The 121,896-nt window shown below is 43.6% G+C and overlaps 9 protein-coding genes and 2 long non-coding RNA genes across 23 annotated transcripts; 7 read left to right on the top strand and 4 right to left on the bottom strand.

Moving 5' to 3' along the window:
• Positions 1–252: 252 nt before the first annotated feature.
• SKB1 (SHK1 binding protein 1) lies at positions 253–14,154 on the top strand. The gene is made up of 23 exons (XM_008798701.5): positions 253–716; positions 2,296–2,413; positions 4,822–4,931; positions 6,220–6,309; positions 6,423–6,497; positions 7,131–7,222; positions 7,404–7,479; positions 7,580–7,666; positions 7,894–7,981; positions 8,183–8,277; positions 8,365–8,400; positions 8,557–8,625; positions 9,041–9,109; positions 9,291–9,344; positions 11,801–11,875; positions 12,255–12,347; positions 12,433–12,536; positions 12,642–12,690; positions 12,772–12,858; positions 13,042–13,147; positions 13,508–13,595; positions 13,676–13,769; positions 13,901–14,154. The coding sequence occupies exons 1-23, from the start codon at positions 582–584 to the stop codon at positions 13,982–13,984; spliced, it is 1,974 nt and encodes a 657-aa protein (XP_008796923.3). The 5' UTR covers positions 253–581; the 3' UTR covers positions 13,985–14,154.
• A 672-nt stretch (positions 14,155–14,826) lies between these two features.
• Positions 14,827–19,758, bottom strand: NIAP (Major facilitator superfamily protein). Of its 3 annotated transcripts, none has more exons than XM_017844066.5 (6): positions 19,483–19,758; positions 18,107–18,375; positions 17,264–17,501; positions 16,152–16,683; positions 15,837–16,039; positions 14,827–15,132 (listed from the first exon to the last, which is right to left on the bottom strand). In XM_017844066.5, the coding sequence occupies exons 1-6, from the start codon at positions 19,483–19,485 to the stop codon at positions 14,911–14,913; spliced, it is 1,467 nt and encodes a 488-aa protein (XP_017699555.4). In that variant the 5' UTR covers positions 19,486–19,758; the 3' UTR covers positions 14,827–14,910. The 3 variants fall into 3 exon arrangements, with proteins under 3 accessions (XP_017699555.4, XP_088564368.2, XP_088564367.2); XM_088708242.2 differs by having other exon boundaries at positions 18,103–18,375; positions 19,483–19,755; XM_088708241.2 differs by having other exon boundaries at positions 15,837–16,015; positions 19,483–19,755.
• A 548-nt stretch (positions 19,759–20,306) lies between these two features.
• LOC148700320 (uncharacterized) lies at positions 20,307–23,621 on the top strand. Of its 4 annotated transcripts, none has more exons than XR_016398054.1 (5): positions 20,312–20,631; positions 21,842–21,896; positions 22,009–22,161; positions 22,671–22,802; positions 23,284–23,621. It is a non-coding gene; the product is annotated as an uncharacterized LOC148700320 (long non-coding RNA). The 4 variants fall into 4 exon arrangements; XR_016398053.1 differs by lacking the exon at positions 23,284–23,621 and adding an exon at positions 22,886–22,994; XR_015971853.2 differs by lacking the exon at positions 23,284–23,621 and having other exon boundaries at positions 20,307–20,631; positions 22,671–22,994.
• Positions 23,622–25,001: 1,380 nt separating this feature from the next.
• Positions 25,002–32,460, top strand: LOC103712260 (myb-like HTH transcriptional regulator family protein; the record flags this gene model as incomplete). The annotated part of the gene is made up of 10 exons (XM_039117585.3): positions 25,002–25,184; positions 27,963–28,014; positions 28,154–28,186; positions 28,324–28,883; positions 29,284–29,491; positions 29,570–29,646; positions 29,743–29,782; positions 30,578–30,650; positions 30,770–30,839; positions 31,802–32,460. Coding segments are annotated over 10 exons (1,596 nt in total), but the record flags the coding sequence as incomplete, so codon positions are not given.
• Positions 32,461–32,749: 289 nt separating this feature from the next.
• LOC103712230 (vacuolar cation/proton exchanger 3-like) lies at positions 32,750–47,945 on the bottom strand. 3 transcript variants are annotated; one of them, XM_017844064.5, is made up of 12 exons: positions 47,394–47,945; positions 46,151–46,411; positions 45,953–46,020; positions 45,797–45,825; positions 40,679–40,875; positions 40,390–40,599; positions 39,392–39,526; positions 38,812–38,928; positions 38,688–38,741; positions 38,323–38,439; positions 34,271–34,367; positions 32,750–33,032 (listed from the first exon to the last, which is right to left on the bottom strand). In XM_017844064.5, the coding sequence occupies exons 2-12, from the start codon at positions 46,409–46,411 to the stop codon at positions 33,010–33,012; spliced, it is 1,308 nt and encodes a 435-aa protein (XP_017699553.3). In that variant the 5' UTR covers positions 47,394–47,945; the 3' UTR covers positions 32,750–33,009. The 3 variants fall into 3 exon arrangements, with proteins under 3 accessions (XP_017699553.3, XP_088564372.2, XP_089782729.1); XM_088708246.2 differs by lacking the exon at positions 32,750–33,032 and having other exon boundaries at positions 34,223–34,367; positions 47,394–47,817; XM_089926603.1 differs by lacking the exons at positions 32,750–33,032; positions 47,394–47,945 and having other exon boundaries at positions 34,223–34,367; positions 46,151–46,555.
• A 5,361-nt stretch (positions 47,946–53,306) lies between these two features.
• LOC103712229 (uncharacterized) lies at positions 53,307–59,434 on the top strand. Of its 3 annotated transcripts, none has more exons than XM_008798699.6 (3): positions 53,307–53,613; positions 55,709–57,565; positions 58,918–59,434. In XM_008798699.6, exons 2-3 carry the CDS (start codon positions 55,759–55,761, stop codon positions 59,205–59,207), a joined length of 2,097 nt encoding a protein of 698 aa, XP_008796921.4. In that variant the 5' UTR covers positions 53,307–53,613; positions 55,709–55,758; the 3' UTR covers positions 59,208–59,434. The 3 variants fall into 3 exon arrangements, with proteins under 3 accessions (XP_008796921.4, XP_038973514.3, XP_088564919.2); XM_039117586.3 differs by lacking the exon at positions 53,307–53,613 and adding an exon at positions 53,633–55,448; XM_088708793.2 differs by lacking the exon at positions 53,307–53,613 and adding an exon at positions 55,438–55,559.
• A 4,790-nt stretch (positions 59,435–64,224) lies between these two features.
• On the top strand, positions 64,225–76,942 carry LOC103712228 (uncharacterized). Its single transcript, XM_008798698.6, has 12 exons — positions 64,225–64,649; positions 65,746–65,804; positions 65,890–65,998; positions 67,062–67,151; positions 67,993–68,106; positions 69,671–69,844; positions 71,220–71,704; positions 72,523–72,622; positions 72,768–72,827; positions 75,454–75,546; positions 75,669–75,788; positions 76,517–76,942. The coding sequence occupies exons 2-12, from the start codon at positions 65,797–65,799 to the stop codon at positions 76,829–76,831; spliced, it is 1,668 nt and encodes a 555-aa protein (XP_008796920.5). The 5' UTR covers positions 64,225–64,649; positions 65,746–65,796; the 3' UTR covers positions 76,832–76,942.
• A 310-nt stretch (positions 76,943–77,252) lies between these two features.
• Positions 77,253–77,844, bottom strand: LOC148700319 (uncharacterized). The gene is made up of 3 exons (XR_015972103.1): positions 77,709–77,844; positions 77,501–77,578; positions 77,253–77,389 (listed from the first exon to the last, which is right to left on the bottom strand). It is a non-coding gene; the product is annotated as an uncharacterized LOC148700319 (long non-coding RNA).
• A 76-nt stretch (positions 77,845–77,920) lies between these two features.
• On the bottom strand, positions 77,921–79,174 carry LOC103712227 (uncharacterized). Its single transcript, XM_008798697.6, has 4 exons — positions 78,820–79,174; positions 78,580–78,712; positions 78,373–78,417; positions 77,921–78,219 (listed from the first exon to the last, which is right to left on the bottom strand). Exons 1-4 carry the CDS (start codon positions 79,172–79,174, stop codon positions 78,162–78,164), a joined length of 591 nt encoding a protein of 196 aa, XP_008796919.4. The 3' UTR covers positions 77,921–78,161.
• Positions 79,175–79,297: 123 nt separating this feature from the next.
• LOC103712226 (Zinc finger C-x8-C-x5-C-x3-H type family protein) lies at positions 79,298–89,684 on the top strand. Of its 4 annotated transcripts, none has more exons than XR_016398157.1 (11): positions 79,298–79,854; positions 82,283–82,490; positions 82,684–82,781; positions 82,941–83,036; positions 83,283–83,376; positions 83,771–83,988; positions 84,171–84,277; positions 85,750–85,957; positions 87,149–87,212; positions 87,756–88,941; positions 89,058–89,684. XR_016398157.1 is itself a non-coding variant. In XM_008798694.6 (10 exons), the coding sequence occupies exons 1-10, from the start codon at positions 79,811–79,813 to the stop codon at positions 87,789–87,791; spliced, it is 1,173 nt and encodes a 390-aa protein (XP_008796916.2). In that variant the 5' UTR covers positions 79,298–79,810; the 3' UTR covers positions 87,792–89,684. The 4 variants fall into 4 exon arrangements, 2 of the variants coding, with proteins under 2 accessions (XP_008796916.2, XP_088564918.2); XR_016398156.1 differs by lacking the exon at positions 79,298–79,854 and adding an exon at positions 80,505–80,688; XM_008798694.6 differs by having other exon boundaries at positions 87,756–89,684.
• A 6,108-nt stretch (positions 89,685–95,792) lies between these two features.
• Positions 95,793–98,537, top strand: LOC103712225 (pollen-specific leucine-rich repeat extensin-like protein 3). The gene has a single exon (XM_008798693.6). The coding sequence runs from the start codon at positions 96,078–96,080 to the stop codon at positions 98,334–98,336; it is 2,259 nt and encodes a 752-aa protein (XP_008796915.3). The 5' UTR covers positions 95,793–96,077; the 3' UTR covers positions 98,337–98,537.
• The last annotated feature ends 23,359 nt before the right edge of the window (positions 98,538–121,896 follow it).

The following is a 121,896-nucleotide window of genomic DNA, read 5'->3' as shown; positions in this document are numbered from 1 at the left end:
TAATTTTTCTGTTCATGAATATTTTCAAAATAATACGATTAATATCCACATGTGCTTTTTTTTTTTTCTGTTTTACATCTATTTACAATGCAGTTGGTCTCAATCTTTTTGAAAAATCTATCCACCTCTTATCCGTAATTCCCAGCAAGTTTTTTTTTTTTTTTAAATTATTTATTAATATAATTTATATATTTATTTTATTTTCAATTTGTTAATTTTCTAATTTATTCTGTTAAGCAGTCCGTTGCTAGTGTTATTTAATGTGAGACAGAGGAAAAACCCTACGCAAACCCTCCCCTCCTCTCTCGAGTCGCCTTCTTCATTCTCGCCGCTTTCCACTCGATCCCGACTCCGTACCAGAGACAGAGGGTTTCGCGTCCTTCTACTACCTCCAAGAACTCGTCTCTCTCTCTCTCTCTCTTTCTCTCTCTCTCTCTATCTTCAAGAACCCCTGAAACGCTTCCAAGAATAAAGTAGTTGCTTGATTGGAGGGGGAAAAAAAAAATCCCTCTTTTATATATACATATCCAAGGCATCTTTTTGCTGGCCAAGAACGTCTAATCTCTTTTGCTTCTCTAACAATGCCGCTCGGGCAGAGGGTGGGAGACAAAAGCGACTCGCGGTATTGCGGAGTGGAGACAGAATTCGATTATGACATGCCTCAGGTCTTGACCTTCAATCTTTCAGGTGGCTTCGATTTCGTCATGGCTCCTCTGGTTCGTAGTATCTATCCAGCTCTTCTCTTAATTTAACAAGATTTTCTTGCCTCTCTTAATTTCCCATAGTCTGAAGTTTCTTCGATTCGCTTTGGTTGTTCGTCAAGTTCGGTTCCATTTTTTGCCGTTGTAGAATATCAGCACTTCGAAGCTATAATAAATAATAAGAATTGAAAAATATAAAAGAACATGTTATGCTTGGAGAAAGTTGGAAAAAATTACATAGCAAACAGGGTGCATGTTTTAGCATATATTCTGCTTTATCTGGACACAATGTCTTATGATGCTGGGTGGAAATCCTTTCAGTCGAGTCGAATGGTAGGGAATCGCAATAAAGCACGTAGTAAGAAGGTCTTAGAGAAGTTAGAGAATGGTCTAGTTAGTTTGTCAGTTCCAGATTCGCTGAAAGATTTTATGTTCACGGTTTTGCGATAGAATAGATAGTTATGTTGGGATGTAATGACTAGCTGTGTAATACCATGACTACTGGATATAGTTACAATAATGATAAATCAAAAATAATGCTAGCCAACACCATGTCCAGGTTGTGTATGCACCGGACATAATCCAACTGGTTTTGATTGAAAGCTGATGAAATTGGTCCCATGTCATTTGAAATCGAAAGAGGCACGTATAGTCATCTTGGCCTATGTCATTATTTCAGATTACCAAAAAATGAAGAAATTTTAGATAAAAGTACCATATACTGTTTTATCATATGCTCATAACGCCTGCATAGTATACATTTGCCTGTGAATCTGATGTATACTTAATGCATGAGCCACTTAATGTGGCAAAACCCACATAATTGAGATTCACAATTAATTCAGAAAAGGAACTTTTCTAATATCTGTAAGTTGGGTGGATATCAGGAGATTGTATTGTATGGAAACTAACAAAATATTGGTGTGCCTTTTAAAAAATGTTTAGCTTTTCCGGAAAGATATACATTTCTTTCAATCAGCTGTCATTAAAGTGGGAAAGAACTTAAATGTCAGTGGAATCCACAATTATTAAAAGGTCAATGTAAGCTGATCTCTGACAATATAGAGCATGTCATTAGGCAGTCACATGATGTGACTAGTGCTGCAGGAATCCAAATATTGGTTGTGATGTTTTCATCTCATATCTCTCTAAGTTTCATGGTGGCCAATTAGCCAATCACATATGGCCAATTTGGCTATCGTATGTGGAATGGTCGGTAGCCACCAATAATACTGCTGTTTCAGTATTTTAGGAAGCCATAATTTTTTTTCCTGTCAGGTACTTCAAGTCATTTTCGTTGAAAGATCAGAAAAATACTTCATGATCCTTTTCCAACATGTGAAGATCTAGGATTGCTCATATAGATGGTTTTCTTTTCTAATTTAAAAACTTGCAAAAAATGCCATAGTTTTCACCTTCCAAAAAGTGCCTCGTGAAACCTTAAAAATGCAAAGGAGTGTGGCTAGTGGTTGAATGGTGTTTGGCATGTGGGCTTCAAGAGTTGGCCTTGTACACAGTAGAGACAAGTAGATATTGATCTTTATTGTATTTGATGTGCCCTTCTTTATGTCTATTCTTTTGCAACCTAATGCAGATTGATCCTAGTTATAGACCTAGTTCAGTGAAAAAGGAAGCCGATGGAAGTTCAGTTCTTCCAGCTGCAGCATCAGACTTAATTCTTAGCCCCTCACAGTGGAGTAGTCATGTTGTTGGTATGTATCACTGTATATAATTGTGGTTATTGAAAAAATTAACTCCATTAAATTCATACCTAGATTCTAATATAAATGTATGCACATCATTCATATCATCTTGAATGTGATATATTGATGTTTATATGCTCTAGATTCTTTGCAAAGTTCACTTAAAATGAATTCTTTCAATAACCATTATAACATCGTCATTCATATGGATTGGCTTCAATTTTGGAACTATTGATGCCAGTCCGTGCTTGGTTGAAGAAAGTGGAGGTTGTCAGACTGTCATAAGAGCATCTCAAACGAAGAAATGGGTCCACATTCAGTATTCCTGGAAGCTATGGCACCTCTTGTTTAGAGTGCTAGGCAAATGAGGATTCTAAAGCTGACCCTAAATAGTTGGGACAGCCTTGATGATTATTGATGGTTATGGGTAAGTTGCCTTGTTGGAGAAATGGTAACCTTCTCATTTTTTTTGAGAATAATAACCTTCCCACTTAATGGCCATATTTTTGACAAGTCATAGCTTGTAAATTGTGTATAGTACGAGTTCATAAGGTTTGACCATTATGATCGAATTATGGCAGTAGTATGTTATCATTATACAGTCACAATTGTAATGTCCTTGCTAGTAGTGAGACATTCGATTGGGCATTTTTTCGTCCTAAGAATTTCCAAAAGGTTGAATGTATTATATAGTATGTATGCTATCATTATACAGTCACAATTATAGTGTCCTTGCTAGTCTATATCACAGTGCCCTACTAATTTTCATTTGTTGTGTGAATCTTAACCTGTATCAAGCATTAATTACTTTGGGAGTGTTTTAATTGTTACTCTAGTAATATATACATAAAATATAAAATAGTTAATTGTACTAATGCTAAGGGACTTTTAATTGCTGTGCTACTGCTATGATATTTATTTAATGAATATGTAACTCAACTATTTGCATCAAAGAATCACTCTTTTCTTTCTGTTCCTGACTGCGTCTTAGATCCATTTTGACATCATTCGGGAGGGTTCTGCTGTTTATTATGATCATCTACTTCAAGTCAAATAGGTCCTTTTTTTTGTTTCACTCATCTTTTTTTTTAATCATGTCCTCCCAATATATCCCTTTTTCTTATATTTTACTACAATAAACCTGGTCACTTGTAGACCACTTTTGACTTTCTTCTATTTTCAGCTAATCTCCTCGGAGAATAGCGAAAAGGGTGGATCTGAATATTAACCTACTATCACATTATCAGGCCACCAAACAACTTCATAAAAACAAATATGATCTTTTGTATGCTTCAGTAGCTGGAATATCCATTTTCTGCTCCAGAATCTTGCTGCCACTCTTGGAATCTTCTGACTATTTTCAATCTACAATCTACAATGTTTGCAACTATATTAAGGCCAATTTTTATGTTCTTTACCATAAAAATATTCATTGTTCTGTCACTGTACATGGTTGTTAAATTCTTATGCAATATATGACACCAAGTTCATTTTGTGAAGAAAAATCTCAATCACTAAGTACTTCTTTGTTAATCAAATCTTAATTGAAGGATTTAGGAGGGGAAGAGCTATTGGCAACATGGTGGGAATTTTAAAAAGGATATTATTAAACTTGTTATACCATCTAAGGTAGCCTTTAACAGGAAAGTTGTGGAGGATGCGTAAAGTTACTCCATATTACTGATTGTGGTTATGGTCATGTTTCCCATTATGTGCTTATGTGCTGCTCTTTTGTTTTCTTTGTTTTTTTTCAAAATGACCATATTTCTGCACTCCTGAAGTCCAGCTCAACTGTCTTAACCCTCCCCCACCCTGCACCCACAGAGATATCTTCAAACCTGTGCTTTAGATATGAACTTTGCAGCGATACTAGACTATGAGCTAAGAGAACAAGTGCATTATGCTATGAGGAGTATATGTGATGACTGCAAAGAATTTAATGAACATCCAATATCTACTGAGAACATCATTGTTGAATATTTTTTTCTTGTTAAGACTGTTGTGGCTGGATGGAACTTTATGTGCTGCTCTTTTTTTTTTTGGTTTTGTGAACTGCTTATCTTTTCATTGCAGTCGCAAATTTGTCATCAACACCAGAACATCTTGTTTATTTTTAGTTCATGTATGGTAAACATTAGCTCCATCTTCTCAAACTTTTCTGCAAAAAAATTTAATCTGTCTTCTTCCTGCAATCATTAATGTTGTATTGGTACTTGAACTCTTCTTTTTTCTATGAAGTTGTCATGCACTCCACCTAGAAAGGTGAGGGGGTTCAGTATTTTAAGGGTCGAGCTTCCTGAGTTATTAAGTATTACTTGTCCTTTTCTAGCTTTATGAATCATTTTAACCTGTGCTGCAACCTAGCCCATCATGGTTCTTTTTGTAAGTTTGACCAAAGTGTTCCTTGTTTTGCCCAGGAAAGATTAGCTCATGGATTGACTTAGATTCAGAAGATGAAGAACTTCGGTTGGATTCTGAAATTACTTTGAAGCAAGAGATTGCATGGGCGTCACATCTCTCCTTGCAGGTTTATCAACTGATTTCACATATTTTATATCTTATCATAGTTTCCATTTTGCATTTGACGTTAAAATACTAACACTATACAAAAGCAGCTATATTTCCCAACTTTTCAATTCCCATAATAGCCCTAATTAGATTTCTTCCTTTTTAAACCATGCTAAACCTTGATAAAAGGGATCCAGACATTGATGTACTCTTAGGAGTTGTCCATGGGGAAGGCTCTCCTTGAGCTGGGATTTCCATGTTTCTGTGCATAATAAGAGTCCTAGATCGCACAAAATCTAAACCATAGTGATTTATTGGTCATTGCAAAACTTAAGCTTATCTAGATGAATAACATAATATACTAAAGTGAATCTTAAACAATTCTGTGAGGAAGGCATATTAGCACCTAATCCATGCTAAAGTCAATTTGTCTTATATCTAAAATCTTTAGTATTAGCCACATGCATTTGCTCATACATTTTAACTAGCCTGTTAAAGTAGTGCCTAATTTCTTTCTTCCATCTATCTATTTCTGTCACTTCCTGTATGTTCATGTATGCGGGCACCACGGATGCCTATTCTATGTAATTTACCTTTACACCTGTATAAGTGTAGGTTTTCTGCCTTCTTGCTCTGAACTTTGAAATATTCATTTATCCTATCTTTGTCATATAAGAATCAAAGAAAAATAAAGTCATTGCATTTGATTCCTAGAGCTCCTAGATAGTGGTGCACTCAAATTATCCGATAGAGAAAATGCATTTGCTTGGTATGTCAATTTCTTTATCAATTTTAGGCTTCTTACCTGAGTCTTATACGTGCACAATATTGAAATGGAATGCTTTAATTTATTACCAAATAGGTTGCTAATTTGTACGCCATACTTAAAAATGAAATTGAAAGGGATTTACTGGTAACACCTAATTTATCTACAAATACTATATTGTTCATCTCTATTATCTTTATAAAATTGTCATGGGGGACTTATAGGTTATAAAACTGTGATATGGACTCTGTAAAATGATTCCTTATATCAGATCAAGGGCTATGTGGGTTATATGGGTTATATGTTCTTTCAATTAGTGTTTCGCTCAAACTGAAACGTGGATTGTTACTAAATTCTCATATCAGTGGACTGAATTAAGATGCAACACATTGGTTTGGTCTGTTCAAACCAAGCCCCCACCCCTCCACCTCTTGTTTGCCACTGCAGGTGGGAGCTGGGGTAATAATTTTTCACTCAGCCTACCTGTGGACTATATCTCAAATAATCTGATTAATCTTGTATCATCAAATGTATATTGCAGGCCTGTCTTCTTCCTCCACCTAGGACTGCTTCTTGTGGTAATTATGCAAGATGTGTGAATCAGATCTTGCAAGGTGTAAACAATATGCAGGTATCCTCCTGCAGCCCAATCTCATATTTGCGTAATGAGGATACTATTCTGATATTTAACCATATCCCATTTTTTATGATATATCATTTCTTATGATCTTTTTGCTTTTAAAGTTGTGGCTTAGGGTACCATTGGAGAAGTCTGAACTCATGGATGATGATTCTGTGAATGCTAAAAATGATCTTCAAGTAAGTGTAGTATCAGTCAACTTGTGGCTATGTGACAGTTTGATCATCTGTTCTTTATATGCTGTTATGCAAATTTTAGTTTTAGCTATTTGCTAGTGGCTGTTAAAGGGCTGTTTGGATGCCGGAAGATCTTATCAGTCTGATAAGATATTCCAGCGGGAGGCTTATGCTTTGGGGAAGTCCCTGAATTGTGTAAGCCCAAAAATATCAGTTAGTAGGTTCCTCTCAAAAGGTGGTTTATATTGTCCCTGTTCCCCAAAATATTGGTTACTAGGTTCCTTTCCCCAAAATTTTGGTTACTAGGTTCCTCTCAAAAGGTGATTCATATTGTCTCTGTTCATATAACTTAAAATTCTTATCTTGTCAAAACTCTCCCTCCTCATTGCATTTCTCCTACTCAAACTCTCAAATCTTTAGCCACCTCTGGTTTATACCATGGACAAGCTCTCGGAGAATCCAAGAGTGGTCTAAGTGGATATTTTCTTCAGAAGAATTCTATTAGCTTGTCAGCCTTATTGTGACTGATATGTGGTACTAACATATCATTTAAGCATTGTAATGAGGTGAAGTTGACCTCTACAAATATATTGACAAGTAAATCAAATATACATCATTATTTGCTGCTTCCTGCAGAGTGGAAGAATGTTTGATGCATGGGAATTGTGGAATTCATTTCGGTTGCTATGTGAGCATCACACTCAGCTGTGCGCAGCTGTTGACATTTTGTAAGTGAGAAGTGCCACTATGTATTCTATTCACTTTTATTAGCTTTTTCTCCTTTTCCTCCATGCAAGTTCCCTAGTGTCAGGTAAAGGTTACAGTGCTGAAAGTTGAACCCTAAGTTTCAATGTTTCAATTGCTTCAAAAAACAAAAAATATTTCAATGTTTCAAAATTTGCTCATCAGGAGTACACTGCCTTCTGTTAACTCTCTTGCACGTTGGTTCGGGGAGCCAGTTAGAGCAGCCATCGTTCATACCAATGTAAATATTTTTCAAAATTTGGACATATAAATTTAGAATTTTTTTGTCTAGTTCTGTTAAGGTTTTAAAGTTCTGATAAATGATGTTTTTGATTTAATAGTCCTTCTTAACAAATGCAAAAGGATACCCTTGTCTATCTAAGCGACATCAGAAATTGATTATGGGGTTTTTTAATCATTCTGTTCAGGTAATTTTCTTATATTGCTATTCTCTGTTTTTTTTTTTAATGTGTTTTGCTGCATTTGTGACCTGTACTAATTTGTTCATCAATTAAGTTTTCTTAGATGCAATAATTTTTGAGTAGTTTTTGTTTTAGCTTTTTTATATCTGAAAGCTGATGTTGTCCACTCCATCCATTGTATGTATTTGTCCATACTCCCTCTAATCATGTTACTATGCTTTTGCATGTTTCAGATAGTAATTTCTGGGAGCTTAGTTCACAATGTATCTCAGGAAGGTTATGAGGATTTGTCTTCTAATAGTAATGATAATCATATTGAAGGTAAGGTATACAGGTTTTGCGTTCTAGCCAATTGGAATATTACAAATGACCTATGCTTTGTGTTGCTTGGAGTTGTTAATTGTTTTGCTTCTCACACATGTTGTTTTTTTTTTTGTGTGTTGTCGACTGTCATTCCTGACTGTTTTCATACATTCTTAACTATATAGAGTTTCTTAAGGCTTGTATATTTATGTGGTTTAGACATGCCTGGCCAGCATCTGTTGAGGCCTTACCTGGATTATGTTGCATACTTATACCAAAGGATGGATCCACTACCTGAGCAAGAACGTTTTGAGGTAGCTTTCCTTTTAGAGTTATGGTGATTTAGTCTTATTTCTTCTACTCGCATTTCTTTTGACTTGTAAATACTATTATTATTGCAGCTGGGTTACAGGGATTTCTTGCAGTCGCCTTTACAAGTAACTTGATTGTGCTGTATCTTTTCAGTCTCAAGCTATTAGCTAAAAGCTTTGCTTTGTGTCTGGACCTTGTTAATGCTTCTCTTTCCTTTTGCTACAACAAAATCTTTTACTAAAAGTGTAACCTTGTTGTTGACATGTCTATTCTTGGAACAGCCTCTTATGGATAATCTGGAGGCCCAAACTTACGAGACATTTGAGAAAGACACAGTTAAATATAACCAGGTCTGTTTCGTCATTTGGTAGTTATTTTCTGAAAGTTTGTATCAGGCTCCTGAATCGCATGGCATAAGGTTTGTCAGCTATGGCTTTAGATATTGTCAGGTGTTCCTTGTTAATTAATTGCGTAACAAGTATTTCAAAATTTCTTGTTGCTTATGTTCATCAACAAGTATCTTATTTTGGAAAGTGCTCTTCAATATACCATGCTAATAGTAACCCAGGATATATGATTTTTGAAGCGAGATTTATAATGTATAAGCTTATAACTAAACATTTAGTTGAGCTACTATATCTGGAAATTTAATGAACTAAGCAAATGACCCAGCCCATATTGAGTGTCTACTTCTCCTCACTTTATAAACTTGCTTACCTAATGTGAAACTTTCCAGAGCTTACATTGGTTGTTTTACTTGGACAGTACCAAAGAGCAATTTGTAAAGCTTTGCTTGACCGAGTCCCAGATGAGGAAGCTTTAACAACAAGGACGGTGAGTTAGGCATTTCAGTCTCTTCACTTTTTCTAATGTCAATGAGTGCGGGATGTGTAATTCAAAAAATTATTACCGCAATAGTATAATGATCAGCATGGATGCAGTAAGCGATTCTAGCTCTATTTGAACACTCCTTTTATTCCTTAAAAGTGACATGTTCTCATCTTTCTGCAAAAAGGTACTAATGGTGGTAGGAGCAGGACGAGGACCATTAGTGAGAGCATCTTTGCAGGTTTGTTCTGTTGTCTTTTGTAGTGATGATATTTGATGAAGGTTTAGACTTTAGAACCTGAAGAAAGAGTTGGAATAGGACCATTTGGAAAACTTCAGATACTACTCTCTCGCAGCCTGTTAATTGTTATGTGCATACCATGGTTACACAAAAGTTCTGGCATGATACCAGCACCAGTACAGGTGCCCGGTTGCTGAAATAGCTTTACTGGTATGTATCAACCGTAATGGTCTGTATTGGTATGTACTGATGTGTACTGGCATTATCGTACTGAACATAGCGGTCAGCACCGATGGTTTTTCCATTTTTTGAAAGTTGTTAGTCTCGGTATGTACCATCGTACCGATAGTGTGCCGTTCTAAAACTGTATGGGGTTCTGTACTGATATTTAAACCTTGGTGGATACTAACAAAAGTCAACAAACTTTGACTTGTCTGTGTAGTTGATTGTGCAGGTTGGATAGTGCTAGTAGCTCAATTATGTACTGTATAACTGGCAGATCTTATTAAAGAGAAGAGTTTGCAAAAGATGAGAGAAAACCATAAATACGAAGCCTTCAGAATTCCTAACTCTTGACTGTTTGGGATCATTTTAATGAATCCTTCCTCCTAATCACTCTTATAAGAGCCCTTCAAGGGTCATATTATTCTCAATAAGTTCTCCATTACCTTATTTTCAGATTGTTCAACTCCTATTCCTCCTTAATGTACTTGTTTCTTGTATAAGTAAAAGACTCCATGCCTTCTAGCACTATTATACCTAATCCAAGATAGGAGCAAGCTTCAATGTGAAAACCTCTTTTATCCACAAAAATAATAAAAATGGCATCCCAATGTTTGAGGCTTCTGCCACTATGTGATATACGAAGGGTCATATATATGCAGCCTTACCCCGACACATGGAGACGCTATTTCTGTGTTTTAACTGTGACACTAGGTCACAAGGGACCAATCTTGCCATTGTGCTAAGGCCCGCCTTCCCGTTTAGCCACAAAATAGCAATGTTTACATCCTAGTACACTTTGAATGGTGTATGAAACAATTTGTGAAGTGTTGGTAGATTTTTATAAGTATTCTGCTTTCTTTGAGATTTTCATCCATAGATCTGGAGAACACCAAAATAATGGTCCCAAATCACATTATTAAAACTGGAGGTTCCTATATTTCCAGAAGAGCAGCACTTGGTCAACCTTGAGCATTCTTAGTGTGAGAGGTTTTCAATTGTCAGCCCGATTTATTATGAAGAACAAACAAGTGAAAGAAATCGAATCACTTGTATGTGTTCATCTCTATTGAAATTAAAGTGTCATGCCTTTTGCAACTTCAAAAAAAGACACTAAGCCCGTAATGCATTAGATTGCTCTTTCTATTTCTAATATCCAAAATCGTTCCATGCTGCTTACTCCAAGAGCTTACCATCCTAGCAGGCAGTGCTCAATATCATTCAAGACAAACAAAGGCTAAAAATTTGATCGAACTCTGTATCATCTGTGTCACAATGAATAGAACTTTGAGTTCTCAACACACTGTCATTTCAAGGACATAAGAAAACCTGTTCTTTGGCTAACCTTAGTAATGGAGCCTTTCTGCCTGCAAGAGGAAGTGGGCCACCAGGAATGGAGCCTTCTCGATCTATGCATTATTGCATAGACGTATTAAAACTAGGAACCATTGTTGTGCGCTAACAGGTTAAGGTTCAGAGGAGAAAACACTTAGTTGCAACATGATTTGCATAAATCAATCCTCTCCACTATGTAGGATATAGACATCATATATGATCTCTAACACAATAAATTATTTTACTCTGTTCTAGAAGGATTCCTTGAAACTGACAGTGCACATGGTTTCGCACTTCGCCAAGACTGAATTGCTTTTGGTGTCCACCTTACAAATGTGCAGGTGAAGAGCCTTTTGAAAGCACCTCATCTACACAAAAATTGTACAAAAAGAAAGTTGTTAGCATTTTTTCTAATTAAGTGATATTTATTGGAGAACTTCATTGGTCATGTCAGTGCCAAAGATTTTCTGTTCTTTTCTGCAGAACAATTAAACATTACCATGAAAAGTCCATCTGTGACATAGCATGTATTGATGGAGGGGTCCCTAATGTTAATTTTGTTTGAGTTTCCGTAGTCCCCAGTCTATCTCTTGAAAAAAAAGGAAAAAACCTTCAGTGGATGTTCCAAAACTTATCTAAACATGCCTTTTATTGTTATTTTCCTAATTCATGAGAATTGGTGCATCTGCATTTTATACATGCATGCGTGTGCTGGTAGTACACACAGAACTTTACCATACTCATGCATCATTGATTGCCTGACAGATTAAATTAGTTAGTATAATCATATTGTTACTATTATTATAACATGTGCTGTTGAACTAAATCTCAATATGGAGTTAACATACTGGCCAATTTCTGAGCGTCATCTTATGCCTCCTAACTTGGAGGATATGCAGGCAGCTGAAGAAACAGGTCGCAAATTGAAAGTTTACGCTGTGGAGAAGAATCCAAATGCTGTGGTGACACTGCATGTGAGTTGTTGGATCTTATTCTGAGTCACTAATTAATAAATTTAAGAATGAGACTGTGGCATGGGGAAGTGCACAGATACAAGGATGTCTCGAAATTCCTTTGTATTTAACATTTGTACAAGTTATGATCTTAATTCCTTGCATTCAATAAAATTGCCCTAACCTTCACAATAATATCTGCTTATGCATGCATTCAATAGGAGTCTTTAAACCATTTACAATATTGAGAAATTCAAATTTAGCAATCAATAGGAAACATCACAGGTGATCAATAGTTGGAAGTTGGTAGGTTTTTCTTCCTTTTGATAGCAGTTTTGCTGTCATGTAGTCTCATTGGTAAAGTTTATATATATAACTATTGATTGGTTTCTTTGGACAGAGCCTGATTAAACTGGAAGGGTGGGAAGCCATAGTCTCCATAGTTTCAAGTGACATGCGTTGCTGGGATGCCCCTGAGAGAGCGGATATCGTGGTATATGAGCTAGCTGACTAGTATTCTACCCAGATATTTCATTATTCATTTGTAAGTATTGATATGGTTTGTCTTGTTTAATTAGGTGAGTGAGTTGCTGGGTTCCTTTGGTGACAATGAACTTTCTCCCGAGTGTCTTGATGGAGCACAAAGATTTTTAAAACCTGATGGCATTTCTATTCCATCATCGTATGCCCTCTTTTTACAATACAAGCACCTTATTCTAGCTTCGGTTGCCTTTGCAAAACATTTTGCTCATGAAACTGGTTAATAATCTATGGATTGTCTGGCCAGATATACAAGTTTTATTGAGCCAGTAACAGCAGCAAAGTTGTACAATGATGTATGCCATCTATAAGCTCAAAATCACCCTTTCTACGTGAATTAGTAAGCCGCTGAGTTGGTATGAGCTTTTCTGTTGCAGGTTAAATCACACAGAGATCTTGCACATTTTGAAACTGCATACGTGGTCAAATTACACAGAATAGCAAGGCTTGCTCCTTCTCAACCTGTGAGGAGTTAGAATTTTGATTCTTTTGCCTTCTCAGATATGCATAATGATTATGTTTCAGATTCATGTTGATGTTATGATGCTGATCTGATTAAATTTAATCATTCAACTGTTCCTGCTTGCTTAGTTTCGATCTTTTCTTCCTTCGGCTTTAACGTATTTAAATTGTTTGTACTTTCTCAGTTATTCTCATTTAAACATCCGGAATATTCCGCAAAGAAGAGCAACCAGAGGTACAAAAAGCTGCATTTTGAGATACCCTTGGATACAGGATCAGCTATGGTGCATGGTATGCAACCCAAATTTTCCATTTTCTCTTTTCTAGCATGGTGCACCTACTCCCTTCCCCCAAACCCTGTCTTTCTCCTCAAACAGTAGCCATTTGGTATTGGATGCCATTTCAAACTCTGAAATAAGCTCTATATATAGAAACTCTCATCAACGTGTGGAGATCAAGCAGAACTTTGGGAAGACGCTTAACTTTTGCCTTGCAGATATACATGATCATGCGTCGTGCTAATGTGTTATGCTTTTGCACTCAGGCATTTGAACCAGTATATATATATATATATATATATATATATATATATATATATATATCATCCAAGCTCTGCTTTCATTCATCTTATGTCCATGGTTCTCTTACCAGGGTTTGCTGGTTATTTTGATGCTACCTTATATAGAGATGTTCATCTTGGTATTGAACCGTCTATGGCTACACCAAATATGTTTAGCTGGTACTGCTCGGATCTCATCAGCTCCTTCAGGTTATGATAACAACACTACCTTCAGTGATGGTTCCCTTCCTGTTGATCAGGTTTCCAATCTTTTTCCCACTACGGACGCCTCTGTATGTGCCTAGGGGATCTCCTATAGAAGTCCACTTTTGGCGGTGCTGTGCTTCTGCAAAGGTTTTTTTTTTAGCTTTTCTAAATGTCTTTGGAGTGCCCTTATCGTTAATACTTTCTTCATGTGGTTCAATATTTAAAAATCATTTTCTGCTTGAGTTCTGATCACCCTTTGTTTCCCTCCTTGCTTGTAGGTCTGGTATGAGTGGTGCGTGACATCACCTTCTCCTTCACCTGTCCACAACAGCAATGGCCGTTCGTATTGGGTAGGACTGTAATTCTGGAATGATGGCACGCTGCTCCTCTTAGGGAACCCATTCCTTAATAGTGAGAAGAGGATCCTGGGGAATGCAGTGTATTTTTTTTTGAAGAGCGCCACCCTTGTATCGTCACTGTATTATCCAGATATGGCCATGGCTAATTTTATTTACAACTAAAATTTGCATCACTTCATTATGTTTGGCATTCGAATCAGCTAAAATATGCATGTTAAAATTGAATATTTTCATGAACTGTGACTGCAATTGAATCATCCGGAAACTACATAGAAATTACAAATTTCATGACTAGGTGAAGAGTCGATCTGGAATTAAAAGGTCATAATGGTTGTCACCTTGTGTTCCGGTGTAATTGCACTGCCCTATCGATGAAACAATTTTATATTTGTTTTATATTGCACGGGTTTCTGGCTTTTGGTTTTAACGAACTTTGCTTGATATGGATGATTCTTCTGGACCTCTAGATTATGGTCTGTTGATTGTTCGACGTCAGGATCAGATCGGATTGGGGTCAGGGAGAAGAAAAAACTTAGCCCCAACCTGAATCTCGAAGCCCGAGTAGGTACCAGGCTTGGGTTTGGAAAGTAGGTCCGAAATCCGGGCCGGGCCAGGCCAAGCCTGAGTCTGATAAATATTAGTTATATCTTGGACTGAGCCTACAACCTGACTTTGGCTGGCTGAAATGTTGAACAGGTCTAACCAAGAGACAAATCCAGCAGCATTTAGGTCAAAGTACTGCCCCACCTCAACGCAATTGAAATGGACGGCTCCCAGGAAGCAGCAGCAAAGAATGGTGCGGCTGGAATTTACCATTCCGCATTTCCCCAAATCACTATCTAGTCTTGGTTCATAAGTGATATTGAAGGCTTATAGGGTAAGTAGGTATCTGAAGAAATTAAACCCATTCCCCTCTCTTTTATTCTAAGCTACCGTACAGAATCAGTTAATTCACGGCCGCTGGTCTCCAAAGGCAAGAAAAAGGTGGCCACCCCTGAGACCAAGATCACGGATTCGAATAAAAGAATCGCTCCAGTCTGATGACAGCCACGAACCAAACCAACAGCCACGAGCGGGCAAATGATCCCACCAATCCTTCCCATCGAACTCGCAATTCCAACACCAGTGACCCGGACCGAGGTAGGGTAAACCTACAAAAAAAACAAACGCAGACACAAGTAGAGCTCAGCCACCAACTCTTAGATATAAAAGAATGTGCAGGGCTGGTTGGATTAACCATAGAATTAGATCAAGACAGATCATTCAACGACGAAACTTTCAGATGGCACAGGAATGTGCATCTCAAAACAGCAATCAGCACAGATGCATTATGTGCACTATCTAATTCTAGCTAGTGGCGGCAGCTGTGGTAGAAAGGGCACATCTCTTTCTCTGAAGCTGGAAGTCATTTGTATTATTGTCCTTCTACCCCCTTTATCCCTCACATGAAATGTCAAAATCACCCTATATCGAAATCATTTCATGAATTTCAAGGAAGATATTCATTATCACTGGCTTTTCGAATTGAGATATGATTTACTGAAATTTGAATGCATCATCACTGGCCCTTGTCCTGATGTCAACTCTCTATGAATTGGTGCCAAATTTTTTTTAAAAAAAAAATGCATATCAGTCAAAAATATTATTGATGCAGGGATGGTAGCTGTCAACTTGGATTTGGTTATGTCTGCAATGTAGTCTTTCATTGAATTCTTCCAGGCTCAGTACCACGTGCTGTTTTTGCGAATTTTACTTCATTGATTTATGCCTAGCATCGTAGCCCCTTCCGCCGAACATCATAAAACAGAATGTCATGATAGCATTTAGAAAAATGTTGCAAATTCTGGATACGGACCTCTGGAGCATATATGTATATAATTGTGAAGCTTCCCATGATACATGCCCGAGCACCAAACAGAAGGGTTGTCGTCAGTGCTTCTTCCTGATGAAATATCAGTGGGAGTAGAAAAATGCAACTTATAGAGAGCAAGCCTGCCATCGAAAGCTTGCGGCCGACCCTGTCCACAATTACAGCTGACAAGAGAAGCCCAGGAACCTCTGATTAAAGGATTAAATTTGAAGTGTTACCCTTCTTGATCGAAATAATATAACATGCATAGTTCAGATGTTATTCGATGGAAAAAGTAAGAATAGGTTATGATAATCCTACCAGCAAAGCTAGTTATAAATACATCTTCATATAGGTTGACATCCTTTGTTTGGATTGAGCGCAACTCCTTTGATGCGCAATCTGTGTGGTCATTGCTGAGTTCGGAGGTTAGCAAAACAATGCCATAGTACGCAAAGGCATTTCCAAAGAAAACCATCCAAATAAGAAGAGTTGATCTGATCAATTTTGGTGATAAAAGCTTATATAATGCACTGATTGCTCCTATATTAGATCCTATATCTTCATCAGTCGCTGTTTCAGACTTCCGACATGTGATTAAAGGTGATTCTTCAGAAGGATAAATATTTTCATCAAGTTCTGTTTTGTGATTAGAAGCAAGCAGGCCAGGAGGGAGGGTTGCCCTATTTATCTCAGCCACACTCTCCAAAACAACCATTGCATCAGCTGTTCTGCCTTTCATGCAAAGATACCTTGGTGACTCAGGCACGAAACCATAAAATAGAAGCAAAAGAAATGACGGTGCGGAGGAGAAAGCTAGTAACCATCTCCAGCCCGATGATGGCATGACAACCTGCAAAATATAAGGCAGAGAATTAAATCCTTGAAAAAGAACATAGCATCGCCCAGCCTCACAACATCTTAATGGGTACGATCATCATTTTAAGCAAGACCTATAAGCACATACTAACAACTTGAATTTTTGAAATGGAGATCTTTTTTCTTTCAACTAAAATACTTGCAGGATCCTTATTCGACCCGAGCGATCCAACTCATACAGATTTCTAGAGGTATCTTATTTCCACATTCTTAAAAAGCAAAGTAAGAAACTACATGCACCCAATGAAATGGACATCAAAAAGAAAATATGTGAAAGTCCAAGAATATTATCCATCATTATAAAGCCAAAAGGCTAATGCTATCATAATCTGATAGATATAATTTTAACATCATTAAACGATCGAAGAAAAGTTCAAGATAGCATGCTGTTTTGATGTCAATTCGTTTACAATGGGCAGTATGCATTCAAGACTTCAAGTCCACATGGGTCTTGTAAAATTGAATTCGAAGTTATCATGAGGGGCGAACTTATAGCTGTCAGTATATATATAGTTCATGAGAAGAAACCAGAGGGACACTAAAAATAGTCATACCCAGGCAAGAGAAGCCTCCAAGATTGTGCCAATAGTCCAGAAGAATGAAAAAACAACCATCCAATAACCTCGATTTGGAGAAGGAACAAACTCCAAAAACCAAGAAGTGAGCACAGGCCCGCCTCCCAATCCGATACCAACAATAAAACGGAGACTAACCAAGCATAGATAATTAGGTGAAAATGCGCTAAGAAAACCAGCACCACTGGTGATTAATGCTGTAAATAGAAACCCCATCCTGAAAAAAAAAAGGAAAAAAGTTTAAACATAAGAGACCTGCAAATGTGAATCCACCTACAAGCAAAAGTGACGAAGAATAAGCTGTAATTTGGCTCAGATTTAGAAGACAAAGAAAATTATGATGATTCGTACATTGTTCTAAGGATGAGGTTTCATTTAGAAAATTATGATGCAGTCAATTACGTATCAGCATCAAAACAGATCCTACTTGAGGGCATGCCATTTTGAAACACCTGATGAACAACCAGCATTATACGAAAAGTCCAAGTTTATAATTTTATTATGAGCATAAACATTGCTGCTCTTTTGCAATTTTTCTAGTTCATTTTTCTCCTTTAACAGTCATATGGTATTATACAACACAATTAAGCAATTTATATGGTAAATTTCATTTAATGAACAAGAATAGTCACAATTTTTGACATGTGCTGTCACACGAGTTTCTCTCCCTCTTTTTTTTTTTCCCCTTGTGGCTGATAGTTAAAAACAAGTACGCATTCTTCCAGACATGAGGCACAACAACTTGCAATAGGGAAAATGACCGAAAAGGCAGAAACAAAAATGTGGCCAGGAACAAACTATGCAAGGAAAAGAAGGACCTGCCTCCTTCCATATTTATCTGAAACTACGCCCCAAGAATATGCTCCTAATAGCATGCCAACAAAGACAGCACTTGTGATCATGCTGTCCTCATAAGAGGAAAGCTTCCACTCCATGCGAACAGAAGGCCCCACAAACGAAAGAAGCATCATTTCCATCGCTTCTGAAACCGAACCCATCCCTGCATAAGCAAGCACGAGGGCTTGGAATTTCCCAAACCTCATTGACAGCAAGGCATCATCCACAGTAAATGTTGCGCTCTCATCCCTCAACTGCAAAAAACCAATTGCACAGAAGCTTCAGTGAAACACTTGCAATGGACAATATATTGATGGCGGGTGTTAATTTGTCTCCGTTTTTGCATGCAAGCATGTGCATGTGCGTGTGTGTGTGTTGCAGCACCAATAACAAAGTACATCAAAATCAAGTTGGCGTCACCATAACCAAAGTTTATTGACCAAGAAAATCTGTTGAGAGCCTCCATGTTTGGAATTAAATCCTTAACAAGTCTACTGTGAGTAGTTTTCTCCAATGTGTGGGGAAGAAAGTTCTACATGCATCCCAAGGAATAAAGTTCAGGATAGGCATATAAGATAAGATCCTGTAATTCTTGATTCATCTTTTCAAGCCAATCAGTTGAGTAGGACTAGAATGAGATTCCTCCATGTTCACCTAAGGATCTTTAGTCTTGGAAATGCAAATTTAACAGTGCTTGGAGCCTTTTTTTTTTATATACATAAATGAAAGAGGCATTTCTAGATTTTGAGGTCAATTATCATGTACCGAGCATAGCATTTTCCCAAGTTTTTATGAGTTCAATAATTTTTCCCCTAATTGGAGCATAATTCATTATTTAATAAATACGTCAGCGATACCGATGCAGCTCCCTTTCTTCAAACATGCCGAGTGGGTTAAGTTGCTCTTTCTTCTATGCTGAAACTTCTGTCCTACTTCAACAGCCACCATAAATTTACGAGAATTAATTTTGCAGAAAGAATCCACTATTATTCCCCTCTTTTCTTTTCCTTTGGAGAGAAGGGTTTCTTTTTTCGTATTTGCAGGAGTGGGGATCGTTTTGGACTTTATGGATGATTATGCGCTTGGTTTCATACAATTTGGTCCGAGCGTGGCAGCTTCAAACCATATTCTTGAAGGAAGGGAACGATTAACCAGAAAAGGAAGGCTCGATTACCTGTTTGTTACCTTATTCGTTTTTCGCTCTTAACTAAACGCCCGAAATCAAAACATGACCCCGCAAGAATTATATATGAGACATAAATCATCGGAACTCACAGAATTGAAGAACAGGCAGAAAGACAGATAGAGAGATGATATAAAAGAAAGAGAGGGATATTGGAGAGAAAGATAGAGAGCCGTACCATCGTAGCCCTTCGTTCGTGGTTCCAAGCGAAGTCGCCTCCTCCTCTCTTGATCGCCTCCTCCTCTCTTGATCGCCTCCTCCTCCTGCTCCCGCTGCTGCTGCAGGAGCGTTTCGTCCTCTCCTGCTGGGCTTGGCTTCTCCGCGAATTCGTACTGGTGCGTTTGCTAAAATTTGGGAGACTGCCGGCGGGAGATGCTTCGCTCGCTCACCCAATTCAACGCTCGAAACAGGGAACAGATAATAATAACAATAATAATAACAACGCGAGTTCGACGCTAGCTGGCGACCCATACCCCATATTTATAAATAATAGGGACATAGATTGGACGAGACCGGCTATTAGGACTCTCGTTGAAATATATATTTTTTTAAAACTAATATCTGTATATATAATACCCGAAAAAGTTATATAAAATATTTTTACATCCTTAATAAAAAAAGAAAGATTTTATCGATCGTATCTAAAACCTTAAAAATATGTCAAAAAAATTATTTTAAATTTCACCCGATAAAAATTAAATTTTTTATATCTGGTATGATTTTTTAAAAAAATAGATTTTTTTTTTTTAGCTAAATGAGTTCTTAATACTAATTATCCAAACATAGACAACTCTTGCACGGGAGGAAGAAATAATATTTTAGTCTGCATGCAAAAAAAAAAAAAAAAAAAAAAAAAAAAAATCATGGCCATTTATTTATCTTTTTAATCTCATTCATCAAATAAATATCTCAATGCATTATTTATTTTTTATTCTGATCTGACCTCCTCGTCGCTTCCGCATGCCTACCTTTTTTTTATTCGATGCTTGCGTGGATCCGATCAGATCTCCCATCCAGTGTTTCGCTCCTCCATTTGTCCACCCGCGCAGGGGCAAAGAACGGGATAGAGAGGTCGCCGGAGAGGTCTCTCGTCGTTTTCTCCCCTTCTCGCTGGTGGAGGTGAGGAGGCGGACATCTTCACCACTATTGTTAATAACCGTCGATGGAAGGGGGCGGAGTGGCCGAGAAGCAGCAGCAGACATCGTACTCGTACTGGGTAAGGCAGACGAGGGAGGACGCCGCGCCGCTTACCGTCCGCCGCAAGCTCTCCGTCGACGACATCTCCAAGCAACCCAAGCCCTCCACCTTGGGCTCCGTCTGGAATCAGGTCAATGCTCCTCTCTCTCTCTCTCTCTTTCTAAAACATAAATCTGCTATATCTTCTCTTTCGTTATGGAGAATACAGAATATTGAGTTGCTCTTCCATCTCTCTCCTCCTCTTCTTCTTCTCTCCGCTCTTCTTCTTCTTCTTCTCTTCTCTCTATCTCATTCTTCTTTTGTTCTGCATCAAGGGAACTTTCACTTTTGTATTTTTTGGTATAGGTTATGCATTTTATCGTTTTCTGTGATTTTTTTAACTCCAATTTGGGCTTTCTTCTTGTTCTTTGAGTTCTATTTTATGAGGAATATTGCTTGCAAGTCATGTAGGTCTAAATTGGGTCAGGTTATGTTTTAAGGCATAAATATGTGTCTAAATTAATCTTGATGGCTTTTTTCTTGGGTTCACAAGATTATGAAGTTTATGATTTAGAGTTGTTGCAGCACCGAGGGTTGGGGATAATGTGAAGTTGGTTTTTTTCAAAAGATAAGAATCTGAACTTCTCCTTCATTGTTATTATTAACCTTTTGCTGGCTATAGCATTAATTTTGGGTAAAAGAATGCCCCTTTTTGCCGGCTATAGCATTAAACTTTTCCTTCATATCTTTATGCAGTAATATTTTAGCTCTTCTCTGCGTACTATCCTTCCTGCGTATCTAAGCATGCAGTTATAACCAATCTTCAGGAATTTTCCTCTTTCCTCTTCTGCAACCTGAAACTTCTTGTATGGGCTTAATTTAGTTGTCCATCCTCCTCTCATTTAACCTGCCTTCTTATAACTATTAGTTGATGACTTTGGACATGTTTGCTTATATTAGACATCCCAACCATTGCACAGGGCTGAAACCCCAGTTATCCCTCTGCCCATTTCTAAGTCGTGACATTCTGCTTGTGGTAGAAGCTTCGTGAATTTCAAATAAAGGTTCAATTCGTAGTTCGAGCTCTTCTTTTATGAACTGTTGTCATATAAATAGCAATCTTGTACATTTATCAGCCAGATTTTGACCAGAATCAATTCTGCCTGTGGTTTGAAATGGAATTCAAATATGATATGAAGATGTAAATAGGGCCTAAATTTAGTTGCTCGAGTTGATTGTGTTTCTCCCAGGTTGAAAATTATAGATTAGGGAGTTAAGTAGGGAATTTTCTTTTTATTTTGCATTGTTTTGTCTTAATTCCATTTATTCTCTTAAACATAGTGCTTTGCATATGTTTGCAGGTTGGAACTTGGGAGGAAAGGAGTCTTAATTCATGGGCAAGCAATACGAATAAAGGTTTGGTACTCCGCACACTCTGCTCAAGAGTTTTTATATCAATTAGCTTTTCTATGATGTTCTAATTCCTTTATATTTCTTGTTTTTGCTGCTTTTTGATCTTGGATTGCAGGAGCTGCTTAGCTCTTTGGGTTCATTGGGGTTTTCCAGTGGTAATGCATACATCGAAGAAGTCTCTGAATGCTGAGGCGACGTGAGTAAATCTTAATGGTTGTTGATTTGCTACACCTTATTGCAAAAGCTGCATTTAGAAGGAAGAAATTTGGTGGGTTTTTCCTTTATCTTTGCCTGGATGTATCACAGAGTAGACTCTTTGCATGGAATTCTTCCTTCAGTCAAACAGAAATATCCTTGTTAGACTAGCAAACAGGCTTATTAGAGTTTTCCAGTGATAAAGCATGCACTGATGAGGGATAGGGCTGATGTGGATTGTAGAAATTGTTTCAGTACCCACAGTTCTGGGCTTCTCCTTCACTCTTTGCTGGGTCTAGGAGAACTTGGAGTGCAGCTTCTTGATTTCATGAGCTTCAATTGCAACTACCAAGGGAGATGCCTGCCTAGCAACTAGCTATATGGGTTTCAAAGCAGGCCCCTCTCCTGAAAATATGCCTAGTTAACATCAGGCTGACAACAAGTGGTATATATGATCCTTCCATAGAGCCTTCTCAAGATTGAGTTTGTCCATGTATACTATGGAAAAGGCCTTAGATTATGATGGTGATTATTTGATTTGTCCTAGTTGCAGTTCTAATTCCTTTCTACTCCTACTTGCAGATTGAGATATAAGGCTTAGTGAAGAAAAGGGTCTCCGACGGAGGATAAAATGCAGATGTGCAAGGATCTGAGGCTGTTTCTGAGGCCCATGGGCGAACGATTGCTAAAATTTGAACAAGAGCTGGAATACAGGTAAAGAGACCGGAGGCCTTTATGCGGTGTCGGTCATTTTCGTGCCATCACTGCTGAGGCTTGTTCTCGTCTTTATGTGCAAGGTATTGTAGACAATTGAGTCTTATCCCGCGCTGTTGGTTTGGTTCTGTAGTCCTCGTCTAAGAAGTGCAAAATTTCAAGCAAGAGACAAAAAAAGGTCATGGATTTTCATTTATGTGTTCCTTGATGTCTGCTCGAAGGATCCTTGTTCATCAATATCTCCTATAGAGGATAATCTGCTGAAAATGAGGATGTTTTTCCACAAAAATCGTTTCGTAGAAAATTCTGCCCGTATTATTCTTAGATCTTTTTATTTAATGGGGGGTTCTTCTAGGTTTTGCTCTCTCAGATGGTGTCCTTTTTTGACATGCTAGTTGTCTGTGCCCCACTTAGTTTGCCGCTCATTTCATCTAAATGATGTTATCTGTGCTACTCCTTGCTCATCGGGACATTTTCTCAGCGCTCGTCGGTACGTTGCAATGCACGAGAGAACATAGGAACTGTGCATATGGCTGTATTGCAGAGGGGGGCATTTGGAAATCTGTGGAATTGCAGTATGCCGGCGCCTGCACCTCCGATCAGTTTGATGTGTGTTAGAAGGAGAAGAGATTGGGGGAGAAAGGAGGGAAGTAATCTTCTTTTCTTATTGCTTGAAGAACAGCTATAGCCCTCTTTTTATAAGAAAAGATGGCTATCGTGTGCAACTCATGTACAACTACGGTATAGATCATCTACAGCTATAACTACAAACAAACGGCTGATTTACCGCTACAGCTAAACTAACAATGTGGATGAGCACATCAATTGCTTTTGGTTGATGCTTTGCGTTATTGCCTTTTGGTCGAAGATGGCGTGTGATATGTGTATCAGGGAGAGGCAATCACAGTCGTCATGATTGTGATGCTTATACGGTAGATGCACTCTTTCTTGGGGTTGTTACTTTCTACGGCGGATGCTCTCTTTCTTTAAGCAACAGCTAAATTAATGCGTGCCTCTGGCATGCATATGGAGCGCTGCGTTGGCGGATACACGGCGACGCTCGGAGTCCAGCGGAAGCTCGAGAGGGTTATGTACGAAAGTCCGAATGGAATCTCGGATTCGGAGCGAGGCACGCTTACGCGGTAAACATTAACCAGGCAAACCATTAATTTATCATTTTTAAATTGGAATCTCCTCCTCGCTCTATCTGGCGGTCGTGTGACGCAGAAAATGGGGTCCATGTCCAAAAGGAGACCTAGGTGCCTTTTCGCCTGCCGAAAAAAGGGCTAATGATTGCAATCGTCGAGGTTGAATCGTCGCCGATTAATCGTAAGGGTGGTTACCAAGTGTAGTTTGTTCTTTTCCTATTAATTTACTGCGAAGGGTATTTTTGGAATTTTAAAAATATCTTGTTTATCTTATGACAATCATGCCTTCATGGATCCTAAACGGCAGGGGTATTTGCAACCAAATCTTAAGTTTTGGTTTTTAATCGAAAAAAATTAGAAATATTAGGATGGAAGCGCAAATGTCAAAAAGCTGAAGGAGATATTTCCTAATTATCCGTAGCAATCCGCCTGCAGGCTGTAATGGTTGAGAGGTCATCTTGAGTATGCGGCTCGAGTGGGCAGTGGGGATGTCCAATTTGTTTTTTTGGATTGGAGGGTTGTCCACTTGTCCGGCCCGGCGGGCATCAAATGAGCCGGGGATGATGTCACCGACCCAGCGCGCATCTGGTGCCGTCTCAAGCAACGAAAGGGCGCGCATGGATAACTTGCTCGAGCTTCCAGCCTGGAAGTCCGGCAAGTGAAATTTGCGCGGTCGAGCAGCATCCAAGTGGGCGATAAAAACTCAGGTGGCGTCCCACCACGCGCCTATTTTTCCACCTCCTCAATCATCGCTGTCCGTCAGGCGGCGGAGGATGACGCCCTCGGTTTATTCTGATAGGTATCATGCGTCCCCCCTTTCTTGCTCGCAGTCTCTTCTTCCGTCTTACTTACTTCTCCTGATACTTTTTGTTTTTTATTTTTCTATCGGACGACGACACGGCGTCGTTGTCGTGGGAGGGAGGACATGCCTTTTTTGCATTCATCTGGAACTGGTGGCATTTTGGGAATTCTGGGTTTTATTCTTTCATCTTTTGGTTTTACAGGTCATCATCATCTAACCTAGAGTGGAACGAAAACAAAAGACTCCTAATTGGAAGATATTAAAACAGGAGAGAAGCGAAGACGAACGGAGGATTCGTGGGAGCTCCAATCATTTCCTTCGGATCGTCGTCGTCATCGACTCCAGCCGCCAGCCTCCCTGGGATTCCGAATCTCTTTGCTTTTCCTGACATTTTGGCTATCCAGGGATCTCCCATCTCCATCTGCAGCTGAGGTGAGTGCTTCCTCTCTCGCTCGCTTGCTTTCTCGCAGCCATGCCCATGCCCATGCCCATACCAGACTAAGCTCTCTCTCTCTCTCTCTCTCTCTCTCACACACACACACGCGCACATTCTGCTGCGCTTTTCCTTTCGGATAGATTTCCTCTCCCCCTTTCTGTGCATGATTGCTAGCTCTGTCTCGAAGCTCGTGACAGGAGGGGAGGCATCTCCACGAGCCCCCTCTGGATTTGTCGTCGCCAAGCCTGGTGGCCTCTTTTGTTCGTCCATCCGAACCACAGATCCCGAGCCATGACCGATATCGATGGCCATTTCGGACCCTGCAAGACGGTACAGTCCGATGTCGATGTCGAGTTAATTAGCCAGCCGAGCTCACCAGTTTCTTCCCAAGATTATTCGCCTACCGATCGAGTTAATGGTAGAAGCCAATCGACTGTGTTCACGGAACATTGCTTAGAATAGGCCTAGAAAAATTTTATTTTAAATTTAAAAAAAAAAACCCGATGATGTCCTTGTTTCAGATCGAAGAGGAGGAGGAGTCTTCTTTAGCTTCTATCGAGGGCCGTTGTAACTGGTAGAGTTCGAGCGATCTGGTTCTTGATGTGTGCGCATTTGGAGAGGTTATGTGACGCGTTGTTGGAGCAGAAACCCATATCTTTGTTCCAGCCTTTTGATCGTGCTGTTCTATATAATATCGGTTAGTTAGTGTGTAGATTTTAATTCACCGTAGAACAACAAAAGCCTTCCCCTTAGAGACCGGAGCATAGTGAATTCGTTTCAAATTGGCATCCCCCACACCATAGAAATCTGGGATGATTCCCTGTAGGTTCATCCTCCTGGCAAGCCGGATAGTAAATTAATGCTTTTGGCTTTTGCGCATCAAGACTATGATAAGCAAAACCTGAAGGGTGAACCGTGTCCGGTGATGAGGAGAGCTCATGATGTGTGCTAAAAAGGTAGTTGATATGGTCCAAACATGTGTTGCCCGTGAGAAGGCCCCCTTTGTTTTGAAGATGAAGAAAACTGCGTCGGGTGGCATTATCACGTAAGTGACTGTCTTGGTTGCTGGTTGCTCTTGTGGCTTGTGCTGCGTCAATAGAGTATGGCCATGGTTTGGTGCAGATGGCCTTTACCCTCATGCTCATGAAAATTCTTCTCAGGCTTCCAACCAAATTACAAGACTAGACTAGTACTTTGGGCAGTATAACTTGGCTCCTAGCTGTGGATATAATGGGATTTATCTCCATTAAATATGCTGGCAGCTTCATGGCGATCAGATGATGCTTTCAAATGATGTGGTATAAGCTTCTTATCTGTAAGAACTTCGCAAAGGGAACGATTATCATGAAAATGAAAAATACAGACTGAAGAATAATATGTTCTTCGGTCCACTTTCATATGTGGGTCCTTCTAGTAACCTGTATCGGAGATAAATTGAACCCTTTGTGGGGTGTCAGTTCTTGGATGATTCTTTGGAATCTTCTAAGAAATGAATTTTGATTATATAGGGAAATATCCCAAAGTCCGTAACACCAGACCCTCAAATAACAATAACCAACTTGATTGCTGAAAAACTTTCAAGAAACATCGAAATATGTATGAGCTTACGAAAGTCAGAATTTAGTTATGCAGCATTGATGACCTTGGCTTAGGGTTCATATGAATTTATGTTTTAATATATTGATAATATTTATAAGTGTACTTCTTTTAACCATTCCAATTTTTGGTGTAGTCAGTGATAAAGTTTTCGCAGATTTCTCTGTAACTTGTCTGATGTCTTCTAATTATTACTAGCTTGAAGCTCACCAACAGTCAATTTAGTCGAATTATCAATATGATTTAAGCATTAATCTACATGCATGATCCCATCTAACTATACGTAGCTGTATCACTGAATCCTTTGGAATTTGGTGAACAGGACAATCCTTAGCAGTGTCTAATGACAAAATTTGTAGCAGTATCTAAGCAATATAACTATTCCAGTATCGGCAATTTTTATGTTTCATATGCTGTACCATATTAGTTACCTTGCAAGGGTTGGCACCAGAACTTAAATGGTTGACTGGTCTCCCCTGATTATCAGGCAAAATAACCATTCCAGTTTCTCCAGCAAGTTTTACCTTTGACACACATTTGTTACATCACAAGGCTTGACACAAAATCATAAATGTTTTACCATGATTATTTTCATATGATGACAAAACAGGGTCCTACTGAGCCCTTTTTGAAGTCAAACACTTTCAAATTCTTGAGAACTGCATGACATCAGCAATAAAACTTTTTTTTTCTGGAATCCAACTAAACTATCAACGGTATAATCTTTCTCTTTTTTAGCATTGGCTATAACTATAGAGAGGTCGAGCAAAGACCACCTCTCTGGGATTCCTTTCCCTTTTTAGGTTAGAGGATTCGGCCTTTTCCTTTTTCACCTTATGAGGTTGCTACGTTCTTAACTAGAGTTACTGTTTTCGGTATTTCCTTTACAGTGTTTGACTGACATCAATATGCAATAAGCCTCTCTGGACCTGGAATGATGTGGAATGCTGGTAGCATGATATTTGATGATTCTGGTACTTAATCTCTAATTTGTTTCTGAATGTACGTCTATTGATAGTTGTCAGTCTTTGAATCATCTGCTAGTGTCTCCAAATTGAAATATTCATCTATAAAATGCTAGGTCAGAGTATCTGATCTCTATGTTAGATATTGTGTAACCCCAGGATTGCCCATTTCAGATATTTGAACACACTTTACAACTTTTTGTGAAAATGCAGATATTTGAAACACCAATTCTTGACATCTTATGGAAGCATGCAGGCTTCTATGGTACAATCTGTTTAAACCCATAATTGTGTACCGTATCTCTCTTATTCTTCAATAATCCCTTTGCACAATTAAATCATCCATTTTATAAAGTTTTTTTTTAGCACTGTAGTGTGGGCTGACAAAGTGGTTTCCCTTGTAGGCTCAATAGAGATTGTATTCTTCAGTCAGTTTAGTAAGTGATTCGTTCATCAAAGAACATGAGTAGCCACAGTATCATCACAGTCAAACAAAGCAATCCTCCTGAAGGAACGAGACATTGCTGTTATGCTTCAGCCTCATCTATTTCTAACTTGTTCAATGTCCAATCAGATTGCCAAGAATTATTGGATGACAAATTATCGTGCGCAAGCCCATCCCCCCATGTTCAAAGAGAATTAATCAATTCATCCTCCCCCGAGAAGGGCCTTCCTTTTTGCCTCAAAAAATTATGTCCAGAATCTGAACCAGGAAGCTCTCTCTCTAATGAGTCTCACACTCAACATTTTGAGCATGCGTTTTCTGGTTCTTCTACATTTTGTGCTAGCCTATATTCGTCGTCTTCAACAAGCTCTGAATCCTATCGGCAGCTCAGTAATTTGCCCTTCCTTCCTCATCCTCAGAAATGCAAGCTGGAAAATTCAGTTGTTCAATCTTTGAATTCTCCTCTGCTTCATGTTGGAGATACAAGTAATGTACATAATGAAGATGAACACTCTGATGACCTGATGAAGGATTTTCTTAATCTGTCCGGAGATGCTTCAGATAGTAGTTTTCATGGAGAGAATTATGACAACAACAGCATAGCACTTGGCGAGCAGATGGAATTACAGATGTTGTCTGAACAACTTGGCATAGCTATCACAGACAATGGGGAAAGCCCGCGGCTGGACGTAAGTATATTTTTTATTTATTTGCTGTTGTTTTCTACTTTTATCATGGAGGTTCTAGAAGAAACATGTTGTATAATTTGAGCCGATTATCTCCTGTAGATAAATGTTCAAGATCTTGGTCTGATACCACAATCAACCTTTCTTTTTTCTTCAATTCGAACTTCACCATTTTCTTGAAAAATTAGTCCTATATTTAGCCAAATATATTCGGACTAGTTCCTCAGCACTTCCTTGAGTCTAAAGTGGATATGCTGGCATCGTCCAATTGTAGTAAAAGTGATATTTCCTTTGACAACCAATGAGTCGCTGAAAATACTTTGAACAAAGTATAGTTATAATTTCATCAAATTTGTTCAGAATATTGTTTTTGCATCTAAAGTGGCTATATTTTTTTATTCAGGATATTTATGAGACACTGGCCCCATCTGTTCCACTTTCCTCTAATTGCAACCAGACTTCTCAACCATTAACACCTCCTGCTAAAGTTCAATTACATTCCAAATCCTCCACATCTACGACTGCAGCTGCAAATAAACCGAGATTAAGATGGACCTTGGATCTCCATGAGCGGTTTGTAGAAGCTGTAAACAAGCTTGATGGGGCCGAAAGTAAGAACATTATTTTAATTTGTAATGTTACGGGATGTAATTCTTACATCACTTAGCTGACATCTCTTTCTCATGCAGAGGCAACTCCAAAGGGTGTTTTAAAGCTTATGAATGTTGAGGGTTTGACCATATATCATGTAAAGAGTCACTTGCAGGTAATACAGCAGATCTCTTATAGGAAGTATTTTCTTTCTTGCAATGTTTACTTGCTGTGATACCTCACCCTTCTATTGTGTGGTCGTAACTTGCAGAAATACCGACTTGCCAAGTATCTCCCAGAGGCGCAAGAAGGTAAATAATGAAAATATTGAAAAGAAATTGCTCCTGAAGCAGCGCTTGCTTGGTATTGGAAAAATGATGTCTCTAACTGAATAAACCAGTATCATAAACTAAAAAACTAATCCAGACTTCGACTGAACTGATTCTAAGTTAAGTTACGTTTCTCTGTGAAATATATTAAAATTTATCAAGGTGATCATCTACAACTTGGCTTGCATATGTGTAGAGAATCAATTTTTGGACTTGGCACTGGTGGGACGGTAGGGTATCCCACTATCTCGAGTATCAGGAAATGGACCTGGACAGGATAGGACATCCACTGTCTTGATCTTGAGTGTTGATAAGTGGGGCGTCCTGTTCATGGAGTAACTGGGATGGCCTCATCTCACGGTATTTAAACCTCATCCACCAGTGTGAAGACAATACTTCCAATTGACTGAGCCAATGCTCCTCCTCTTCCCACTTCTCAATGAAAAAAATGGGATAAATAGAACTTTCAGCATCTGTTGTTAAACAGCAGCGAAGTTAGGAAGTTCATCAATATATATAAGACTGACAGTTTGCAAAGATGAGGCATCTTTCCTAGGGAGCGACTCTTATGAGCCATCAAATAACAAAATCCTTCTGCTCTATCTGCTGAAAATTTTATAAATCAGCTCTTTAGATACATTACACAAGTTGCCAGCTCTATTATCTGGACGTCCATGAATACTGTATCACTGTTATTCATTTATAATATCTAGGTAACAACCCTAATTTGTCACTGACATGCCTATTTCTTATGGTTTTGATTACATGCTTATCAAGACAAAAAAGCTTCCTCTTCTGAAGATAAAAAGGCACCAACAATTAGTCATGAAAGTGATCTAGGCAACAAAAGGTAAAACTTACCCCCCACCCTCCCTCCTGCCTCTCTCTCTCTCTCTCTCTCTCTCTCTCTCTCATATTTGAGATCAAACTTTTGTCCAACAGCTCTTTCGCTAATCTATTCATTTTTAGGAGCACACAAGTGATAGAGGCTCTACGGATGCAAATAGAGGTTCAAAAACAGCTACATGAACAACTTGAGGTGAGCATTAATTATTGTAATTCTGGGTGAGAAAATTGACATTTCTCTGAGAGACTGTTTTTCAAGCTGACACATGTCAGTGATTGTTCAATTCCAAATGATATTATGCAGCTCTTCCAAACTGTTTTCAGAACTTTCACCAGTCCTATTTTCCTTTGGTATCATCCATATAGCATCATGCCAAGAACTTTGCATTTCCAGCCTCCCCTTATGATCAGTTTCGAGAAAGCGTGTGTTACTTGATCATGGTTTTATGTGGGACCTACAGAGCTTCCACAATTGGGCAGCTGTCTCTTGTATGTCAATGCCCATACAACTTTGATTGATCAATCAGGAGTGCTTTAGTCTAAAGTGATGTAAATATGCCCCAACAAAAACACTAGTTCATGAAATCTAGCCCATATTAAAATTTATACAAAAAGTGACAATTTTCTGTTTTCTACTCAACAATGCTTTTAACCTGTCATGCTACCAGAAGTACATCTTCATCAAATTTGCATCAGTTCATTGGAGGAACTTACAGTGAAACAAGTTTCACAAAACAGAATCAAATAAACTTGATGTGTATTCTCGTTTAATGGCCCTCGTTATATTCATCAGAAGATGTGCAATCCTACAGTTTTGCCAATTTATCTACATGCAGACACAACCTTATTTGCTGCTGCTGCATTCTGTAATTTGCATATATTGTTCTGGTCCACCTCACATCTAGCCAAGATTGTTGACTCATTTTCATCCTGGGCAAGTTGAAGAACATTTTAGAAGTCAATGGAAGCTTAAAAATTGGTCAAAACCACTAGCTCAAGTTACAACTGCTGTGACACTTCTAGATAAGAATTCAAATGAAAGGGGAACTGTAATTTCAATCACAAATTGTAGATACAGATGGAATGATATGAATATTGCCTCCTTTTTCTTTTCTTTTTTTTTATTAATTTATTCATCTGAGTGCACTTCTCTAGGTACAAAGGGCACTTCAGTTACGCATAGAGGAACATGCAGGGTATTTGCAAAAGATTCTGGAGGAGCAACAAAAAGCCAGCAATACCTTTGTATTCTCCATGGAAATGCCAGACACGGAAATGCCAGACACAGAAATGCAGCTAGAATCTCCTCATCATTCCTCGCCACATCAAGCTGAATCAAAAGTTGATTCCATCTGTCCACCTAGCTCTTCCAACTCAAAGCATAAAGGCACTGATTCAGATACTGACTCCAAGCCCCTAGAAGATCATAAAAGGGCAAGGCTTGAAGTTGAGTGAGAAATAACTTCCTTAGGTTCATAGCTGGGATTCCATGCCATGACAACTTGCTGCCGCACCACATATGTACCTTGTTTAAGTATTGCAATGCTATTTTTATGCTTATTTCTTTCTACACTTTAAGGGGCCTAGCAGGGTTCTTATTTCTAGTCTATGTTGATAGCTGTCATGTGGAAAGTACAATTCAAAACCTAAGGCCCCTTAAATTGCTAATTATTTTGCATCCATGGAGTTCTGTCCTAGAATAATCTGATGAGTGGGTTTTATGTGGTCATTATCATTGTATCTGTCGATTTTCTTCTCCCGCGAGGTTTGAAGTTTCAAGGAAATATATTCATCATCTTAGCAGGCAGAGTAAATGCGAATTCCTTTCATCATTTCATCCATTTGCATCCTCGTGACATTATCAGTCTTACCATGCCTGCTGATCCTGCATGCACATGCATGCGCACACGCATGCGTTCACACACACACACACACAGAGAGAGAGAGAGAGAGATGCATGCTGGGTATTCCACCTTCAGCAATAAAAACATTATTCTCATGTCTATCAGCATTCTGATAAATGAAATATAAATAGGCTTGTCAACTATTATGATGATAGTAGAAAAAATTGTGAATGAAGGGAAAAGAAAGAATGACAGCAGTTAGAGAATTATCATCTTTTATTATGGTTCAGCATTTTGACATCATCCCAGTTTTCCTCTACAAATTACATAAATGAAGCTCTCTAAATAAATCTTCAGCCCTACCGCAGCAGAAATTTCCCATGAGGCAGAGAACAACGAAACCATAAAATTCTGAGTAACCAATCTGTGCTATGGTATTGCACCAAAGACCAAAAATCATAAGGCAGCTGGACATGGTTGAGCATGAGTTCTGTGACTACAAGTATAAATCCCTAACTCCTAGCCCTGGGGAGATTTATCTTCTGCAAAACCAATTAGTTACTTGGTTATTGGTAGTGCAAATGCACACAAGAAAGAAATACAGATAGCATGCTGACTATTAGTGAATGTTGTATTAATGTTTGAACATGCAACATGAGTTTATGTTCTCAAGACAATACCTAAGGACAGCAGCAAATGTCACATACACCATTAACAAATACATATATTGCAGACATATCAAAAGAGAAACACGTACTAAATTTTCTAATTCGTGCATGACTTCTTGTCATGCACCAAACAGTTCTCGTGAATCTCAGAAATCAAGGCTGTAAAGTTCTCATCAGTTTCTGTGATCACTACAGCTTTTTGCAGATCCAGGTGATGAAAAATAACACATGGATTCTTCTAATTTCAAATTAACAATCAAGAAAATTGCATTGTCTGTACAAAGAAAAAGACTTAGTCATCACAATTTTACAAGCATGTAGGGATACATACAGGCATTCCTGACATGTAACATCAAAATTTATGGCTTTGCTAAATATTCATCTGGAATATTAGACACTGAGATGACGACTGCATTCTAATGTTGCTTGTTTTCATGCACTCAATCTGTATCTGGATCAAGTTTGAGAATTTAGATACTTTCTCTAGAGCATGAGGCCAAGGAAAGATAATATAATTTCTCATCCGTGTAGACTATATTTTGAAAATTCACGTATTATCCCTTATTTTTTGACTATACAGTACCTACCAGCACTACCTACAACAAACTTTTCAAGCGAAGGATGTGAAAATGCACATGTGCAAAAGCACTTGAGCGTCCTCAAACACCACTACATGATCTGATACTCATGCACAAGGTCCAAGAAATGTAAAATCCTGAATTCTAAATAGTATTTTAAAGACAAGCTGTTTATGAGAGCATAAAAGGATTGAGTTGAGAAACATGTCTCTGACATTTAATTCAACTCAAACTTTTGCTACCTTCAGTTCATCTTAAGTCCAAACTTTTGATAGTTGATACTTTGAATGATGATAACATTGCAAGAATTAAGACTGATAACAATCAAAAGCCATGAACTTGTGATCTATAATTGATTCTTGTAAGTTGAAAAGACACAGAAGCAATATTTCTTATTCCTGAAGAAAAATCCTTTTTGCAATTTCCTCGAGGAAAACAAAAGTAATGGTAGCATATAGTCCATCAACATGATATATATCATCAGATGTCAAATTACTCAAATACTTTCAGAAATTGAGGTTATGAGGAACTTACCAACAGAAGCAGGATCGACATGTACATAGAAACTGGCAGCTACTATTAGATAGCAAAGAATAAGCATTAAACCTTTGAAGTAGTTTGAAGATCCATCCTGAAATAAAATTAGAGATGAAAGATAAGCATAAAGAAAAAAAACAGGATCTTCATATGGTTTTTATTGATTTAAAAAAAGTATAGTATAGTCACTAGAGAAGTGTGGTGGGTGTTAGAAAAGAACGAAATTTTTATTAGATATATTAATATGATAAAGAACATGTATAATGGATTGGTCATTGGAATGAGAACTATTGGTGGTAATACTAGTGAGTTTCTAATCATGATAAGTTTCGCATCAAGAATCTGCTCCAAGTTCTTATCTTTTCGCGTTAGTTATAAATAACTTACTAGGCATATTCAGAATTATATTCCTTAGTGCATGCTATGTATGGATGGAATAGTCCTACTGGATGAAACTAAGATTGGAATCAATCATCAGTTGGAATTATAAAAAAGTACCTTAGAATCTAAGAATTTTAGGTTAAGTAGGACGAAAACATAATGCATGGAATGTAGTTTAAGTAAAATTAAAAATAGAAATGAAAGTGGAGCGAAAAATTAAGAATCATGAAATTTCTAGTAGTTATAATTTTTGGTATTTAAGATCGATTATTCATAAAGAATAGAAAGATTGAAGAGAATGTTATCCATAAGATTAAAATATATTGGATAAAATTGAGAAGCACAATTGGGATATTATACGATCGTAGAGTACCTGCTAAGTTATAGGAAAAAATTTATAGAACAAACAGACAACTACTTATGCTTTATGGTACAGAACATAGTATACTATACTGGTCGATACTGGTGCGTATCGAATATAATACTCGAGCCCATGGCCTAGGCTCAACTCATATCAGAGCTTGCTTGTAAGATGGTGCTCTATTCTTATCTGAGATAGAGAACATGGGACGAATCCCTTGCTTCTTCATTCAAAGCCCTCGCCCCACCTTTATCCCCCACCCAAGCTCCCCACGAGCACCCAAGTTCTCTTGCCTCTCACCCCCACGAGCACCCAATCTCCCATCCAACAAGCACTCAAGCTCCACCCCATCACCTCTCTCATTCCCCTTCTCTGCCCAACCGCCTCAGACTCCTACCTCTCTCCTTCCCATTCTCCTCCTCTTCACCCCTCTCTCCCCCTATATCTCTCTCTTCTCCCTTCGTGTGTGAATGTGCGTGTGTTAGGGGTGCTCCCTTCTCCCATCTCTGTGCATGTAATAGCAGACCTCTCTTCCACTCACTCTCTTTCTCACCATCCCCATTAGTATCTCTCTCCCCCACCGTGCCACCTACGATCTCTCGGTATATGAAAGCATGGCAAGGTTAGTAGTCTGATTACTAGAACAGCAATAATTTTTTCTGTTATAATGATTGTTAGTTAGAAATTGGTATTTCAAAATTTTGGAGAATTTTTAAAAATTATTTAAAATATTAGTGCGGCACTATTCAATAAAGCAAGGTTAGTAGTTTGGTTACTAGAAAAGCTGTAATTTCTCCTATTATAATGGTTGTTAGCTAGAAATTCAAATTTCAAAATTTTGGAAAATTTTTAGAAATTATATTAAAATATTAGTGTGGCTTTGATTCGATATAGGTGTGGTTTTTGGATTATTAGGTCCCCAATGATCTTTGTAAAGTGATTAGATTACCTAGTTGTAGGTGCATGCAAGATAAGTAACATTTTACACTTTATAGTGCCTATTTAAAACTATTTGCAAAATAATCCATATCTAATATTGTGCAAATTATTATTACGATTCCAAATTTATGTATATAAAATCTCTGTAATTATATGAAATTGATTATGATTGCATTACCATTAGTTAACTGCATGATTATCACCTATTATGTATAACTTTTATATAATTGGATCAACCATGTGAAGTTATATTTGTTGTATGCTTAGTGTAAAACTCGAAGTGGTATTGTAAAAGAAAAGAATGCTTGGATTTTGTGTATGTATATATATGTATATGCATATCTACATATATATGTGCATACATATATATGTATAATTATGTGTGTGTATCACTTGACTCTCAGCTTGAGTATGATATGGATCCAGACTTGATTACGTGACCTATGCCATAACAGGTAAATATGCCAGCATGACCTAAGCTGTAGGGGTTAAATGCGGCCACTGATTATCGTTCCAAAATTTGATGAGCCCCTGCCATAGGGGTTAAATGTGGCAGTGACCCATGTCACAGGGGATGAACGTAGCCACAGTCATGGCTGTAGAGCTAAAATAAATTAGAAACTTGATATTCGGGATCAAGCATATGAATGTATGTATAGTTGAATAAGAGATAAGAGATTTTACTTTATGATGATAAAATGTATTGCTTCATTATGTGGATATTATTCAAAAGACAAAATATATTATTTCACCATGTGGATACTATTGAAAGTAAATGTTATGAACTTATAAAGACGTATCATGCCTTGTATAATTTCATTGAGCTAAATTATTTAATATGGCTTGATCCAGTTCTACAAAGTGGATTTATTACTTGTTGAGCCGTGAAGCTTGTTAGTTTCACTTTTTTTTCTAGATCCAAGAACAAAAGACAAGACTGGTATCTACTTTGAGGGAGAGCACTTAGAGCAATGCCATCTTTGTAGTTAAAGTAGATTTAGTCTTGGTCAACTTATATGTACTAAAGTGTTGTTTGACAATTATGTATAAATAACTTAAATACTAGAAGTTTTGAGCTGTAAATTTGGAAGAAGGTACCTATTTATAACTTGAGGTAGTGTGTACGAATATATGTGATACTTTCTTTAATAGTTTAGTCATTTTGACAATCATTACTGCCTGTGTATGAATTTTATATTTATATTTTCTAGATTATGTTAAATTCATTAACAGGTGGAAAGCCTTGCATGCTTATAAGGCTAACTTTTGTGATGTATACGACAATTGTCATACCCTCGAACTATGATTTTAGGGTTAGGGGCGTGACATCAAGTGTACCATATAGTAGCGATACCAAATCAGTACACTGTATGGGGGGTATATCGAGTATCTGTATACTAAATCGAGCCTTGTACTGGGCGTACCAATACTGTACCAAGATGTAACCAGTACGAAATCCAATACCAAGATGATGAACCTTGGTACAGAATATTGAACTATTTGAAAACATGTACACGATGAGTATGGCTGAAATGAGAACGTTGAGGTGGATATATTGTAATACAAGAAAAGATAGTATGAAGAATAAAGTCATTCGTAGAAAGGTGGAGGTAGCACCAATCGAGGACATAATGAGAGTATGACTTAGATGATTTAGACATGTACAACATAGGCTGAAGGATGCGCCAGTATGAATGAGTGATATGTAGAAGAAAAGAGAGGTAGAAGAAGTCGACTAAAAATCGTATAGCAGTAAAAGACTTGATATCACTATATCTTTTAAAATGTATGACTCTATATAGAGCAGAATGGAGGAAAGAATTTGTGTAGCCCACCCTATCTAATTTGGGATGTAGGCTTAGTTGAGCTAAGATAAATTTTTATTAGAAGTAAAATTAGGAACAAGCGATTATAGAGCAACTGATAAACCAAATATATTATTACCAATAAGGTTTCAAATATCGATACTAGATCTCCTGCCCTTTGTTTGCATGAATGGTACAATACTAAGTACTGACACACCGTGTACTGGTGTCAGAAATATGCGAGAATGGTATTGGTACCATTCACACCATCCGTTTCGGCAGAATTTGAAACCTTGGTTGCCAACATGTAGTTAATTTCACTATTTATGATCAAATTAGAGGAATAAATGTCAAAATTTATCAAATGATCTTAATCAGGCCATATATTTTGTCGACAAAGAAGAATATAAGGATGAGCGGCAACCCATTTAAGGAAAGAAGCCAGAGATCAATCTACATTTATATTTCTGAACAAAAGAAAAGTCATCATTTCAATTTCCAAGAAATAATTCCCAAATTCTAGAAGAAGATACTGTTATTTTCCTAATTTGCATGAGGTGTACCTGCAACATGAAGGCTACAACTAATACTGTAATAAAGAGGGTTGCTGTCTCAAAGAGTTGAAAATTTAAGTCCATTGGTTGTCCCATAATCCACCCTATTACCACACAGAATGGGATCTGCAAAACAGTATAACAAAAAGAGTTAGATACATAATGCAGATGAGAGAATATCATCGAAGAACATCAACAAAGCTCAAAGCAGAATCTATTTAATTTTGTAGTAACAGTTGTTCCAAGCATACAATTCTATAAAAAGGTGCATTCTTTACATTTAGCTGCATCTTGGTACATTTTTAAACAACTCTTAGATATCAAAATAACTTCCGTGATGACAAAGGCAAAAGAAGATGTAGAGGTACGCTTACCCCAAGCATGGATATTTGTGTAGATGATCCTATTGCAACTCCAAGGGAAATGTCCTACATAAGGAAGTCGAAAAAAATCAGTTTTGGATGACTGGAAAAGAAAATGGAGAGTTAAGAAACTTACAAGTTTATCCTTCATGGCAAATATAATGGCACTTGCATGCTCAGCAGCATTCCCCACAATTGGGAGCAAAATAACACTTATAAAAGGAACAGGAATTCTCCATGCAACTGAAGCTCCCTGTAATTCAAACACAAACTAAATAGATTGTGGATGAAATAGTGGCAGGAAGACATTATATTGGCAAGAAAGAAATAAATAATGAAATAGCAACAGGAGAATTTAAGCAAACTGGTACTCTTGTCAGATATGAAACTAAAATCAATTAATCATGGCTTGTGCATTTAAAACATATTTCTAATCAATAGACATGAAAAAAAAATCCATTTGAATTTGCACATTTATTTTGTTGAACAGTTAAAAAAAAAAAAAAAGAGTGGCATGGAATGTAGTTCATGGATGTTATTCTGAAGATGTCCTCGACTATTATGTAATCCCTAAGTATCTCTATGTAAATGGTTGTTTCATTTAGTTATTAAACAAGAACTATAAAGCTGAATACTTGATATGACAATAAATGACACCAAATACCCAAAAAAAAAGTGAACCAGAAAGGTAACATCATAATTACCAGATATATTACCTGTAAGGCATCAACTAAGTATTCAGAGAGGACTGAAATACAAGCAGTCAAAATTGCAAGCCAGATGAATGCCTCCCATTGAGAAATCTCAGCGACTTCCTCATCAACTAAGCTACCTTCATGCTGGCTTCCTCCCTTACACATTAATTTAAAGAACATCATTTGACAATCTTGAAACCCAAGTATGATAGAACTGCATGAATACAAAAAATTTGGGGTATCTGCATAAGCAAACTTGTGCATCTGCCAACAATTCACTGCTACAATAGAGCATATCACAAATTAGTTTAATTTATCTTTTGTTTAAATTAATTCTCAGTTATATGTTAATCTGCATTCCGAAAAGTTAAGTATTATGGTAAATCAAGCGTGGAACAAGTGTAGGTTTCTGACTACAGAGATGTTAAAAAACACGATGGAACAAGGCTAGCAACAGCATTCTCCATTTTAAGGTTCAAGGAAATAATGAAAGACAAGTCTTTGAATTTAATAATCATCACAGAGAAGTTATTTATGATCATAATCTGCATGATGCACCACTTTTAACCTAAAGGAGAGATAAAAAGGAAAACTATGGACAAGTGTTTTTCCCCTCCTCAATGGCTGTAAATGGATAACAATTTGCTAGTTCTACTATGGACCCAGATGTCAGATTGGTTAACAGGCTGGTACTCTATGTATCATGGCATTCAACCATTATAAAGGAGGTTATCATAGTCCAACTTATCAAGAAACTAGCTAATTCCATAAAGTAAGAAAGCTATTAGGACAAAAAATTAACCAACATTCAAAATCAAGTAGTTTAAGAAAAAGAACCACCAGAACATCAATGAATGACAGCAGTTACAATTTAATGTTCATTTTAGCAGGCCAATCAACATTATAAGGCTATCCACATAAAAGGAATGCTTTATAGTGCACAGCTATATATGAAATGCCATAAGAATGCAGCACATCATTTATACTTAGCTGTTTGCAATAATGTATACAGGACCAACCTCGTGAACTGGATCATGCATATTTTTATTTTTTAACTGGAAAAAGAGATAGGCAGCATAAGCCACGAGCATAATGCAGCTGCTAAATCTTGAAAGGGCTAATTCCGACTTGCCATATTGTACTTCAGTATGGGTATAGTGGAGCACAGCAGGAAACAGTAAGCCCATGACTGCCATTAAAAGCAATCCAGAGTTCACTACAGCAGCCGCCTGTCCATAAAAATAGAAGCACTCACTAAACTTCATGATACAAAGTAACTATATGTCCACTAGATATGAAAGTAAGTACCTTATTAAAAACTTGCTCCTTTTTTATAAAAATAATCCCTCCACTGAAAAATGCACACCCAAGGACCAACAGCATGTTTGACAATATAGATCCCAAAAGTAACTGTTGAACAACACGTATCATTCCACTTTTCAGTGCAAAGATTGATATTATCAATTCCGTTGCATTACCAAATGTAGCATTTAAAAGACCACCCACTGCATGTCAAATTGAAATGATAAAATAATAAGTGAATCATTCAGACATAATGGTAATAATCATGCCAATGCCATATATATAGAAAGCACTTATTAAGAATAAATTCAACAAAAATCAACTATTAACTCAAATATTATTCTTCCTAGATAAGTAAAATAACCGTGATGTGGGGTGAGTAGGATGTGTCAATCTCCAAGATTGGTAGATCGATCACAATCAAACTGGAAGCAGGTGTTGAATGAATTGTTCAATAAATTAGGTTTCTCTGGACAAGTTCAAGTGAATTCATTAAAATTTACAAAAAACAGACGTCATCTTATTTTCTTTTGCAATTATAAGGAAGATCACTGAACTTTTTTTTGAGGAAATAATCAGAACATTTGAAGTGATCAAGTTTGGTCCTGGCATCTCCATCAATACCAGCTAAAAAGATTAACATCCAACAGCTTCACTTGAACTGGGCATTGCCACAGTGGTAAGACCACCTTCATCTAATTCTGGAAGCTCTGAGTTCAACTCTTGAGTAGCGAATCCCAAGCATCCAAATTTGGGTAGCTCCCGGGCAGTTCTCCTCTCAGGAAAAAGGAAAAGGAAAAAAAATGTAAAGTGTTCACCATCCTTCTCTTTCAAGATATACCTGACAACCTTATCATGCATGCAACTTTTGTTGGAGGATGTAGTAAAAGCAGTATTGTGTTCCATGTGTTTCATCATGTTATTTTAAGAGTAAAATCATATATCGAAATTTAATAAATTAGTAAAAAAAAGCTAAATGATAGGAAACTATTAAAAAAAAGAAATTAAAAAGAAATTATATATCCTAATCATAAAGTTAACAGATATCTGATTAATCTTAGGAACTATAACAATTAGACAGGCAGTTCATCCAGCAGGATGACTGTAAAACACAAAAACCGGATAACTCTAGCAATAAAAGCATCAGTCACCAAATTTGGGACAACCGTGTAAGAGGGCATTCACGAATCACAAGAAGCTAATGACGGGGTATCAAATGTAACTTAAGATTCAGTAGAGCAGCAAAACCAGCATGCGGATCCCTACAAGCAAACCATCGAAAGGAACCCATTGAAATTGGTGAGAAAAGTCTAAAAAGAAAGCCGCCTGGTGGGACACAAAGTGTGAAACATGAATCAGTACCACAATCAACAGATGTGAGTTATAGATACCAGGAACTCTGAAATGGTAAAAAAAATTCTTCACCATAATCAAAAATTTAAAAAAAAAAAAGAATCACAAAGCATAGAAGCAAGGTTAAATAGGTTTTCATAGGGCCCTAATAGATGATACTAAGTATTTAATTAATGGACCAATATGCATCTGTAGAACGTACTTTTCATGAAAATAAAGAATGTAAGGAAGGAAGAGTTGAGAGGCCTCCCAAGTCACCAAATCATGATAGATTTGATCACTTGGGCCCTGTTTGGCAAGGCTGCCAGATTTCAGTTTTTCTTTCCAAAAACACAACTCAGGGCAGAACAGGTGTTTGGTAACACAGATTTCATTTTCAGTTTTTTGAAACTGGAAACCATTTTCTAGAAATTGATTAAACCAGAAAATGTGGTTTTGACTTTTTTTGAAAGCTGGCAACTGCCTACCACCACTCCCACTGCTCACCACTGGTCACCACAGCCAAATTGGCCGCCACCTTCACCTGCTACTGGCCATCGCTGCCAGCCATTGACCCCTACCACCGATCGCCGCCTCCCGCTGCTTGTTGCTGGTCATTGCTGATCACCCCCTGCTACTGGCAATCACTGCCACCCACTACCACCACTGGTCACCATCACCACTGTCACTGTATTCGCTGCCAAACAAGTTTCTAAGTTTTTGGTTTTTTAAAAAAGAGGAGCTATTTTCATTTTCCAAAAAAATTAAAAACTGAAAACTGGCAACCATGCCAAATGTTGTGTTAGCAAATGGGTGCTGGTAGGTCATGTGAAGGGATCCTAACTCCTGAAGCAATAGTAGCTCTTATTGCCATGACAAAAGAGGGTAGTTACCGCACTTGTAATGAGAGACCTTCAGGTGAAGAAAACATCGGGTTGTCATGTGTCACTAGTTTTTTTTTGGGTACATCGGCAGCTCACACATAACAAGTGTAGGACTTGCCCAGAAAGTCGGAAAGTAAAATAGACCGCAAGGGAGACAGGACAAAAGCCTGGTCCACCCAGATAAAATCGTCTGAATAATAAGCCGCATAGGAGGCCACTCAATCCGCTGCACTGTTGGCCTCTCTGTAAGCATGAGAGGCCCGATGGGAGATGCATTTGCCTAGCAATTGCATTCCCCTATCAGCACTCCCGATCCATGGATCCCCTCAATCACCATGGCGGAGTCCCTCTTAAGGATAATGCGGTCTGCCCCCAGCACTCGTCTCGCATAGGAACTAGCAGTTAGTAACCATAATAAGAGACTAAGAAGCTCCCAACCTTGCCTGCTCCTTAGTGATGAACCAGCAGTTTCTTAGCCATCTTGGTTAGGGTTTAAAATCCACCATGTCTCAAACTATTACAAACAAACAACTTCCTGGATTCTGGAGATGTTCCAGTGGATTGAACCAACAAAGACATGATAGAAAGTAGAAACATTCTTGGCAGAGATCGTAACCAAAAATCATAGCAGTGACTCAAGGCCTTAGCATCTCTTGGAGAATACAAACTTCAGAAGCAATCACAAAAATAGCTGTGAAAAGAGGGTTCATCATCCAATAGCAGGACTCTAGAGTTTACAGGAAAGCCTGCAAATAACCCATTTCCTTGATACTATAAAACTTGAGGAGCATTTGTTAACAATGATTGTTTGCATTAGGACATCACACTAGGATGATTACATCATCACATGGCTACATGCTTACAAACAATTCATCATGAAAATAATTAATCTGCAGAATGAGTAAAGGATAAATCATGGAAAATGCAATAACCTAGAATATATGAAAAAACAATGGCAGCTACACTATTTAACTCAAAAGCTAGGCAAAAGATAGATCCCTTAACTTTACATTAAAAGAAAATGATTGCCTCGTCCCCAAAGAGAATTGAATAGAAATAAAAGATAATGACAATTGCGTATATCTACTCTTGCCACTCTAGCACTAATATGGGAATTCATCTCTCAGTCGAAGTCACTACAAGGGAGTTGAAATTTCCACCACCTTAAGTGACCTACCTAATTTTGTAAGAAATGGGACAAGTTTTGAAAAATAAATTTCACATTTTCACACTCCTTTCATCATTAGTACATATTGCAACGAATATACACTGCCAATCTCCTCAATTATGCTTGCCTAATTGATACTCACACCATGCAAAAAGAGCTTCATCTGAAACTTTGGCCCAATAGAGACTAGTCCTCTTTTCCTGCTGAATATAAAAAGATGTCCCTCTTTTATCCTCTTTTGAAAATCAGCTTTTATCCTGGTTTTGCACATCTGAGAGAGAGAGTTGTGCTAGAATACTTGAGAGTATTTGGCTTGAACTGCTTCCTAGTGAAAATCTATGAAGGGTCTCTCAAAATAAAAATCAACACTGTTGATCATGATCTACGACAATGTAAAATGCCTAGTAACAAAAAATCATAAGTTTTTGAGATCTTCTATTCATGCATCAAGTGAAAACAAAATCGACAATTTTAACATTGTGATATCATGTTTTAGCTTGATCCATAGCTCTAAAATATCCAAACTAGCTAACAATTAATTTGCATATATGTTTGGAATTGCAACTGAAATAGTTTATGCTATGTTTTTGCTCACTAGCTATATTGCAACCATTCAATTTTTACTGGCAAAAGAGCTCCAAAATAAATACTTTTTAGTTTCTAAGTATTTTACATATTGTAGATCATGATCAGTGATGCTGATTTTCATTTTGAGAGACCCTTCATCGATTTTCAGTAAGATATGTTGTACCGATACCGGTAGGCATACCGGTCGCCTACTGGACCAGTACGGTTCGAACCAGTTTAAACCAGTTTCGAATTGGCCAACGCGCGCGGGTGCGCATCCGTGCGCTACCTCAGGAACCGCGCGCGGGTGCACTGCCCTGAGGGCAGGCACCGGTGCGAAGGTTCGCACCGATACCGGACTTGTACCACTCGGTTCCGGCCCCATTTTCCACGCTTGAACCAGACCAGTGGTCAGGGACCGGATCGGTTTGATATGGGTGAACCGGCCGGTATGGGCCGGTTCAGCATACCTTAATTTTCACTATGTAGTATTTAGAGGCAAATACTCTCAAGAACATTCCAGCCAAACCATAAGTATAGTGAACTTATGTTTGTGCTCCCCAATCTGTTCACCATTGTATTTTGTGACTATCTCCAAAGGAGTATCAAGCACCATCAGCATCTACCAGGCATACATTTCAAAAGATACTTGAAATGAGTTTGCCGAGAGCGCAAGAATTGCCTATGTTTGTATATCATAGCCATAATATCATCTAAAAGAGGGCTTATCCCATAATATGCATACATGTACAATCATTTTTCCTCGATGAATTATTATCCCATAATATGCATATACCTAGGGTTGTTTGTCCTCGATGAAATCTTGGTTTCTCAAGTTTTTCACAAATTTTTTCAAGTTAATTGAACAAAATGGAATGAAAAACTTGCAGCAGCCCAAGAGAGAATAATAGTAGAAATGTGGAGAAGAGATAGATTGCTAACTACAAAAATCCACCATCATGTTACACGGTTATGTGTGTTATAATTAGTCCTGGATATGCTTTATTTCTTAAAAGAATACAAGGATCTTCAATGGTCCTTGATCTACGCCATCACCACAATGGCAGTGTCTGTATATCATGACTCGTAAAATGCTCCATACCTGAGCTTAATATAGAAAACCAAGAAAAAAGAGACCTGGAATTCTAATATTTATGGAAAACAAAAGCTAACCTGTTGGTCCAGTAAAGAATGCTAACTGCCTGCATCATAGGGAAAGAAAAACTATATCAGCTTACGGTCATGATGCATAGATAAAATGAGAATATCTATCAACGAAGGCATGAAATACAATAAATGATTGGAGAAAAAAATGATAAGACTTCTTACTCGGTAGCAAATCCTAAACGTTCTGCTAAAGGAATAATACCCAACATGCTTAGAAAGAAAACCCATGCCTGCATAAGTTTGAAAATAAAATGTCACAGAAACAAGAGCAGTAAACAGGATTTATATTGCATCTAAAATGATTTGCTAATGTTTGTAGATAAAGCAACAATGGGATGGCGTATAGATCAGTAAACTCACATGGTTAGCAGTCAAATAATTGATCAAGATTGCTACAGGCCCACAAGGCATCAATATATTTATCTTGGCTGTAAATAGCACAACCTTTATGCTCCTGAACAGTTGACTCTTCAGATATTTTACAGAAAAATCTTGTTCAGCATCTGAAAGGGTACCATGCTGGCCTCTGTCCAAACCAAGAGACTTCCTAGCAAGCGTGTCAGGGCTAACAAGGCTTTCATCCTCAAACTCATTGTCCGATCTACCATTCACTGAACCCATCTGTTCTAATCAAGACATTGATATGGAACAATAAGTAGCAAATCAAAAAATGGATAAAGAAATTTTGGAACCATTAGAATCACATAATGAAAAAATGCATTCTATTCTTTTCCACAACTAAGATTATGAATTTGACCAATTTACAATTCAAGAAAGATATAACAGTTAAATTTACGTAGTAAGTACTACACAATATATTTGATAGATATTTGAAACAAGCCACCATGCAAGGTGCATTACAAAATAAACATAGGGAAAATTCACTTCAAGATGAGAATGCACTGTGGACATCTGGGTATTTTCACTCATCTTCTCCATCTGTTTAAAGAGGAAAAGAAGTGAGAAAAAAAAACCAATCCAAGTAAGAGCATCCCAACAAGCATAGTTGCAGATACACCAACAATTTGGAGGCCTGAATGTCCTTGGAGGTCATGAAAATGGCATGTTAATAACTGAAAAAAGAGCAGGGTAGAGCTGACTCTGGTTCCACATCAGGGGAGAAGATTCTGTATCATATTTCACAACCGACGCCCCTGATCAGAAAAGACTTGAATGACAGTAATGAATGTGTCAGGACAAGAACGGCATCGGTCAGAAAAGGAGGAGCGAATTGAGAAAAGGTCTGTGGCAGGAAGGCGACGGTATGGCAGGGTAAAACAGGAAGGCAACGAATCTTTAAATTCTATCCGTCCTCTGTTCAAGTCGTAGCACCTGCCTCGACAGTTTGGTCGTGGAACAGTTTTATTTTTTCGTTTCCAAAAGATAAGAGCCGACGACAGAGACAGCGGTTCGTTCTTGTTCGCATTGTCGCCGCACAGCGGAAATCCTTGGGAGATGAGACGAAGAGAGACTGCGCAGCTCCAAGAAGGGGAGATGATACGCATCCATCCAGGAATTATACTATAGAAAGCGGTGGAGAGGAGGGGAGGGAGAGAGAAGGAGAAAGAAAAAGAAAACATGGAATTTCTTGATCGCAGCGTACCTGTGGCGGAGACCCTGAGTTGAGTGAGAGGGAGAGCCGCCGCGACCGCAACCGGAACCGCCTGGGAGAGAGGAAAGAGGCGAGGGGGATATATACAGGGTTCTCGGATATGTGCTCTAGGGTTTAGGCCCCCACGAAGGAGGAGGAGGAGGAGGAGGAGAATTTTGTTGCCGCCGGCATCGCGAGGAACAAAGAAGGGAACAAGTGGGATTCAAGAAAACTTCGGGGAACGTACGGGATCGGTCATCTATCTATCCATCCATCCATCTATCATTTGCGAAGGAGAGAAAAAGATTCAGGGAGGAGAAGGGAGAGATAATGGATGATGATGCCAAGAAAGGGAAATTTCTTGGCAAACGATCCATCACGATGGAGAGAGAGAGAGAGAGAAGCAGCGAGTATCGCTTGTTCAGGAAAGAATAATGAGAATAAATAATGGCGCTAGGCAAAAATAACAACAATAAACGGGGAGAGGGGGGTTAGGAAAGAAAAGGAGAGGGAGCCGAGAGGAGAAGGAATAGAAGCTCCTCGCCACGTTCTCGTTGCGGCCATGGGATGCCAAATAAAAACCGTTAGTCTTGCCCTCTTTCTTTATTCTTCACGTTTTTGCCTCCTCTCCGCTTTGTCTTTCCTTAATGGGCTCCATTATGACTAACCAACGGTCGCTCTCATAACCGCCGGGGTTTTCGTACGTACGAACTACTGGCTCCCACCCATATGCCCCGCCTCTCGTCCGATGCAGATAAATAAATAATTTTAATTTACACACACACATATGTATATATATTTATACGATGCATATGAATAATGGCAACTACTTAGTTAGATTTAAATTAGACATCAAAATTTAAATTCTATTAGTTGCATGCTTTTGTGTGTGTGTATATATATATATTTCGAAATCATTTCAAGCTTTATCAGCACATCCTGATTGATATAGTAGCAGCATTCAATATGCAACTTTAGAAAAATTATCTGCCAAACAATTGACACTGTTTTCAATCTTCTGAGTGTTATTTCTCCTTCACAATGGCATCTTAGTAGATACAAGCATCCACCGTGCGTGCCATAAAAAGGCTTCTTGGCTCCTTTTTCCCAGATCGGAAAGCCGAAGCCTCTAAGATCAGAGAGTGCGGGTGATTTGGTCCTACGACCTTTCCAAGAACAGGTTGATCCAGATGTTCGGGGATCTTTTAAGCCAACGCTAATTCTGACTCGTTATGGCCCTCGGACGCGGTTTGACGCAGGACATAGGAAAGCTTGGCAGGCAAGGCAGGCAAAATTTATTTTCAGAGGTTGAGTGTGCTTTATCTGGGTGTAAGGGTAACATGGGACCATAGCACCCATGATTTTGACTCGAGGGTATCGGAAGAGGGGGGGGGGGGGGGGGGGGGGGGGGGGGCCTCTTAAATGGAGCAATGATGATGCCTCCTAATAGATGAAAGGCTTATCAATCGCTATAAATGCAAAAATATTTTCTGATATTGATTATTGAGGATATGGTGATAGAATTATCTCATCCATCTTTTAATCATCGACTAATGACAGATGGAAAGTATTGTTTGCATCGTATCCTAATGGCCTAAAAAGATATAGTTCCGATGAAAGTCACAGGGATAAGTTGAATGCATTGAAATGGATAACTCAAAATAACTGAATTACCACGTAGCATTTGACAGCCAAGTAGAGTTTAAGGGGATACTGGTCGAGGCAGAATGAACCATCCTTGTAAGTGCACTCTAAAGGTATAGGTCGAGCAATAGTGACTTTTTCTAAATATTAAGTATCAAGCTTAAAGTCCTTGAATATTAGACCTTCAACCTAGCAAAGAAATTATAACATGTTATTGAAACGAAGACCGTTACCGGAACATGGAAAGTGTAAAGCAAGTGGCACTAACTTTTGAATAGACAAGTATTAGCAATAGAAACAGATGATTACATGATCATTAAAACTATATTGAATAAATATTAGAATATAATTTTGAGAAGGGACTCTTGGCCGATCAAACACTTATCAATTTATTTATTTTATTATCTTCGGTTACTTTTTCTTATCTTAGTTTATCTTTAGTCTATAGTTTGCAACTTAGTTCCATACCCATAGATAACCTTTCTCCAAGAAGGCGATGCCTCAACAGTGAAAGTCCTTGAAGTTCTAGATAGAATGACCTACTACCACTTTACCTCTTTACCTTTTTGTGGTTTCTTCTACTAATGGTATGCCTGTGCAACCGTTCGACCTAACCACATGTCGATCAACAAAAATGGAGCCAGCAAGCCTTCTGTCTATATACGCACATATATACAACTTCAAGTAGAATAATGTTTGAAGTCTTTTGAAATAGTCCAACTGATCATAAACCACAACTTAAAGAAATTTTCTTAAATTTGAACATAACTTATGCTAGCAGGCAAATCATTATAACCATCTAGGATACATTAGAGTGAAACTTCCTGAAAAAGATATGAAATAAAAAGGAGCATATAACATGATTAATAGAGGAAAGGATGAAGAAACAAATAAGATATATGGAAAGGATGCTATCAACTTTTGAGTTGTTTCAATGGCACTCTAAGCGCAAACTTCAAAGGAAAAAACTCATAAAAAGTGGTGTAAATAACTTGTAGACCAGCACCTGCATGCAAACAATTTGGTAGCATAGAAGATACTCACGTATTGTTTATATCCTGCAAGGTCTAAATCATACATCTTGCATGACTACCCTGGGAAGCACTCTTCGGTTGAAAAAGAAGACGAGCCTCCAATATATGTTTGAGTAACAATCTAGCTTCCAATTTGAGCACAAACAAAACTTAAAATTATACATTAATTGAAAGAAAGTAAAACTCATGTAACCTTTTTCAATAGCTTGTATGATGGTAACAATAGTAAAAATAAATTTTATACAAACTCTTTACAAGCTTGCTGACAACATTTCTCATTAGATTCAAACTTTATGATGGTGTCTAGCAAAGAAAAGACCAATATATATATATCCATTGAATCCTACAAAGAGAGGCTCATTCAACCAACAAAACCAATAGCTTAGATCAAATTATCAATGGCATGATCATGTGTTGCTATTGTAGCTTCCGTTGCAAGTTGCAAGGCCACTAGCTTGGTCTAATTATCAATATTATGATAGATTGTTGCTATCATGGTCTTTGTTGCTTGGTGCTACAATCAAATGTTAGACTAACCATAAACAATATTATTAATTAAATGGAGGACCATCTAATAAGAATTTTAGGCATACTTTTGTAACACCCACACCCAACCCAGCTAATATAGAACTGGACCTAGTTTAGTGACTAGTCTAGATGTAAGAGATAGAGTAGGGGATAAAAAAGAGAGCCCTATTCAACTTGAAATATGAGACAAACTCTTCATCCATCTCGATTTCCTATGGGAGCTAGAACACCTAGCCTCCATTAGCTATTTAAAGATCTCTATACCTTCGCCTTACCCCCTGATAGGTTTTGCCGATCACCACCACTAAGCCAATGGTGGTTCCTTTCTTCTTCTTTTGTTGAACTCCAACAGTGTTGGCATATGGTGCTCACCGGATATTTTAGTCCCAAGGCCAAGGCAAGTAGAAGAATCTTTCTAAGAATCCTCTTTTTTGGTAGGGCTATATCAATTTTTTTCTTCCCTGGTGAGGCTTTCTATCCTTCTTTCCTTGATTTGCTTTCTCTCCTGCTGATTGGACAGCAAATTTTCGGAGGTCTTCTTCTAATGCTATTGTATGGAGAAACTTTTCCCCGGAGGAACTTTTGGAGAAAAATAGTTGATTCAACCTCAGACCCTTTTGAATGTAGCGGATAACAGCGGAGGTCGAGAATTGATGTGTATTCGATGCTCGCCGAAATCTTAAGTTCTGAGAGAGATTTTTAAAATTATTTAGATTTGTAGTTTAGTTTCACTCATAAGGTAAGTAATATGATCTTTTTTCTAAATTTATCAACAAATTATAAAATTATTATATTAATAAATTTGAATCATATTGTTCATGATGCATGAATTTGATGAACTGTATTTTATTTCTGAATGTGCTCTATTTTAGAATATATGATGATGCATAATTAGAAATATCAAACTCGTTCGATTGATTTCGATGTTGCATGATTTTTTTATATTTTAATTGAACTGAGATAGAAATTGCATGATTGGTTTTAACTTTCAGCCTGGCTATATTAGGGATCCTATCAATGAAGGCTAATATGTTGGCATTTGATTAGACCTAAAGATATATGTCGCAAGAAGATGTGTCATACCGCAAGCAGATACACGACCCTAAAAGATTTTGCTGTAAGATGATGCATGACACACCGCAAGAAGATACGGGATATTATGACCCTGCTACAGGAACAATATAGTCATAGTTCATCGTTGACGAGACGAACTTCATGATTTGAAAAAATTTGGATTTACGAATAAAATATTATTTTGAGAAAGATCGAATTTGGCATGAGTAATATTTTGATAATGCTGCACATTAAGATTTAGTTTTGAATTAATAAATTTCATATACTTATTTTTTATAAATAATTATTTAATTTATTGTCTGATTAATCCGGTTAAAGTGTTTATTACTTGCTGGGTTGTCTAGCTCATTATTCTATATCTTATTATTTTTACATATTCTGAGAATGATGGCATGGAGTTATGATCGGAAAAGTGATTAGAGGCCTAATTTGACATATTTTATTTAGATCAAAATTTGACTAGAGTTTGATTTAAGATATTCTAAATATTGTTGGTTCTGTGAGACATTAAAATTTGACTCTAGTTATTTAAATTGAAGTTTGAACATTGGTTATTTAAATTTATTCCGTTGTTTGTTTATGATATCATGATGAGATGCTTTGCATGCTTGTAGGAAGAATTTTCTATGAGTATGCAGTAGTTATCGCAATCTCTGGCTCACAATCTCTGAACGAGAGAGTGACTTCTATTAGGCGCAAATATCAAAATTAAAAAAAATTATTTTATGAAAATTAAAGAATTTTATTTTTATGTGGACTTTAGGACTAAAATTTTATAAGGACTCCAGTATTTTATTTCTACAGACTTTTATTAGGGTTTTGGGCGTTATGTCCTGCATCAATTTGGTATAAGAGCCGTTTGTCTTGCATCATTAGTAGTACGTAATACCATATGTTTTTGTGTAATTGTGTGTGTGTTATAGATCCAAGCACTCCTATCTATACTCAAGGGATGCTTGCTAAGGGCAAGTTTGAAGGATATGCTTTCACATGGATACACCATGTCGAGCCACTCATTTGCTGGTCGATAGTAGATGACATTCAAACATGAATATCACAAGTTGTTGGCAATCTCGAGTGTTGAACACAAAATTAATAAGTTGCCATATAACATGGTTGATAAGCTTTAACCTAATTTGCATCTCGTTTCGTTTGCGAGTTGTTTAGGTTCAAACCCTGATGGTAGCATCTCTTGATATTTCTTTCGAAAAATTTTGTCGTATACGCTAAATTATTTCTAGATTTGTACTATATCACCCAAAACTAGTCCGCATAAAACTCCAATTAAATGCCAAAAAAAATCCTGAGTGCGGAAAGAGGTACCCGAAACGTCCGGTGACGCAAACCACGAGCGCACACAGTTGCCTCGAGCACTCAGAAATCTAGACACACATGGCTCTGGTCTACCGTGTAGAAGAAATTTTTATTTCCATTTTACGTCTAGCTAGACGCACTTCACGGCGGACTTTAAGATTCACAATATACAGGATAACAAGCTTGATGAGCCTATAGTCCCACACGAATCTCAAAGTCCAACGTGGAAGGCAACTGTGCGGCGTATCTACATGAAACGCAGCAACGAGGGGCGCAGCAGATCTCCAGGAACCCGTGGTCTGATAATCCCGACGGCGCCGGGACCCGTCGACTTACTTCTTTTGCTGTCACTTCAGGGTCTATTTCTCCGCCTTCAGTCTCCGTCCTCTCCAGCCCCTCGCGCCCTCCCTCCACGCTCCCACCGACCTCCTCTCGCACTGGTTTTAGTGGCACAGCGCTGGGGTTTCGCAGCTTGCCCTCTGTTCCTCTCTCTTGCTCTTCCTTCTCCTCTCTCATTCGCCGATCTCCCGGCACGGGCGCGCTCCGGCCTTCTTCTCCCTGCGGAGGAGCACCAGCACGGGGATTAGCATCGTCGTCGGACATCGGCCTCCCAGCAACTGCCGGTCCTTCTCTCCTCGGTGAGCCCGATGCCTTTACTCTCTGATTCGATCCATCTATTTTCTCTTTTCTTCTTCTTCGTCTTCTTCTTTTGTTTCTCCTTCCCCTCTTCTCTTGTCTTCCCTTCTCTTCTCCTCCTCCTCACTCCCCTCCTCCCTTGTTCCTTGTTTCCTTCGCTGCTTCGATTTAGAAAGATGCACATTTTAGTCCTTGCCTTCTTTCCACTCTCCTTCCGGACGTGCTCGCGGCGTGTCGTTAACTAGGACTTGGTTTTTATAAATCAAACAGATGGTTGGCAGATGGTCTTTTAGGATCACCGTCATGGCGATATCAACTGTCAGTTCACGTGCATATTCGCCTTCGGATTCTATCCATCCAGAGGGCCTAGCAGGACTTGTTCCTGTCAGCCATAATAACGGATGGCATGGATATGGGCTCTTTATATTGTTACCATTTAACTTCAATTAAATCACACCTTGGTAGGTCGATATCGTTCGCTACCTGATTCGTGCCTCTGTTTACATCATGCAATCCTGTCATAAAATTTCTGTGCACATTCATGCAGCGATTGATTGACTCTTTCCCGATGCCATTTTTCATGTCTTGTTACGTACCTGGTTGAGCAGCACTATGCAAGCGCATAGCTTCAAAGCTTTCCCTTAGCATCCTGCGTTTTTTCCTTGGAATGTGGATTGATGATGGGATAATATGGTTTCCTGGCGGAATCTTTTCAACTTTATGTGCTAAGTATAATGATAACATCAGAAAGAAAGAATTGAAGAAATCATGGCCGACCATACATTCGTGTGTATTTGTGTGTGCTTTAATCTCTAGATTCATTACATAGATAGAATAGACCATGCACCAGCAGCCTCAAAAGTTGTTAATGTTTCACCTTAAGCTCTTGATTATTCAAAGCCACTAAGTTGCCAAAGTTTTCCTTTTTGGCCAAAACCTTGTTTGTCATGTCATGCTTGCGGCAGAATGGATGTTGTTAATGGCCTTCTTGCTCCTGGCTTCTATTCTCGGTTGGTTATTTACTGTGTTGCTTAAACTATTTCTATTTGCAATCATTTTGTTTTTCTGGCTGTCAATAATGAGGTCCTTCTCATTTAACCTATCACATTTTCTTTGTATTACGTTTTTGGCAATCCACTCCCTTGGATCGCCAAAGGATAGGTAATCATCTCATTTCATACATCATTAGATACCTGCCTATTATTCGAAGAATAATCACATTACATTGTTAAGTAGTTTATTGAGGTGCATAGATATGTCCGGTGTGTGCGAGGCTTGTCCGAATTCCGAAATAATCAGTAACAAAGAAATGAATTGAAGTCTTAGTTTTCAGGGTGTCCTCTTGCTTCTCGATTTGCCTTGGCTAACTGTGTTAGTAATTCTTGATTCTTTTGTTGTTAGCCGGATTGGGCGTTTGCCCAATTCTTTCCTTGAAAAAAGAAATGATTGAAAATCTGCTGATTTTAACTAAATAAGATAAACAGAGAGAGTGACAGGCATCGTGGCTTGTGGTGAAGAGTTGGGGGTCTTCTTCTCTTTATTTTTGAAGCTTTTCTTGGCCCTTGAATTCCCCAGCATCTTCTCTCACGAGTACGTTACACAGGCATAGCTCTGTGACATTGTTGTTTGTTTTTCCCCTTCTTCGTTTCAATTATCATTGGATTTCTTTTATCCATCCATCTATCTAGCTCAAGGGAGGATTGATGGGAGACTTTTTATGAGGGCTTGTGGAATTTCTCCATTCATGAATGAATTCCCACTTCCATCTGACATTGGGTTTTGTTGAGCACCACTCGTTTGTTGCTCTGCTTGAACCCCAAAATCATGGCTCCCTCAGGTATTATTTTGTTGTTGTCTTCTAGCCTCTATCTGCTGTTTTTATGAAAAACCTGATTACAAAAATGAGGAGTTTGTTGTTCCAGGCTTTCTTGGAAGACTGTATAGTAAGGTGACTTTCAGACTGTGACCTGCTTTTTTTCTGAGCTGAAAGCAGTGTCCCTTTTGTTAACTTACTCCTAGTTTAAATTTTATAAGTCAAGATTGGTTGCTACTTATCCAGAATGAAACATCAGCTGGATGTTCCTTCATTTGTTGCAGGTGAAGGTTTACTGTGAACTTTTCTGAGCAGAATCTTCTTTGTTCTGACGATGAGTACGAGTGAAGCAGGAGAAGCAGTCGAGCAACATGGAACAGCTTTGGATGAGGAGAAAAAGAGAGTTAGATGCAAATATTGTGGGAAGGATATCCCTGGTTTTAACCGTCTCAAGCACCATTTGGGTGCTGTGGGGAGTGATGTGACAGCATGCACTGAAGTTCCAGCTGATGTTAAAGCATGCATGAGGGAAGCCCTGCTCGAAAAGAAGAAAGATAGGCTGCTCAAGGAAGTAGGGGAAATATATCATCCAGATCTTCCTTTGAAGAGGAACTTATCTCCTGCTTCTAGTGAAGTGAGACGCTGCCAATGGAGACCAACCCAACCATCTGCTTCAGAGAAGGAAAAAAGTGCTGTGGATGCCTCAGCAGCGGGTTCTTATGCAAGTAGTTATCATCTCAAACCATCCCAGCCAACTTACTTGGAGAAAGGAAAGAAAGTTGCAGAGCCTTCTTCAGCAGATGGTGCAAATGGAGGCATTGCATGCATGATACAAGATAGGCATACAATTGTTAAGGAAGAAGTGAAGGATGAATCAGTATTGTTTGTTGAAAAGTGTATTGGTAGTTTCTTTTATGAGGCCGGTATTGATCTTGCTGGGATTAAGTTACCTTCTTTTCAGAGAATGATTGATGCTGTCCAGGGCTGCGGAACTAGGTTCAAGGTTCCAGCGTATGACGAACTTCAGGGATGGATCCTCCAGCAGAAAGTGAATGAAGTTCTTGTGCATGTGGAAGATGTTAGGCGTTCTTGGGGACGAACTGGGTGTAGCATCTTGCTAGATGGTTGGACTGATCAAAGGGGCAGAAACTTGCTTCGTTTTCTTGTGGATTGCCCCCAGGGAACAATATTTTTAAGATCCGTGGATGCGTCAAATGCTGTTCGAGATGCTGATGCATTTTTTTTGTTGCTTAGTAAAGTAGTTGATGAGGTTGGTGCCCTGAATGTAGTTCAGATTGTTGCTCATGATACATCATACTACATGGAGGCTGTAGGCAAGAAACTAGTAGAAAAGTATCGGTCTATATTCTGGACATTATCTGCGGATCATTGCATAAATATGATTTTGGAGAAAATAGGCATGATGGATCATGTGAAGAAGGTACTTATGGATGCTAAGACCATCACAAGGTTCATTTACAGTCATGCAGTGCCTCTAGAACTGATGAGAAAGCACATTCATGGGAGAGATCTTGTCAAATCATCAGATTTGAAGTCAGTAGCATCCTTTATTACATTGAAAAACATGATGTCTGAGAGAGAAAATTTAGTTAATATGTTTAGTTCGCCGACGTGGTATGCCTCAATTTGGGCTTCTAGAACTACGGGCAGACTAATAGCTGAATTGGTAAAAGATCCCTTGTTTTGGGCTGCTGCCGTTGATATATTAAAAATCACAGATCCTCTACTTTGTGTCTTGCATCAGATCCACCGAAATGATGAAGCTCCAATTGGATTTATATATGATGCCATGGATCGAGCAAAGGAAGCAATAAGAATGAATCTAGGTGGTGATGAAGCAAGATATTTGCCTTTTTGGTATCAAATAGATAGCATATGGGATGGTTATCTTCATAGCCCTGTTCATTCTGCTGCTTACTTTCTAAATCCAAAGCTTTTTTATTCGAGCGATTTCTTTGTGGATGCCGAAGTTACTAATGGACTTCTGCACTGCATTGTCCGTTTAGTGGAGGACCAGCATGACCAAGAGCTGGTAGTTCTGCAGCTTGATGCATATAGAGCAGCTTCCGGTGGATTTGCCGAAGATACCGCAATTGACCAAAGAGTAAAAATTCCACCAGGTCAGGAAATTTTTTTTTATATTATTTAGAGTTATCATTCATCAATCTAAGCATGGAAATGAGATGGCTGTCACAGGAGTTGATCATGACTAGTACACAGCTTCAGCTATCATCATTCTACCTTTTATATCCTTTTACCTAGTATTGCTTTTATGGAAAATTGTGTAATACATTCACCATGAACCAGAGGAAGCTATAGTATTTATTGGAAGAAGTTTTTGAGCAAGGTAGATACTCCCACAGGGTTAATAACAAGGCATTGAGCAATGTGACTAATAATTTTGGCCTTTATACTTAGCGTTGTTTCCCAAGATATGTTTAGCAGCTTTGAGAGAAACTGCTGATCATTCAACAATATCATTAATGGAGAACTGGCATATGGGATGAGGACTAGATAAGATGGATAGGTGAGTGTAATTAATGTGACAGTTAAGTGAGAACTAATTTAACCCATATCAGTGGGATATAGAAGCAAAAATTAGGCGCTTGCTAGCAACCTCAATTTATATTGCCATCAAGAGTTGCAGGACAATTATTAAAAGCGTTGTAGTTAAGGAAATAGTGGATTTCAGAATCACATAACTTGTAGATTCAACTGCATTTGCCTGTGTTCTAATGATGTGACTTCACTCATTTTCTAATTATTTGAAGGTTCATACAAATCTGATCTGATGAATTTATGTACTTATATTCTCCAATGGTCTTGGAATTTCTTTCCACTGGAGCTGAATTGGGTTCTTGCTCCTAGATCTAAAATCCACAAATTAAGAATTTCATCCTTGTAATATTTTTGGAAGTCTATTGTAAAGGAAGCTTGTTCTAATCTTTAGGCTAACTCATGCAGATGCTGACTGCAATTAGTGCATATTCTCCAGTTACCAATTAAGTTGTATCTTCAGGTGTGCTTTACATAAAAAATCCTTGAGACTAACAAATGTGTGAAATTGAAGGTCAATTTTCCAAGAAAGAATCAAAAATGCTTATTACACTTGAATGAATCTTCACAGCTTTTTAGAATTTGTTCTTTCGGTCTTGGCATGTTGCAAGCAATATTTTTCATCTTTCATGTGCTATGTCTTTATCCAACTTCCTTGCAGCATTTGGCCATTCTACCATTTTCTTTTCTTAAAATTTCCTGTTCATATGGTCAATGGCATCATTGCTTCTTTTTGTGTTTTAATCTTCTTTTGAATATGCCCATGCATATTGTCGAGGATAGCGATGCTGCATCACATAGTACATCTCATGCCATATCTTAATCACATCTGCAGCAATGACCTGTATATGAAATTATGGGTTCTTATATTTGTGTGTCGGCGCTCTGAGAATCTCCTGTACCTTTGCGCTTGCAGCTTTGTGGTGGTCTCTGTATGGAGGACAAAGTCCTGAATTACAAAAACTTGCCATTAGAATCCTAAGCCAGACTTGTAGTGGCTCTGCAAAATACAAGCTTCGAAAAGCCTTATCCGAGCAGTTGCATGCAGAGAGAAGGAATTGTATCGAGCAACAGAGGTTCCGTGATTTGGAGTTCGTTCATAATAATCATCATCTATGGCATTCTCCATCCAGCAGGGAGCAATGGAGCTATATTTGCCAAGAGGAGCTTAACCCGTCAGATGAATGGGTAATAGAGGGCAACTAACTCCAAACCTGCATTAACATCTTTATCTTTATCTCCATCTTTTTGCTGTGCCGTATGTTGTTACCCAAGTTTACCTATCTCAGCTTCGGCCTATGCATCCCGCAATCAAAACATTAGATGGGTCGTTCTGTGAAATTGTCGGATATTACCTGTCTGATTCGTCAGGTAATATTTGTATGATCTTGGCTTCGAGGGTGTGGGTGAAAAGAAACAGTCTTCGATGTTTATCTCTGAGGGTTTCAAAATTGTTATGGCTTAAAAGTTTCTTTTTGTTAAGGAGTTTGTCGTTCGGGTCGTTTTACTTGATTTCTGAAAAGGGATAAGATGGCAATATGAGCTAATAACTTAGTAAGAATCTCCTGCACATGCACACTAGAATGAATAATAATGATGGTATCTGTTGCTGGAAATTGGATCCGGAGGTGACCGCGGACCGAGGGAGAGGCGTTCCAGCTGGTGGTGCGGCGGCTGACGGCTGCCTCCGGCGGACCTGCAAGAAGCCTATGGCCGAGGGTTCCGGCGCAGGCCCTCCGATGCTTAAGTCAAAGGGGGGTTTGTAGGTGAGTTTATGGAGCAATAAAGCAGTAATTTTGTAGAGGGAGAGAAGTTGAGAGAGAGAGATCCTCTTGCCTCGCAAGCGTTCCCCCCTCTTTATAGGAGGGGGTGTGGCGGTTATTCATCCTTGATTGCGATTGCGCATATCTCGGATTAAATAGGTTACCTTAGATGGCATAGGCGTTCAAATTAGCTGGCAATCGGTTGAGATGGTAGGAATTCAAATTTTGACAGCTGTGGTGACGGAGACTGCGGGATTTGATCCCGAATATGGAGGATTTGGTGCTTCCTTCTTTATGTGGGCGATCCGCGCTCGGCTTTCTGAGGTCGGCCTTCTGAGCTCGGCCTTCGGAGCTCATGCCTTCTGAGCTCGGTCTTCGGAGCTCGGCCTTCTGAACTCGGCCTTCTGAGGTCAGGCTTGCTGTCGGATTCGGATGCTTTAACCATATGTGTTGGGTGATCCATTTTTTCCTCCAACACTATCCTCCGACTTTCGAGTTCGAGCCGTTTTTGAGCTCGGGCGAAAGAAGTAGCTAATCATTGATCATCCTGTAATATAGCCAAATATCTATGGAGATGTATGTGCCAAGTAGGGTGTACCTCTCGTGCAGTCGGAGCTAACGGCCTTAAGCCGAGCTGTCCAAGCCGAGCTAAGCGACTTTGCTCCGAGGTCGACTTCAGCGGCCTTCTTTGGCTTGTGGTCGACTCAGCAGGGTGCCTCCACTCAGATCGGGGCGTGTTGTCGTAGGAGGCGTCGAATGTTATCGAAGGGCGTCGAAATGGCGTCCCGAGGCATCCCGACCTTGGTTGAGGCTTCGTCGAGTAGTTCCAAGTTCGAGGGAGCCTTAGCTCGCGGTTGACTCAGCGGGTCATCCCGAACTCGGTCAGGGCATCCCGATCTTGGTCGGGGCATCCGAGCTTGGTCGGGACATCCGAACTTGGTCGGGACATCCGAACTTGGTTAGGAAATTATTGGAGATACATACAGGAGACGGACCTCGTCCGTTGGCGATCGTGCGCCCCCACTCGGAGCGGGGCGACTTTGGAGATGGAGATACCCGCAGGCGACGGACCTCGTCCGTTGGCGATCGTGCGCCTCCACTCGGAGCGGAGCAACGTTGGAGATAGAGATATCCGAGGGTCGTCTTTTGCATTCTCCGACCTGAAAATATGTAAAATATTGAAATTATTTAAAGCTAAAGTGGCGTCCCATACCTTTTGGAGACATTTTGATGACTTCCGAGCTTCGAAGTCCCTTAGGACTTGGCTCAGCACCGGCCTTCTGAGCTCGGCCTTCTGAGGGAGGCGTTCTGCGCTCGGGCTTCTGAGCTCGGCCTTCTGGGGGAGGCGTTCTGCACTCGGCCTTCTGAGCTCGGCCGTCTGAGCTCGGCCTTCTGAGCTCGGCTCTCAGTGAAAGCACTAGCTGTTAAGGTCACGGAAAATGAAGGTCGGCCTTGTGTCGTGAGGTACCGTCTGCTCTGGGAGGGTCCGCGTAGGTACCACGCCCTCGCATGGTTTTGTTCCTCCGGTGCGGGATCTAGTCCTGTTACCAAAAGAGCCCTCCTAGCCTGGCGACCGAGCGCCGTCCTGAGGACTTACACCCATGAGGAGGGAGTACATGCTGGTCTCTTACTTGCTACAAGCCTTGATGATCCGAACGAGGGAAGTGGGGACACGTAGCTTTCGTCTTGATTGCGGAAGAAGAGAGAAGAGTTTGAAGGGCAATAGGATTTAATGGGAAGAATTTGTTGGGTTTGCCATAGAGTCTTACAATCCCATTTTAAAACTCCATAACTTTCCTACTCTTTTTCCTCTAGACCTCAGCTTTTATTTCTCTTCCCCTCCAACTTGTTGACGTGAGACTCGGGCTACTACTTCTCACTGGTTCCCTCCACGTCCCACGTCGTTGCAGCGGGAGCTATGCCTGATTCGAGATGGCTCGGGAGAAAGTTTGTTCCTCTGCTTAACGTGAACCCGTGGAGGCTGCACAGTAGGGGCCTCCACTTGTTGCAGGCTTTGGACTACAGTGGTTAGTGCTTGGACTTGTTGCACCAGCGTGTTGAATTACTCAGGCTGGATCTAAGGAACTTGATCCGCCGGAGGCCTTGGTGGCGGGTTCTAGACTGAGTGGCCAGAATTTGGTGCGCGATGCCGAGAGACATTAGAGGCTCCTCTACTCCTCAATCTCATGATCACGGCTCGGGCCCTTCCTCTAATGCCAGCTGTTGCTGGAAATTGGACCCGGGGGTGACCGCGGACCGAGGGGGAGGCGCTCCGGCTGGTTGTGCGACGGCTGATGGCTGTCTCCGACAGACTTGCAAGAAGCCTGTGGTCGGGGGCTCTGGCGCAGGCCCTCCGATGCTTAATAAAGCAGTATTTTTGTAGAGGGAGAGAATTTGAGAGAGAGAGATCCCTTTGCCTCGCCAGAGTTCTCCCCTCTTTATAAGAGGAGGTGTGGTGGTTACTCACCCTTGATTGCGATTGCGCATATCTCGAATTAAATAGGTTACCTTAGATGGCATGGGCGTTTAAATTAGCTGGCAATCGGTTGAGATGGTAGGAATTCAAATTTGGACAGCTGTGGTGACAGAGACTGCGGGATTTGATCCCGAATATGGAGGATTTGGTGCTTTCTTTTTTATGTGGGCGTTCCGCGCTCGGCCTTCTTAGGTCGGCCTTCAGAGCTCGATCTTATGAGCTTGGCCTTCTGAGGTCGGCCTTCTGCGCTCGGCCTTCTGAGGTCGGCCTTCTGGGCTCGGTCTTCTGCACTCAGCCTTCTGAGGTCGGCCTTCTGGGCTCGGCCTTCTGAGCTCATGCCTTCTAAGCTCGGCCTTCTGAGATCAGGCTTGCTGTCGGATTCGTGTGCTTTAATTGTATTTATGGGGTGGTCCGTTTTTCTCCCAATAGTATCTAATAATATTATAGCTGCCGAAATAAAAATACTATTATCATAATTTCAAATACCAACAAATCAGTAATTAAATATTAGTTTAACTATTTTAAATTTATCTTTCGCATTTCATCAAAATGATTGTTGTATTTGTGAATTTTTTATAAAAACACTATCATTATTATCAATATGTCGACCCTTTGGCATTAGACTGGCCTCACCACCTCTTGCCATCTTCCAAAGGCAATGCATGCTTCACAATAGATTGCTATAAGCACAATAAAATATAACTATATATATATATATATATATGTATATATATATATATATATTTAATTTTTAATAAAAAATGATAAATATTATAGGAAGGGCTTGAATCTTCAACCTTGCATTTAAAAGCCACTTGTAGCATCATAGCATGCTATAGAGTCACTTGCCCAGACAGGATGAGAGAGAGTGTAACATGAGGAAATGTGGAAGAGTTACAGATGAGGTGGGAAAATGCAGAGCGTAGAATATCTCATGCGGAGTAAACCGTATGAGTTGACATGATCTTCCACTCTTTCTCTCCCTCTCTTGATGTTTTTTTTTTCTATTTAAATAACGACACATTTAGGATGTGAGAAGTGCTTTTTTTCTTTTAAAAAAAGAAGACTTCCATTTAAGTTGATTTACATGGTTGTTGTGATACGATCTAAGAAGACATCATTTATTATTGCGCTTTTGAGTTGCATGAGAATATGGTTCTTTCTGAAAACACGGCTTCATATCACGACCTATGGTGATCTCAATAGGTTTTCCTGGCGGCTAATGAGGAGCATTTTCTATAGCCCATATCCATTTAGTGAATTGTTCCCTTTCTCGATTCATATAGAGATAATGAGATACAGAATTGTTGAATTTCAATGGATTGTCCTTGGATCGACAGTTAGCATAGTATTTGTGGTTTCAAGAAATTGCAACATGAAATATTTCCCTTCCAAAATCGTCGACCTAATCATTCTCTGTCCTGTTGTCATATACATGTAATATATTCTCCATGTCAAGTATGCGTTCAATAAAATGCATCGGATTCAAATGAGCTTGTCTTGGACATTTTGTTTTGCATGGTCGCTAATATTGTTGCTAGTTGCACAAATCCTCTTGGGATGAACTTTACTAATGCAGCATTAAACACTTTCTTAACCTCCCCGTCTTCCATGTATCGGACTATTTTGAGTAATACAATGCTATGTATGGATTTACAAGGAAATAATCAACATTGCGCGAGAGAGGCGGTCATAAGTCTGACAACTGGTTACTACTGGGCTGCAAAATGGGGGTTTGATCAACATTATGTCATATTTATCATTCTATTTTCTCTCGATAAAGCTTTGCTAGAGAAAGAGGTAAAATAAACAAAGTCATAGTTAACTAGAAGATAACAAAAAAAAAAAAGCGTATCAATAGAGATTTTTGACCATGACCGTGCAAACGTGCAATAGCTCCACACCCTCATCACAAAACCAAAAAAAAAAAAAAAAAAAGAAATGTTGATTTCCGGTTGGGGACCTCCACGGCAAGACAAGAAGCGATAGGAGATGGACATGTACGAGTGGGGGGGGGTGGCTCTACGCCGCTACCTTTTGTTTCTCTGACTCCTTCCAGATTCCGTGTGTTTATTATTTATTAGCTTATCTTGAGTTTTATTTGCTTGTTTACGCGCGTTCGAATGTCGAGGAGGGTTAATTGATTGATTAATTAAGAATTTATTATTCTATTCCTCCCCTCCTCCGCTCATTTGAAATTTTGAAAAGCAGACCAGCTCCTCTCCCCTCCTGCCATCCGCCCCTTCTGGTTCTCCTTCTCCTTCTCCTGCTCTCCCACTGGTCTACACACTCTCTCTTTCTTCTCGGCTCCCCACCTCCCCGGGGCCTCTTCTCCTCGCGTCTCCTCTTCGGTTTTCGGTTTTTACCCCGCCTGATGTGTGAGAGAGATGCATATCGTCTAGATTCCAGGTACGTAAGCTATATCTCTCTGCCTGCCTCTTCTTCTTCTTCTTCTTCGTAGTCGTACTCGTCTTGCTAATCCTGTTATCAGATCTGTCTATCTATCTATCTACCTCCTTCTGAGTCGCAAGATAATCTCGCAACCCAGAGCGATGCTCGTATTGTTGTACGTTTTATCGATATGCTCAAGGGGGCCGGCGCCGAGAGGAGAAAAGAGGGGACGTGGTAGGGCCACCGGTGCTTGGGTCGCGCCCTCGGTCTTGCTCGTCATCATCTTTTTCTTTTTCCCTGTACCTCCGGTGCAGGGATGCCCTTTTTGTATGGAAGAAAAGGGCAAAGCAGCTGCCTTCCCCCAAGATCTCCCAATCCGTCCCCGCTTTCCCTACCTTGGTCGAGTCTGCTTTGCTCTGATTTCTTCCCTGGTTGCTTTGCTTGTGAGTCTTCGCCAGCCGTCTGTGTAGGGAATCCCCCGGCCGCTTCTTTTATCTCTTCTTCTTGACCCTCTTTTTATCTCCCCCAAAGAATTCTTTCATCCCTATTTCATTTCTTCTTCGAATAATTCAATCCTCCAGATATCCCATGGCGGTAAATCCAAAATCCTTTTGCCTTTTTTTTTTTTTAATTTTAATAAATATTTTTTCCCTGGGCTAATACTGTATAACAAACACGGCGGGAGTACCCTGGCTTCTGCTCCCTTTGTTCATCGCTCAGAAGCGCCCCCAGAGGAGGTTTCTTGCAGGTTCAGTCTTTCTCCCTTTTCAAGCTTCCCGGTTACTTCGCCCATGGACCAAATCTTCATACTTGAGCCTGGCACATCTTCTAGTTATCATGATCTTATCTGCAGATTATACCCATCGATGCTCTTAGCTGATCTTCTTTTTGCGACTCGTACCCATCCTATGACCATATCGAGCGTTTGTTCTGTCCAAGAGGTTGCAAGACCAAGGATTGTTTTCTGTCATTCTTGTGCTGAAAAAATTTGGTCGTCTTCCATTCTTCTGGGCCTGAAATATGACTTGCATTCTCGATATTATAGATGGTAGATTATGTGGGGATTGCTTTTTTAATTTATTATTATTATTATTTTTTTTTTTTTGAGATTCAGTGCACAGGCGTTGTTGCTTTGTGACTGAAGAAACGTGCGAGCCACCTGTCCATGTACTTGTAAGTTCTCTGCTGGCCCATGTTTGGATGTCTCTAGTTTGCATCTTATTCTATTTTACTCACATATATCGATGCCTTTATGCAGAAGAGGCTCACTCCCTGGGTATCGCTTGATTTCTAAAAGAATTCATTGTCCAAATATTCAGATGGATTCTGTGAATGAGTCCGAGGATGGTCATCCATCTACATCAGAGGTCAGTTACAAGCTTGCAGATAAGATTTACTTGCCATTGTTCTTGTACAGAACCATTTCATCGATCGATGGTATCAGGTAAAGATGAATGAGGAGGTGCACTGCACAACATAGATAAAGACTGAATTGCTGGAAATTTTCCATCTATTTACCCTATGCTTCCTGAACATGTGGTGCAGCAACCGTGCATCCAGGTGTCCAGAAGAATCTGGCATTGCTAAACATCCAAGTGCAGAAGCAATAATGAACATCTAACTTTGAAAGTCTTATTGCTCATTCCTATCAATGTACATAAATAGCATAGACAGGTAGATGGAACCCCGTTGGGAGATTGAAGGCTTTTGATTCTGTCCATGCAGATTCAATAGTGGAACGCCTAAACTGAAATCCACACAGTTAATCATGTCCTACAACACCTAAATTGTTCGGTCCTAAAAATTCACATGTTTTCGACATTTTCTGCTTGTGCATCAAAGTATGACAAGATGTTTAATTTTATTCGAGTCATAGAATGCTTTGATCCAATTTTATGGTTTAGAAGCATCCAAATCAGTTATGTGTTTTAAGTCTCTAGATGATAAAATAATTTGAAGCACAGCAATCCATTGGCACCATCCATTTGGTGGTGTGCGTATGAGACCTCCATAACATAATTTTTATGATATTTCAATTTTTAAATATTGCAAGTCACCATCAGTGGTGTCTCCTCGATCTTTCAGATGCATTATTGATTTTTCACACGGATAGATTTGAATCTTTAGGTTCTTTTGGTTCAGTTCAACTCTTTCTGTGTGCATTTATTTATTTGTTCAGCAAAGTGCCTTTTGTTTCCCCTACACTTATGACTGACGATTAATTTGGATACTTTATGCCTTTCTTTGTGCAGTTTCTGCATCTGTAGGACTTATGTACGATATGCTTGCATGAAACCTGAATTTTCTATGCATATTAACTGACCTTGTTTCCAAATTCAAAACTTTAGACTCTGGACTGTGTCCATTATTTTCTCTTTTTCTCTTTTTTTTTTGCCATTGTGGTTGTAAGCTTTTCTTCTCTTTTATTAGGAGAGCAATTCTACTGGAGGAGCTGGAGGTCTGAAGTCACGTGATAGAAAATTTTCTAAAGGTTCTTGCAGATTCCAGCTTGAACAAGATGTAAATGCATCTCACTCAACCATTTCTTTATGTTTGCGTAGCCAAAAGATGGTGATGACTGTTGTTTCATTTGCATGACTAAGTGTTATCTCTTGTTGGGAGCTTTCTTTTCTGGGATATTATGTGCTACCTTTGGGAACTTTTACTAATGATAGTCCATTTCTTGTGGTTCTAATGTTGGAGAACTGATTGTTAACTTTTCTAGTGTTCATTTCTCATGTTGTTTTTTTTTTGCCTTTTCCTGTTTTTCTCCATTCACTTGTCTTTTTTGAGGCTTTTACATCGGTTCTGTTCATTGCCTCAATGAATCTTGGTGAGATTTTGTTACTTCTTTTTCTTCTTCTTCTTCAAGAATATTGATTTGGGTCACAATTGGGAATCCGCCCTCGTAGCAGTAGAAGAACCCGACCCCTTTTTGCTGAAATTTTTACCGTATTACAATGAATTCAAATTTTTACTATATCGCACCAAATTTTTACTATATCACACTGAAGTACCTGACCCTTAGCTGAAGTTTTTATATATCACACTGAATTTAAATTCCAGTCTTATTGTTATTTTTTAAGACATATCAAGGGTTATGGATTTCAGGAGTCTAAATTGCAATAACTAATTTAAAAATTTGAATTATATAGTGTTAGAGAGACTTTTTCCTTATTTTCCTTCGGCATGTGATATTGACAGGAATATTTTACTTGAAAACATCAATTCTATTATTTGCTATCTGTTATTTTCTGTAATATCTCCTCTTGTACTATGAAGTATAAACCTTGGATGTTCTAATTATGTAGCTTTTAATTTGTGGCACTAGTAAAACATAATAAATATCATTATATTTCAGGTTCAAAGGCTTCAAAAATTGCTGCTTGAGGAGATGCAATTACATGCTGTCCTTGAAAATGCTGTGGAGCATGCTGCTGTAACTTTATCTGATTTATCATGCCTTCCAAATGATGTATGGTGTTATCTTGTTGTTGTAATGACTGTATATAGATAGTAGAATATGAATTCTAGTTTATGAAATTGCTTTTATGATATTATGCGAAGATAAATATGTGTTTGTGCTTAATTCAGTCATTTTATCTTGGTTTTTTTGGGGACAAATTGCACTGTTTTTCCCCACTTGCATTTTGAAATATGTTTTGGAGATCACTATACATTTAATGTCCCAGGAAAGCCATTTTATAGGATTTATCAATTAATATATCTACCAAAAATTATTTGGAAAACCGATTTGGACAATTAAGGGCTTGTTTGGGTAATCCAGCAAGATTTGGACTGAATTTCTTGTTGGATTTGTGGACTAGGAAGCGTATTTGAGCATGGACCATATCAACCCAACATGAGGCCCTTAGGCTGGGATTTTGGTGGGGCCTTAGAAGATATGGACTAGGTGGGCTAACAGGCCCACTTCTTGCAGGATATTCCTACAGGAATATCCAAACAGGCCCTAAGCAAAGATTGAAGCCCCCAGGAAGGCAACCACTCAATTTAGGCTATCATTTTTTATGAGGGCTTGATTGTTTTTGACTGTTACTTAGTAGTAGTGTGCATTATTAGACATACACGTGTCACCCTGCACTAGATTAAAGATTCTCCTCTAGGTAGGCTTGTGATGCACCTGCGGAACAATCAACTGATCTTCTCTTAACAAGATCTGTTGCTACAATGACTTTCCTTTCTTTTGAAATGCTTTTAAAACTTTTTTGTTATCATCGACTGTTTCCATTTTATTTTTCACCACATTGCCTCTTGTCTTCTTTGTTTCTCTCACTCTATCTCTTCTTTGTCAACCCTTCAGGTTGAGCTGAAACAATTGACTTACCAGGGCCGTGATTGACTGTTTCTGGACAATCTTAGAGTCATCTCAATAGGTTCCATTTATTTTGAGTTACATTTTCGGTTACAGTAATTGCATTAATAGTCAACCTCTCATGTTCCTAAATTTTTCATACAGCCATCTCAACATCATCATTTTCATTATAGTCATCTTTAGCACAAGCAGCTATTTTAATTTTCAATACTTACATCCATTATGAGAAATATGATATGGTTGTAATTTTTAAGTTCCCCCATTTTCATTATGATTACCTTTTGCTTTATTGTTATTTTTAGATGTGTCTTGTATACGCATAGAAGTATACCTATCCTAAGCAAAAAATTCCAAAAGGATATCATAATCCTAACATGCCTACTTTAACAAATCCTTAAATATATGTTAGGCTCTTTGCAAGTTTCAATACGATAGAGACATCTATGAGTACATTGCTTTAGATGGTTAGAGAAGTGGCAAGGGAACTTAAAGTAGCATGTTGTGCTTCAGGGAAAGTTTGAGGTACACAGTTTCCTTTTCCTTGTTAACTTTATACAGAGATTAATTGATTGTCTGCTATGGCAATTTATATGACCAAATCTGATGATGTTCCATTATGATTACTAATTCTGATAAATTCTATAAATGTCAAACTTTTCAGACAATAACTAGGTCATGTTACTTTTTTTTTTTTAACTATATACAGGCTCAGGAACTATTATCCAATATTGCAACATTGGAGACCACTGTTTCAAAACTTGAAGAAGAGATGATCTCTTTGCATTTTCAGCTTATTCAAGAAAGAAATGAGAGAAGACTTGCTGAGTATCGACTGAAACAGTTACCTTCACAGCCACTGCTCATCTGCTCTGCTGAAAATGTAAAAGCACTTGTATGCCATTTAGTTTCCTTTACATCTCTTTGACTTCTGTTGATCTTGACATTTGTAACATATGGAGAATACGCCCCAGATTAAATTGCAATAAGCTAAAAAGCTCTTAATACAAAACCATATCATATACAATTCAATTTACCATCATTACACATTGCTGATTAGACTTTCACTTAAGTTAAAATAGGCCAGTTATGAGACAATCCTAATTAATGAGTCAGTCTTTTGATAAAAGTTCTGATGCATTCCTAGTTTTGCACTTAAGTCAAAAATTGCTGTTGGCTTTTCTGTAATTTCGATAGTGTCCCAATTTGACATCAGAAAAGAGAGAATGCACGATGACCATGTTCAGTGAGATGAATTCCTGATTTGATCCGGTGGTTTGTTGTTCAATCTTGGGATCATAACTTCGACCCATATGCTTTTTTTTCTGGTAGATGGTAATCATAATGCTGTGTTTATTTTGATATTTCTTCTGTTTTTTTAGTTCATAACTTTACGAGCAGCACTGAGAATCACTTTCCTATATAAAGGAAATGCCTGTTTGAGAATATTGTGAAAGAAAACATGGGCTAGTACATTTGGTTCATCTGAAGATATTCTTATGCTGGAGCTAATCATACTATGTCAGATTAAGCTACTGCATAATATATTGGTGTTTTTGGTTTTGCTTTGACCGTTTGCTGTATATAAATTTGTTTGTATGCATTATCAAAATCTTACATGTAAGATGGTGCTGCAATTTCTAGTGTTCCTAAAACAATTAATAGTAGACGTCCTAGCTGTTGCTGGTAGTAGTGAAAAAGGAGACATGAAAAATAAGCAGTTGGCAAATTTTTTCAACTCGGAAGCAGGAAACAATCATAAAGAATATTGAGGAATAATATGAAAATTATATGGAAACCATAGAGAAACTGGCCACCAGTGGCTTAGACGGTTTATTTTGCATTTTTATCAAATTTCGCAAAGATTTCCATATAATTTCTGGGAGTTCCTCTAGGTGCTTCTATTATGCTACCCATTTGGGGAATCTAGACTAAATCAGTTTCTTATTTTGGTAAACCTTTTTCATGAGATCAGTAGTATGGAATTTGAGTTATTAAGTTATTCTCTTGAAAACATACCCCGCTTATACTCTCCTCCATTCTATGGGTTTAGATGATTCTCAATCTGCATGCTATAGGAATGTCATTCTCTGGAACCTCATCTTTAGATATCATAAGCATTCTTTTCTTAATGGTTCCACTATATTGATATTGACAGAAAAATTCATGATTGTAGTCTGCAACTGCAAACTCTGCATGGCATTACAATTATGTCCATGCTTGCAAATTATGACCTATGGTAGTCAATTGTGCATCAGGATGCAATAGAAGACATGCTTATCCAGGAGACGGTCTCTCGAGTAGTTTTTCAGCATGTAGCTGCTGGAAGTTTAAAAAATCAGCTTCCAGTCAAAGGCCTTTGGAACCACCCTAATCAGCTTTCAGAGGAAATAGTCCGTTGTATGAAAAACATTTTTGTTTCTTTAGCAGATTGTTCCATTTTATCCTCCAAATCTTCCTTATTGGAAAATATTTGCTCTGCCTCTCCTGTTGGACATCTTTCAAATTCATCATGGTCAGTATCTGAACCAGCAGCAACTTTGTCATGGGTGGAGAGCCCTCAAGTTGATTTGGAATGTAATAGCGAACTTTTAGCTCCAGGAAGTATGTCTGATCTATACAAAGTTCGTGGAAAATTAAGTTGGGCTGATATTGGAAATTATAGTTTAGCAACTGAAGTTTCATGGATGTCAGTGGATAAAAAGCAACTTGAATATGCTGCTGGGGCACTTCGGAGATTCAGGTAATTTGTTATTTAGCATCTTTCTGTTTAGTCTTACCTTAAGGATTGTGGTTTTGAACTTTCTTTTTGAAGAGGTGCTTCTTCTTCTTCGTCTAAATATTTCAGAACAATTGTAGGCATCATGAATCTAGGCTGGTATATTTACTGTTTGAAAATGATATATGCTGCCTTTCTATTTATAATAAATTTAATTAAGAATATCGTTCCCTTTTTAAAACCTCATGTTTCAAGAACTTTTATTGGCAGTTTGTGAATATTTCACGCATCTATAAGCAAGTTATCTCATGTTTACCCTGCCTTTTTCTTTTGGTTACTCAATTTCCTTTATTATGACCTTTTTCATTTTTTTTCCTTTACTCTCTCACAACCACATATAGTTTTTTGCAAGCCATCTGTTAGTTTGTTTTTATTTTTCCTTGCTGTATTTCCATATAATTTAAACTCAGTTGCAGGATAGCTATTTGTATGATGTCTCATGATCATATAGTTGAATGGTGTCTTGAGAAGGCAGCCTGTTCTGAAATTCCAAATGAACTTCTTAGTATTCTTTTTATGGATCTGAAAATGCATGGTTTTTATAATTTTGGATTCTTTGAATAACTTCAACACTAGTTCTTCTTCCTACACTAAATAGATAACTAATTATATGCAACATGATGTTAGCCATCCATCCTTCCATGTTAAATTAGTGGTTTTTTTATAGAGGAGATGTAGATGAACTTCATCTCATTTGGGGGATGTTTTTGTTTTCCAGCATAAGGATCACTTGATTCCTTGTTGTAATTGATAATTACTAATATCCTTTAAATCGACTACAGATTGTTGATTGAGCAACTGGCAGAAGTAAATCCAATCCATCTTGATGGCAATGAGAAGCTGGCATTTTGGATCAACTTGTACAATGCACTAATCATGCATGTACGTGAGCTTGACTGCATATGATAGCTTCTTTAGTTTATTTACAAGAAAGCAGGTCAAATGCTGAAAATTGAGTAGGACTTAGTTTGGAGATAATAGTAAGTATGAACCGCCATATTTATTATGTTCATCTGGTTTTCCATAGGCTTATCTAGCATATGGAGTTCCAAGGAGTGACATGAAGCTTTTCTCTCTAATGCAAAAGGTTTGTCGCCCAATCTCTCCATTCCCTTCTTGTGAACTTATCATATTTGTTGCTGTTATGAAAACCGAATAGTCTCTGATGAACCCTTGAGCCCTCTTTTGTTGCTTGCTGATGCCTCTTTTTTCCAGAAATGCTGCAACAACTAATGCATGTGATAAGCCATCTATTAGATTTTCGTGTCTTTGTTTCTTATGTTTGTGCAGGTTATCAGCCATATGCTTACTTTTCCATTTCCCTTGGTTTTGTAAAGTCTATTTAGCAATCAGGTGAAAAGGCATGCATGACATTTGCCTGACTTGCAAGCTTCTACATGTATAATAAGCATTTCTGTCTTTATTTATGCTTCGATTCGAGCTTGTTTCAGTAGAGAAGTAGCAGACCATAATATTACCTTTGGTCTTTGATGGTGCCAAAAATGTTGAAGGAGAGGAATATGACATGATTCTTATCATGTTTTTATAAGTGAGGCCTCTCATTACGTAATATAAGCTTCAATACATCATGTTTCATGACTTATATTCATTCCAAGGTTAATATTGGAACAGTGGTTAGGATTACTGACCTTCAGTCTAAACTTTTTTAGTTTCTTATCTGTCAATTCCTCAAACTGGCTATTGGACCTGCCTGGCATCTAATTGTATCCCAACCTTATGAAGGCATTTCTGTAAATATCTACATGTGCTAAATGTACCCACCTGGCTTAGCTCTCTCTCTCTCTCTCTCTCTCTCTCTCTTCTCCCTTTGCGTTTAAGAGAGAAACAAGAGAACTGCAACAACTGGAAGTAGGAATCCATTTCTCATTCTTCCTAAATTTTAAAGGGGCAACCATACATCTTCCTTCCTATGTGCATTGTGCATGCTCAGTTCTAGTTTTCCTAATCCTCAGAGGTAGGTCTATCATGGACAGGCTGGAGACATATATATGCTAAACTGCTAATAGATGAATGGTTGACATATTGTAGATAGTGCTTTATTTTTTCTATTTAACCAGATGAAAGATTTTAGCAGGTAAGCTTGAATTCCCAGCATTTTAGATTTCAGTTGAGAACTGTCAGAGTTATAACTAATAAACCTATACAGATTTCACGAAATAAACTAACAGCTAGGAAATAGATTGTTCTGCCGACCCTCCTCCAGATTCTGGATGCAAGGCATCAGCTTGTATACCCTCACTTTAATCTTTTAATGTAATCTCCAGACTGAACAAACTAATCTGTAAATGAAAGTGCTATCACTTCCATACTGAAAAGAAAGAAAAATCAATTGATTTTGTGTTCATTGGGTGAATTTTATTCTGGTATAGTATTCTTTTTCATGTAAGCTGGCTTCTGCAAAAGGGATTTGTTTAATCGTGCATGCACTCGCATATAAGAATATCATAAGCAAACATATGTTGGAAAGTAACATGTGAATCTTCAAAATAGGCTGGCTTTATGTTCACCTACATTGCCACGTTGACCACCAAGAATGTGCGGCAGTTCCTCTAAGGTGGCGTTTGGTGACCCAAATGGGATCACCAAAGTAATCTTAGATCACTGATGATTCTTATTCTGAGGTAATTTGATCCCTGACGATCTAAGATCACCGCGTTTGGTATGCTATGTTTTGGTGATTAAAGATTTTCAGGTATCCATGAGTAACCTATTTGGTATTCCGTGAGAATCTAAGATCACTGGCCATAAAATATCAAAACTACCCATAATATATTTTATAAAAATATATTTATTAATCTTATCAAATATATTATAATAAAATATTAATATACTTATTAATATATTTCATAAAAATATATTTACTATTCCTATAAATTATTAATCCTATAAAGATATATTAACTATTATTATAGAACAAATATTTTTATTTATACTTATAATATATTATTTTTAATACTAATATTTATTTTGATTAGGAAAATAAGGAAAATAAAAATATTTTAAATAATTTATTATATAGATATAAAGCAGAATAATATATTTCTACTATAACTTAAAATTATCATTGAATGATAATATGATTAATGATATATTATAATATAATATATCATAAATACAATACATATAATATAATATACTATAATATATATAATATTGATATAATATATTAATGATATACCGATATACCAATTTTTTATGGACTAAGGGGTATTTTTGTCCTCAAATTTCAGCCTAAGATTGTTGCCCTAGGGTGATCTTCGATACCCGACCTCAAAGACGGGTATCACATCATTGGGTTAGGTGATGATTTGAGGAGTGAGGGTGATTTGAGATCATTGCCATGTAGGATTACTGTGGTGTAACTAAATGTGGTGATTTCATTACCTCTACCCACATCACCTTTGATGTTGGAATGATCATCCCATACCAAACGCTCCCTTACTGAATGCCTTCACAAAATATCAGCAACTAATACCCTTTCTTGACTGCCTATGTATTCATAAAATATTGTGCGAACAAAGCCTATATCTGTTATAAATCTACTGTTTGATGTTCTACTTTGATAGGTAGAAATGCATGAAGGTCGTTAGTCATTTTATTTAAATATTTAAGACAAAAAAGCTCTCATTTAATAAGTTTGCATTTGTGCACTGTTGAAATGTCTAATATTGATGTCGTATGTTCGATAATAGGCTGCTTACACGGTTGGAGGGCACTCATTCAGTGCTGCTTGCATTGAGTATGTAATTTTAAAGATGAGGCCTCCGATCCACAGGCCACAAACTGTATGGAACTTGTTACTTTATGTGTATTATATTTCTTTTCTTCTGTTGTTATGTGATCTTTATTAGTATTCTTCTCATTCTCTTTCTAATATTTAATAAATAATGTACTTTTGTAATCTCAGGCTTTACTTCTTGCCCTTCGCAAATTGAAGGTATCTGAGGAACAGCGAAAGTTCTCCATTGAGGCATCCGAACCACTTGTTGCATTTGCTCTGAGCTGTGGAACATACTCTTCACCTGCGGTATTAATGTTGCTACTCTACATTACTTTTAAAAAGGAACAAGTTTAACTTGCTTCCGATAGCGAGTTCCTCACAGCTAGAACCAGTCTTTGAATGATGATGGGGAGGTGCACGCCTGTGAAGTTGGCATCTACCATGTATGTGATAGGCAGGGGGTGGTTGCAACATCACAGGCGTGTGGCCACCAATCACCATCTACTGATTAACACAATATTAAGCACTCCTGATAACACTGGTGATCAGTTATTTGGTAGCAGATCAAATTTTATTTAATGGAAGATTTTCATCTTAGAGAACAGTTGATAATCTACTACTGAACTATAGTGGCAGGCAAAGGAACAAATAGTCGGAAACTTTACTGCTGGTTCAAAACAATTTGTATTTTTAGCGGTTTTTGATTTGGTGCAGGGTTGTCAATGTGGTTATTATTAATGTTAATAGAAGTTATTTTCACTGATTGTCAAAAGCCAGACCGCAAAACTGGTAATTCTTCTATGCTCCTAGCATTAATCTAAACAGAAAGACCATACTACCTCCATAATTCAATTTTATTGAGGAAGTAGTTGTAACAGTCAGTAATGAATTCAAGACTTTCAATTTTTCTAAAACATGCTAAAGAGGCTGCTAATGTACTGCTTATGAAGCTCTGTTTTGAGAAAATGGATTCATGCATTCTCAATGATTGTGCATTATGTTACTCTGAAAATGAGAAATACTCGAATCTGCAGGTAAATATTTACAGCCCCAGAAATGTGAGAGAGCAGCTCCAAGAGGCTCAGCGTGACTTCATTCGTGCATCAGTTGCAGTCAGTAACAAAGGGAAGCTTCTGGTTCCTAAGATGCTTCACTGTTTTGCCCGAGGATTCGTTGACGATGCCAACATGGCAGTCTGGATATCTCGTTTCCTTCCTCAGCAACAAGCAGCCTTTGTTGAACAATGTATGTCACAGAGGCGGCAGAGCTTGCTTGGATCCCGAAATTGTGGGATCATCCCCTTTGATTGTCGATTTCGATACCTTTTCCTTCCTGAAAAAATGCCATAATCTTTCCCTTTTCACAGCTTGTTTCTGATGATGAAGCTAGACTCAATTTCAGTTGAATCTTAATCCGGGAATCTGATTAAGGATAACTCTACCCACCGATTCTTGAACATTACTGCTTGAATTTTGAACGCTGATCTGATGCTGATTTCGTTCCCCAAGAGCTACTTACCTTTTCTCTTTGGCTAATGCTTCTGTTGGTCTTCTTCTTGGAGACCTTGCTGCTTGCTCGTAAGGTTGGATTCTCATAGCTCCATAATGCCGATCAATGAAAGGGGATGTTGCCAGTTTAAACATGGAAGTGCAGTGGCCTACAAATGAGAGGAGAATGTTTGTGCGGTTGCGCCACAAGGCAGAGTGTCTCTACAGGGGACTGTATGATATGTTGATGGCATGCATACCTTCGTTTTAGATTGAAAATGATGCATTTTTTAGATGAACTTTAATTCCTATCAGAGGGTTATGCATTTCCAGTCCATGTCAAATTAAAGATTGATTTATCTGTCTTGTCTAGCTGTTTGTAGAATCCGATCAAGTTATCTTCCTCTTGTTTATTTGTAACTGCAAAAAAAAAAAAGAAAGAACTTATCCTTCCATCATGTTCCCAGTTCCTTTCCCTATCGGAAGAAAGTGATTTAATCTTACAAGTTAATTGCGGTGTGGACTGCTCACCATCAAGTGTAAGTTCTCACATCCTGGTGATAGCAAAATTGCTCTAGCATTGTGTAACCTTGATCAGTTACTAGAAATCTTGGGAGGAGCACCGAGAGAAAAAAATGATCAATAATTTCTATATTTCGCTTGTGAAATGGCTGAAGCAGATTTGCACCTGGGTAGTAGAGTCCTGTATTAGTGTTAAAAAAGGATAATGATTGGATACCTGAGGCAATACTTTCTGCAGCATTGTTTTAGTTTTCAACTGTTCTCTATGCATCCGAGAACACTTTCTTGAACGCCAACTAGTTGTTGGAAACCGCGTACTGGATTGCGTGAAGAGCGAAGCCCGAGTTCTGAAAAACGACTAATTCCGGAGGTAGCGAAGCAGAAGGAACACTTGGGGGGGGGGGGGGGGGGGGGGGGGGGGTAACTACCAGCGCTGGTCAATCGTTTGCTGCAATAGCTTTGCAGAATGCGCAAATAAAATATTTATACATTCCGTTGGTTGATGAATGTATTCACAGAGTTGCAAGGTACAAGGAATGTGAAATAGTGCGTCCAATCTATGTCATCCGGTCAATATAGTGAATCATTTGTTTAGTATAGGAAATCACGCTCGCAAACTTGTTATTCCAGTGCGATGCATGAAACAGTTGCAGACTCGACGGATGTCTATTCAGGGTCCATCCTCTCCATCCTTGATTCGGTTGCAGATGTCCGAGCACTCTGCCAAGCTGATGGATGAAAAATGTCGAGTTAATATCACGGGAGGAATGGATACATGCAGAGCGAATTGGGCGGTAAAACCTTATTACTGGTTGATGAAAAAACGGCAACTTAAATATGGAGAGACGCAGAAACTTAAATTTGGGCGGACAAAACCTTACCAATATTGGCGACTGCGGAATCCTTGCTTGAAAACCACAAGAGGCCTGCACATGGAATATCAAGAGCCCATTAGCTAAAATTCGGACCGCAGTAGTGTTCCTGGTGGAATTCTCCAGCGTGAGAATTTGATTGGAGAATTCCATTAACTTTCATTATACATATATATATATATACATGAGATTGATGGAGGAGGACGATAGGTCTACCTCCTGACGTTAAGGGGTCCTTCACCAGGAGAGCCGGCGCCGCCTCGGATGCAGGTGGTGACACACTTGATGGTGCAGGACTCTGCCTTGCTCGACTTGGGCCGCTGGATCCTTGCCTGCTTGCCGTCAGCTCCTGCATGCACATGGTCGTTCGCCATTGAAATTAACATATTATCGTGCGAAGCATGCACGGGCGACGGGAATCGACGAAATCAAGGGCAGAGAGCGGCGAAGTCCCACCCGAAAGCGTCTGGGGCACGTCCAAGAGGGTCTCCGGAGACTGAAGGGCGGGCGATGACAGGATGACCGCCGCCGCAAGCAGAGCCGGTGCGGAGCTGCAGCAGCAGCCCGATCGCCTTCTTTTGCTGCTGCTGTGGATACGGGGGAGGTGGAGCAGCGTGTAGCATGACTGGCTGCTGCTCCAGTTGTTAATGAGGGTATTCCCCGGCAAAAACAAGGACGCCATCTCTGCCGGTGGGTTGGTTTTAGCGTTCTTGATTGCAATTGTCCATCCTTCCCCTCCTCCGCCTCCTCCTCCTCCTTCAATTCCTTTCGGGAGAAAGAAAGCTGAAGCCGCCGTGCGTAATTTATGCATGCACACATGCGTGGCGGTGTCTGTGCCGCCACCAGGGATCCCCGCCTTATCCGTTCGCCGAACTGCCTATTGGACGGTCTGATGAGGCAGCCGTAACCGCGAGCTTCCATGGCGATTGGGAGGAAGGGATGGCCCCTGGTGGGCCCGTAATGCGGATGCAGAGCGAAGGTCATCCGCGTCGATCCCCAATAACGTAACGGGGCCGCCCCTCCTGACCGTTGGATGCGTGGTCCCTTTGCTATCCCATGTACATGACAATATGATTTGTAATGTGGGAAAAGATGGATCGGATCGCACCAGCCGATAGATCAACGGTCTTGAAAGAAGTAGAGCGCGCACCGAAGGCTGTTAGGGCGCCCGCAGCAGCAGCAGCCGAGTCGACGCTGAGACGAGACGTCTCCGCTCGTCCGTGCGGAGTTTGTGCCCCACCGCCTCCTCTCATGATCTTCGTCATCATCACCTCTATTTCCTCCCTTGTCGGTTTAATTCCTCGCTCTCTTTATTTATAATAGAAAAAAAAGAAGAAAAGCCCTAAAAAAGCGTACGACTTCGACTTCGGCATAATACCGTAAGACTGGAGGAAAGGGAGGATTGTGAGCTACAGGAGACGGAGGAGGAGGAGGAGGAGGAGGATTGATGAATCGAAGGAGAGAACCCTGCAGAAATTTTCAGCGCGGCAGGTACTGCTCTCTATCTCTTTCTCTCTCCGCGGCAAACCCTGCTTTAGTTTCGTTATTTTTTTTTTTTTAATCTTCTGAGGCAAACTGAGGCCCAGATTATTGCGGTAGCAACAGATGTGGTGAGGCAACATAACCAAGGATCAACCGGGGAATGTCTATCAACCGCGATAGAATTCTCAGGTCCTTCCTACGACGCTTGTAAATAAACAAGGAATTCAGTCCCCCCTGGCAGGGTAGCCTCTTCTGCTTAGCCCTTCCCAGGAGCCCTACTTTTCTTTTCCATGCTTGTGGGAGAGGAGAAGCGAAAAAGAAATAGAAGAAAACTCTTTGCGATGGTGAACTTGATGTTGCTAAGGATGTTACTTAGTCACTTGGATGTTACAGCCACTTGACGAGGGAGAACCTTTGCACCCTGCTGACTTGTGAGTGATCACAGTGCTGCGTAACGTTACTGCAAGCTGATTAGTTAACCACATAACGTTACTGCGTAAGGTTAGCCAGGTGATGACTAAAGAGCATCAAGTGGAACAGGCTGAGTGGTAAGTCACTCAAGGTACTGGCCGTGTCTTTGGAAAATAGCTGTATAGATGGATTGCGAACATTAGCACACCTTAAAGGCTGATCATGTTCTATGTTGACCGTATGGCTAAGTTATTAACCTGGCCTAGGGGAAAAACTCAAGAGAGCAAGATGCTAGAAATGGAGATAGTATCGAGAGGCTAGCACATGTGATGTGGAGACAAATGGTTCGGAGACTGAAACTGATAGTGGCAACTATCAAGAGAAAATGATCGGAGTGATGTTAACCGAAGATGACAAGTATCGGTGTTGGAGGTAAATAGCTATCTAGCAATTAATAGAATATATATGAATATTAAATTGTAATCCGAAGAAGAGGCCATTTGCCAATGACCAAAAGTTCTTTTTTTACCCTTTCGGTTATTTTTCTTTGCTATTTCTATCCCTTGGCTTTTAATTTTTATCCATAGTAGCATAATATCATAGTTACTGCTCCTTTTTTCAAGAAGGCAACATCTTAGTAGCAAAAGTCTTCGAAGGTCAAGGGAACAGAATCTACTACCAACTATCTTTTTTGGTATGAACACCGGTGGCATGCCTACGCATTTATCCAGCCTAGCTGTCAATTGTTTCTGCGATGAAACAGAACCCATTATACCTACAGCATAATGGTGCAACCTTAACATTGCACCAAGGCTTGCCTTCTAAGTGCACATCTTGATAGGGGGCAAAAGATTACCTTATGATATCTAGAAATAAAAATGCTTATGATATCTACATTGCATTAGATGTAACTTTTGCTTAATTACATTTATTTGACCTCAAAAGGCTATACCTTTGTTTTAGAAATAAAAGACTAGAAATCGTACTAGTCTGAAAAGATTTATAAAACATAAAAGTAGAAAATGTAAAATCAATAAGAATCAATGGAGCATTAAATAATAAGTAGAAGTTAAATATAAAGAATATTTTTTAATTAAAGACTGTACATGTATGTTAATAATAAGTTAAAACTAACATATGAGCTAAATTACGTGCGGATTAGAAAAATGGAGAAGGAAAGAGAGAGAAAAAAGTGCAACCACTGGTATCCAGTCTACCCAAGAATATTACATGAGATTTTCTGCATGATCTCATTCTTTTTTTTTTTCTAAAATAATATTGGAGTCATGGTCATGTGGTGATTGCAAGGATATTATCTTCTTAGTTAATTTATAATTTTGTTTTGTTGGGTTGCACGATCTGCTGGGTTCTCAAATAATGTTTTGAGAGTGGGATTTCTCAGGGAAAATCTGATCATTATGGAGAGTTTCTAATCGGATTTCTTACCATCTGATATTCTGATTTGGTTCACGCATTCAAAATCATTGATTTTTTAAACAATGGTTAGGATTAATCGAACAAAATTGATACATTAGTTACTAAAATAAAACAAAATTCTTATGTTGTATTTTAAAAACTAGCCTGTTGAGTGTCTTAAAGATAAAAACAAAATTGTGTTTTGAGTACATTCCATATTAAATTAGGAGAGAAAATCCAAAGGATGTGATAATTTGTTTCTGAAAAAACAAACCATTGAGAATCTTACTGATAAAAACAAAATTCTGCCATGAGTAGAATCCATATTAAATTAGGAGCCTAGTTTTGTGACTTCAATGACTAAGATTAACTCAAGAAAAATCAAAGGTTGTGATTTCCTCTGAACATAAATTATTGGTACATTTATATGTAGTATAGATATAGGATTTGATGCTTATTGTTAGTATTATTGTAGCATTTACTTTCATGGGAATGTTTTTGCCTACTTCTAACAGAACTTTTGTAAATGATTATCTATTTAAGATGAGATTTGCACCTTTTTGATTCTTTAAACAATTATACATTCATGCTATTCATGTTCTGTATCCAGCTGTCAATATGGGGATCGTTGCAAGTTTCTGCATGTGGTTCCGCAACAATCAAAACCCAGTACTTTTGGATTTGGTGTTCAAAGTGCTTTGCATTTGGGACAAAACACCCAACAACAAAAGCCCAATCCTTTTGGATTTGGGGTATCGAACAACTCACAGTTAAAAGGTGCATCGAATCTTGGTGCCAGAAATCAGAGCTCTTCCAGGGTTAGTAATACCTTATTCGGACAGATCTTTTTTAAATTGTAACAACAGGACACTTTGTGGTACAAGTCATGTTCTGTGTTGTCATTTGACATATGTTTTTGCCTGTTTAATTTAGCTGCAGAGCTCTATCCAGCTCTGTACTGATCTATAGTTTCTCATAAAAAATATCTTTCGTTGTTAATAATTGGATCAGCCATTTGAAAATAAGTGGACACGGTCCTCCTCAATAGCTGCGACAACATCAACTTCCTCTCAACAGAATGATTCCCAGGCTCAAGCAGCTATTCATAAGTGAGTTTCTATGCTTGCATATAGACCTTTTTCTGAAGCGACTCTTTTTTTTTATTTATAACTAAAGCAACTGTTTTTGTCATTATGCTTCGTTGTCTTTAAACCTTTGAGCAGATCACAAAATGGATTACTGATTGAACTTTGTTGTTGATCCTATAGATGTATGGATCCAGAGTCATGCAAACGCCAAATTGTTGAAGATTTTAAGAATGAGGCACCTCTTTGGAAGCTTACCTGTTATGGTCACTGCAAAAAGTAAGCCGGGCATTTTAGATAATCTGTATAATGCTAGTCAATTTTGTTTCATATGCTTAATCTGGGTCAAGATTCGTGTGTGCTATGTATCCTGCTCCTTGAGTTTTTTGTTCAACAATTGAATGCAGGATAATTATGATCAAAGTATAATGTGAGAACCTTATATTTTTGCTGATGGTTTCTTAAGTGGATGCTAATCTTGAATTGTATTGCCCGCCTGAACTATAAATTCACATCTGTTTTCAGTGGTCCTTGTGATATTGTTGGCGATATTAGCTTTGAAGAACTTCGGGCAGCAGCGTACGAGGATGCTAGACGAGGGTTAAATTTACAGTCAATTGTGAGCTCTCTCTCTCTCTCTCTGTGTGTGTGTGTGTGTGTATCTATCTGTCCTATTTGTTTTTCGCTTTTTGTTTAGAGGGGTAATTCAGGTTGACTAGAGCAAGATGGCATTTGACTGACTGCAAATTTAGTTAATTATCAATCATTCTTGACTATTTGTATGGTAGGTATGATCATGGTATGTCATACCGTACCAAACCGGGTGGCATGGAGTATACTGTACCTATACAGGGGGCGTACTGACACTCGGTATGCTGAATTGGCCTTCATATCGGGCGTACTGATATAGGGACAGAGTGGCACCTGTACGGAGCCCGGTATAGAGATGGCATACCTTGGGTACAATTATGCAGCATCATATGCTTAAAGAACTCATTCTTTCCATTGTACAGGTTGAAAGAGAAAGGAGCCTACTCAATTCCAAGTTAATTGAGTTTGATAATTTGCTCCAGAATCCCTATGTATTGCGAAATCCTAGTTCTTTTGGGACAAGCGTGTTTGCAGTAACCAACAGCAATGCATCGTTAATAGGTGCTCAAACGAATGCACCACCTTCATTTTCAAGTTTTAGTCAACTTGGGGTATCAGCTAATCTTGGATCGACCATCAGGCAAGATCTGTTCCCACCTCCCAGAAAACAATTTCCACCTGATGTATATGTAGCTCTCAAATTCTCTGTTTTATACAACCACTAACTTTTGTTCGACATTATTATGTTACCCTGTGTGTGTATCAGTTTTTCTTTGAATTCATGAACTTTCTGTTTTATAAAATTTCATTTTTCAATTTCAGGCCTAGCGTACCAGGAACTCCACCTAGTACTGTTTTTAACGAGCCAAACTCTTTCCAGAGTATTAGCCAAGCTTCCAGTGGATTTGCAATGAAATTTGGGACGTCAGGTGCAGCAGCAATTATAAACGTCTTATATACTACACTTTAAATTTATTGATGATTTAAAGTTGGCACAATCTATTTGGCATGCATGTTATTGTTGTTGTTCTTTTTATTCCTCATAAACATTGCTTTTGGCAGGTCATAAAATGCCATTTTGTCACAATGTTCAGCAAAAAAAGTGTTAATCTAGAATAGTTCTTCTGTTTATTCATCTAGTCAAACTGAAATTCCATTTCTAGTTACCTCCCCTTAACGCTGTATCTGGTTTTGACAATAGTGTATTTGCTTACGAAAATTGTTAGACTAACATGAAAGAAGATGAATAACCTGGAAAAATCAGGATCAATGCCTGTTCGGCGGTTGAAGGGCCTCATGTCTAGGTGATAGGCCCTCCTATAGGTGAAAGTTGTGGGCACTAACCCTAACTTTTATCCTATGTTATCTGTCCACTTTCATGTTTTTTTTCTATGGTCTCTGCAAGTTGACCATGGTCTGGCAGTGAATGAATCCTTAGGAGATGACTATGTGGGATCATGTGGCTGAGTTTCATCTCATATTGCCACACTGTTTATTCTCACAAAGTTCACCAATTATTGGATGATATAAACAGATCCTTACTAGGTTTGGAGATGTGGGTACTGATTTGCACTGTTTCTTTTCATTTTTTTGGCCCTTTTAAGAAGCGTGAACACAATTGAAGCTGACCAAAGGCTCGGGCATGGATGGAAGTTCTTCAACAGAATTTTGCAAGTTTTTGAAATCCTAATACATGTTGAACCACAAAAAGCATCTTCTTGTTTGTCTGTAGTATACACTGAAGCACAAATTCCTGCTTCTTTCATCAATACAACTGTCCAAATTTGTACTAACCTGTGGCTTGTCATTCTACTATGTACTTTCATGCATCGGTGGTTCCATGCCAGGCTGACCATCATGGATATCTCATGATTCCAGTGCCCAAGAAGATGACCACCTTCTGAGTGGGTCTTTATTGTTAAAACTTAAAACCATTGGTTGCATTACTGAATTTGTTGATATGCAGAACACTGGGATACATGCACTCAAAAATTCCTACATTAGCCTAAAGTTGACCCAATAAGTGAAATGACCAAAATCACTTAAACTAACTTATCCTTGTTATATGAATTATTCTATAGGCGGTTTGGTCAATTGAATAATGAGAACTATTGTACTAGAAATCCATTAGGAAAATGACTTGGGAGGCAATATGTAGGATTACTGGGGAAGTGATTCATGATATTACAGAAAGAACATGTGCTACTCTTTTAACTGGGATTCTAGTTGCTATTATTGTTTTAATATTAAATGAAGGCTTTAATCTCATTCTTCCTTTTCTTTTTTCTGGTTTTACTATGCTTACTGCTTTAGCACGCAGATTGTCTTATTCAATATTGTTAAAAGGTTTGGTGCACAGTTTTAGGGTCGATAGGCAATTAATGAAGCTGTATTTTTGCAGGAATTGGTAGCCAGCTGCCAACACAGCCATCTGGAAGTTCATTAGGCCCAAACAGTTCCAACTTCAACAACAGTGTCAGGGCTGCTGGAAATGAACATTTCTCATTCCCTGCAGTCTCGCCACAGTTTAGTAGTACAAATAATGCATCACCAAACTTTCTTGATGGGCCTAAAGTTGCTTCAACTACAGCTCACCTGGCATCTGTTATGTAAGTTAACTAAATGTAAATTGTACTACATATCCTTGTTACAGTACAAAATAAAGAAGAAAATCTATGCTGAGCATATGATGCAGGCTGTTAAACTGTATTACATATACTTGTTACAGTACAAAATAAAGAAGAAAATCTATACTGGGCATATGATGCAAGCTGTCTGGGACGCCCAGACAAGTCAGTGCAAGAGGTAGATTTTACTTTATGTGGGCAAAAGGAAGAGAGTATTTGAGATCTTTCTTTTATCCATTAAACATGGATTCATGAAGGTCAATTACAAGTCATGGAATGTTGTTTGTGAAACTCTACCCATTATACGGAGATCTGGATGACTAAAGGTTCTGTGCGGCAGACAGATATTTCTGAAAATACAAATGGCCCTATAAGAAACACCAGAACCCATTTTTATCCTTGAACAGAAGAAACATACAAAAGGAAATGGTGATTCTACTTCAAATGTTTACATGATGCAGTTATCTAATCCTTATAGACCTTCATAAACCTATGCAATCTTGAAAAAAGAAAAATAGTAATTTCTGAATTTACTGATTTCTAAATAATATTGGTCTGTGACAGTTCTTTGTATGTTATGAAAATATAGAATGAGGGAGTGAGGGGTAGAAGGGAAAGGATATTTAAATGTTTGGAATATAAATACAATAAGTTATCATTTTTTATTTTAGCATAGATATCTGTGCCATATTCTGTCGTAACTAGGAAAGTTATTCTGCTTCATGTGGAGGTTGACATCTAGTTGGAGCCAACTCTGTAACTCTATCCGTTCCTTCTGCAAAAATCTTCATATTGTAGAGAAGTTCTCCACAGCCAATGGTATTTTGAGAAAAAGAGCTTGGTTGCTGCTGTTGTTAACTTTTCAACTTTGAGATGGAACTATTAGCATAGTATACAAATAAATTAATAAATGTAGTGAAACGGAAGAAATTACTCTATAACTTATCATTTTACTTTGATCTGCAAATTTAGGTAGAAACAAAGACATATCTTATGCAGAAACCCTTGCATTACTATGTATTTGTTACTTCTGGATGTCATGTCATCACATGCTTACATAATTGATTTTAATGCTTCAAGTAGTGGACTTGGAAGTTACAACACAGCTACCACTTAGTGCAAATTATAGATGTTGTCCATGTTGTCTGCTGACTAGGCTCTTTTCTTGTACAGGGAAAAGCAGAATGTTAGTCCAGATGACAGCATATGGTTAAAGGAAGAATGGGCAATAGGAGAGGTATGAATTGGTTCCTCTAAGACTTGAAATCAGTATTGCTTTCCTGAAGTATTCTGGGTGTGAACTTTCCCAAGTTATTTAGATTAGTTTTAGCAGCCTTTGCAAGTGAAGCATTAACTGATTTGTCAAATCAGTTAAGCTTGAACATACTCTGTTTCAGCCATGCAGTTGTCAAATTTTTAGTCATTTATTTTAGGATGTGGGAACTCGTTATCTGCTCAGTACCAGTTAAGTTTGGTTACCTTTTCTTTAAAGAAAAGGAATTCTAGAAGATTGTTTTGTTTATGTATTTTCCTTTTCTCTCCTGCGTTCTTTTTCCTCCTCCAGTCCTGTGTTTTCATATTTATAATTTTGCCACTGGTTTTGCGAAACTATTATCAAAATAGAAAAATTTCTCTCTTCAATGATTTCAAAATCCCGAGTTCTCTGGTTTCATCATCAATCAGTTTGTTATCATTTGCAACCTCCTCTTTGGTTTTCATTTTAAATAGTTAACACCATATTCTGAGTTATGTTTTATTCGATGACATTTTTCTTTTTCAGATACCGGTAGAAGCTCCTCCAGAGAGATTCTGTTGAAACTCAGCATTAAATTTGGGAGTATATGGTCGGGTTAACTCCTGTTAGGGTGCTTTATTGTTCCCAATACCTTTTAAGTTAATATTGAGGTTTGCACCCGCGTAACTGCATATAAAATCTCCATTAACACTTATAACTAGATATATGCCCTGTCTATGATGAAGGGTGGGAGGTGGGAGCTCCTCTCTTGATGGATTAGGAGTGCTTTGAGATTGGCTTTCGGGATAAGGCTTGATGGTTGAGGTTATGGTAGAAATTCAGACATCTGTTTCACTTTGTGGAAGGTGTTCTGGCATGCTGCTGCCCTTTGACCTTTACCTGGGCGACCTGGTACTGTAGTGTTGGAACACGCCAAGCAGCCAGGTCCTGACAGCATCCTGATGCATAAGCTACTATTTTTTTTTCTTGTTGCATATGAAAGATCCACATCAAAGACATTCTTGCAGAAGGCAGAGTCTTGTGTACATGCAATAAGAATGCTGGCATCGATCTACCTTAGTTTTGTAGGTCACGGTGCAGGAAAAGGATGTCTATATAGGAGCAGAATTTTATAGACTGGTTTCGGTAGAGCCAGCAGTTATGATGATACGCTTTGGCGTCGGCCGTGGCTGACTGGTTCGAAGCACCTTGTGGGCACCAGCATTCTTGGACCGTAAGTAGTTCCACGAGCCCCCTCATGGTACATTACTGTATGACGGAGAGGCTTGATAAGGGTTTCCTCTTTGTACAAGTGCCTCTTGCCATTCCATGATATCCATTCTGATGTAGAGCCTCTCTTGGATGATCTCTGGCGACCTGATGATCTGCATGCTGCAGCTGAATTCGAAATCTTCATACCAGAATGATTCAGCAGAGATGCCTGCCTTCACTTGTTACGTAGGGCAGACACTGTAAACAGAAAAACTGAAGACTGTGCTACTAGCACAGAGACTGTAACAGCAGACAAAGAAGTAGAACAACAGTGCCTGAAGCCAAACTAAGTAGAGCTGATCATCCATGTTTGAGGAAACCTACTCCAAGCAGATCATCCAGCAGAATGCGGGCAAACTCTGGAGGGAGAGGATTACAAGGAGCAAACACAAAATTCCCCTGAAGTGCCCGCTGTCAGCTAGTCTGTTGCATGATTGCTCTCATTCGAGCCACAACAAAGGTTTGTAACCTTCGTTTCCAGGCCTGAATATGTTCAGGGAAGATCTGCTGCCCTGCAAGGAGGAGGATTATTGATCAAAAAAATGAGAATCACAAAAACCATTTTTTCTTTTTTAGGCAAGTCAGCCGTCTACTCTGCGACTACATCCGTCGTACCAATGACGTCAGTGACCACACTCAGTGTTGGGGACAGGTTGAATGGTGCCATGTACAATGGAAGTCCCAGCAGACAACAGTAGCCGAGTCCCGTGGAAACAAAATTTCCTGACCATGGCTGTAATGTATGGCTGCATTGAACCCCACCCAGGTTGCTGTTAATTCAGTACAGGGGACAAAACAGGAAGTAAGAAGCCTACCAGCAGCATATATCAGAACCGGATGACCCTTGCACAGCCCCATCAAAATTTACCAGCCAAGGCACCGAGGGTTGAAAGGAAGAGTGCTTGTGAAGCACTAACGAGCTGGCCCTGGCGCTTTGAATGGGCGGAGGAAGAGTTAATGATGTTGTTACAAGGCGTAAGCATAATAAGAAATCAGCTGCCTTACCAGGTCCTGTGGAGATGTAAACTGATTTTGTAGAACCCTCGAGCTAACCGGATCGGTCAAGCCATGTGTGCCATCACTGTTTGCTCCCTCTTTTCCACCATGGCATGTGATAAAAGAGGAACTCGATGTTGCTTGAAGCTCGGCAAATCAATGCGAGCTGATTCCAGAATTGGGCAGTAAATGGGCAAGTTACAATCACATGTTTATAATCACAGCATACTGCATTATCAGGCAGCAGGCCCCTCCGGTCTAGATCACTTCTGCATGGAATTTTCTGCCACCAAAAGTATTTCACCCTCATCAGGATTTCCATCTTCCAAATCCATTGAAATACAAAAGTATCATCAGGCTGCATAGGGCATTTTAGCATGAAGTACACATCTCTGATGGTAATAGCAGTCTTAGAATTATACGAACGGAGCTGATCAGGCCAAAGGTCATGTGGTACAGGGAGTTTAGCCATATCGGTCGTCATGTATCGGCACTGAAACAGATAGCTAACCTGTTAAATCCCACTTCTGGTCCATGGTTACGTAACATGAACCTTAACTGGCAAGTCTTATCTACTCAAACTTCCCTAGAACTTGTACCCAAAAAAAAAAAAAAAACTTGCATTGAACGATAGTGAGAGTTGTGACGTAAAGGGAGCGCGGAAATCCCCACGTCGTCAAAAGTTAAAAGCCGGGAAGGGCGTGCAAACAAACTCTCAATATCTTATATTTTATTTAATCCGTACGGCAATTCGCAGATTGCTGCTCTATCGCGTGAAGGGAATCAATGGTCGATTTTTATTATATGATAGTTTAATGCTTGGGTACGAGCTGGTGCTTGCGGGCGACCGCGGGAACAGTGGCAATTATTTAGAGTTTGGGGGTGCGAACCCTGCGCCTATTGCAGTGGGGTAGCTCCGAATGGGAGAGCTGGTTCGTCCCGTCGCAAAACAAAAAAAGTTTGGAAGACGGATCAAGATTTGAAATTGCATGCTGAGATTAGCTGAGGACGGACGGACTTCCAGGTTCAGCTCGAGAGATTGAAGTAGGTAGGTATGGAGCGAAGGCGGAGGTCCAGGTCGGGCTTAGAAATTGCAATCAGAGAAGGGATCCTATCTGTTGCTGGAAATTGGGCCCGGGGGCGGCCGCGAACCGAGGAGGAGGAGCTCCGGCGAACACTGGCGGACAGCGACCCGTCGACGAGCGGCGTCCTCCGGGGGACCTGCAAGAAAGCCGGTGGCTGGGCTTTTCCGGTGCCGGCCCTCCGATGCTTAAGTCAGAGAGGGGCTTAATTTTGGAGAAGGAGAGGGACTGCATTTTCAGTCCGAAAAATCTCCTTGGGAGGAAGAAGCCCCCTTTTTTTAGAGGGAGAAGCTCCCCTTTTATAGGGAGAGTGGCAGGGTTACCTGTGATGTGACTGGGCGAATTAATGGGTTACCGTCACGATTGGACGTGGGCGTGTGAAGTAATGAGTTGCCGTGGATGGCCTGTTCCCATCATGGGAGGAGATGGCGCGTAGCTAGAGCTTGCTTGTGGCGCGCAGTGCAGTACATTCTCGGGAATGGTGAGGCGTTGACAGTCGTAGCAGGGTATGGTTCCTGATTAATATGTCGTGGCGTGGCCGGCAAGTAAAGCATGGTGCGGTGAGGCTGCTGCAGGGGATGGCCGCAGCATATAGACGACGAGGTCGGCCTTCTGAGGTCAGCTCAGCCCTTTGGTCTCGGCCTGCTGTGCTCGGCCTTCTGTGCTCGGCCTGCTGTGCTCGGCAACATGGATGAGCTCGGCAGCCTTCTGAGCTCGGCTTGCATGAGCTCGGCTCGGCCTGCTGTGCTCGGCCTTCTGGCCTTAGCCTTCTGAGCTCGGCAGCCTGGATGAGCTCGACAGCCTTCTGTGCTCGGCGGCCTGGATGAGCTCGGCCTTCTGGGCCTTAGCCTTCTGAGCTCGGCAGCCTGGATGAGCTCGGCAGCCTTCTGTGCTCGGCCTGCTGTGCTCGGCCTTCTAAGCTCAGCAGCCTTCTGTGCTCGGCCTTCTGGCCTTAGCCTTCTGAGCTCGGCAGCCTGGATGAGCTCGGCAGCCTTCTGTGCTCGGCGGCCTGGATGAGCTCGGCCTTCTGGGCCTTAGCCTTCTGAGCTCGGCAGCCTGGATGAGCTCGGCAGCCTTCTGAGCTCGGCCTGCATGATGAGCTCGGCCTGCATGGGGAGCTCAGGCTTGTTGTCAGATTTGGGTGCTTTAATTGTACGTATGGGGTGGTCTATTTTTCCCCCAACACTACCCTCCGACTTCCGAGTTCGAGCTGCTCTTTGGCTCGGACGAAGGAAGTAGTCCAGTCGTTGATCATCCTGTGATATAGCCAAATATATATGGAGATGTGCGTGCCAAGTAGGGTGTACCTCTCATGCAGTTGGAGTCAAGTGCCATGAGCCTTTTTTTATTGTCGGAGTCGAGCGTCTCACGCCGAGGTCGGCAGCTTTGCTCCTCGACTAACTTTTGTGGACGCTCTTTTGTTCGGGGTCCGCTTTCTAGGGACGCCGGCACAATACGAGAAATAGCTGCCATTGGAGATCTGTGTGGGCGTTGCTTTGTTGTTATCCACGAACATTTTGGGGGTGCTTTGTTGTCAATCACGAACATTTTGGGGGGCCGCGAAGGTACTACCCCGTCATCCCGAGGTCGAGGGAGCTCGGGCTCACTGTCGACTCGTCGGGGCATCTCGACCTTAGTCGAGGAGGCGCTACGGGAGGCCGCGAAGGTACTACCCCGTTGTTGGTGTTGAGCGCCACGGAGGGCCGCGAAGGTACTACCCCGTCTTTCCGAAGTGTCGAGGGGTCTGGGCACGCACTGTCGACACTCGGGGCATCTCGACCTTAGTCGAGGAGGCGCTACGGGGGGCCGCGAAGGTACTACCCCGTTGTTGGTGTTGAGCGCCACGGAGGGCCGCGAAGGTACTACCCCGTCTTCCCGAAGTGTCGAGGGGTCTGGGCACGCACTGTCGACACTCGGGGCATCTCGACCTTAGTCGAGGAGGCGCTACGGGGGGCCGCGAAGGTACTACCCCGTTGTTGGTGTTGAGCGCCACGGAGGGCCGCTAAGGTACTACCCCGTCTTTCCGAAGTGTCGAGGGGTCTGGGCACGCACTGTCGACACTCGGGGCATCTCGACCTTAGTCGAGGAGGCGCTATGGGGGGCCGCGAAGGTACTATCCCGTTGTTGGTGTTGAGTGCCACGGAGGGCCGCGAAGGTACTACCCCGTCTTTCCGAAGTGTCGAGGGGTCTGGGCACGCACTGTCGACACTCGGGGCATCCCGAACTTAGTCGGGGCATCATTGGAGATACATACAGGAGATGGACTTTGTTGGCGATCGTGCACCCTTATTCGGAGCGAGGCGACGTTGGAGATAGGGATACCCGTAGGTCGTTTTTTGGATTCTCCGACCTGAAAATAGATGAAATATTGAAATTATTTGAAGCCAAAGTGGCATCCCGTACCTTTTGGAGATATTTTGATGGCTCTCGAGCTTCGAAGTCCCTCAGGACTTGGCTCAACACCGGCCTTCTTTGGCTCAATTTTCTGGGAGGTGTTCTGCGCTCGGGCTTCTGAGCTCGGCAGCCTGCTGAGCTCGACTTGCATGAGCTCGGCTCGGCCTTCTGAGCTCGGCTCGGCCTGCATGAGCTCGGCTCTGGTTTCGGTGATGGCAACGCTCTGAAGGAGAGCAACGTCGCGGGCGCCGTCCTGAGGACTTACGCCCGTGAGGAGGGAGTACATGCTGGTTTCTTGCTGCCGGAAGACAGAAGACTTGGAAGGATAATGGGATCTAATGGGGTTGTACCCTTTGCCATAGAGGCTCACAATCCCATTTTAAAGCTCCATAACTCCTTCTCCAGACCTCAGCTTTTATTTCTCTTTTCCTCCAACTCGTTGACGTGAGACTTGGGCTACTACTTCTCACTAGTTGCCCCCACATACGTCGTTGCAGCGGGAGCCATGCCTGATTCGAGATGGCTCGGGAGAAAGTTTCTTCCTCTGCTTAATATGAACCCGTGGAGGCGGCACAGGAGGGGCCTCCACTTGTTGCAGGCTTTGGGCTGCAATGGCTAGCGCTTGGACTTGCTGCACTAGCGCGTCGAAGTGCTCGGGTTGGACTTGTGGAACTTGATCTACCGGAGATCTTGGTGGTAAATTTTGGACTGAGCGTTCGGGACTTGGAGCATGATGCCAAGAGGCATTAAAGACTCTTCTGCTCCTTAGTTTCATGGCCGCAACTCGGGCCCTTCCTCTAGCGCCAACTGTTGCTGAAAATTGGACCCGGGGGCGGCCGCGAACCGAGGAGGAGGAGCTCCGGCGAACACTGGCGGACGGCGACCCGTCGACGAGCGGCGTCCTCCGGGGGACCTGCAAGAAAGCCGGTGGCCGGGCTTTTCCGGCGCCGGCCCTCCGATGCCTAAGTCAGAGGGGGGCTTAATTTTGGAGAAGGAGAAGGACCGCATTTTCAGTCCGAAAAATCCCCTTGGGAGTAAGAAGCCCCCTTTTATTAGAGGGAGAAGCTCCCCTTTTATAGGGAGAGTGGCAGGGTTACCTGTGATGTGACTGGGCGAATTAATGGGTTACCGTCACGATTGGACGTGGGCGTGTGAAGTAATGAGTTGCCGTGGATGGCCCGTTCCCATCATGGGAGAAGATGGCGCGTAGCCAGAGCTTGCTTGTGGCGCGCAGTGCAGTACATTCTTGGGAATGGTGAGGCGTTGACAGTCGTAGCAGGGTATGGTTCCTGATTAATATGTCGTGGCGTGGCCGGCAAGTAAAGCATGGTGCGGTGAGGCTGCTGCAGGGGATGGCCGCAGCATATAGACGACGAAGTTGGCCTTCTGAGGTCAGCTCAGCCCTTTAGTCTCGGCCTGCTGTGCTCGGCCTTCTGTGCTCGGCCTGCTGTGCTCGGCAACATGGATGAGCTCGGCAGCCTTCTGAGCTCGGCTTGCATGAGCTCGGCTCGGCCTGCTGTGCTCGGCCTTCTGGCCTTAGCCTTCTGAGCTCGGCAGCCTGGATGAGCTCGGCAGCCTTCTATGCTCGGCGGCCTGGATGAGCTCGGCCTTCTGGGCCTTAGCCTTCTGAGCTCGGCAGCCTGGATGAGCTCGGCAGCCTTCTGTGCTCGGCCTGCTGTGCTCGGCCTTCTGAGCTCGGCAGCCTTCTGTGCTCGGCCTTCTGGCCTTAGCCTTCTGAGCTCGGCAGCCTGGATGAGTTCGGCAGCCTTCTGTGCTCGGCGGCCTGGATGAGCTCGGCCTTCTGGGCCTTAGCCTTCTGAGCTCGGCAGCCTGGATGAGCTCGGCAGCCTTCTGAGCTCGGCTCGGTCTTCTGAGCTCGGCCTGCATGATGAGCTCGGTCTGCATGGGGAGCTCAGGCTTGTTGTCAGATTTGGATGCTTTAATTGTACGTGTGGGGTGGTCTATTTTTTCCCCAACACTATCTAATGTACATCACCGTCCCTTATATGATGAAAAGGAAAATGGGAAACATCTAGAGCTGCCTCGCCACCCACTACGTGATGTTATCAATTTTTATGCTCCTTTATTTTTTCTTTCATTTGCTGTTTTTTTGAAGTTGTATTTTTTTTTTTTTTAAAAAAAGTCTGCCTAACGTACGCTTCTGCACGTTGATGAGCTCCAGATCCTTTTCCTCTCTTGGCGGTAACGTTTTCAGCGGGCGGGAGCAAATGTGGGTCTTGCCCGGTTGGCCGTCTCGAGCCGGTCGCCACTTTCTCATTCGATTTCACCCCGTCCCAGTTTGGTCTGAGAATAAGGAAAAGACGAATAGTAAAAAAAAAAAAAAAAATCAGATCTATAAAAATAATTGTATTATAAGTTATATCAATTTGTAAATAAAAATATATTTTTAATATCTCTTGAATGATAAAAATTGTGTATAAAATTGGCTATATATATATATATATATATAAGAAGAAAAAAAAGGAAAGAGGAGAGGATCTGTCGAATCATTTTATGTCCCCTGTTGGTGCATCCCACGCCGGTGGGCCACAGGGCAGGCTTGCTCCCGATTCTCCGTCCCTCGATCGCAATGCCAGTAACCCTTCCGTGGGACGATCACATGGGATATCATGTAGCCGGCCTCACCGGGACACCGACACCCTGACAAGCCTGGCCATTCTCATAAAAAGAAGACCCAGCCCAGCACAGCAAGTAACAAAGAAAACGCGTTGAACCTAATGTGCTGGCTCCCACTAGGATGTATACGAGTCGGAACGCGGATGTCCCACTCCTCCTTACTTACCCTCGTGACTGACAGAAGCCCCGACCGAGGGGACCCGGACGGACCTAATCTCAAACCCACGCTCGAGTGAGATCGATCGTACTTCGTCTCTTTTTTCTCTCCTTCCTGCAGCTTACCGGCAAGCAAAAAGAAAGCGCCTTCCAAATCCAAGACCCGACGCGGGGGTTCGGATGATCTTTTGCGAACCAAAAATATGTTTTCGACGAATAATAAGGGAAGCGCGGCACCAGTGACCACCGACCAGTGTCCCCGGGACAGCAGATAAATAACAATATTAATATTAGTCAGTAGACGACGGGTGATAGAGAGAGACGGAAGGCAATGGTACTTTTGAATATCTGTATATATATAAAACCAGAGGGAAGGCGGATATCCCCATACGCGATCTGGTCACCACCCCGAACCCCGCATCGTCGTCATCTTTTTTTTTTTCTTCTTTTCTTTCACTCCTCTCTCTGTCATATCATCATTCATGTGAGCCTGTCCCTTCCTTCTCGTCTCAGATCTAGAGCTGGTTGGTTCATGGGCACGGGCATGGATCCGTCGGCCCGCGCGTTCCTCCTCCTCCTGCTCCTGCTTCTGTGCTGCCCCTTCTCCTTCCCTCCGGCGGCCGAGGCCGCTGATGGCTCCGCTGGAGGCCCCATCGTGGTCGATCCGGGGCTCAGGTTCGCCAACCCGCGCCTCCGGCAGGCCTACATTGCTCTGCAGACGTGGAAGCAGACGGCCATCTACTCCGACCCCCAGAACCTGACCGGCAACTGGGTCGGTCCCAACGTGTGCTCCTACTTCGGCGTCTTCTGCGCCCCCTCCCCCGCCGACCCCTCCCTCACCGTCGTCGCCGGAGTCGACCTCAACCACGCCGACATCGCCGGGTACCTGCCCCCCGAGCTCGGCCTTCTCACCGATCTCGCCCTCCTCCACCTTAACTCCAATCGCTTCTGCGGCGTCGTCCCGTCCACCCTCCAACTCCTCCGCCTCCTCCACGAGCTCGACCTCAGCAACAACCGCTTCGTGGGGATGTTCCCGGACGTCCTTCTCGCCCTGCCCTCCCTCCGCTACCTGGACCTCCGCTTCAACGAGTTCGAGGGCTCCATCCCCCCGGCGCTCTTCGACCGTCCCCTCGACGCCATCTTCCTCAACTCTAACCGCCTCCGCCACGACATCCCCGCCAACTTTGGCTCCTCCCCGGCCTCCGTGGTGGTGCTGGCCAACAACGACCTCGGCGGCTGCATTCCCTCCAGCATCGGCAGGATGGCAGCCACCCTCAACGAGATCATCCTCCTCAACGACAACCTCTCCGGCTGCATCCCCCCCGAGGTCGGCCTCCTCCGCCACCTCACCGTCTTCGACGTCAGCTTCAACCACCTCCAGGGCCCCCTCCCGGGTTCCCTCGCCGCCATGGCCAGTCTCGAGCAGCTCGACGTCGCGCGCAACCGCCTCACAGGCTCCATCCCCGCCGGCGTCTGCCAGCTCCCCAGGCTCCAGAACTTCACCTACTCTTATAACTACTTCACGTCACAGCCACCCCAGTGCCCCGCCGCCGGCGCCGGCGGCAAGGTGCGGCTCGACGCCAAGAAGAACTGCATTCCGGGCCTGCCGGACCAGCGCTCCCCTAAGGAGTGCTCCTCCGAGGCCGCGCGCCCCTTCGACTGCACCAAGTCCAAGTGCTGGGCTGGGGGCAAGAGCCCAGCCCCCACTTATTCGTTCCCGCCGCCGCCGCAGGAAAGGTTCATCAGCAGGAGGCGCCCCGCCCCGCCGCCGCCGGCTCCCCTCGCGGGCCCGCGCCCGCACAGGGGCTACAACAAGAGCACACCGCCTCCGCCACCACCACCACCACCACCCAAGTCCGAGTCGTCGCCTTCCCACGCATCTCACTCCCCACCTCCGCCGCCGCCACCACCTGAGTCCCAGTCGTCGCCATCCACGAAAGCCCACCCGCCTCCTCCTTCCCATTCGCCACCTCTGCTGCCTCCTTACTCCCCTGAACCATCGCCACCGAGTTACCATGCTTCGCCACCACCGCCAGCTTCTACATCATCGCCGCTGCTGCCACCTCCGCCTCCGCCTGGCTGCGAGTTTGCAAAGCGTCCTCCCACCCCCGTGTTGCCATCTCCACCGCCCCCGGATCAGTACCTTCCAGCACCTCCCGTCGGGCCTCCAACGACCCCTCCTCATCCGCCCCCACCGTCGTCTGATCGTCCAAGCCCATCGACAGCTCCACCGCTGCATCAGACTCGCAACCCGCCTCCGCCACCGCCCGTCCGTCAATTTTCACCCCTACCACCGCCCCCGTCCATTCATGGATCCCCGGCGCATCCAGAAGACCACCCTTCTCCTCCTCCACCGGTTCCACGGGCAGCGCCTGCTTCTCCACCAAGCTACGGAGCAGGTCATCCGACACCGCCCCCGCCCGTCCATCCATCTCCAGAACCACCTCGACATCACCTGCCGCCACCCCAAGGTATGCCGTGGCAATCTCCGCCGCCGCCGACATCAGGGTGCGGCGGGAACGTGCCTTTACCTCCCGTGGTAGGGGTATCCTATGCATCTCCTCCACCGCCGGCGATACCCTACTACTGATCTTCTTAAGTTGGTCGCAGCGCGCTTTCTCTGCTCGTTTCTTTAATTTCATCGTCAGCGATCTTTACGGCTAAAATATTCTTTGCTTTTTTGTTATCTTTCTTGCCCCCCCTCCGTATCTATAAAATCTGTTTTGGTAGGGGTTGCTTCCTCTGTAATGAATCTCGGCGAAGTCCTGGTGCTCTAATAGGGTTTTTAATATGCTTCGGTTTCTCTTCTCTGGATTCAATAACTCAACAATTAATAGCTAAATGATGCATCTAAATAAATCTATTGGTTCAATTATAAGATATTTAATTATTTGTTTGGCATCAAAAAAATAAGTAATGTAAAAATTTTATTGCCCAAACTCTAGTTCGATCCATCCGTGACTAAACATTTTGGAACTTTGAATGGTGAAAAATATATATATGGAGTTTATAGCCTACTAAAAATTTCCATATCGTAATAATATATATTTTAAAAATAATAATAAAATATTATTGAAATCAATATGAATATCATAAAATTTTGATTTGACTATCATAGATGCTCAACATAAATAATTTGTATATATACAATCAAATATTGATGATAACACTCACTCTGATATATTATGTCTAATAAGTTTTTTGGCGGTGATTTCTGTAGCTTATCTTTAAATCTTTCTGCAATCTTGGCTGGGTCCAAGACTCAATCGCTCTCCAAATTTGGTTGTATTTTTCTTCTGTTATGGGGCAATTAAATTTTTCGTGTACAAGACAATTGATCAGTGTCACATTTTTTTGTCTATAATAAGGCAATCTATAAGTACTATATTTCTAATTTGTAATGAGACAATCGATAGTAACGAAATTATCTTAAAATCGACACATGTTCATATCAATTTGTTGCTGGAAATTGGACCCGGGGGCCGCCGCGAAGCCAGGGGAGGAGGAGCTCCGCCGCCTGAGAGGGCGGACGGCGGGGCGCCGGCCGGCCGCGTCCTCCGCTGGGGCGTGGAAGAGAGCAAAGAGGGCTGGTGCGTCCAGTCCTGTCCTGTCCTGCAAAAAAGCCGATGGCCGGGCTCTCCGGCGCCGGCCCTCTGATGCTTAAGTCAGAGGGGGAATATGTGGAGAGAGCAGGCAGGAGAGCATTTGGATAAGATAAAGAAGATGAAGAGGATGATGTCCTCAATTGTGTCTGTGCTGTTTGCTTCTTTTCACCCGGTCCAGGAGGGTTCTCTCCGGGGGTCCCCCATTCCCTTCTCCCAGGTTTCCTTTTATAGAAGGGGATTACGTTACCTGGGAGGTGGCAGGGGAATTTGTCTCTTTTCATCATAATTGGGCACGATTTGGCCCATTAATGGCGTAGTGGAGAACGGGACCGAATCAGACTGGAACCAGGGAGTTGTCACGGTCGATCGGACCTGTTGAAGTGGTTGAACCGCCGGCCGTGATGGGCCTGGGGTCCGTGGATGGTAAGTGCATTTATTACCGAATGAACCGACGGTCAGGGAGAGCCATACGCTTTGATGGTTCAGTGATCCGGAGATTGTCTTGAGCCGTGTTCATTAAATGACTGAGCGCATCGGAGACTTGAGGAGGTCTCATGCATTAATGGCAGGTCGTGCCAAATACCTGCGGAGATCTTATGCCTTGACGGCTTGGAGATAGCGGCAGGTTGTAGTGGAGTTGTCAAGTCCCTCAGGGGGTTAGGTAGGAGTTGAACATCTGGTCAAGGCAATCGGCTCGGCAGGGGTGCCGAGCCGAGCTGGTCGCCCAATGGGGCGCCCTGTGGCGGGGTCGCTTCTAATGCTCCTGGTCGGCGCCCTTTGGTCGAGCGCCTTCTAGCCGAGCGCCTTTATTTCGCGTGCTTTCCTCTGGTCAGCGCCTTCTAATCGAGCGCTTTTCTGGTCGGCGTCCTCTGGTCGGCTCTTTTAGCCGAGCATCCCTACTTGGTCGTTGGTTGGTCCGAGCGCCTCTCGGCGCTCCGGTCGGCACTCTTGGGCCGAGCATCTTTTCAGATCGGCGCTCTCTAGCCGAGCACCCCTCTGGTTGGTGCTCTTTGGTTGGCACTCTTCGGCCGAGCGCCTTTTCGGTCGGCGCTTTTTGGCCGAGCGCCTCCGTGGCGGTATGACTTGGAGTTTTTCCCCCAACACTACCCCCGACTTCCGAGTTCCAGTTGGCTACCAGCTGGAGCGCGGGAAGTAGCCTCGGTTGGGTCATTTCGGGTTCCGAAAATTTTAATTTACTGCGCGTTTTGAATTATCGGAAGCTTCGAGGTGCCTTTAATAGGTGGCGTCTCTTCTTTCCCGAAAAGCCTCATTATTGGGGCACCTTTCGCGAAGCGTCCTCGCGTCGTGGGCTCATGATGGGGCCACACGATCTTCGATTGCGGACGCCTTTCCGCACGATCCGATGGGGCGCTTCAATGTTCGAAGCGCTGGCTCTAATTAAATGCGTCGTTCTGTCTTTTAGACCGACACGTGTTATCATCTAATCGGGACACAGCGTTTTCTTTGCTGATCCGGGCCATTGGGGAGGTCTATATAAACCCTCCCCTGGCCTTCCGTCCTCTTTCTTATTGCCTTCTGCTTCCAGCTTTCCTTCTTCCAGTCTTCCTCAGACCGAAGTCCCTTTTCTCCGGCATCTTCCTCAGGTCCCCCTTCTTTTTTAATTTCTTTTTTTTTTTGCAATGGGTTCTCTTCCCAGTGAGATTGAGTCCACCATGAGCATCCTGGAGGTCGAAATGACCGAAGAGTGGTTTTTCCCTCTTCAGGGGTTCCGTTTGGAGCCCGCCAGGCGAAGGGATCGGATAACCGATCCTCCGGTAGGCCGGATTGGAGTGCACCTGGAATCACTCTGGGCCGGCCTCCGATTTCCTCTTCACGGCTTCGTGAATGAGTTGCTGACGGTATGCCAGTTGGTTCCGGCGCAACTCACTCCGAATGCCTGGAGGACAGTGCTGGGCTTCCTGTCACTGTGTTTACTGCAGGGGATTCCGACCTCTGTCAACGTTTTCCGGCGACTTTTTATCTTTAAGTCGAATCCGGGAGACGGGGAGTGGCTTTACATTGCCCTTTGGGCGGGTCGGCCACTCTTTCATGGTGCCCCCTCATCCATTCATGGATGGAAGGAGAAATTCTTCTTCCTTGGCTCTGAACGGTCCTGGGGGTTTGACCCCAGGTGGGGGCCGACCCAGCTTAAGTCTATCAACAGGCCCCCCCAGCTTTCTCCGCGTGAGCAGGGGATCCTCGACGCCATCCGCAGTCTCGGGGACGGCATCTTACTGAACGGCCTCATATGTAAGGACGCTTTGGTGAACGTGGGCTTGAGCTCGGCGCGTCCCCACGGTAAGTGTTATGGGGGAATTGAGCCGCCATGCCCCACGTGATCGGCACGCGTATCCAGGAAAGCTACAGCTGCCCTATGATCCAGCACTCCGACCCCGAGTCGGACCTCCTCGGCTCCGCAGCCCGACCCCGGGTCGGCTGCCCTATGATCCAGCACTCCGACCCCGAGTCGGACCTCCTCGGCTTCGCAGCCCGACCCCGGGTCGGCTGCCCTATGATCCAGCATTCCGACCCCGAGTCGGAGATCTTTTGATAACGACAGGCTATTCTCCAGAGGCACGCCGCGGCCTCCTGCTCCACTACTCCCTGCAACGGCTGTACCCGATGCTGCCCACGATCTCCTGTATCAACCGTACAAAGCGGAGCTCCACTACGCCCTGCCATGACCGTACCCAGCGCTGCTCCACGACGCCCCGTAACGGCCATGTCGGTGGCCATTCTATCATGCCCCACGACGACAAACCCCCCTGAGAGACCTCCCAGCCAGGTATATATGCGGCTGGGGGGAGAAGGGGGGGGTAAGCAATACCTCCCAGAGCACTCTCTCCCACTTGTGATTATCATCTCTCCTCCTCCAATCTCCTCTGACTTGACCGTCGGAGGGCCATCACCACCCTGGTGGTGGTGCAAGGCTTGTTTGCAGGTTCCTTGGCGGAAGGTGGAGCGCAACCAGCACCAACCAAGACAACTCAGGCGGAACCCCGTTCACACCGTCGTGTCAATCGTTCTCGGTTTGGACCACCAGCAACAGTTGGCGCTAGAGGAAGGGCCCGAATCTCAGAACGATTGTAATGGCACGGCGAGGTGGTCGCGGAGCTTCCAATGCTTCCGGTCGCGGAGCCTCTCGCGCCTCTGGCCGGGAGGCTGCTGCGTCCCCAACACACTCTCAGCAGCATTCCACCGCTTCTCCTCCCATTCAGACGGTCGAACCTGCTCAGTTCGACCAGCTAGCCCAGCAGGTTCGCACCCTCGCGGAGGCAGTGCAGAATCTGCAGGGTGTGATCTCTCGGGTGCCGCAGCGGGCTCAGGAGCCGCTGCTCCCCGAGCACTCGCCTCTTCCTCACAACCCGCGCTCCTTCCTCTCCCATGGAGAGGAGCGCCGGCGCGGGGAGGATTCTCGAGTGCGGTCCATTCTGCCAGGACCTTCTCATCGGAGCTGCGCGGGGTACGAGAGGCGGACCCGGGCGCGTTCTCAGACACCCCAGTCCTCGAGGGGCCCGCACTCCAGTCGGTCCCCCTCGCGCCGCTCCTTGTCTCCCACCCACCGGTCGTGCTCCCTGGACCGGCGGGTGGACGATCTCCACAGACAGCTCCAGGTCCTGAAGGGCCACTCCAAAGATCCCTTCGCCGACTTGGAAATCTCCTCCCAGCCGGCGCTTGCCTCAAGGATCCTGCGAACCCTAAACCCGCCGGGGTTCAAAATGCCGGCGATCGAACCCTACGACGGGGCGGCGGACCCACGGGACCACGTGGAGAGTTTCAGGACTCTTATGCTCCTCCATGGAGCATCGGATCCTCTCCTCTGCAAAGCCTTCCCGGCGACCCTCCGCGGCCCGGCAAGGGCGTGGTTCGCCGGCCTGGAGGCTAATTCCATCCAGTCCTTCCACCAGTTCACCCGTCTCTTCATCAGCCATTTCGCCGTCAGTAGCCGGCGAAGACTGGTCTCCGACTCCCTCTTCGATGTCCGGCAGAACGAGGGAGAGAGCCTGCGGGATTATCTCACCCGCTTCAACAAGGCAACACTGGAGGTCCGGAATTTGAGCCAGGAGGTGGCTCTCTCAGCCCTGAAGCGAGGCTTCCGGAAGGGCAGACTCACCTTCTCCCTGGACAAACGCCTGCCGCGGAGCTTCCCGGAGCTGTTGTCTCGGGCAAACCAGTATGCAGACGCCGAGGAGGCAGCCTCCCACCGGAACAAGGAGGCCGCCGAGGCCCCTCTAGAGCCCGGGAAGAAAAGGCGAAAAGAGGCACCCCAGAGGAGGAGCCCGACGCCTCAACGCCGGCGCAGAAGCCCGTCACCAGCAAGGAACCACGGCGCCACACGCCCTCGTTCTCCGCACCGACGCTTCAACCGGTACACCCCACTCCTGGCCCCCCGGGCCCAGATCCTCATGGAGGTCAAGGGGCGGGAGGACCTCCCGGTCCCGAGGCAGATGAAGAAGATCCCTGGGAGGAAGCCTTCTCGGGCGTACTGTGAGTACCACCGAGACCACGGCCACGATACCGAAGACTGCTTCCAGCTTCGGGACGAGATCGAGGCTCTCATTCGCCGAGGGCGTCTCGGTCGATATGTAAACGACCGACGTCCCCCCGCAGACCCGCGTCCAGCCGACCCGGCCCCTCAGGAGCCTCGGGAGCAGAATCGACCCGTTGCGGGAGTGATCCACACCATCACTGGGGGCTGCTCTCGGCCCGTGAGGAACGCAGGGGGCTCGGCGGAAGTATCAGGAGTGGCCGTCGCGAAGAGGCAGCGGGTCGGAAATGTAATCACTTTTTGTGATGAAGATGTAAAGGGGGTTCAGACTCCCCACGATGACGCCATGGTGATCTCTCTCACTATGGCGGACTATGATGTAAGGCGTGTTCTTGTGGATAGTGGAAGCTCAGCTGATATTTTGTATTACGAGGCCTTCCAAAAGATGGGCTTTTCCCGACAATTGTTGCACAAAACATCCACCCCCCTCATAGGATTCACTGGAGACGCTATCTCGGCCGAAGGTGTCATCGAGCTGCCTGTGACTGCGGGCATTGCACCCGCAGAAGCCACGGTGCGGCTCGGGTTCTTGGTCGTCCGTGTCCCCTCGGCCTACAACGCTATCCTCGGACGACCCGGACTGAACGCCCTTCGCGCGGTGGTTTCTACCTACCATTTGCTCATGCGGTTCCCCACAGCGGCCGGGATTGGAGAGGTCCGAGGTGACCAGCCGACCGCACGGCAGTGTTTCCTAGCAACTCTCAAAGGGAAGAAGCCCATGGAGGCCCTAAGCGTCGAGTCACTTGACGCCAGAGACGAAGTGGCCTTGCGGCACGGGGAGCCGGCCGAGGGCGTAATCGAAGTTCCCCTCGAAGAAGGCCGCCCGGACCGCACGGTCCGGGTCGGTGCCAACCTCGACTTGGAAGCTCGGCTCCGGTTAGTGGAATTCCTCCGAGCCAATGCAGATGTGTTTGCCTGGTCGGCGGCCGATGTACCTGGGATCGACCCGGAGGTCGTTTCTCACGCCCTCAACGTCGACCCGACCCACCGACCAGTAAAGCAAAAGAAGAGACACTGTGCCCCGGATCGGATCCGGGTGGTCGACCAGGAGGTAGACAAACTCTTGGAGGCAGGTTTCATAAGAGAGGTGAGCTACCCCGAGTGGCTGGCAAACGTCGTACTTGTCCGGAAGGCGAGCGGGAAGTGGAGGATGTGCGTCGACTACACCGACCTGAACAAGGCGTGCCCCAAGGATAGCTTTCCGCTTCCACGGATAGACCAACTGGTCGACGCGACTTCCGGATATCAGCTACTGTCTTTTATGGACGCCTTCTCCGGCTACAACCAAATAATGATGGCTCCACAGGACGAGGAGAAAACTGCCTTCATAACAGACCGGGGGCTGTACTGTTACAAGGTAATGCCCTTCGGTCTGAAGAACGCTGGCGCCACTTACCAGCGCCTCGTCAATAAAATCTTCAAGGAGCAGATCGGCCGGAATATGGAGGTGTACGTGGACGATATGCTGGTAAAAAGCCGCCATGCAGACCAGCACATTGCAGATCTGGAGGAGACTTTCACCACCTTGCGAAAGTTTCGCATGAAGCTAAATCCAGCGAAGTGCGCTTTTGGTGCTTCGGCCGGGAGGTTCCTCGGTTTCATTGTCAACCAGCGCGGGATCGAGGCCAACCCGGACAAGATCAAAGCCATCCAAGATATGTCCCCTCCGACCAAAGTGAAGGAGGTTCAGGAGCTCGCTGGAAGGGTCGCCGCGCTCGGACGATTTGTGGCAAAGTCGGCCGAACGCTGCCAACCATTCTTCAAGGTGTTGAAGCGCCCAAAAGACTTCCTCTGGACGGCCGAATGTCATGCGGCGTTCGACCAGCTCAAGGAGTACATGGCGTCTCCTCCCCTGCTGTCCAAGCCGCAAGAGGGGGAGATGCTCTACCTTTACCTGGCGGTCTCCCCAACCGCAGTCAGCGCAGTACTGGTTCGGGAAGAGGCAAGACTTCAGAAGCCTGTATACTACATCAGCCGAGTCCTCCGGGATGCCGAGACGCGGTACACGAAGGCTGAGAAGATCGCCTTCGCGCTGCTGACTGCGACCAGGAGGCTTCGCCCCTATTTCCAGGCTCATTCTGTCACCCTTTTGACCGATCAACCACTGCGGCAGATTCTCAGCAATCCAGAGAATGCGGGACGGCTGGTGAAGTGGGCAGTAGAACTTGGTGAGTTCGACATCCGCTACCAGCCCCGACCAGCCATCAAGGCCCAGGTGCTCGCGGACTTTCTCGCTGAGTGCACTGTGCAGGAGGCGGAACCTAAGCCGCCGGAGACACCCAGCCTCGATCTCCCGATCTGGACGCTCCACATTGACGGGTCGTCGAACCCTGAAGGTGGAGGGGCTGGGCTGGTCCTCACCAATCCCGATGGAGTGATAGCCGAGTATGCCTTGAGGTTCGGATTTCCAGTGACCAACAATGAGGCGGAGTACGAGGCCCTAGTCGCGGGACTCAAACTCGCCAAGGAGCTCGGCATCCGGCGTCTGAAAGTCTTCACCGACTCCCAGCTGGTGGTCGGGCAGGTTCGAGGGGAGTTCGAGGCGCGGAGCCCGACCATGCAGAGCTACGTCCGGAAGGTGCAAACACTCATTCCCGACCTCGGCAGTGTTGACATTCAGCAGGTCCCGAGGAGCGAAAATGCCAGGGCCGACAGGTTGTCCCGCCTAGTGGACGCAGACGCGCACAACTTGTCGAGGGCAATCTACCTGGAGACCCTGGATGCCCCGAGCATTGACGGGGCTGGAGCGGTGATGGCAATTGATCCGGAGCCGTCTTGGATGGACCCGCTCGTCGCCTACCTCGCCGAAGGAATCCTCCCTGAAGACGAAGATCAGGCCCGGCGGCTTGTAAAGAAGTCCGCCCACTACGTACTTTATGAAGGGAGGCTGTATCGGACCTCGTTTACCGCCCCCCTCTTAAGGTGCCTCCGCCCCGCGGAAGCGGCCTACGCCCTCGGCGAAGTCCACGAAGGCATCTGCGGATCGCACTTGGGGGCTAGGTCCTTGGCGCATAAGATCATGAGGCAAGGCTACTATTGGCCGACCTTGTTGGAGGACTCGAAGGACCACGTGCGGAAATGCGACGCCTGCCAGCGCCACGCCAACGTCCAGAGAGTCCCCTCTGTCCCCTTGGCGCCAATCACCGCGCCCTGGCCCTTCGCACAGTAGGGAATGGATATCCTCGGACCATTCCCCGTCGCTTCGGCCCAGCGGAAATTTTTGATTGTCGCCATCGACTACTTCACCAAGTGGGTGGAGGCAGAGCCACTGGCCACCATCACGGAGGCACAAGTCCGGAAGTTCGTGAAGAAGAACATCATTGTCCGATTTGGAGTACCTCGGGTCCTCATCTCGGATAACGGTCGACAGTTTGATAACAAGCACTTCCGGGACTTCTGCGAGGAATTCGGGATCGAGCATCGGTTCACATCCGTGTCGCATCCCCAAACCAACGGCGAGGCCGAGGTCACAAATCGGACAATCCTCCAAGGTATCAAAGCGCGGATCGGCCGGACGGGGCAAGCTTGGGTCGAGGAACTCGAGAATGTCCTTTGGGCGTATCGGACCACACAACGGACTCCTACTGGAGAGACGCCTTTCAGCCTAACCTATGGCACGGAAGCCGTTGCCCCCGTGGAGCTCGGACTCCCCTCGCCTCGGGTGGCCGCGCACCGACCCGAGGCCAATTCAGAGCAACTCCGAGGGAACTTGGATCTCTTGGAAGAGGCAAGGGAAATGGCTCAGGTACGGATGGCAATGTATCAGCAGAGGGTGGCCCGATATTACAACTCCAAAGTCCGACCGAAGCTTTTCAGAATTGGAGATCTGGTGCTGAGGCGAGCTAAGGCATCTCAACCTACGGAAGGTGGGAAGCTAGCGCCAAATTGGGAAGGCCCGTATAAAGTTCGTTGGGTAAACCGACCTGGCTCCTACCAGTTGGAAGCCCTAGATGGCCGAGAAATTCCAAGGGGCTGGAATTCCGCTAACCTGCGGATGTATTACCAGTAGAACAACAAGGCCAGAAAGACAATTTAAAAAGGTGCAATACTTTTCATTTCAATAATTTCTGGTTACAGTGGCGTGCTCGTGTGATTACAAGGAATTCCCAGAGGGGAATTAGGGAGTAAAGAAAGTAAAGAAGAGGTGGGGACCCAAACCCTCAACCCAGGGCGGCTGCAGTCCCACCAGAAGTGGGTGCTTCTAACCGGAGGCGCCATCCAGCACCTCACCAAAAAGAGGAGGAGCCGCCGCAGAAGAAGCTCCCGCTGCCCCCAGGGGAACGCCGCCTCCAAAGGATATTCCCATCTTCCCCAGTGGTAGGGAAGAGAAGGGATTCGAGGGGGAAGAGTATATGGAGGCGCGGTCCCGGATTGAGCGTCCGGCGCAGAGCTCAACCGGGAGGCTGAACTTCAAGGAGGGGAGATGTGATCCCGGATGAAACGCCTAGAGCGGAGTTCCGCCGGGGAGACCCTCCTTGTTGATCCCAGATGAAACGGCTAGTTGGCTGAAGTTGTAAGGGGAGCGCCTCCCCTTTCCTTCGACAGGAGTCTCTCAGTCATATGCCAAGGAGGAGGTCCGCGATCCATGGCAACCTGCAGCTCCAGCTTGGCAAATTCCATCGTACCTGCACCTGTATTTATAGCCAAGCTGCGGCCCCCTGGTAGTTCCGATACGGGTGGCTCCAATAAATGCAGGCGCACTGAATCCGGAGCCGTTCCGGCTCCCGAGGCGTATCTCCCCGCGATTTCCTAAGCGTCATTCTCCTTAAATCGCATTCTTTGTGCAGGACGATCCGGGTGACGTATACCCCTAGGTCCACGTGTCTCCGCTCGCGCCCAGGCCGCATCCTCCTCGAAGAACCCGCGTATCGCGGCCGCTCAACTAACACTCCTCACTAGCAGCAACTGGCGATCCGATTTCCCAGGTAACGCATTAATTAGCGTTTAATACCCTTCTCGTGTTCCCCCCAGGCAACGCTTGGAGGAGAGGAGAAACACGGTCGCGGCTGGGCACAGAGAAACCCCGATGGGCGGCGAGCGACAAGTGGCCGACCAACTAGTGGAATGTCCCGAGGCTCGGCCCTCGGATGCCTGGCTAACCCGATGATCATCCCGGGAGCAGACTAGCCGGAAGCCCCGACCGGTCGCCTCGGCTTGCGCCAGCCTTGGCCGACCAACGAGCGGAATTTTCCTGAGGCTTGACAACCCTCAGATGCCTGGCTAACCCGATGATCATCCCGGGAGCAGACTAGCCGGAAGCCCCGACCGGTCGCCTCGGCTTGCGCCAGCCTTGGCCGACCAACGAGCGGAATTTCCCTGAGGCTTGACAACCCTCAGATGCCTGGCTAACCCGATGATCATCCCGGGAGCAGACTAGCCGGAAGCCCCGACCGGTCGCCTCGGCTTGCGCCAGCCTTGGCCGACCAACGAGCGGAATTTCCCTGAGGCTTGACAACCCTCAGATGCCTGGCTAACCCGATGATCATCCCGGGAGCGGACTAGCCGGAAGCCCCGACCGGTCGCCTCGGCTTGCGCCAGCCTTGGCCGACCAACGAGTGGAATTTCCCTGAGGCTTGACAACCCTCAGATGCCTGGCTAACCCGATGATCATCCCGGGAGCAGACTAGCCGGAAGCCCCGACCGGTCGCCTCGGCTTGCGCCAGCCTAGGCCGACCAACGAGTGGAATCTCCCGAGGCTCGGCCCTCGGATGCCTGGCTAACCCGATGATCATCCCGGGAGCAGACTAGCCGGAAGCCCCGACCGGTCGCCTCGGCTTGCGCCAGCCTTGGCCGACCAACGAGCGGAATTTTCCTGAGGCTTGACAACCCTCAGATGCCTGGCTAACCCGATGATCATCCCGGGAGCAGACTAGCCGGAAGCCCCGACCGGTCGCCTCGGCTTGCGCCAGCCTAGGCCGACCAACGAGTGGAATGTCCCGAGGCTCGGCCCTCGGATGCCTGGCTAACCCGATGATCATCCCGGGAGCAGACTAGCCGGAAGCCCCGACCGGTCGCCTCGGCTTGCGCCAGCCTTGGCCGACCAACGAGCGGAATTTCCCTGAGGCTTGACAACCCTCAGATGCCTGGCTAACCCGATGATCATCCCGGGAGCAGACTAGCCGGAAGCCCCGACCGGTCGCCTCGGCTTGCGCCAGCCTTGGCCGACCAACGAGTGGAATTTCCCTGAGGCTTGACAACCCTCAGATGCCTGGCTAACCCGATGATCATCCCGGGAGCAGACTAGCCGGAAGCCCCGACCGGTCGCCTCGGCTTGCGCCAGCCTAGGCCGACCAACGAGTGGAATCTCCCGAGGCTCGGCCCTCGGATGCCTGGCTAACCCGATGATCATCCCGGGAGCAGACTAGCCGGAAGCCCCGACCGGTCGCCTCGGCTTGCGCCAGCCTTGGCTGACCAACGAGCGGAATTTCCCTGAGGCTTGACAACCCTCAGATGCCTGGCTAACCCGATGATCATCCCGGGAGCAGACTAGCCGGAAGCCCCGACCGGTCGCCTCGGCTTGCGCCAGCCTAGGCCGACCAACGAGTGGAATGTCCCGAGGCTCGGCCCTCGGATGCCTGGCTAACCCGATGATCATCCCGGGAGCAGACTAGCCGGAAGCCCCGACCGGTCGCCTCGGCTTGCGCCAGCCTAGGCCGACCAACGAGTGGAATCTCCCGAGGCTCGGCCCTCGGATGCCTGGCTAACCCGATGATCATCCCGGGAGCAGACTAGCCGGAAGCCCCGACCGGTCGCCTCGGCTTGCGCCAGCCTTGGCCGACCAACGAGCGGAATTTTCCTGAGGCTTGACAACCCTCAGATGCCTGGCTAACCCGATGATCATCCCGGGAGCAGACTAGCCGGAAGCCCCGACCGGTCGCCTCGGCTTGCGCCAGCCTAGGCCGACCAACGAGTGGAATCTCCCGAGGCTCGGCCCTCGGATGCCTGGCTAACCCGATGATCATCCCGGGAGCAGACTAGCCGGAAGCCCCGACCGGTCGCCTCGGCTTGCGCCAGCCTTGGCCGACCAACGAGCGGAATTTCCCTGAGGCTTGACAACCCTCAGATGCCTGGCTAACCCGATGATCATCCCGGGAGCAGACTAGCCGGAAGCCCCGACCGGTCGCCTCGGCTTGCGCCAGCCTAGGCCGACCAACGAGTGGAATCTCCCGAGGCTCGGCCCTCGGATGCCTGGCTAACCCGATGATCATCCCGGGAGCAGACTAGCCGGAAGCCCCGACCGGTCGCCTCGGCTTGCGCCAGCCTTGGCCGACCAACGAGCGGAATTTCCCTGAGGCTTGACAACCCTCAGATGCCTGGCTAACCCGATGATCATCCCGGGAGCAGACTAGCCGGAAGCCCCGACCGGTCGCTTCGGCTTGCGCCAGCCTTGGCCGACCAGCGAGCGGAAGAATTTCCTGAGGCCTAACCCTCAGATGCCTGGCTTAGCGCCGGAAGAATTTCCTGAGGCCTAACCCTCGGATGCCTGGCTTAGCGCCGGAAGAATTTCCTGAGGCCTAACCCTCGGATGCCTGGCCTAGCGCCGGAAGAATTTCCTGAGGCCTAACCCTCGGATGCCTGGCTTAGCGCCGGAAGAATTTCCTGAGGACTAACCCTCGGATGCCTGGCCTAGCGCCGGAAGAGTTTCCTGAGGCCTAACCCTCGGATGCCTGGCTCAGCGCCGGAAGAGTTTCCTGAGGCCTAACCCTCGGATGCCTGGCTTAGCGCCGGAAGAATTTCCTGAGGCCTAACCCTCGGATGCCTGGCTTAGCGCCGGAAGAGTTTCCTGAGGCCTAACCCTCGGATGCCTGGCCTAGCGCCGGAAGAGTTTCCTGAGGCCTAACCCTCGGATGCCTGGCTCAGCGCCGGAAGAGTTTCCTGAGGCCTAACCCTCGGATGCCTGGCTTAGCGCCGGAAGAATTTCCTGAGGCCTAACCCTCGGATGCCTGGCTTAGCGCCGGAAGAATTTCCTGAGGCCTAACCCTCGGATGCCTGGCTTAGCGCCGGAAGAATTTCCTGAGGCCTAACCCTCGGATGCCTGGCTTAGCGCCGGAAGAGTTTCCTGAGGTTTAACCCTCGGATGCCTGGCCTAGCGCCGGAAGAACTTCGGGAATCAAAAGTCAGCAAGAAGCAACCAAGAGCTAAAAAAAAAAAAAAAAAAAAAAAATAAAAAGAGGACGAGGGCGAGATGAAGAAATATTCAACGCGCATTAATTTTCAGGGCCGAGGCCCATACAATTGGGCAAAACGCCGACATACAAAAATAAAAAAGACAATGAAAGGTACAAGAGGTCAGCTTGGAGGAACTCCCGGGTCGGGAACGCCGGGCTCGTCCGCGGGAGGTAGGGAAGCAGCAGGAGAACCAGCAGGCGATGGCGCCGGAGAGGAGTCCAGGAGGGAGATCTCGCTCAGGTCAACTTCGGGATACTTAGCCGACACCCTTGCCAGGCCCTCCTCGAAGCCCAAGGTGAAGGCTTCGGCCCCCGCGTCCGACGCGTCATGGACAAACTCGTCAGACTGGCGATAGGTCCGCACTGCCTCCGACATATCATGGGCGAACTCGGCGGACTGGCGATAAGCCTCTACCGCCTGACGCCCGATTTCCGCCCTCTTCTCGGCCAGCTCCGCCTCAGCTCGCTCCATAATCTGAGCCTTGGCCTCCAAGACCTTCGCCACAATCCGGCCTTCGGCCTCAGAGGAGACCCTCAGCAGCAACCGCCATACGCCATAAAGAAGGCGGGAAGCTTGAAGCGCGCGCGCCTCTCCGAAGGATGGCGGCAATCTCGAAACATCACTCCCTTCACCTGTTCCCCTTCTGGTTCCAGGCTCGGAAGTGGGGGGCTACTGTTATGGGGGAATTGAGCCGCCATGCCCCACGTGATCGGCACGCGTATCCAGGAAAGCTACAGCTGCCCTATGATCCAGCACTCCGACCCCGAGTCGGACCTCCTCGGCTCCGCAGCCCGACCCCGGGTCGGCTGCCCTATGATCCAGCACTCCGACCCCGAGTCGGACCTCCTCGGCTTCGCAGCCCGACCCCGGGTCGGCTGCCCTATGATCCAGCATTCCGACCCCGAGTCGGAGATCTTTTGATAACGACAGGCTATTCTCCAGAGGCACGCCGCGGCCTCCTGCTCCACTACTCCCTGCAACGGCTGTACCCAAAGCTGCCCACGATCTCCTGTATCAACCGTACAAAGCGGAGCTCCACTACGCCCTGCCATGACCGTACCCAGCGCTGCTCCACGACGCCCCGTAACGGCCATGTCGGTGGCCATTCTATCATGCCCCACGACGACAAACCCCCCTGAGAGACCTCCCAGCCAGGTATATATGCGGCTGGGGGGAGAAGGGGGGGGTAAGCAATACCTCTCAGAGCACTCTCTCCCACTTGTGATTATCATCTCTCCTCCTCCAATCTCCTCTGACTTGACCGTCGGAGGGCCATCACCACCCTGGTGGTGGTGCAAGGCTTGTTTGCAGGTTCCTTGGCGGAAGGTGGAGCGCAACCAGCACCAACCAAGACAACTCAGGCGGAACCCCGTTCACACCGTCGTGTCAATCGTTCTCGGTTTGGACCACCAGCAACAGTAAGTAATTACAAGATGTCTTTTTATTTCCTTACTGTTCTAATGTTCTAATCCTTTTTGCCTTTGCAGATATCGCAAAGATGGTGACGAAAAGCGAAGTCCTCTACGCCCGCTTCCAGAAGAGGGCAGCCGAGCTCTCGGGCGAGCCCACCGAGCCGAGGAAGAAACAGAAGGTCTCGGCGATCCCAGCGCCCCCGGCGGCAGCGGTGGCCGGGGCGGGTCCTTCTCGCCCCGCTCACTCCGAGGCGGGCCCTTCTCAGCCCGCGCGCCCCGAAGCTGGTCGGAGGGAGGGCGCGGATTTCGGGGGCTCGGGCTCCAGAGAAGCCTCGGTGGCGCCCCCATGCCCAGCGCCTTTAGCGCAGATTCCTGGTCGGCAGGACGCTTCAGTTGCCGACCAGGGGAGGAGTTCCGCGGGTCCCGTGCTTGCACGCCCCGCTATAGTTGTGCGGCGGTCAAATCAGCCGCTCGTTCGACCCCAACCTCCTAGCTCCGAGCTGGGGAGCAGTCAGGGAGCCTCGGGGTCGGCTCCGCCTAGGCCAGCCGATGCTGGCCTTCCGGGCCCATCGGGCTTGGAAGAACGGGTGCCCCTCGCACCCACCTGGTCGGTATTCGAGGGTGATTCAGCCCTCGAAAACCCTCGAGTAGCGCGTGAGATATTCCGGGTCGCGCTGCTCCCAGCCGACCGGGCCGCGATGCAGTCCATGAGCTACAATGCTTTCATGGACATTACCCGCTGTAACGCCGTCCGGGTAAGTAAAATTTTCCACCTGTGTAATCTGTATAGGTTTTTTACTAGTGGCGCGTTATGTTTTTCTTTTCGTCTCTTTTACAGCATTTGCACGAGACGGAGATGCTGATGCACCTAGTCCAAGAATACCGGGAGAAGGCCCGGAGGTGCCAGCGCGGTTATGACGAGGCCCAGGCGAGGTACCTAGCCGCCGAGGCGAAGTACCAAGCCGCCGAGGCCGAACGTCAGGTGCTCCAGGAAAAAGTTGGAGCATCTGAGGAGGGGGTTCGAGCTCTTACCGCAGAGCTCGATGAGGAGAAGGGCGCGCATGCACTGGCGAGGTCCGAGCTGCGCGCCACAGAGGCTCGGTTGGCCAAAGCCGAGGAAGCGCTGGCCTCCCGTGAGCAGGAGGTGGGGAATGCCCGCGTTCGCCACGTAGAGCTCGAGCGGGAGCTAAGGGACCTCGAGCGGAAGGCCACCTATCATGAGGCTCGGGAGCTCGAGGCTCGGGAGCAAGCCCAGAGCGCGGTGGCGCTCTTTCGCGAGTCGGAGGAGTTCCGCGACCTCTTAGCAGAGGAGGGCGTGAATGGGCTAATCCAGGGCTTCCGGGACTTCCGCAACCAGCTGCGGCGGCTCCTCCCGGATTTTGATGTAAACCTGCTCCGACCGGGAGCGGGAGTCGAAAGGCCGGAGGCGGAGGCAGAAACTCCGGGGGCCGACCAGGGAGGTCTGGCCGAGGCGGCCGGAGCCGTCCCCGAAGTTGCCGAGGTCGCCTCCGAGGCTATTCCTATCGCTGTCGAGGCCGAGGAGGTCCCGGCTGTTGAGCCCGCCGCCCCCGACACTGCCGAAGCCGAAGTGGTCGAGCTCGAGCCTTAGAGTGTAATTTTGTTATTTTTAAATCGGGACGGTCCCCGCATTTTGTAAGGGCCGAGCCCGAATCCTTGTAGCCTACGGGCCTTTTTGAAATGAACACATATTTTTGGAAACTATTCTGTTATAGTCCCAAGTTTTCCTGCTCGGATCCATTTTAGGCTCCAAGGAGATGGGCTCTATGGCCTCTAATTTCGCCCGCCACAGGGTTTGGGTTTAGGTTCGGCTTGCCGAGCTTTATTGCTCAGTCCTTCGACCAGCGGCATAACAACGCTTATGCCAAAGGGATTTGGGCTCGGAGAGTCTTTCCGAGCTTAGTCCCGATTTCGACCAAGCCCTAAAGCGGTCACTGGGACAACTTTTTAGCAAAGTTAGTAAACTTTGGGTCCGAGCCCCACATTGCCGGGGCGGGTCGGATTCTTTTCCAGCGAATGGGTCGAATGCTCGTCAGCTCGTGACGGGGATTCAACACTGTTTATACCAAGTTTGTTGGTATCGTGAGTGTTTCACGCCGAGGCGATTGAAAATGCTCCTCTGCTCGGTGTCCATTCTTTGAGGACGTCGGCAGAGAGAAATCCAAAAGCAGAATAGATAATGTAAAAACATTAAATAAATGGGTACCTTATACCGTGTGCGTCCTTGCGCCGAGGCGACTGGAGACGCTTCTCTGCTCGGACTCCGTTCTTTGGGGACGTCGGCAGAGAAATCCAAGAATAGAATAGACAATATAGAGACATTAATGTGGAAGCATTAATTAAATGGGTACCTTGTACCGTGTGCGTCCTGGCGCCGAGGCGACTGAAGACGCTTCTCTGCTCGGACTCCGTTCTTTGGGGACGTCGGCAGAGAAATCCAAGAATAGAACAGACACTGGTACCGTATGCGTCCTTGCGCCGAGGCGACTAAAGACGCTCCTCTGCTCGGGGTCCGTTCTTCGAGGACATCGGCAGAGAAAAGTCCAAAAGCAGATAAGATGTAAAACTATTAAATAAATGGGTAGCTTGTACCGCGTGCATCCTGGCACCGAGGCGACTGAAGACGCTTCTCTGCTCGGACTCCGTTCTTTGGGGACGTCGGCAGAGAAATCCAAGAATAGAACAGACACTGGTACCGTATGCGTCCTTGCGCCGAGGCGACTAAAGACGCTCCTCTGCTCGGGGTCCGTTCGTGTGCGTCCTGGCACCGAGGCGACTGAAGACGCTTCTCTGCTCGGACTCCGTTCTTTGGGGACGTCGGCAGAGAAATACAAGAATAGAACAGACACTGGTACCGTATGCGTCCTTACGCCGAGGCGACTAAAGACGCTCCTCTGCTCGGGGTCCATTCTTTAAGGACGTTGGCAGAGACCCGAGGACAATAGATAATGTAGAAACGTTAATGTAGAAGCATAAATGGGTACCTTGTACCGTGAGCGTCCCTGTGCCGAGGCGACAAAAGACGCTCCTCTGCTCGGGGTCCGTTCTTCGAGGACATCGGCAGAGAAAAGTCCAAGAATAGAATAACGTAAAGACATTAAATAAACGGGTACCTGGTACCGTATGCGTCCTTGCGCCGAGGCGACTAAAGACGCTCCTCTGCTCGGGACCGTTCTTCGAGGACATCGGCAGAGAAAAGTCCAAGAATAGAATAACGTAAAGACATTAAATAAACGGGTACCTGATGCCGTATGCGTCCTTGCGCCGAGGCGACTAAAGACGCTCCTCTGCTCGGGGTCCGTTCTTCGAGGACATCGGCAGAAAAAAGTCCAAGAATAGAATAACGTAAAGACATTAAATAAACGGGTATCTGGTACCGTATGCGTCCTTGCGCCGAGGCGACTGAAGACGCTCCTCTGCTCGGGGTCCGTTCTTCGAGGACGTCGGCAGAGAAAAGTCCAAAAGCAGATAAGATGTAAAACTATTAAATAAATGGGTAGCTTGTACCGTGTGCGTTCTGGCACCGAGGCGACTGAAGACGCTTCTCTGCTCGGACTCCGTTCTTTGTGGACGTCGGCAGAGAAATCCGGCGATGGAGAACGAGCCGAGCTCGTCGGCTGAAGCCGGCGGATAGCGAACCGAGCTCGTCTTGGTCAATGAAGACCGCATCCCAACGCATCGGGGCATCCCGATAAACCGGGGCATCTCGACGTCTCGAGGCATCCCGGTCGAGGTCGGGGTAGGAGCACGAGCCGAGCTCGTCCGGTCAGAGAGGACCGCTACTCAATAGTCGACGGAGCACGAGCCGAGCTCGTCCGGTCAGAGAGGACCGCTACTCATAGTCGACGGAGCACGAGCCGAGCTCGTCCGGTCAGAGAGGACCGCTACTCAATAGTCGATGGAGCACGAGCCGAGCTCGTCCGGTCAGAGAGGACCGCTACTCAATAGTCGATGGAGCACGAGCCGAGCTCGTCCGGTCAGAGAGGACCGCTACTCAATAGTCGATGGAGCACGAGCTGAGCTCGTCCGGTCAGAGGACCGCTACTCAATAGTCGATGGAGCACGAGCCGAGCTCGTCCGGTCAGAGAGGACCGCTACTCAATAGTCGATGGAGCACGAGCCGAGCTCGTCCGGTCAGAGAGGATCGCTACTCAATAGTCGATGGAGCACGAGCCGAGCTCGTCCGGTCAGAGAGGACCGCTACTCAATAGTCGACGGAGCACGAGCCGAGCTCGTCCGGTCAGAGAGGACCGCTACTCATAGTCGACGGAGCACGAGCCGAGCTCGTCCGGTCAGAGAGGACCGCTACTCATAGTCGATGGAGCACGAGCCGAGCTCGTCCGGTCAGAGAGGACCGCTACTCATAGTCGACGGAGCACGAGTCGAGCTCGTCCGGTCAGAGGGGACCGCTACTCATAGTCGATGGAGCACGAGCCGAGCTCGTCCGGTCAGAGAGGACCGCTACTCAATAGTCGATGGAGCACGAGCCGAGCTCGTCTGGTCACTTAAGACCGCACCCCGACGTCTCGGGCCATCCCGACGAATCGGGGCATCCCGTTGTGGCGGGGCATCCTGACCGTGGTCAGGGTAGGAGAACGAGCCGAGCTCGTTGCCGGTGGAGAGCGCGCCACGAACTCACAACATCTTCAGGGAGCCCGCGTAGGTACTCCATCATCCCGAGGCACCGGGGCATCCCAACCGTGGTCAGGGAAGAAGAATAAACCTGATGGCATGAGATAATCAGGAGAATTGGTGAGCTCGGAATAAGCACGCAAACCATCAGTTTATTGTGAAACGAAATTCATAGAATGAAATTCAATGGTTGAATAATGGGGAACCCCTTAGGGTTCTACTGGTGGTACACGCGGAGATTTTCAGAGCTCCAACTCCGCGGAATGGGAGTCCCGTCTAGGGACTCTAGCTTATAAGTCTCGGGTCGGCGGATGCGCGTGACTCGGTATGGTCCTTCCCAATTCGAGGCCAGCTTTCCTTGCTCAGTTGGTCGGGAGGCTTCAGCTTTTCTGAGGACAAGGTCCCCTGGTCTGAAAGATTTGACTTTGACCCTGGCGTTGTAGTACTGAGCTGTCTTTTGCTGGTACCTTGCCATACGCACTCGGGCGGCCTCCCTTGTTTCCTCGATCAGGTCGAGGTTGCCTCTGAGCTGCGAAGAGTTGGAGCTGGCATCGTGGTGCTCAACTCTTGGAGAGGGGAGCCCAATCTCTAGTGGAATGACGGCCTCCGTCCCATATGTTAGGTTGAAGGGGGTCTCGCCGGTGGGGATGCGGAACGTGGTCCGGTAAGCCCACAGGACATTGTACAGGTCTCCGACCCATTGTCCTTTAGATTTGTCGAGCCTGGCTTTGAGATCCTGCAGGATAGTACGATTTGTTACCTCGGTTTCTCCGTTTGTCTGAGGATGCGCGACCGAGGTAAAGCGGTGGTCAATGCCAAGCTCGGAGCAGAACTCTCTGAAATGGATGTTGTCGAACTGGCGACCGTTGTCAGAGATAAGGATGCGAGGAAGCCCGAATCTGTAAATGGACTTCCAGACGAAATCCCGTATCTTCTGCTCGGTGATCCGGGCGAGGGGCTCGGCTTCTACCCACTTTGTGAAGTAGTCGATAGAGACGATCAGGAACTTCCTTTGCCCGGTGGCCAGTGGGAATGGCCCTAGAATGTCAATTCTCCACTGGGCAAAGGGCCAAGGAGAGCTGATAGAAGTCAAAGGAGCCGAGGGCCGGCACTGAACATTGGCGTTCCTTTGGCACCGGTCGCATTTTTGGACGAAATCCATAGTATCCTTCTGGAGTGTCGGCCAATAATATCCTTGGCGCAGAATTTTATGGGCCAATGCTCGCCCTCCCAGATGGTTTCCACAAATCCCTTCGTGGACTTCGCGTAGGGTATAATTAACTTTCGTTGGGCGAAGGCATCTGAGGAGGGGAGAGGTGAAGGATCTCCGATAGAGCTTTCCCTCGTATAGTATGTACCGGGTGGCGAGGCGCTTGATTCGGCGAGCCTCTCGTTCATCAGCGGGGAGGGTTTCGTCTTGCAGATAGCTGATGAGTTCATCCATCCAGCTTGGCTCGAACTCGGTGCAGAGGGTCTGCTCGGGCTCGTCTGTGCTGGGCTTTTGGAGATATTCCAGTACTGCCTCTTTGGGAAGCTCGCTCATGCGAGAGGACGCCAGCTTTGATAGCTGGTCGGCCCTGAGATTCTCCGACCTGGCAATATGTTGAATATGAAAGGATTCCAAGGTCGAGACGAGATCCCGTACCTTCTGAAGATACTTCTGCATGGTCGGGTCTCTGGCTTCGAAGCCGCCCACAATTTGGTTGACGACGAGCTGAGAATCACTGAAGGCCTTCAAGTCCTTCACTCCTAGCTCTTTGGCTAGCTTAAGCCCGGCGACAAGTGCCTCATACTCCGCCATGTTATTTGAAGCAGGAAATTCGAGGCGCAAGGCTTGCTCGGCAACCACCCCCTCCGGGCTGGTGAGGATAAGTCCCGCTCCGCTACCCCCCGAGTTTGAAGAGCCATCGACATGCAAAGTCCATGTCAAACTCGGGGTCTGCTCCACCGGTGGCTCAGGTTCAGGCTTGACCTCATCCGGTATGGTGCACTCGACTATAAAGTCTGCGAGTGCTTGTGCTTTGATCGCCGGTCTGGGCCGGTACTCGATGTCGAATTCTCCGAGCTCAATGGCCCATTTAGTGATCCGACCCGCACGATCTGATCTCTGCAGGATCTGCTTGACCGGCTGGTCAGTCAGCACAGCCACTGTATGAGCTTGGAAGTAGGGTCGGAGCCTCCAAGCCGAGATGACCAAAGCATAGGCGGTCTTCTCAAGCTTGGAGTATCGGGTCTCGGCGTCCCTTAAGACCCGACCGGTATAATATACTGGCTTCTGGAGTTTGCCCTGCTCTCGGACCAGGACCGAGCTTACTGCTACAGGGGAGACAGCTAGATACAAGTAGAGGAGCTCACCCTGTTGAGGCTTCATGAGCAGGGAAGGAGAAGCCAGTAGGTGCTTGAGCTCTTCAAAAGATTGCTGGCACTCGTCCGACCACAAAAAGTTCTTCGGCTTCTTGAGGGCTGCAAAGAATGGAAGGCAGCGCTCGGCCGAGCGGAAGATGAATCTCCCGAGGGCTGCCACTCGGCCCGTGAGCCGCTGTACCTCTTTGACCGTCCTGGGAGGCGTCATCTCTTGGAGGGCTCGGATCTTCTCTGGATTGGCCTCAATTCCTCGTTGTGTAATGATGAAGCCGAGGAATTTGCCGGAGGTGACCCCGAATGCACATTTAGCTGGGTTGAGCTTCATCTGGTACTTTCGGAGTGTGGAGAATGCTTCATTGAGGTCGGCTATGTGGTCTTGCGCCACCTTGCTTTTCACCAGCATGTCATCCACGTAGACCTCCATGTTTCGGCCTATTTGGTCTTTGAAGATCCGGCTGACCAGCCTTTGATAAGTTGCCCCGGCGTTTTTCAAGCCGAATGGCATCACTTTGTAGCAGTAGGTTCCCCCGTCGGTGATGAAGGCTGTCTTTTCCTCATCTTCTGGCGCCATGCGGATCTGGTTGTATCCGGAAAAGGCGTCCATGAATGCCAGCAGCTCGTGACCCGAGGTGGAGTCCACGAGCTGGTCGATGCTGGGAAGTGGAAAGCTGTCCTTCGGGCAGGCTTTATTCAGGTCGGTGTAGTCCACGCACATACGCCACTTCCCGCTGGCTTTCTTGACGAGGACCACATTAGCGAGCCATTTCGGGTAGGATATCTCCCGGATGAAGCCGGCTTCAAGGAGCTTGCCGACCTCCTCGGCTGCTGCTCGTTGTCGTTCAGGGGCGGCGCCTCGCTTCTTTTGTCGCACGGGCTTGCAGGTCGGCTTCACCTGAAGCCGGTGGACCATGACCTCCGGATCTATCCCTGGCATGTCTGCAGGCGACCATGCGAAGACATCCATATTGTCCCGTAGGAAGTTGACGAGGCGACTCCTCTCGTGTTCGCCAAGGCCAGAGCCGACCTGCACGGTTAGCTCGGAAAAGTTCTCTCGTAAGGGAACTTGAATTAACAACTCACCAGGCTCTACCCGCTCTTTCTGGGGGTTGACCCGTGCCTCCATAACTTCAGTTGAGGGCTGGTCAGTCGTTGGGGCAGGCACCTCGGCTGGTTGTCTTGCTTCGTGGGTCGCTAGGTAGCATCGTCTTGCCACCATTTGGTCCCCTCGAACTTCACCGACTCCCTGGCTGGTAGGGAATCGCATCAGCAGGTGGTGAGTTGAGACCACTGCTCGAAGGGCGTTGAGTCCTGGCCTTCCGAGGATGGCGTTGTAAACCGAGGGCAGGCGTATTACAAGGAAGCTCATACCCACGGTACTTTCACGAGGGGCGAGCCCGGCTG

The sequence above is a fragment of the Phoenix dactylifera genome, chromosome 12 (assembly GCF_051530095.1).
Source record: "Phoenix dactylifera cultivar Ajwa chromosome 12, Ajwa_hap1_PhDact_Kaust_v1.1, whole genome shotgun sequence".
Lineage (NCBI taxonomy): Eukaryota > Viridiplantae > Streptophyta > Magnoliopsida > Arecales > Arecaceae > Phoenix > Phoenix dactylifera.
Note: the sequence above shows the minus strand (reverse complement) of the source record. Positions and strands in the feature narration are given on the sequence as shown.

Bases quoted from the DNA above. Each gene is read 5' to 3' on its own strand.
- SKB1 (XM_008798701.5), top strand. From the start codon at position 582: ATGCCGCTCGGGCAGAGGGTGGGAGACAAAAGCGACTCGCGGTATTGC. The intron at 4,932-6,219 runs GTTTATCAACTG...TGTATATTGCAG, and splicing joins CGTCACATCTCTCCTTGCAG to GCCTGTCTTCTTCCTCCACC. The intron at 8,278-8,364 runs GTAGCTTTCCTT...TTATTATTGCAG, and splicing joins CTGAGCAAGAACGTTTTGAG to CTGGGTTACAGGGATTTCTT.
- NIAP (XM_017844066.5), bottom strand. The intron at 17,502-18,106 runs GCAGGTCCTTCT...TTTTTTTTTCAG, and splicing joins TCAGATAAATATGGAAGGAG to GATGGGGTTTCTATTTACAG. The intron at 16,684-17,263 runs GTATGACTATTT...TATATTTTGCAG, and splicing joins TGGAGGCTTCTCTTGCCTGG to GTTGTCATGCCATCATCGGG.
- LOC103712230 (XM_088708246.2), bottom strand. From the start codon at position 46,411: ATGGGTTCAGTGAATGGTAGATCGGACAATGAGTTTGAGGATGAAAGC. The intron at 45,826-45,952 runs GTAAGAAGTCTT...CCTATGATGCAG, and splicing joins CGTTTAGGATTTGCTACCGA to GCAGTTAGCATTCTTTACTG. The intron at 34,368-38,322 runs GTACACCTCATG...ATTTTATTTCAG, and splicing joins TTGTAGCCTTCATGTTGCAG to GATGGATCTTCAAACTACTT.
- LOC103712229 (XM_008798699.6), top strand. From the start codon at position 55,759: ATGAGTACGAGTGAAGCAGGAGAAGCAGTCGAGCAACATGGAACAGCT. The intron at 57,566-58,917 runs GTCAGGAAATTT...TTGCGCTTGCAG, and splicing joins AAGAGTAAAAATTCCACCAG to CTTTGTGGTGGTCTCTGTAT.
- LOC103712228 (XM_008798698.6), top strand. The intron at 72,828-75,453 runs GTTTGTCGCCCA...GTTCGATAATAG, and splicing joins TTTTCTCTCTAATGCAAAAG to GCTGCTTACACGGTTGGAGG. The intron at 75,789-76,516 runs GTATTAATGTTG...TCGAATCTGCAG, and splicing joins GAACATACTCTTCACCTGCG to GTAAATATTTACAGCCCCAG.
- LOC103712227 (XM_008798697.6), bottom strand. From the start codon at position 79,174: ATGCATAAATTACGCACGGCGGCTTCAGCTTTCTTTCTCCCGAAAGGA. The intron at 78,713-78,819 runs GTGGGACTTCGC...ATGTGCATGCAG, and splicing joins CGTGCCCCAGACGCTTTCGG to GAGCTGACGGCAAGCAGGCA. The intron at 78,418-78,579 runs GTAGACCTATCG...TTCCATGTGCAG, and splicing joins GGACCCCTTAACGTCAGGAG to GCCTCTTGTGGTTTTCAAGC.
- LOC103712226 (XM_088708792.2), top strand. From the start codon at position 80,642: ATGATCGGAGTGATGTTAACCGAAGATGACAAGTATCGGTGTTGGAG. The intron at 84,278-85,749 runs GTGCAGCAGCAA...GTATTTTTGCAG, and splicing joins AATGAAATTTGGGACGTCAG to GAATTGGTAGCCAGCTGCCA. The intron at 85,958-87,148 runs GTAAGTTAACTA...TTTCTTGTACAG, and splicing joins GCTCACCTGGCATCTGTTAT to GGAAAAGCAGAATGTTAGTC.
- LOC103712225 (XM_008798693.6), top strand. From the start codon at position 96,078: ATGGTACTTTTGAATATCTGTATATATATAAAACCAGAGGGAAGGCGG.